At 43.6% G+C, this 144,179-nt stretch overlaps 2 protein-coding genes across 2 annotated transcripts; one reads left to right on the top strand and one right to left on the bottom strand.

Annotated features, from left to right (window-relative positions):
- The first annotated feature begins 1,593 nt into the window (after positions 1–1,593).
- Positions 1,594–76,951, top strand: LOC138301137 (zinc finger protein ZIC 2-A-like). The gene is made up of 4 exons (XM_069241279.1): positions 1,594–1,879; positions 45,302–45,413; positions 52,268–52,363; positions 75,164–76,951. The coding sequence occupies exons 1-4, from the start codon at positions 1,856–1,858 to the stop codon at positions 76,339–76,341; spliced, it is 1,410 nt and encodes a 469-aa protein (XP_069097380.1). The 5' UTR covers positions 1,594–1,855; the 3' UTR covers positions 76,342–76,951.
- A 32,515-nt stretch (positions 76,952–109,466) lies between these two features.
- On the bottom strand, positions 109,467–110,411 carry LOC138301793 (olfactory receptor 1G1-like). Its single transcript, XM_069242296.1, has one exon. It carries the CDS (start codon positions 110,409–110,411, stop codon positions 109,467–109,469), a length of 945 nt encoding a protein of 314 aa, XP_069098397.1.
- Between the last annotated feature and the right edge of the window lie 33,768 nt (positions 110,412–144,179).

Below are 144,179 nucleotides of genomic sequence, written 5' to 3' on the forward strand. Positions count from 1 at the left end.
GTTGTAACTAAAATCAAGGGCACCCAGGACAAGAAAGACTATTTTGTCACAAGTGGACAACGCAAACCACCATTCAAAGAAGGGAAGGCACGGCTGTAGATTACCGTTTCACTGCCACTCTGACCACTTGTGAGGCACTGATTTATAACCTCTTAAAATACATGAAAGAAACAATAAGGAGTATAAATTAGAAAGTTTCATTTATCAAGGTACACCTAGGAGACCTCAAAGTTCAGGTAGATCAGAATGAACTAAGGCTCAGTAGCCTTAACCAGTATGTGTTGAAGATTAAAGATTGTGTCACAGGCTGCCTGAAAACATGCAGGCCTAAAACTTAGAGCAAACAGAGTGCTGGTGTTTATATACCCATGACCCCGGAATATCTCCAGATTATCAAAAATTAGATACTGGTAGTTAGTCTGAAGGCCTCTTTGTAGATGTCTGTGAAACGGAATGTAAGGAGTGGAGAGAAGAGCTATTTCCTTACCGACTCACGGAATCACAGCCAGAAAGGGCTCTCTTGAAGAAAGAAACAAGGATGCTGTTGTAGTTGGGATTGCAGAGTATCCAAGAGGACCTGAAGCTTGTAGACTTCGTGCTGCTGGAAATTTTGCTACATTTCCTCCAAGATGAAGAGCTCAATGACAAGTATTATGATTGTTTGACAAGAATCACTGAAATTAGCTCACAGACAGAGCATTGAAAGGAAAGAATTATCCATATATGCGAGACAAATTACTTTCACCCTAGTAAAAATATTTGTGATTTCAACTATGGAGCCCTTACAAAGAACTTGAATGACTCTGTCCATGACAGTGAACAAAGGACCGACTTGGGGTGTTTTATGTCTTGGAACCACAAGGCCCAGTAAGTACTGCCCAGTGGCCATCTTGAGGGGTTTCCAGTATAAAAGGGTGCCATGCCCAACCACATGTTCTCAGTATTCAGCAAATGGCATGTGATAGGAGGTGCTGTTTGTGCTTGAGGTAGATGCAAGACAAGGGATGAGGCTTCTGGGAGGATAGGCATAAGAGGCAGAGAAAGGATCTACAAGTTACAGTTTCTATGGATCGTCTATCTCAGAGTGGCCTAAACAAGGCTGTAAGACATGAAGGTCTTACATTTAGTTCAACAAGCTGACTGACCGGCTGCAATCCCTTGGTTTATTGTCCTAGACTATTGGCAAAGCATGGAGGTCTGACTTTAACTTGCAAATGCCAGGTGTACACAGGTGCGCTTTGGGGCATGCCTGTGTTTGCATATATTATCACTTCAAATCCAGAGTTATTGGGTTTGCCTATGCTTTTGTTTATGCTGAAGTTAAGCTATGCCATGTGTGGAAATGATTGGTTATCGCTGCTGATTTTCTGGTGGTGTTCAGGCATTAGGATTAGGATTAGGAGAAAGGCGCTGAACACACCTTTTGGGCTCTCGGATAGGCAGACACCAACAAAAGCACAGAGTGGGGCCTGTGCCGACTAACAGCCCTCTAGAAATGGCCACAATTAAGAAAAAACACAGTGCAGGACCCGAGTAGCAAGAGGATGTTGCACGTGTTTCTTGCGTTGCACGGTGGGGGCGAGGGATGCCCATGCCCACGCGGGAGTTGCTGTGCTCGCGCCACGGTTTTGGCACTTGTGGCTCCTCCCAGCACCGTGCGTTTACTGCCGGGAGAAAGGAACGGCGCCGCCGGCCTCATTAACCAGGGTGGAGGTTTCCTCCTTCTGCCCGGCCCAGCCCCCTTTAACTCTCGAGCTTGTCCAGAGCGGAAGAAGCCGTGTGTGGTGTTGACTGGCCCGACCCCTGCCGGATCTCAGCTCCACTCCCCTCAGCAGGTCGCAGGCGACGCCGGGAGATGTCTGCCCGGAGTTCCGATGAGGTAGGGTCACCTGCTTTGTTTTCTTTGGGTACGCGAGGCAAGATAAATATGCAAATATCCTTAGCGAAATGCAGTGATATAATAGTGGGCTGGCAGACTCGATTCGCCGGAAGTTGTTTCTATCGCAGAGCAAACTTTCCTTAGCTAAACTTTAAATATGAACTTCATCAAAACTGCATCGATTATTTCTTTGCAAAGTGCTGTTTACGAGTCTTTTTTATACTTTGAAACAGGCTTTCAGGGATTTAGCATGGCTCAAATATGTCCAGTTTTACGGAAGACAATCTGGCTAAAACGAGAACGAAACGTGAGTTTTTGCACGCGGTGGCTCGGTTTCCTTTGTTTTGCTTTGAGGAAGCTGTTTATTTTGCAAATGGCTCGGGGCGCCCGGGCCCTTGGCATTGTGTAGTCTGCATTCCTTTAATGATGCGGCCGCACAGTTCAAATATCCCATCGCCCACACTGTCACTAAGGCAGTCCAAGACCCCTAAACTTGCAAGGGATAACCAGAAAATGAAAATATCCCCCACTTTAAACCAAAGCTCTTTTGGCACAAAGCAAGCAACACAACTCATTGCAAACCTCCCCTGAAAGCTTGCCGCCTGTGTCTTCTTCCATCCAGGCATCCATGTATCTAGCCGTCCATCAATCCATCCATATGTTGATATTTACTATTTCTCCTTTGCATTATGCCATCCATTGAATCTTTCGTCCATCATTCAGTCTTTCACGTTTCTGTCCAACCCGTTCATATCCAAACCTATCCATCCGTCTTCAACCCTATCGTTCCATCCATTCACTCAGTCAGCCATCCTTTTATGTATCCATCTGACCTTTCATCCATGCTTTCGTGCACCTGTCCGTTCAATCATCCATCCACTTTTTCACTCCATCAATCCACCCTTTCACTCCATCCATCCTTTCGCTCATCCAGCCATCCTATCTCTCATACATCCAGCCTTTGACCAATCCAGCCATCGACCTATCCAGCCATCCTTCCTCTCATACATCCAGCCTTCAGCCCATCCATGCATCCACTCATCCATCCATTTACCACCCTTTCACTCACTCATTCATCTACCCTCCCACCAGCTCATCTGTTCATCCATTCATCCTTCCACTCATCCATCTGTCCACCCTTTTATCTAGTCATCAATCTACCCTCTTTCACTTACCAAACTATTCTTTCATTTATTCATCCATCCTTCCGTGTATCCATCTACTCTTTACTTCATCCACACTTTCATCCATCCGCCCTCCCTTTCACTCTCCATCCTTTCACTAATTCATCCATGTATCCATACATCCTTTCACACACACAGCTATCCATCATTCATCCATCCATCCATTCACTCACCCACCTTTTAATCTTAATTATTATCCTTTCAAGAGGCCCTTCAAGATCCCTGCCCCTGTTGTAGCTGGGGGGTGGGGGGGGGGGGGTTGCGTTGAGAATGCGCAAGTTTTATTGCAAGTACATTGTGCACCAAGTTATATAATTCCCCACACGCAAATCTATGCACTAATGCAGTGATACACAAAGTACGGCCCAGGGGCCGCATGCAGCCCTTTTGACCTTTACATGTGGCCCCCAGGGCAGCAGTAGGACTAGGCTGCTGTTTACTCGACTTAACAGGCAATACTTTATTTTAAACACTATTGAAGATAAAGAAAGGAATTTGTCCTGAACAGCTTAACTGCAGGAACACTTTAATGTTTTATTAAAGCTTGCAGCAAATGTCTGCAACTATGATAAGGGTTCTTAAAAATTCAAAAAGTGTATTTCATTTACACGAAGGACCATTTCATTTTACTACATCAGATTATATCAGTGCATGGAGAAGTATTTCCTTTTAGGAACAATAGATTTCAAACATAAATTCAGAAACATTCATTCCTACCCCCACCTTGATAACAATGCCAATGTGAATTAAGAGGCAAGTGCGTTATCTGCACTCTTTGATTGGCTTGATTTGCTATTACACATGAACAACTTCATAGTTTATTAAATCAAACACAGGAGAAGGGTTCGCACAGCGCACATACTGAAGTCATGCATTGTGAAGCCCTCCTACATACAATAATGAAGAAAATGAAGGGAACGTGAAATAAAACAATTGCCTAGGATCACACAATTTGGTAAAGTGGGGAAGCTGGGATTAATGCCACGTTTTCTGGTTTCACATTGAGTGATTCAGCCACTAGATCTATATGCTGCCCCTACACCCACCATAAAACCCCAACAACCCCCCCATCTAGAGCCCCCCCCCCTACCTTTGATCGCTACGCTGCTAGCATCAGTGCGGCCCTTGGTCACACCACAGATTGAAACTTTGTGGCCCCTGAAAAAATGTTTGTGAGTACCCATGCACTAATGTGTATGTGTGTATATATATATATCTTATTTGGCTGCATGTTCATGTGTGTGCAATAAGGGGCACAGTTTGTTTTGATATGAGCACGCATATTGCTTGTGCGTATAACTTAGCGGATTTGAGTGCTAGATGTATGTACGTCAGCAATGCATAGTTAGTATGACTATAAGTCTGTTACATTTTAGGGGCTTCTGATATAGCGCTTCCTATCCCTGTTGAGGTGCTGAAGTGCTTTACCCCGGACTGCACGCTGCCCCAGAACCCACAGATAATACTCGGTGAAACCATTGGTTATATTTATTCCAGTTTCTTTGTGGTAGATTAATAGGGGTTTGGTGTGATCATTAGAGGTGGTTAGGGGTGTCTGTTCATGTAGATGATTGGAAATTGTTATTTTACGGGTCTGACCTCCAAAGAAGGAAAGGTTGTGGTCTTTGACATGAGATGTGGGAAATTTGCATAAGTACAATATCTATGAAGGCTACCAAGGCATGTGATGTAGAGAATGCAGTATTCAGATACAGACGATGTAGGAAGGATGGAATATATAGGGAGGGTCATTCAAATGAAAAAAAAAAAGAGGCGCCACAATTGGACCTTTTAAGTCAAGGTCAGTTTTTCGAGCTGGGCTTTATGAGTATAGAAAGGCTTATTTTAGAGCGCATTTAATTTGAAGGTGTAAAACTGTAGAAATAACATTATTTGCATGTGTGATATATTTACTTATGGTTCACATTAGAATCAGGTGAACTGTCTGTCCACTGCCCCCACCGCCCAGGACAGTGGAAGTGTACAAGTGTAGAGTCTACATTCCTGTGGCTGGAGGGTGGAGGCATAGAGGCTGAAGTGAGGAGGAAGAGACTGGCTTGCATTTAGAAAGTCCATGAAGATTTTGATAGCAGGGCCTGCCCGTCAGTTCTTTTCAGCATTACCATTTGATGAATGAGGGATAGGGCTGTAGTTTCTGTTGTTTAAGGTGGGGACGTTTCTAGGCCAGGCCTTCACTTTTGTCTGTCCCTAATTGCTGCTTCAGGAAGCCTGAGCCAGGTGCTACGAGCACACACTTTATTGTGTCTGTATTGTGTTTACTCCTACATGAAAGCCCCTGTGATTCCTGCTGTGAAAGCATCACTTTACACAAAGGCCGTGTCTAGAGGGAAGCCTGAAAAGAGAAACCAAACCAAACCGGTTTTGCAGCATGAGACTTTGGATGTACTGTGTATGGTGCTGTTGGTAGTACTGTGGCCTGGCCTTTCTTTTAAATGTCGTGCTCTTAAATAAATAAAAATGTGTACCCTTGTAGCAATGAATTCACATCACAACCCAAAAAACAATAGAACAATGAAATCATACAATATAACTTTACAGCCTGAATAAAAAGGCATTGATCAGTACAGTAGCACGTACAGCAAGATTGAAAATGTGGCACAACAACATGTCAGTATTATTGTCTTTACGATACTGCTTCTGTTTGTTGAGTGTGTCATATGTCGAAAGGTACAACGAAGCATGCCACCTATAATAACAGCAACTTGAGCACTGGTTCACAAATGGACAATCTTAAATAATGTGAAGCTATTGTGATTGCCTGATATGGTAATCTGATTTAAAAAAAATAAAGGTAATTGGGCTTTTGGCTATGTGCCTAGTATATGCAGTGGACATAAGGGAAACAGCTTCACTCACTTTTAGCTGAAATGTCTAATAAAAGCCTATAGTACCCGGAAGTTTCCGCTGCCTGAATCGGGTCTATTGGCATGTATGTCTATGCACGTACCCAGTTCCATGTGCTAACATCCAGAGCGTATGTTATGATTGTGTGATGTGAGTAGTCTGCATGGTACATGCCCAATGTGTGCCAGTGAGTCGGAGTATTGAAGATATATGGGATCCATTTTGGATACCCCTGGCCTTGCCTTTGGATATGTTGAAGGTGAGGTTGTTTCCAGAAAGCAGAAGTGTATTTCTTACTTTTCCTAAAAATGAAGGGAGGAGCCCTAGACACGGAATTTGTCCAGAACTCCTTGTTTAAGAGTAACGTGAAGTGGCCAAAATTTCTCCAATTCCGCCAGCGGAAAGTAATATTCTGCCCAGCCCCAAATTCAAGTATCCCACATTACCTCCCTGAGAAGTCTTTAACTGTCACTAAACTACAATGGAAATTCAAGTGTGGAAATGGTTGTGTTGGGCTAGTTTGCACAGGCAACATCAGAATCAAACAACCTGAACTTCCACAGTTGAGGCCCAATGGACCCTACATGCTCTGTAGCCATCCTCCATTTTTTTTTGTTACATCCCCTAGTACTACACAAACACTTCGATAACTTCCCAGCCGGATGGCATATGTGTATCGGAAATCACACTGGCTGTTCTTGGTCTGTGTAGAAGAACAAAGTTCCTTCTCCAACATCCTAGCCCCTTCTAGCTCTAAATAAGTTCCTCAGCTCCAATCTCTTTCTTGCTGGGATTTGTGCTGTAAAACATTAATATTTCCCACGCTCTGTGTCTGCGCGGCCTAAGGTCTCGGTCTTCTTTACTCAATAACTGATACACAAGTGTGTATTTAATTGCTCTCACCTTAGGCACTATGTGAGTGGAGAGCACTTTGCAAGGGAGAGGAGCGCAGTTCAACCTGGACCAGGGACTACGAGTCCCCGATCACCAACGTCCTGGAGGTGGGCTGCCTGTCATTACACCTGCCTGCAATTACAGTCACGCTATAAAGTGATTTCCTGAGGTCCCTCACTCTGGGTCAAGGGCAGGCCCATCAGCGCCACGAAGAGGCAGAACAGGGCAGGGAACCCCCAACACCCCTTGGCTCCTTCATCAACTAACAGTGCTGCCCCCCTTTGCCTCCAGTTGTTGCCAGTATACCCACTGAAATCCACCCGTAAAGCGCAGAGCTATGATCAGTGAGTAAGTAGGGGAGAACCCCAAGTGCCCCATTACTGGCAGGAGAGAGAGGACGACACGAGCCAGCAGGAGTGCTGCCCTTTGGGACCACACCTTCCAGGGTGCTTTGCATCGGTGGGTACCCACGTTTGTTCCCACACCTTACTTTACATTTGCATCAGCACCTCCTTAGTGCGGGATGAAGATCGGGCCAATGATTGGCCCATTATTGCTTGGAAGAGGCTGGACTGGGCTACTCTCCCATAATACCCTGCATGAAAGTAGTATTTTGCCTTTCGGTTTCTTAGCTGACCATTCTAATCACTTGCTTTTTAAAAAATTTCTTCTGGATCAATGTGAGGAAGCGGAGAGCACTGGAGAGTGGGGATAAGGTGCCGCCTGGCTCCACTTCAGATGGGTTCATCCAGGGAACAGTGGGTCTAATTAATAAGGAAATTGACTTGGTGTAACGCTGATTATCTTGTTTCGCATTCCCAATTGGGCCTCCTTCCTGTGACCCCAGGCTACAGCCAAGCATAGTAGATGAGCCCTTGTTGGGTGCTCAAGCTCCCAGCCCCAATTCGAGAACTGGGTCTTGCTCTACCATTTGTGTCCCTAGAGGCCCTTTTGATGAGTTAGAGGGGACTTCCGTGCAGCGATCAACATTTTTTAAGTCAGGCAGTGATCCCATGGGCCACTGCCTGCTCTTAAGTCTCCTTTTAATTTTTTGTTTGAAATGCCTCCCATTTTCCTTTAAGGAAAACAGGCTGCATTAAAAAAAAAAATGCTTTATTTAAAAAGCAGTCTCAGACATTGTGGTCTGTTGACCCCAGCAGGCCACCATCCAGAAGAGTGCCGGCCATTCCTAATTTGCAACCTGGCTCATGAATATTAATGAGGCAGGTCCCTTGTGACCCCATGTCTTAAATCAATGTTTGCAACTCGCTATTTGCGAGTCATAAAAAAATGCAAATTTTGAGTTGCAAACACTGAGAGTAGCACATCTGGCCCTGTGCCCCTCAGCTCAGGTGGCGATAAGTGCACTAGAGGATGGGGGTACTGGTCAGTAGACATGATTGACCTCCGGATTTGTGTGACAAGTTTGTTTTACTTGTGACAGAGAAATTAGAGTCCAGACGAGAACCTAACTTGGAGTATCCTGGATCTAGGTCCCCCTAACAGAAGGCACTTTCCTAAGGTAGAATTGCAGGTTGTTGATCTTACCCTAACACACAAAATTCAGGCATGTAATGAGCATTCCCCTTCAGATAAACCACTTGCCCTGACATTTAGATGAGGCTCTTATCAAGGTTCAATCAATTATATCCTCCTTGACGTAAGACTTTGGCACAAGCTAGATTATATGGTTGTGGTAGAGCAAGAAGAGAGAGTCCACAACCCCTTGTCACTAAATTTAAAAGATTCAGTCATCACTCTCCCATGCCCTGTAGCTGCAGAGTATGGCCATAGACAGCTTGTAACCACAATAATAGGAGAAATGTGAAATGGGAATCAGTGGGCTCTTCATCAAAGGGCGTTAGAGCCATCTATCAATCCTGGCCACTCACATGGAAAGAATATGAGCCTATTGGTGGGAGAAATTATTTGGTCCTAGCTGTGCATAATATTTTACTCTCTATCTTGAAGACTGTCCTAACTAAGGAGATTGGAGGGCATCAAAATTCAATGCTGCCAAAGGGATGGCTTAATGACCAGTGTAGAAAGGCAAAGGTGAACCTCTTAAAAGCTGCAAAAAAGGGGGAGACACTCAAGCCATAAGGTTGCATAGGACCAATTACTGGGCTAGCCTCAGAGAAGCAAAAGCATCTTGGGAACACAGCTTTGGGCCAACTAATTAGGCGCCGCTGTATCTAATGACCAGAGGAAATTCTTGTTTTTGGTTAGCAGGAGCGATGGGAGGCCAAGTAATCCCTCAGAAAATTATCTTGTGGATGGGTCACCCATTTTGGGAGCTTGTACTCCTCTGCTACTGCATCTGAGGTTCAGCCAGGGTATGAAGGCAGCCCTAGTCTAAAGAGACAGATCTTCCCCACCAGTAAATTTTTCTCTTGAGGAAACTGAACGTTTGGTGGTATCATTCAAGGCCAGGAAAGCCTCAGGCCTTGACAAAATCCCTGCTGAAGTTTTTAAATCAGACCCCAAGATGTGGCTTACCTATATTAATGTGGTCTCTAACGTCATCTTAATGGAGGGGGTAATCCCGCCCCCCCCCATCATGGAATGGGGCGGAAATCATAGCAACCTTTAAAAAAGGGAAACCCAGTGTGCCCTCAGACTACCACTCTATCAGCTTACTAGACAACCTCTAAAAACATTTTGGCAAGTAAGGTGCTTGAGCAGTTGTTGGACGGGTGCAAGGAAAACCAGACTCTTTCAGGACTACAGACAGGATTTTGGCATAAGATTAGCGCCGTTGACCAGCTCCCCTCCATTCCTCTTGAACAAATGGAGGACGGTGGATCCGGCCAAGGGTGATCTTTATGTGGCGTTCATTGACTTGTGTGCCGCATTTGATTTGGTACCCAGAGGTAAGTCATGGGAGGTGCTTCTGGGGATGAGGACCCCTGAGACCTCTTGTATTTGCTTTGATTATTACATATAGGGAATTTTGTTAAAGTAAGGTGTGGTATGAAAAGAGAACTAACTGAGACCTTTCCCGTAAACAAAGGTGTGGGACAGGGCTGTATCTTCGCCCCAACCCTCTTTCTCTTATAAATAAATACCTGTATTGCCTGTCTACTAAATTGTGTCAATGATTTCCCTTCCCTGGCTGGGATAAAAATACCAGCCCTCCTCTTTGAGGGTGACACCCTGCTGCTGTCCAAAACCAGGAGGGGTTTACAAAATTTGGTTGACAGTTTCAATCAGTTTTGCTGTGACTTTGGTCTTGAAATTAACACTTCCAAGGCCAGTTATATAACTTATACTAGGAAAGGTAGGGGGGGAGGGGTTATCAAGGTGGAAGTATTGGAAAGAGTCCAAGAGTTCGATTACTTGGGCATCAGTCTAGACAATTTAGGATCCTGGGACGTGCAGATTTCAAAGAGCACCCTAATTGTGAAGCATCGAGCTGGAGCCATACAAAAATTTGCCAAGAAAGCAGCCTAGGCCCCCGTACGTCCAGCAAATGAAATCTGTAAGGCCCAAGCCAGGGGGTGGAGTATGGGGGGGGGGGGGAGGCTGCACTGAATAGGGTAGAACTAGGGGCCACTGCAACTTCAGTGCCCTGAGTACAGCAGAAAACAATTTTCTTAGAGGCCTTTTGTCCTAGGCAAGGGCACGCTATTAATCCTGTTCTGTCTGGATCTGGGGATCCATGAGATATCGTCATTGATAGCGCAAAGACCCCTATTGTAGTGGATTTGGAACACTGATGAATTGTGCCATCTTATTGAGGGCTTGCAGGAGGTTATCGTGGCTAATGGGGTGGGGAAAGTTAAATGGCTAGGGTCTCTTAAAAATGCCAGGATGGAGCTGGACCTAGGAAACCTTTGGAGTGAGTCCCAGCTCATTCGACAAGGTGAGGTTGCCAGAGTCAAAAAGAAGTTGATCCAGGGGAAAGCCATTAGCCGCAGGTACCACTCATCTTCACTAGGGAGCCTAACAACTGCTTTCCTCCTCCATAAAACTGTATGCAAGGCAGAGTAATTTTTTGATTTTATTCTCCCAGCACGTGCCTTGTCGTTGTACCTCCAGTTTAGGTATGGAATGCTTTCTGTAGCAGTCATCATCATAAATTGGAGGAAGACAAATCAGGGGTCTGACCCCTGTTTCCATTGTATAAAATGTGTGAGGAAAGTGAGGTTCATCTGCATTTTTTTGCCCCCTTTATGTGAAACCGATGTTTAAATGGATTGTTCCCTTGTGCAGATTTCTTAGTTTACAAACTAGAGGAGGAGCATACATAATATGTGAAATCGACACTTCCTCGATTGTAGTTGTGGCTGTTTCCAAATTTCTGCACATAGCTTGGGTGATCAGAAGAAAAATGCTAGTCCCTGTATAAAGCTATGCATCGGACCATTTCTTGTTTCTTATCCGTCTACAACTGTGTGATTAACTTTTTGTATGTGATTTTTAAGAAATGTATTTCGTTTTAAATTGCTCTTAAACATGCAAATGCTTTTATTGTTTTATGGATGTATTATTTTGATGAAACAAGATGTTTCAAACAGGCGAAACAACAAATGGATCAGTAATTATTTTGAGGGAAGTTGCTTCCTACCCCAGCCAACTACCTCCCTCCCCACAGTTGACACTGGCTGTAGGGCAATAGATTAAGTGCAACATGAGTAGATGATTCACCCATGTCCTTAGTGTGTTCATCCATGCAAAAGTTGCCACTGGAGTGTCTTTAGCTTCAGGAGTGCAACCAGATAAAATCTTCAGGGTGGAGGCAAACACTTTGAACAATGGGGACATTGTGCCAAAAACCTGTGCCAAAAGTACACTTAGGGTTCCCTTCAGAGTTGTGGTATACTGCGTAATAATACATATGTTTTTCTGGGTATGTGAGGCCAATGATGCATTTTGAGGCACTCTGGGTCAATAATATTGGTACGAATTTGAAATGCTTTACTGGGGTTTTAGGTAATCTCTTGCAAGACATTTCAGTAGAATGAATGATAGATAATACATTTTAGGACACGTTGCAAGAGTAGACTGGATGCAGAATATTGGATTGCTGTCCGGAACAATCAGTGGTACATTTGAAAATAAACTAGGCTATTAGTCTTACCCAGTCAAGACTTTAAAAAAACTTGTGAAACGGCATTCTGTTAAATGGAAGCTTTGGAAAATTGGTCACAAATCCTGAACTTTAAGAAGTTTTTTTTAATTATTGTCCTTCCCTTTTTTTTTTTTTTTTTTTTTTTTTTTTTTTTTTTTTGTAACACACACATCAACACACAATAGGTTTATGTTATTTTCAGGATAGGGACTTATTCCATGTGACAACTGTCTTGCTGTCAGGTGACAGGATGCTCCATATCCGGGTACTATGAAATAGACTATTGAAGCTATATATAATGGTACTACATAGTAAGTCTGAGCTTCAGGTCTCATATTTATTCATGGTTTTGATATGCTTGGCCAGTCCCATAACCTAGAAAGAAAATCTTGTTTCGAAATATTTTGGGGCAAACAGCACATGAAGCATGGAAGCTGAGCTTCATTAGTGATTATCCAGGGCGCTCCCATAACACACATATTAGGCTTAACCAAGGGTATCAGATGCTACAGTTGTCATGCCATCTGATATGCCTTCACTGGGATTGCTATCTCCGATCTCGTGGATTCATCAAGGTAGTGGTAGGATAAAAATTAAACTGTGAATTAAAAGTCATGTTTGCACAGTTTTTAATCACACTTGTTTGCCTCCTGCTTGCCTTCAAGCAGTCAGTGGGAGGCAGTTGAAGTGAGCAAGATGCGTCGGGGGCAGGAGCAGGTCAAATGGGGATGCCATTTATGGACACAGGGTGTATGATGTCACTTCTACTTTTGTATTTCAGTTTTTTGAAGACCATGGCAACACAGAACCAATACCCAAAATGCACCAGACAAATAAAAATTAATATTGAGATTTGTGAATAGTAATGCTTTCAGCAGTTTATGGGGAAAAGCATAACATTGTACTTCTAAAAACAATGGTAGACTGCTGTCAAAAGTCAGCGATGAGGGCTAAATCTGAAAAAATGACCAAAAGGTTTTGGATAAACAGGAGTAATGTGCATTGTTCACCCTGCTAACCTATCGCATTAAACTTTAAACAGTTGTTAAAGAGCTGAAATTTCTAACCCTGGTGGCCTCTCCACTCACATAACCCTTCCCTCCCAGTGCCATTTTCAGCAGTTGCTACTCTGTGAAATGTATCTATTAGGAGAATTTTTCTTTCTTTCTTTTTTCTTTTCTGTTTTTTCCCTTTTTTTTGTTCCTTTTTTTGTTTGTTTCTTTTTTTTGTTCCTTTTTTTTCTCTTTTTTGTTTTTTCTCTTTTTTTTCTCTTTTTTTGTTTTTTCTCTTCTTTTTTTTTCTTCTTTTTTTAGTTTTGTTGTTTTTTTGTGTTTATTTTTTATTCCCCCCCCCCCCCCCCCCGAATATAAAAATTCTACTGGCCTTCTCTCTGTTAACCTCCACCAAACAGTGCCTGACCTCTTCTTTATAGAGTTTCGTCCTCTTCAAATACACAACCAACCCCTTCCAAAGCAGATTTTTTTGTAATGTGTTTAAATGGGATGTCTTCAGGGAGTTTTTATTTTTATTTTTTATGCTAAGCACCCTCACAAAAAGAAATGTGGTCTGCTCCACTTCAATAAAACTAAGCATTCAAGAAGAATGATACAGAAAGTCAATAGGAATATCTGGGACACCGAAATCACCCAGTGCTTATATTGCTCAATCATTTAGTCAATTCATTAACAGCAGAATCAATAATCTTTGACTGGGCACAGGTTAAACCTTCAGCTAACCCATTTGGGGAGATACAGGTGTGGGGAGGAACACGTGGGTAAAATACAAAAAGGACAAAAATAATTTTATTCGAGCTACACATCATTACCTAAATAAAAGAAAAATAAGATAAGCGTCAGCAAAGTGGAGTTTCTAACCTAAAAGGGCATTTCAAAGGGCGAGGGCAAATGGCAGAGAGGAAGATACTTTTCCAAGGGATGCAGCATTCAGGGAATATTCATCAGCAGAGCATCTGGTCAGCAAGGCATCTGCAAGCATCAGGAAAGTGTCTCACATGACAAGGGCTGCTTCTGCTCTGAGCAAAATAAAAACAAGACTATATTAATCCACATGAAACGCTCTGATTTGTCAATAGTGACAGTTCATTTTACGTTGAAAGGGCATCATCCAATTAAAATTAATCATCGGACTTCAGTTTGCAACAGTTTGACATTTTCTCAAGTATGCCATGGGAACATCTTTCTGTGGGACTCAAAACAGTATGAAACATTTGTACACGATTTCAGTCCATGTTCCTGCATTACAAGACTCTTGAGGCCAAACGGGGACAGTTCTTCCACAGTTAAACAATAGCCTTTTTACAAATTGAACTTTGATTTTCATGGGAACTAAATTTGAAAGAAGACTTCACATTATGAAAAAAACAATTCAACACTTTTACATGACTGCGAAATGCCAGCTCTGCAGGCCTCAGTCAAGTTAACACATGAAAAATATAAAATGCAATTGCTTTAATACTTGTTATTAAAGCACACATAATATGCAAGTTTATAAATTTGTCAATATTAATATCTCATCAGCATAAGTAAAGCATTTCATTTAAATGGGAAACGTTTTTTGTTATTGAATTACATTAAGCATAGCTGAGAACTGCATTTTCTAACTTGCACATATTTTCAAAGTCCTTAATCTTTCATTAAGCACGAGATTCAAATTTGTTTTGACATGAGCTAATAGTTTGGAGTTTAAATTACATTTTAACATCCACTTTAACCTTCTGGCATGTGATTTAATTGAAAAGGCACCTTTTTCTCTCATTTACGTTTATGAGCTTAAACTTGTCACAGTCTAATGACTTTTGTTACATGAGGGTCAGAGCTAAAATTTACGCTCTATCAATTACAAATGATCTGGACGAATAAGATTAGTGCACCCAATAAAATCCAACAACCTAGGGTTTGGACTTTATCAGGTGTGAGAAATAGCACCTATTCTGTGCATTTTCCCTTTAGAGAGGAATTACATGCAGTTTTTAGGTGCATACTGCACCAAAATCTGCTTGTCTCTGTAAATATTGGGCCTTTTTGCCCCGTTACTTCTCGCAGGCATGATGTAAAGAAGTTTAAAAGAGGGTGAAATTTTATCAAACCTGGATCCCACTACCTATAATTATGATCCTTCCACAAACTGCTGTTGGAGCAGGGCTGTATTTTACAAGGGTGCTCATAATAAAGCCCTAACAAACATGACACTTTGGTATATTTTCTCACTGCACACATATAATGTTACGTTAAAGGAAGCAGCAGCATTGGAGCCTTCCCTCACCTGGGGGACAGCATTAGTTGCATTAATTCATGCATTTCTAATACATTAAACAGATAAATCACTGGCCACAGCAATAAATACTTACCCCTCCCACACAGAATGGGTACAGAATAGGCAACAGAAAGCCGAGCTTTGGGTCTCCTGACCTCAACAGTGTACAGAGGCCAATGGGAGGAGCAGAGTTCTGCTCTGAGGTGAGCACCTTGTCCCCGAAGTGTGTGTCTAAAGATAGAACAAGCGCAGATTTATGCTGAGGTCCCTAACAATGTATGCAGAACGGTCATGTGGGGTAGGTGCTAGATCAGAGTGTTGTGTCAGAGGCTTCCTGCTAGTACCGCTATTATCTGCAGGCAATCCAGTGCCATAGATTTCCTATAGATCTTTTTCCTTCAGGCCCCAGAAGACCATCAGCCAGCTGCTAAAAGTTCTCCAAGTATAACATCACAGATTGCTGGAATTCAAAGGCCAGGAACTGGTTGTTTCATTACATCGTCACCCAGCTCTCACTCATACCCTCTTCTGGCTATCATACACACTGAGCCACTGCTAAAAGATCCCAAGATCTTCAGTCAACCATAACTTAGGTTAGAGCCACCTTCAGGAACCTTCGTCCATCCTTGAGAGTTCCTCAGCCAGTCCTTGGATAACCCTAAGGGACTTAAAAAAACAACCATCAGAAATCCTCAGTGGCCAGTCACCCTCCACTATATTTCCCTGTACTCTGCCTCCGTCAATACCCTTTCCTTGCTACAAGCAGATAATTGTCACACTCTGCTAGCCCTTAATGTACCCTATCATCAACCCAGGTTTTCTCACTGTGTTTGTGAAGAGTGAAATGGATGTTAATACATTTAAAAGGTCTGGTTAGCACAGCAGTTCTATATGCACTATGCAGATAATTGTACAAACTCCAGTGAAATCCCTGAAAGCAAGGAACCCTCATACTCACTGAGTTCCAAGTAGCATTTGCTCCAGCAGATTTTGTGTTCTGTGTAGCATGTGCTACAGCAGATATTGCTGAAAGTAACTAGCGATGGGTGGAATGCCTGAAATAATTTCCACCACTGGTTATTACTTAGAATGCATTCCAATCTATCTTTTTTTTTTTGCCCACCATTCCACCTTAGACAGGAACAAGCCATATACAGTCATTGCCAGACCTACTCCTTTAGAAAAAGTCCAGCTTAATTAGCCATGCCAGGTCACTTATGAATGGTAACACAAGCCACTCCAAACCTGTTTCCGCCTACATAGTTCTTATCTCAGAGAGGAACCAACTAACTGTGTGAGTCAGCATTGGTTCTGCTCCACTATTGCCTCCCTGTAAATTATGTGATCTGTTGTTACTCAGTAATATAAGTTATCAATCTCAGAAGGACAAAAGATTGAGACACTCCTACTTGAATTAAATTAAATTGAAAATCTCTGCAGGTTATGCATAGATGTTTTCATACAGTAAAATAAAAATATTTAGTCAGTTGCTTATGATGATGGGGCATTTTTCTTTACTTGTCATAATGTAATAATTATTTTGTGCACTTTACATTTAACCTTTGGCTGACGCCCGCACTCCCTTCCCGGTACATCTGATGGATGTTGGCGACTGCTGGGGATAGTTTGAAAGGCCCATCTGGTGCTTGCGCCAGAAAAATTCCCCCTTTTTGTTTAAATTGTCTACTTGAACTGCTCGGGAAGCGCTTCCTGATCAATCAGAAGCTGTTTCTTTAGTTGTTGTTTTTTTTGTTAGGTGACAAGACACCAGGAAATTTAAATAAAAAAAAAAAAATGCACCAGGGTGGGTGCTACCCACTGTGGGAATGCAATGCCCCCACCCTAAAAAGGGCCAAGCATTAATTCTGCCCCCTCAACCGGGGCTATAGACTGAAGGGAGGGGGCAGAAAGACCACTAGACACCAGGGAATTGGATTTTTGTTTTTGTTTTTTTTTAAACGGAGATGGGGGGCCACGCCTTTCACCATAAAAGAGTGCAGTAGTCTTTATGTCCCCCTGTGGGCACATCAAAGGTTTGCCCTAATCTACCTCATGGGGGTGGGGGGGGGGTTCAGAAATATATACACTTTTTTAATTTATTCACAAATTTGCCCTCAGTGGGTGTGGGGAGCAGAAATCCCACTAGAGACCAGGGAATGACACCAAAACAAAAAAAGGATTGGGCATCCTATTCTAGCATTTAGCCATACCCTTGACCCAGAAAAGGTAATTGTCTTTCGATCCCTCCCAACTGAGGGAGGATATCCTAAAACTGCCCTTTCCCCCTGGGATGGTTAATGTAGAAAGCCCACTAGACACCAGGGATTTTGCATTTGGGGCAAAAGAACAGGTGCAAGCGTTGCACTCTGGCAATGGCCACACTTCTGTCCCAAAAGGGACAAACCATTCTTTCTGTCCCCAACAGGGGCAGACTGGGAGGTTGCCCCTAATTTGATGTGGGGTGTGTGTGGGGGGGGGGGGGGGTTTCAACAGGGCCCATTAGACACCAGGGATTTCAAAATGGCTCCAGTAAAAATAAAAGGACCTACCTTGATATCAAGCGATATCCCCACCCCAGAAGGGGCAATTAGTGTTTTTCTGTCCCCACCCCATGCGCACACAGGGCATATAGGAGGCTTGTCCCAATTTTGGGACAGTTGCCCCAAGACCACCCCCCTGGGATGTACAAAGCCTATTGGACACCAGGGATTTTACATTTTGGGCTAAAGAAAGGGATGTGGGCATTGCACACAAATCGCTACCCAGTGCTTACATTGAGTTTGTGGTATCCATGGCTCAGCATCAGCACTTAATTGTCATCACTGGTGCTTATGACAGTCATCCAGATGGTGGTGCTGTCTGTCTAATTTAGCAGTGAGCACAACAACAGTTGTTTATTAATTCAAAATACATTAAATAACTAATACCTGCTGACCAAGCCATTCTTATAGCTTTGTGGGCCTGGTAGCTGGCCGACTAAGCCATTTTTTATTCGGAATCGTGTTAACTTGTAGGAGTGTGATGTTTAGTAGTTGTGCTGGTATGGTCACTGGCAGTGCTGACAGGGCAATATGTGGTGCAGGCTGCAGTGGCCTCCTGCCCAGGCCCTGGTGCTTAATGTTTTACAAATTAAATACTGCCTGTAGCGCTCCTCACAACACAGGTGGAGCACTTCTGCTCTATCATCTCATTATTAGAGGACTTCCTGCTTACCATGAAACATTTGCAGCACTCACTATCTCTTTTGGGCATTGTTATACTCTCTCCTTCCTTCTAGGTTATTATAACAGTATATATTTCCAAGTTCCTGCAGCGTCTCTTTCCTTGCAGGGTCCAGCAGCTCACTATACCTTTCAAAGTCCTGCAGTCCTCCTTCCCTTCCTGGTATCTGCCGTCAGTTTCTTCCCAATGCATTTCACAGTTCTTCAGATAGAACTGTATGTTAAGAGTTGTGTAGTGTTTCATACGCTACGCTGCCCTGCAGCATTGTCCTGCAGAGTTGCATTACAGGATACCCAGTTTGCTATATGGTTCAGAGACTGTACGTTTACAGTGCGAAATATGCTTGGAAAGCACCCAGTGCAGTGCCTGAGAGTTGCACCAGAAATATCACAGGATACTTGGTGCTACGGCTGGTGGCATCAGTGATGCAGATAAGTGTAAGGTACAGCTGTGTCAGTGGGCCTGTGTGGAAGTGTAATCCTGTTAGGTGACAGGGTCAAGTGTTTGGAAGTAGCCAGGTATTTACAGCTTCTTGGAACCCTTGGTGGTTGTGAAGATTTCCTATTCTTGCTGGGAAAGACTTGGTGAGCCTGGGTATCTGTATTTCAAAGTAGGTTCTGCTAATGAGAGACTTTCTGAACATGGGAAAGTTTGGAAGTCAAGGCCATACTAGGTCCGATGGCCCTTCTTAAAGGGTAGGTGCAAAGTTTGTAACGTAGTAAGTAGATCAGCTCAGTGCCAGGAGCGAGCACATGGGCTGAGCAGAATGCCTTGAAGGAAGCTCAACTTACTACTGGGACCCAGTGAAGCGTTTGAATGACAAGGTTAGCATGATCAAGAAAATTGCAGTTGTAAAGCCACCTGGTGGCTGCATTCTAGATGTGCTGAAGTCTGTGCATACAGAGTCAGTATTTTTGCCTGAAACCAAGTGAGAGAGAACAAATGGCCTTTACCCTTTGGGGGAAACCCAATGTGGGACAAGGGGTAGTAGGGTCCATATGGTGAAGAAGGGAGGTATGGTAACATGCTTGTGCTGGTTAACTAGAGAGATGATGGAGGTAAAAATTACCCCAAGTTTCCCACTTTGTTAGTAATAGTTGGTGAAAGTCTTAGTGCCCAGTGTAAATATGCAATGGCGTGGAGTTGCAACTAGTTTGTATATATGAGGATCTCGGGTTTAGAAGAGTTGAAATTTGGGTGGTACAGCAATAACCATTGGCCTGTCACTAGGAAGCAGAAACCTAGGGCATAGGTGTCCACCTCAGAGCCGTTTTGCAGTTTAGGGATGATCTATCTAGTGGTCATCCCAGCAATTGAAGCTGGTGAACTTGGACAGTTTCGTGATATCTGGGCAGGGCTTTTTGAAAAGTTTGTGATGCTGAAATATCACCCAGTTATTATTTGGGTTGTAAACATCCCATCATACTTTATCATAGTGATTTTAACATCCATATACTCTTACTTTAGGATTCAGGCACCAGAAAGCACCAAGCAGTGGCCGTCCAGAGGCTGAATCACAGGAAGCTCACTGACACCGTGCCTTACCAGATATTCCTGTACTCCTTCAATGAGCTCGGTGCTTCCAACTGAAAGAGATTTTTTTCACCCATGCAGTTTCCTAATGGGATAACTATGAAACCCAAAACTTCTACAGTAGTCACATACAAATACATTTTTCTAACGTCTTGTATCCAATGTTTTTCTCTTAGGTCTTGCACATCTGTCTCGACTAGTTGATGTGTTCTGAAAAGTTCTTTGAATATATCAAGATGTTATTACTAAACACTGCTGTACACACTCGAAGTCCCGTAAGATCTGGTTTATGAAAATGCCAAAGCCACTTTAGCATTGCAGAAGCTGGAAGGCATGAACTGGGCTATGAAAACATGGATTGCTGTAACTCAGGCTCCAATCAACCATCCCTTTGTATCAGTTCTGAGCCCAGAAACCGAGTTTTTCATTTCGTAAAATGTCAACAATGAGGACAAAAGCAGGTACTTTGTGTCGAAAACGTTGCCCTCTCATAAGACTCTGTACTGTGGAAACAAAGTAGCAGTTTTTTCTCTCGACCGAATATCTGCGAAATGAATCACTGAAGCATTTGAATTTACAGGAAATAAATTGAAAATACATCCTCGATCTTACCACTCACGGGTGTCACCAAGCTGTTTTTTCACCGGCATAACCAGCATTTTCATTTCTGTGCCAGTGCAGAACCTAGAAAACCACCCAGAGCAGGTATTTTCCCCCTTATCAGTTCATATTAAAAACAATAACTGTAGGAAAAACGCACTTTAAAAGGCATTTTAGAGCGTGTCTTAATGATCCTTGGTTGATAATGAAAGTAAACAAAGACAAAAAGGCCATGTTAAAATTTAATGCAGTTGTTTTATATAATGTTCTGTTAAAAATTAATGTACATGGTTTTATATAATGTTCTATTTCAGTATTCTATTTAGGCCTTTAAAGAGTATTTAAACATCAACAAATTGCCAGTATTTTACTTTGGGAAAGGTGTCAACCACAAATATGACCCATCTGCTCTGACCATCAAATCTCCAAAGTGTCTCCTGTGAAACACACAAACAGCACCTCCTGTCATTGTGCCGTTTGCTGGATACTGAGAACATATGGTCGGGCATAGCATCCTTTTCTATTGGAAACCACTCAAGATGGCCACTTTGCAGTTGTCATTGGGCCTTGTAGTTCCAAGACTTAAAATGCCCCAAGTTGATCGTTTGTTCACTGTCATGGAAGCACTCATTAAAGCTCTTTTAAGGGCTCCATAGTTAAAATCACCAAATATTTTTTACTAGGATGAGAGTAATTTGACTGACAATACATAGATAATTTTTCCTTTCAAGGCCCCGTCTGTTACTGTAAGAGTATTTTAGTGGCTCTTAGTAAGCAATCATTATACTTGGCATTGAGCTCCTCAGCTCTGGGGAAAAGTGGTTAAGAATCCAGGAGCATGAAGTTTACAAGCTTCAAGTTCCTTAGAGTTTTCCTCAATCCACACCACGATAGCGTTCTTGTTTCCTCTCTATATAAAAGCCCTTTCTGCCTGTGGGACCACAAGGAAATAGCTCTTCTCTCCACTATGTACCTTCAGTTTTGCAGGCAGCTACAAAGAGGCTTCTAGACTCGCTCCCAGTATCCCCTTTTTAGGTCGAGTATGTAGACCGCGTGCATGCGCTGCTGACGCTAAGCGACCTTTTTTTTTTTCTTCAATAAAAAAATCCAAAGCGGGACTTTTGGCGCACCCTATACTTGCATTTTGTTGGGATGGTTATCACTCTTTTTGGCTGCCTTCTAATTTGACAGTGCGTGACACGTCACTTGCTGTTCTCTTTGTGTGGAGTTTGGAACAAGTACTAATTAATTAAAGTTAATTATTGTCCGTTAGCTGTTCGGGCTGTGATTGAGGTATTTATTTTTTGGTATTTGTCTATAGCGCAAACACAACCCAGAAGTATTGGGAGTGCTTTATATAAGTGCCATTTTCTATAAACAAGTCAACATTTTTTTTTTTTTTTTTTGCATGGGGAGATTATTTCTCTAGAGACTCTTATTTAGATTCCACGCCATAAATGTGTTCTGATTTAACATGAGGTGATCAGATGTCCCGTATTTCACCGACAGTAGTTTTTTTAATTTGGGACCCAGGGTACCGATACTTTTACTAACATTAAATACATGTCCTGGTTTTTAGCGAATGTTCAGGTGACCATTAGCACTGCAACAAAAAACATGTTCCACAGGCTTTCGTTCGCATCATACCCTCTTACATACTAGGCATCTCTTAATATTCACCTCTCCTGCCTGCCTTTTCTCACTTCCTGTCTAAGACAAACATCAGAAGCCCAGCTTGAGTGGCCATTGTGGGGCCCCTCAGCACTGTGCACGGGCAGCAGGCCCCTGACTGGGTGCAGGGTTTGAAGGGCCCCCCTCCAGGTACTTTAAGGGGGGGGGCTCATGTTTTGTTGCACCGCTGCATGTGGCACGGCACAGTTAGCTTATCTTTGCTTGTCAAACTGTTTGACCTGTGCCTGTTTAAGAAACCTCTATATGGATATATTTTGTTTGAGAAACCTCTATATGGGTATATTTTGTTTAGCTGCATTCAAAACAAGTTTCATTTTCTGCGAAAATGATAAATGGTGTTCCAGCACCAGTTAGCATCATCACATCAGCATCTTTTATGTGTCTCAGTTATTTTAATAGCATAAATTAAGTACCAAAAAAATAAATAGCAGCAAATTCAATGACGTGCAAGTCCAGCATAAATCCATAATTGGATACAAATGTTGTTAGCAATACATGCACCAATACCAAACATTTCTAAAATAAAAGAAAGGAAGAAAAAAGATGGATAGGAAGTGAGAAAATAAGCTACAGATGGAGAAAAGAAAGGAAAAAGGACAGGAGGAAAATTAAGGGAGGGAAGAGGAAACTACAAAGCAGGGGAGAGAAGGCAGAGAAATGGATCATTCAGGTGAAGCCCAAGTATAGTAGTGCTAGGGGGAGGGGCACAGCGCCAATTACGAGATAGAATCAGGAGTCTTGGCAAATTGGGGGGGGGGGGGGGGGCATCCTTCAGAAAGGGGTTCTATGTGAGGAAAAAAATATCTGCTTTGTCCATTAAATTGTAGATGGCCTTTTCGTAGGATGCAGTTTTGTGCTTTTTCTGCAAGCCATTCCCCGTGCAACGGCAGTTGTGGAGAACACCAGTGTCATAGAATACAGATCTTGGCAGTGACGAACGGACAACGGGCACGGTGGGTGAGCTCGTAAAGGTCAGCATCTCTAAAATACCCTGGAACATAAGCTTACGCCTCATTTTTAAAAAAAATCTTCTTTTTTTTTTTTACTCAGTTTGTTGTCATTTGTCAAAGCTAAAATGCACACATTTAAAGTGAACCACAGAACTTAACTTTATCATTTTACTCATTTTTTAAATGAAAACACCAATTTTGAAGAGCAATCTCTGTATTTTCTTGCTTGTTTTAAAAGTCAAGTCTGTGTGGTAATGTCTCTGAAACTTGCCGATGTTCTACAGCAGGGGATAAAACGCATTGGCAAAGCCAATAGATCCCAATGGCGCGACCTATTGGCTTTGCAAGTGCTTGTTGATAATCTGGAGATCTACCTAGGTCTCAGATTGGATGCACCAGCACTTTGTTTCTTCCAAAGGTTAGGCCTGTGTTTCAGGCAGCCCGTGATAAAGCCTCTCAATTCCAGCACACACTTGTCAAGGTTTCTGAGCTTAGGTTCATTCTGATCTACTCAAACGTTGAGTTTACCTTGATAAATGGAACTTTCTCATCTATACGCCTTATTGTTTCTTTCGTGTATTTTAGAAGGTTGTAAATCAGTGCCTCACCAGTGGTAAAAGTGGCAGTGTAATGATCATCTACCAACATGTTGTCCCTTCTCCGAATGCTGGGTTGCGTTGTCCATTTGTGAAAAAAATCTCCCTTGTGTTAGGTGCCCTTGGTTTTAGTTGCTTTAGGCATCATCTTGTACTAGGGAACCACTAGACTCCTTAACTCTAGGAAGTGGTAAGTATACCAATACCACCCTCTTGCAGACTAAAGGGAAATTCAGCAGCCTTTATTTATTGGGGCAACTTCATGGGGTCAAAGTAACCTTTGCCCGCTGCACTGAGGCCTTCCTACTACTAATCGGTGCACTGTCATGCCACATGAAGTTCGTGATTCAAGACCCTACGCCTGCATATCTGGTTTTAGACGGCCTTGTAGTGGAGGGCTACATTCCTTTGTTTCTGAAAAGTGATGCCGACCCTCTGACACTCCACAGCATTTTCATGCCTCTGTCACTCCTTCACTATAGTTGTTGTCTCTTTTCCTCTTGACGTTTTTTGCACCCTCAGTTGTGCCCTAATATGGCTCTTCTGCAGACATGGGTGAAAAGGTGTGAGGCCTTCCTTTCTCATCATCCACATCCTTCAATGGCCTCATCCTCCACATTCACCCCTTCAAACTCCCTTTGCTCTACTTAGTGCTCAATACCCCTTCTCAGTAGATCCCTACCGGTCACCCCACTTTGATCGTCAATCTCCAGCTCCTTTCTGCTACATCCTCAGACTTTTCTGTAACTTGAGCTGCAGAGGAGCTTCCTGGTGCCTGGAAACGTGTGCTTTAGAGCTATTCTGATTTCTAACAAAATTGCGCATCAAAATGCCTAGTTGGAGTGACTAAAACTACATATTTTTAGTATAGAGCATATGAATGTGACTTCAGCTCTTTGAATTGATTAAATATAGTCCTGACAATCCCAAGTAAATCCATACTGTACGTTTATTATTTGTGGTGCAGCTAATATGGGCACTAAGTGTAGTTGTTCCAATGAGTGCTAGTAAACCTGTTCCAGGAGGACCAAAGTGGCCAAAACCTCATGTATACTGTGCACTCGTGGCCATAAATTATCTGCCAACAGGACCAGAGTTCATCTGACTACAAGTAAATGTTTGCATTGTAGAGTCTAATTCCTCAGACTATAAGTACATCTGTGCACAGAGAAATATAGTTCTTCTGAGTACAAAAGAAGCTTTGCCGTGGGGGACCTTAGTTTATATGTCTACACTTAGATCTGTGCAGCAGTCTAGTTTGTGACTGGAGTATGACGTCAAGCACCTCTGTGCTCCCAATAGGAGATTTAATATTATTGCTAAATCTGTCTACTGATGATTGTATTGCCACATTTATATAGCGCTTTACAGCAGTGGGTGATAGCCATGATGCTTAGTAGTTTTTGTCTTATGTTGAAGTGTCAAGCAGTATAAGGAAATTATTATTCACTATGCATGAACACTCGACCAGTTTCTATGTGGCACATTAAATTAATAGGAGTTAGGTGTGATCTATGCTGGGAGGAATATGTGGATTATTGCGTATGATTGGCGGAGTTAATAAACTGCAGGTAATTGGGTATTGTTAGATTGAAGGTGTATGGCTTTTAAAGGAGATGTTGTGGGCAATTTGTGAAATACAATAATAGGGATTAAGGTGAACATACATGTAGAGTAGGATGTCCTCAGAGAAAGGAGGTGTACAGAGGAAATTTGACTGAGATTCAGGCTATTTTACGTCAAGGTATGTTTTTATGGGAACACAGAGACATCTTTTGTGAGATTGCATGCAACGTTAAAATGCAAAACTGTTGAAAAAAACAACATTAATTGCATGTGAGGGAGTGCTGTATTGGGTACATTTGATAAACTCTAAAATCAGTGGAACAGTCTATTCCCTGAAAGACTACCTACCATCAGACTACCACTTTGGCAGGAACAGCTGATCAACTCCAGGAATGGAAGCATAAGGTAATGATGGCTGGGCACATATATAGGGGACTATTGAGAGATTAAGCTATGCTCGTAGGCAACTGTTACTCAATGATTACCCCATGATTATAGTGACATGAGCGAGTATAAAGGGTAAACAATGCAAATATTGAAATGGAAATTCTAGCAATGCTCGAGCACATGTCTTCTGACATTCACCTTAAAGTTTGCCTCACAATGTTAATTGGAAAAAAAATTGAGATCTGTTTTGGATGCTCTTGGCTGATGAATTGTAAGATACAACAAAGGCCGCCCTGCCATCTAAGAACCTGGGCTAAGTTACAATATTCAGAATCGTGGTTCGTTTCTGTAATGCATATGTTATTAATACGAAAACGCACAATGACTTCAATTAGGTTTGCAGCAGAATATGCAGCCAGAAAGGCACCTCTCACACTCCAATACAAAGAGTGATTTAACCACCTCAATAGAAATTTGAACACATATTTATGTGAAGAAAATATAAAAACACATATTAAGATACACCACAACAAAAATATACATAATGTCCAAAACCCTCAAACCTGCAACATGTAATAGAGTACATATAATGTATATCGGAAAACAGGTTTCCAACAAGCAACCATACATGACTCAAATAAAATAATGTCCGTTTCTATGCCATTTCCTTGAGTTCGTTAAGGCCTAGTCGACGACGTTTCAACCCTCTATATACAATGTGGGGTCTCATCAGGACAGAACAAATGTTAAAAGGACACATAAAAAACGAACGCAAACCTTTAAAACCCACGAACAAATAACATACATTCACAGTGAATTTACTTAAAAAATGTCGGTGCACCCGCCTTCTAATAAACAAAACAAAAAACTTTCAAAAAGTGCATCCACCAGAGTGCAAAAGAGTAAGATTTTACTTACAAGAGGGAACTTTGCACTGTTTCTGACAGACAAAAACATATGTATCATTATATATGTAAAACCACTACACAACACATCATCAAAATTCAAAAAATGTCAAACTAGAGAAGTAAGGAAAGCCACTTACCATTCTTGGTAAAAATAAATCAGTCGATGGTCAGTTGATGTCAAACAACTTGAAAATTCTCCAAATTGCGCTCTGTCTAAATGGTATAAAACTAGATATTAAGAAATTGAATTATGGGCGGTCGATAGATAAAACGTAGGTGAAAATAGACTCACCTACCAGACAGTGGTCTCAAAATTATATTACCTGATATGTATCTATAAATTATATATATAAAGTGCACAATAACAGGATCCTACAGCATGCATAAAACAAATAAGGAATGGACCTTGTTCAATACGCGAAGCACAGAGAGGGTACAATGACCTGGTGAAGAACACGCGCTGCAGTGCATAACTTCACTGCTCTGAAGAGAAGGTCCACCACCATTACTGCTGTCATTAAGAGTCCAGTGACCCCAAGATAGGCTTGAGGCACTGACCTCATCAAAAATGATCCTGTGGGGCGGAAATAATTGGTACAAAAAGACTAGAGCACACACCTATAGTAAAAATGAAGATCCGTCCGCATAACTCAAAGTAGAAAAAAAGAGGGGAGGGGGATGGAGAGCACCCAAGGAGGAAAGAAGGGAAACAATAGATAGATTAAAAACATAGATAGATAACAAAGGCACACATGAGAAAACCAAGAAAAAAGGTGGGGGATAGGTTACTGAATGTCACAGGAAATGTATAATACAAAATGCTGACAGACCAAAGGCATCTGCACTAATAGTCATTGCTAGATATACTAATTCCTTCTTCTGACAAGTCCATTTCCCAAATAATTTTAAATTATGCTGGAAAAGGTCACCAAACCCTGTGCACTTAATTTGCCAGCTCAGCTATGTAGCCGTGCCACTCTTCTGTTGTGTTCAAGCCATGGTTGAGGAATGGCACATGGTAGTGGACGAGGATAGCATTCCCAGTCAGCGGAAGTATTGCTTGCATTCCTGTGGGTGTAGAGTGGCTACAGGGCAACTTTAACAATCCCATGAACCTTGTTTCCAGGCGGTGCTGCTTAGGTTTTTCTGTGCACTGATGTTTGGTAGATGGTAGCGGTGCTGGTGGAACTGTAATTTCGGTTGTCCAAGGTGAGTATGTTTCTAGTCCACGGTCTGTCCTTAATTGCTGCTTCCAAAACGAGCAGAGATCTCACACCTCATTGTGCTCATACTATGGATTCTCCTTCGAGGAGCCATCCTCGGTGCTTCCTACTGTGGGTTGTGTGTCAGAACAACGCAGGCATTTACGGCGCCTGCCTTAAGAACGTGGCCCAAACCACAAATGCGTCCCCAGAATGCATTTCTTTACCACGCAAGTCATTACAACAACTTGCCTTGGGGAAAGCGCTGGAGTTTGGAATAGTATAATTTACTATTCCAACTCCAGTCTGCGCCACAGTAGGGAAAGTGTCGGACATAAAGTCCAACATCAGTCCAACAACACTTTCCCCAAGGCAAGTCGTTGTAATGACTTGCGTCGTTAAGGAATGCGTTGTAAAGACATATTCGTGGTTCGGGACTCGCTTTAAAGGCATAGCGTGGTTTGAGCCACGTTGTTAAGGCTGTTTCCCCTACTTTGAGATGCATCACTTTATACAAAGGCGGGGAGCCTGAGGAGGACACTTGAAAAGAACCAAAGCAAACCAGTTCTGCATCATGTCATGGTCACAGACTGTTGGCAGTGTAACATATTTTCTAATGTTAGGGGGAAAAACTACATTTGTAATGAAATGCTCCTTTCCTGCAGTTTACTAAATGGCTTGCCAAATTATTGCCGAAAAAATATATTTTTGTGGAAAAGGAAGAAGCATGTGCAGGCGAGAATTAAATATGTATTTTTTCTTACCTCCTTTTTTAGAACGAATTAAGCAAAGAAAGTTAGATTAAAACTGAGCAATCTGGAAGAAGAGGCAACCAAAGAGAGAGACAATATTTCTAAATTGGCTAATTCAAAAAAACGATCTTGTCACAAATTCCACAAATCAAATAGTGGAGCATGGAACTTGGTAAAAAGATTAAAAGTACACTTGCGAAAACAACACAATTAATTGTTTCACACATTTATTTTTTAAGTGACCTATGCATGGGTTGTGATTTGCAGGGTGGCATGGTGCTTGCTGTGAAGATGTAGTGGGCAGTCAGCCAACATGAAACCAGTGAATGCAAATGTGTGGTCCTGTGCAACTTATAAGACCCCGGTGAGCGCTATTATTCCAGGGGCTGAGAAACGATTGCCACACAAACTATCTCTCTCTAACATAAGTGTCTTTTATCTAGACAGTTTGTGTTTGAGACATCCTCCCCTGCACCACCTTTGTGTTGCATTCTACTTTCCCTACTCCCACTTTTCATTGTGTTGCTTTTCACTCATCCTCCTTCTTTTTATTGTGTTACTGCTCCCTCCGTCCTCTCCTACAAATCCTTTGTGTTGCTTGCCACCAACCCAGTATTTATTTTTATTTTAGACATATTGCACAGCAGCATGGGCTGCTGTGCAACATGGCTTAAACGAAGTGATAGGACACCGTCCGTGCTGGCCAAATCCTAGCTAATTATTTTTTTTTTAAGCTATGTTGCACCTCAGCCTGTGAACTATTTATGTATATTTACATTTTATGGCTGATGAAACACATCAGAACTCAGTTGCAAAATAAAAGGACATGACACAAACTAAAATAAGAGGCCTAAGTATGTAACTGGTGGTTTTCTATGGGCCAATATGCATCATGCTAATTGTGTTGCTGAAGTCTTACACTGAAGATGTTTGTGGTGCGGTGCTGCAGTGCTCCATGCACTCTGTGTAGGTTGTGCAGGGTGTTGATAAAAAAAATCTCAAAACCAACAACAGTATAGATTTGTTCAATGTTGGGAAATAAAAGGAAGCTTTTCCATGTGTAAGTTGTCCAAATAAGGACAGGCTGAAAATGTTCAATACTTTGATCCTAACGGGGGATTTCTTCGGTCATCACAGTTCAACAGCTGATCAAAACAGTTAGGTTTTCCTGTTTTCAGTTTACACTCATAAACACCAGTAAAACCTCACAGAAAGGTAAAGCACTCTGATAAACTCATATAATCACACATTTGCCTGGTTATTGAACTAAAATGCCACCCTCTGTTTATATGATTAGTTTAAACTGAAATACACAATTAGCTAATAAGTTAAAAAATGCATAGCATAGGTTTTGTGAATGCTTTTTAGTGCTGTAATAATCTGTCTCTTTGGGATATTTAACTTAAAATAAGCTGTTGATTTAATGAATAAAAGTTCAGCCCAAAAAAAAAATGGGAAGGAATGTGTTGTTTACAATTTCTTGCTGGCTGCGTCATCACTATCTGCCTTTGTGATAGCAACAGAATTAACAAACTGTGAGGCATCTATTACATTGAAGTAAAGTCATTCTGTTTGCCTATCCGAATTCACTCTGGTGATCTCTTCAGTAGACAGTTCACTAAAGACCTCTTTTCTCCTCTTTGGACATAGCTGGTGCTTGGTGCACACTGGTGAGCGATGGTGAACTCAAGTTATTTATCACTATTCAAGAAGGCACTAAAGTGCTAGAGTGCCACACTACTGCACCCATAATATTCTTGTAAAGGTCTCTCGAATTCCTCCAATAAATAATAGAAACTCAGACAGTATTGCATGTTTTCCCATAAATGCATATCTGATGAATTACGAAACTCGCAGTGGCCAAAGGTTTTACCACGCTGAGATGTAGTGAAGGTCATGTCCTGAAAGCACAAGGTGATAATATTAGATGTTGTGCTGATAGCTGTAAAAAGAAGTTGTAGGGTTGGTGGTCGTGTAGCATTCTCCATTGCAAATCCATGTACTCAAGAGTGACCCCTTTACCCAAATAGGAATTCTTGGGTCATTTTTCATAGAGCACAATACCCGAACCCTCTCCATCCTTGGGCCTGAGGAATGTCCTTAGGCATAGCATCTGCCAAATTCTATATTAGTACTTTCCTGAGGGTCCTGTGCAGCAGGGGGCACAGTACACTGCCATCTGAACTTTAGAATGCTGCTCTGTCAGTGGAGAGAGAGTTATTTTTGTCTGGATCAAGAAACAAAGAGAACGGACAGACATGAGGGTCTAACTGCCTGAGTAGCATACAGCCGCCACAAGCCGCTCTTGCCTTGGGTCTGAGGAAAAGACAAGAAACCAGGGCTCTTCTTCGCGAAACAACGTAGTTCCAGAGCAGCGCATCAACGGTGGGTGGAATTTGGTACACATGTCTGCGCAGAGTCCATCTTCCAAGCCTCACCAGTGTCTCCAGGAACCTAAAGACATGATTCCCATGCCTAAAACATCACTGTTGCAGTCATGCTGTGTCCAACACACCTGGAGAGCTTTGGGGTGCAAGAGCTATGACAGCTTGGAAGACCCTTAGTGGGCGGGACTTTCCTGTCTCAAGATTCATCAGGGAGGGCGGGCATTAAGTTGCAATTCAGCGGTCCCTAGGGATGAGCAAAAAAAAAAAACTGATGAAGGGATAAAGGGAACATGACTAGGATGCCACAACCACTAGTCTTACGAGAATTTCTGCCCCTCCAACTTGCCTCTCCAGTCTTAAACCTGAACCAAACTGCCAGGCATTATGATAGACCATTTCAACTAATCTGACCTTCTATGACAGTCAATCCACGTTCCCAAAGGATGTTCCTTGCTGATTTTTCAACAGGGTCTCACTTCCAGGTACCTGAGAGGTATGTTTTCGGATGCTCCTGCCCAAACCCATTCAGTAGGTCAATGCTTTTAGGCACAGATTGAACCCAAACTATAGTACGGCTGCCAAACTTAGTAGAACCTCACTCAGAAGTTGTTGGGTTCCTGGTCTGTTATCGATTCTCCACCATTGAGGAGCAGTATGGTCTGGCCTCTAGCACAGACACATTTAGTTTCTGCAGAATTAAGTTCCACCCTGTTGTACACCCCTCAGAGTCACAGTAGGAGTGTGTTTAAAGTGGTTACTTTATTAAAGGAAATATGGTTCAGGCTTGTCCCAGGAGAGTCTCAAGCTTTTCCTGTCTGGAAAGAGGACAGAGCCAGTGCTTAAATCCTCATGCTCCCCTTTGCCCCCTGCTGTTGAATATCGAGACAGCCAAGAAGACCAGCTAGAAGATCGCTGACTTCCGCCTGATTCCATAGGATTGGGTCTAGAACTGTCTCAAAACAGAGTCTGTGCCACCTCCTTATGTGCCCGTCTCCGCAAGAGGGCAGCCATGAGGTTCTGCTTTCTCCCTGTTCAGTGAGGTTAAGAGGCAGTTGTACCCAGCCACATGTTCCAAACGTCACATCTGAGAGCATTTAATGATAGATGGTGAGACAGCTCTTAATACCATTCACCCAATAGTGACTCTTTTGTCTGTGGATTGACAAGCTGGAGAGCATTTTGAGGTCAATGTAACCTCATGGTGGTTTGGGAGTTCTGGCGTGTTGGGAATGCAGATTCCCAACACGCTTCATCAGTCTTAAGGGCCTCTTCATGAGATGAGACCATTGATGGTTGGATCATGACTTTCAGAAGAGTGGGTACCAGTCTTTCCATTCTTTGTGCAGGGCCTTTCTGTTTCGGGGCTGAGGAGCACTCTACCTTAGGAATCTGTGACTAAGCTGTCTTACTCAAGAATCTTAAAGGATACTTCCTATGGAGAATCTCAGTCACTGATCCTGCAGGTAGGGATGGCAGTCGGTCAAAGCTGTTTTACCCTATTGGTGATCTAGTTCTCCACTGAATCTTGCAGACCATCGCTGGTTCGTTAGCAGTAAGCAAGATTCTGTAGCATATTCAGAAGGCAAGCATCCAACAAGTGTTCAAATAGTAAATGTTTAAGTAGTGCATCCTATTCATCTATCCTTTCAAGTTCTTAATGCAGCCAACTATTCGAGACTGATGGGTTTCCTGTGCTACCTTGTCATTCTCCTTCAACTTGCTTTGGTACTGATCATAAGTCTGACCAATCTGCCTATTAAGATCTCCTTTCATCTTCACATAATCTTGCTAGTCTTTTCCATCCAGCGGCATCATTACCTTCATCTCGCACAGAGGCAAGTGGCTAAGTAAACATGCATTTCTCTCTTTCTGTGTAAACTGCTGGGTTTCAAAGGCTACCTCTTATGAAGCATTCCTTGCCCAGAGAGTACATTTCTTCTAAATCCTTAGGGAAGTGAGATAAAAAAGGGAAAGGATTTGCCAGGTGGTTGCAGAGGTTCAGAAATGATTAGGGCCCTCTATCTTCAGGCGCTCTACCTCAAGTGTGTGAGCCCTGTTCTTTTCTCTTTTCTCTCTTTCTGTGTGCAGAACCCAACCTTCTCATACTCCGTCTACTGCTACCCCTCACCTTGTTGCACTTTGAAAACTTAGCTCCAATTCCTTAATCTTGAGCTAAAGCTCATTGCGGGTATTGAGCATGCATTTAGCTAGGAAGACCTAACAAGAATGATGGAGGTTGGCTGAGCAAATGCATAGTGTGTCTAGCTTATTGCTTAATGTTCGGGATACACGTTCCCACTATGGACAGCATAATACCCAAGTAAAGATTTTAAAGTATTTGCTGTATTCATTCTACTACCTCAGTTTCCTCAGTTTACATTGTTGTTTCAGACTTATACACTCCTGTTTTTCAGCTCAGTGTCAAGTCCTGTACTGTAATATGAGATATAATAATCCTCAGTGAGTACATGGATAATCTGTTTTCTGAAGGCCAGATTCCAATTTCACCAGCAGGCACCAGTTTTCCTAAGTGGGTAATCACAGCACATGCATCTCCCCAAATGAGAGCTAGGCCAGAGTCCCTAGCAAGTGGCTCTCGAGGTACACAGCCTGCAACAAAGTGGGCATTATTTGAGTTTCCTTGACTCTGTGGGCGAGCAATCCAAGGCTTAATTTAAGAGTGTTTGAGGGAGAAGGCTTAGTAAAATATAACCCAGTAATATAAGCGACATTAAAGTATCACTGTCCAGCCAGAAGGGAAACATGATGATATCAAATTGAAAGTACACAAAACAATACTGAGTCCTTTACCAGTGTTAGACAATATGATACAAGGAGGCACAGCTGTAACTGATAGAATGACACTCTCAAGCGGAGCACTGAACATAAGCAGAGCAATAGTCAACACACTACAATACTAGAGGTAGGATAGAAAACTGTAAGAGGTTGATGATGGTTCCCGGCTTCATCTGTAGCCCATGTGTTCACTCTACCTGGATATATGTTGATGATATTATTATTATTATTATTTTTCCTTTTCAATGAAGCCATGTTTCTGTTAATGAGGGTGAACAGTTTAAAAAAAACTGTTTTTTTTACATTTCATTTCTTTATATTTTGGGTGGTGCTGGTAATACATGTACTGCTTTGCTTCAGAAATTCTGAATATGCTCTTCCATTTTTCTTTTCTCTAGATTTCTTGAAGCCGATTTTATTATTATTTTTTTTTTTTTTTTTACATTGTTCTAATTTACTTGTAGCAGTAATAAGCTGTAAATGTTTTGTGATGGCAAAAGCCATGCAATAAAATTAAAAATCCCTATAGGAGACTGACATTTGAAGTCAGCACCTCCAGCTGTCTCCTATAACTTCTACAGCAGTAAATTATAATTTCTTCGGTCCCTTGTTGTAGATAATGGCATTCAACTCAATGTCTGTGTAAAGTATCATATTGTAATTTTATTGGCAGTAATACGATCTGAAGGATCCTATTTTGCTATCTATGGGGTATCCCTATTGGCTCCCACCGGCATTGTGGAATACATTACAGTATGCTAAACATAATAATTTGCATTAAAGCAGTCCAATTTCTCTATTGTACGAGGACAGCACTTTGGATAAGCTATTCAAATGGTAATGTGTTGCTCTGGCTACAGCTTTTATTAGCGGCTCAAAAGAAACCTGCACCTGGATTCTGGACTTTCATGGTTGGATTACACGCTGTGCACTGACACTAAGGCCAAACACATGGAAAGGACCCTTTTGGATTGTTTCTGTAAGAAATTATTTTAATCTTATTATCATGTAAGCACGAACATTGGCTTTGCATTCATTACTACATAGTGTATTGGTACTCTGTTCTCTCAGCCTAAAGGTGTAGGCAAGAATCTGAGTATTACTGACTTACATTTCACAGTGAAAGTTGTGATTCTGGCCAGCTGTAGAAGGCAAACATATAACTCTTAAAACAACAAAGAATTAAGAAGAGGGCAGAGTAGTGAGGTATGTTGCATAACTGATCAACACACATGTAGTCAGGAGAACAGCAAATTACTCTGTTCTTAAGAGCCCCATGAAAAAACAAGAATTTTGTTAAGTGACAATGGATGTTGGGGAAAGTATGATTGTAACAGACCACATGGTGGCACCGGGCAGACTGGGTCTCGCGGGAGGGGGGACCTGTAGTGGCTGATGTTCTTAAGTTTGTGCTGCAGTGGCTCTGCAAACTGGGCAAAGTACTTCCTTTGCACACTTGACAAATGGAGTGGTGTGGGCAATCAGTCAAAGGCATCTCTGGGGGGGCTAGAGAGAGGAGATAAGGGCTCAGAACGCAACAGACAAAAGACAAAATGGTACATTAGACAGTCCAGTGCTTATGTTGTAGTTAAAATAAAGTACTTTACACAGAAAAAACAAAATACTATATAGTGCAATTAGGGTCCTAAGTTAAAGGATTGAAATATTGTTTGTGAGGTGCGACACCCCTACAGGTGCCCTCCTGCCACTATCCAGAGATTCTATGCATCGATTAAGCACAGGTGCTGGTCACTCAAAAGTACCCCAGTTTGCTTTTACTAACAAGTTACAATGGTAAAAATCTTAAGTTTTTTTGGTAGACTTCTCTGGCTTTCTCAGCTTCTTGTTTCAGTCACACAAAGGTGATCTGAATTACTGCACATGAGCTCTGACGATGCAGGAAGGGCGTGTTCAACGGTTCCAATCCATCGATTCTTGTTCTGCTGGGCCATGGTAGTGTGTTGTAGGGAGTGGGGGGGAGTGAGCAAGCTACTACACATACTATGGTTCTGCACCTGCTTGCAACTCTTTTTGTGAGAGAAATGCATGGGGGTGATTGAGGAAGCATGTGTTTGAGAATATGGGAGAGGCCAGAAGTTGTCTTTTTAGCGATCTCCTCCGAGACCACCTGTCTCTTGCACTCCCAGAGGGTAAAATCCTATTTGCTCTACCCTACTTCACAGTATACCTCCTAAGTGAGGGCAGTTTCTAAGTAATGCGTTGACCTTTTTAGACCTGCTACTGCCAAAGATACCCTCAAGTGTAAGTTCTCGCTTATTAAATCAAAAAAATAAATAAATTGTGCAAGCTATTAGTGGCAACATATTTTATACATGAACGACCTGGTTCCTTACCGCCCCCTGCAATGAACATATGGCTGCAGAAAGTGTGGTGGACCTTTACATATGGAAAAAACATCATAAGAGCACAGTGATGGGAGAAGGTGTTTAGAAAACCCAAGCACCCCCTCCTGGACTACCAAGGCATGGAGCTGAGAGAACAGCAGTGCCCCAAAATGCAACTCATTCTGAACATTCTCAACAATTTTACTTTAGAGTGATACTACCCCAGAAAGAAAGATAATGCCTCCTTCTAGCTACATTGGAGTGGTTGATTGGGGTTTCACTGTCATACGAGTAGGACATGGTAGAAAGCAGCTTAACATTCCTGTCACAGAGATTCCAGGAGGGAAGGAAGGATGGGTTGGGGATAAGGTGGGGAAAATACTTTGATTGGCATTGGGTATGTTACATTCTTCTTCTGATTGCTATTGACAAATTGTAAGATAAAAAAAGGTACTGAAACTTCAAACCAAGTTTAAATGGTTGAACAGATAGTGCCAACTATCCAGATTTGAGCTTTTCAGCTATCAATGACTGGCTATGAACCAATTTAGACTATGTATTCTCTTGAAGCTGATTGGGCCTGACTATTCCTTGTTTTCTACTGGCAAAAAAGGAAACCAGCATGTTTAGCTAGAGTTATAAGATGCAGAACACACTTGATTTCCGATGGCTGTATGACGGAGTCATAAATGCGTCTAGCATGTATGTCTTTACAGCGCAGGCAATACATTGAATACGTCATTACCACGTGTTCCCTCGCTAAGCAAGTTGTTACAACGACTTGCCTTAGGGAAGCACTGGACTTTGGAATAATATAATTTACTATTCCAGCTCCAGTCAGATCAACAGTAGGAAAGGTGTTGGACCTAAAATCCAACACCAGTCCAAGAAAGCAAGTTGTCGTAATGACTTACGTGGGAAAGGAACAGGTGGTATTGGCACATTCCTTGTGTGGCCCGCATTGGAAAGGCACTGCATGGTTCCGGGTGCGTGGTAAGGGCTGTTTCCCATTTCCGACTATCGTAGCACATTTTAAGGTTACACCTCCAGCGGAAACAGTTCTGAAAATGTTAAATCCTTACAAAGCCTTGATTCCAGCCACTGCAGCAACTGATGGCATCAAGTACATTATTACAAAAACTATTGTGGGTCTGTGTGATCTAAATCAAGTTGATATTTTTCAATTATCTGTGTGAAAACGTCACTAATTAATTAATTGTTAACATTGTCTTAATTTGGCATTGCATACATCAAATAAGCTAAAGTAATTAATGCTATTTTAAAGTATTTTGTTTCTTTTTTTCCAAAGGTCTACTCCAGTCCATCCTTTTTTTTTTTTTTCCCCCGTCTCCTCCCTGTACTATCATTTGTAGCTCCACTCCTCCTTTACCCCCCACTACCACCTCATCTGTCTCCTTTTGTTGGGTGTGGACACTGTACCCATCCTCCTCCTCACTCTTTTACCACCCCTGCCCTCTTTTATGGTACGTTTCTTTCTTCTTCCCATCAAACCTCACTCCCCCCTTAACATCTACCCTCCTCTGACCTACTTCCACATTCCTCCATACCTGTGTTTTCCTCTTTTCCTCCTCTGCTTTTGCTTCCTCTTTGGGTCCCGGGAGGCTACTCAAACACTTTTTCCCATTCTGAACTATCTTTATATATATATATATATATATACATATATATATATATATATATATTTGATGGTATGTGTAGCTGTAGATACACATGCTGTGCATATGTCTGCCATCTAGTGTTGGGCTCGTAGTGTTACAAGTTGTTTTTCTTCGAAGAAGCTTCTCGAATCATGAGATCAAGCAACTCCTCCTCCTCGGTGATAGTGCGCATGGACATCAAGTCCTTTGTTAGATTGGTTTGTTTTTTTTCCGCCGTCTGGTTCGGACGTGTTTCCTCTCAATCCGGTAACTCTCGGTTTGGTAATTCCGAACTTATTCTATCTTTCCTATAATATCGTCAGTATTGTTTTCCGATCGTGTTTCTAGCTATACTCTATCCGATATTCAGGTTTCAAACCTGAAATACAACGGGAGTACTAAATATGCCTTTTGATAAGCAACACTTATTTGGCCCTGACATGGACACAACTATAGACCGACTTAAAGATTAAGAAACAGCTAAAGCTACAGGGGTGTTATAGACCACACTCACCAGAGGTATTTTAATCGTAGACCACAATTTAGAGGGGGTTTCAAACCATCTGCTACAGAGACAGCAACGTCACAACAACAATACTCATAATGTTATACTAGAGGATCTTTTAGAGGCTCCTATAGAGGATCCAACAGTAGAGGAAGAGGTAAACCCTCTACCTCCAGAGGTTCCTCACAATCAAAACAGTGACTTTCTCAACATCCCCACAAACCACACATCTCCTGTGGGAGGAAGATTGGTAAATATATATCAACAATGACACAACATCACTACAGATCAGTGGGTTCTGTCAATTATCCAACATGGTTATTGTCTAGAACTAATTTCCACTCCACCAAATATTCTACCTCATTCACACAAACTAACTCAGGAGCAGCTCATTTAATTAAGGAAGTGCATTCACTACTGCTCAAAGGAGCCATAGAGATGGTACCTATATCCCAACAGGGGTCAGGAGTATATTCACTATACTTCCTCATACCAAAAAAAGGATGGTACTCTCAGACCAAAATTAGATCTTAGACCCCTCAATCTATACATAGTGTCAGAACACTTTCATATGGTCACTCTACAATATGTCATTCTCCTATGCCAAAAACAAGATTCAATTAAAGCATTAGATCTCAAATATTCTTATATTCACATTCCAATATACCCAGCAAATTGAAAATATCTAAGATTTTTAATAGCAGGAAAGCATTACCAATTTAAAGTACTACCCTTCGGAGTAACAACAGCACCAAGGGTATTTATCAAATGTCTGGCAGTAGTTGCAGCATTCCTCAGAAAACAACACACACACGTCTTTCTGTACCTGGATGACTGTGCTGATAAAAGCCACTACAATTCAAACCTGTCCATCGCACACACAGTGTACAGTGGGCACTCTACACAGCCTAGGATTTACAATCAATTATCAAAAATCTCACCTGCAGCCAGCACAAATACATCAGTATCTGGGAGCAATTCTGAGCACTGAATCAGCATTAGCACACCCAAACCCTGTGAGAATGCAAGCTTTTCATGATCTCATATCTCAACTGCAATACAACCACACTTACAAAGTGAAGTTGATCGTGAAACTATTGGGGTATGATGGCAACATGCTTTGCAATAGTACCCAATGCACATCTAAACATGAGACCACTACAGCAGTGTCTCTCGAAACAATGGTCTCAGGCACAGGGTCATATTCAGGATCTAGTGTTGTTGGACCGCCAAACTTACCACTCTCTGCAATAGTGGAATCACACCAACCTATCAAAAGGGCGGCCCTTTCAGGACCCTGTGCCTCAGACCATAATCACAACAGATGCATCAATGATAGGTTGGGGAGCTCACCTCAACAACCTCACTATACAGGGACAATGGAACTCCATCCAACAGACTTATCAAATAAACCACTTGGAATTACGAGCAGTGTTCCTTGCGCTCAAATCCTTTCAAACACAAATCACACACAAGACAGTGTTAAAAACAGACAGTATGACAACAATGTATTATCTGCAAAAACGGGGGGGGCACATTAATTTCAATTGTCTCTTCTAACGCAGACAATTTGGAAATGGGCAATTTACAATCAGGTTGAATTAGTGGCAGAGTATATCCCAGGGATACACAATCAGCTTGCGGACCTCTAAAGCAGGACGCAGCAATAAATACACGAATGGGAGATTCACCCACAGGTGACTCAAAAATACTTCCAGATGTGGGGAATCCCAGAAATACACCTTTTTGCCACAAAAGAACATGCTCAATGCCAAAACTTCGCATCCAGTTACCCACACCCTCAAACCAAGGGCAATGTTCTATGGATCAACTGGTCAGGGATATTTGCTTACGCTTTTCCACCTCTCCCACTAATTCCATTTCTGATCAAAAAGGTAAAACAAACCTACCTCCCTATGATACTCATAGCTCCCATGAGGAAACGTCAACATTGGTACACAACACTGTTGAGTCTGTCTGTAGTACCACATCAAAAGCTACCAAACAGACCAGATCTGTTGACTCAAAGGAGAGGTTGAATCAGACATCCAAACCCCAGTACACTCAACCTGGTGATTTGGCTCCTGAAGTCATAGAATTTGGCTACTTACAACTTCCATCTGAGTGTGTGGATATTCTAAAAGAAGCACACAAACCCACAACTAGACAGTGTTCTGCATCTAAATGGAAGTGTTTTGCCTACTACTGTCAACCTAAGATATACCTTAAAGCTTCAGTTCAGGATATTTTTTGCTATTTGCTACATTTACAAAAAGCAAACCATGCATACTCTTCTATTAGGGTACATTTAACAGCAATAGCTGCTTACCTCCAAAACAGACCACATACTTCCCTATTTAGGATTCATGTTATTAAAGCCTTTATGGAAGGTCTTAAAAGGGTTATTCCACCTAGAGCACTACCAGCTCCTGTATGGAATCTTAACACTGTGCTCACAAGACTTATGGGACCACCATTTGAACCCATGCATTCTTGCCGTCTTCAGTCCTTATGGAAGGTTGCCTTTTTAGTAGCAATTACTTCTTTAAGAAGGGTTAGTGAAATCCAAGCATTCACTCTAGAAGAACCTTTCTTTCAAATTCATTAAAACAAAATTGTTCTTAGGACAATTCCAAGATTCTTACCAAAAATGGTTTCACCTTTTCATATCAATCAGTCAGTAGAATTGTCAGTCTTCATTCCACAGCCAGATTCAGTTGCTGAAATAGCTTTTCACACCCTTGATGTTAAGAGCTCTCATGTATTATATATTCACAGAATGAAAGACTTTAGAAAATCCAAACAACTCTTTGTGGCCTTTCAATAGCCTCACAAAGGTAATCCTATTTCAAAAACTGGAATAGCATGATGGATAGTCAAATGTATACAAACTTTCTATCTTAAACCCAAAAGACAGCTACCAGTAACTCCAAAAGCTCATTCCACCAAGACAAAAGGGGCTTCAATGGCATATTCTTAGGCAGTATACCAATGTCAGACATATATAAAGCAGCCACGTGGTCTACACCACACACATTTACTAAACACTGCTGTGTGGATGTATTATCTTGCCAATAAGCAAATGTTAGATAAGCAGTGCTTAAAACACTATTTCAAACTACTACAACTCTTACAGGCTAGCTACCACTTTTTTGCTAGAAAGGACTGCTTTTCAGTCTATGCACAGCAAGTGTATCTACAGCTACACATGCCATTGAACGGAAGATGTTACTTACCCAGTAGACATCTGTTAATGGCATGTAGTGCAGTAGATTCACATGTGCCCTCCCTCTTTCCTGGAAGCCTAGGGCCATTGTAGTACTATTATATTGTAAATATGTATATACATTGCATAGGCATCTCATTTCTTTACTATATATGTACATATACACTTGTACACTCTTTACTTCACCCTCCTGCGGGAAAACAATCTAACAAAGGACTCTATGCCCAAGCACACTATCACCAAGGAGAAGGAGTCACTTGATCTTGTGACTCAAAAAGCTTCTTCGAAGAAAAACAACTTGTAACACTCTGAGCCTAACACTAGATGGCGGACTTATGCACAGCATGTGAATCTACAGCACTACATGTCAGAAACAGATGTCTACTGGTTAAGTAACATTTTTCAAATATATATATAATCGGCAAGGATGGCACTGGGCCAATTTTATGCTTAAAGATTTTGCTATACAAATGGCAGAAGACTTTGTCCGTTTCTAGCTCGGCGTGGATGGCACTATGCCAATCCTATGCTTAAAAACATTGCTAGAAAAACAGACATTTGAGGTAAGCAAACCTAGAGTTTCGCTGGTGTTGCAGGGTCCTCCTTACTGGAGCTGCTTTCCATCTATACTTGGGAATTACCCAGAGTTCTCTTTTCTGCTTTGCATAATTTATGCGTCACTCTAACCCTGAACGGGTTTTGTTTTGACTTATACTGGGTGCTCGCTTGGGTCCGGACAAAGCTAAACCTTTCTGAAGAGATGTAATGACATTGAAACACGTTTCAGAGGTTCCTTTTCTGTTCATTCCAGGTTGGCTTGGATGGTATTTTACCAGTCTAAAGCTGTAATACTGTACCTGGAGTGATGAAAGGCTTGTCATTTTACAGCTCGGCAAGAATGGCAGTGGGCCAATCAATCCTATGCTTAAAGATTTTGCTGTACAAATGGCAAAAACTTTGCCGATTTCTCTCTCAGCGTGTATGGCACTGTGCCAAACCTATGCTTAAAAACTTTGCTAGAAAAATAGACATTTGAGGGGAGCAAATCTAGAGTGTCGCTGGTGTTGCAGGGTGCTCCTTACTGGATCTGCTCTCACCTAAACATGGAAACTACCCAGAGTTCTCTTATTTATTTATATATATATATATATAAAAAACTTGTGCCATGTTCGATTTAATATGACTGTAGCCCTGTAATTTGTAAGCAGATTATTGATTGTTTTAGGCCGCAGGTGCACCTGAAGCCTGCATGACGTCCTGCAACTCACACAAGTCGCCTCTGATTATTTTAGTTTCCTTGATGGTCTCTTGACATCTCAACACATGGCCTTGACAACGTAATAAACTGATACCTATGTACATGGGTCTTTCTCTATCTTATCACAGGCAGGTATTCTAGGTTGTACAATAATTGATCTTATTCTTTGTAACCATATTTGATGGTATTTTTTTATTTGATAAGCCTTTCTTAATCTGAACTTTATTTCTAGAAGTATTCATGTCATATGCTGTGGTTCCGTGAGCTGTCTGGAGCATTGGTCTTGGTCTGTCGGATGCTGGGGGGGGAGGGGGGGGGGAAGGAGAGAGAGTCCCTGGGCAAGTTGTCTCTCCTCTGGGGAGTCACTGACTGACGGTATGGGACGCAGAGGGTCTGATTCTTGTTTGCTGCACATAGTTGGGCAGCCATCTCTAGATATACTGGAGAGCCATCTGTCTGTTACTGTTTGGGGTCTTGTTGTTCTTTCTAGCTGTGCTGACAGTTGTTGGTGATTTGACTATTGTAGCAAAAGGACACCGAACCTGGAAAATGTAAAACGTAATTCGAAGTGCTCCTTGACATATGTGACTATCCTCATCAGTCATGATGATTTTTAATTGCATCTGTACAATCGATGGGACTTCCTGTTTGCTTTTCCGAGATGAACATTTTATTATGCTAAGGACTTTGATTGTTCAGGTATATCTTCTTTGATTCACGGTTCACACTTACTACATAATTTCATAATTCAATATGACTGTGTAATCTAAAAGGATAATTATTTTGCCTCCAATTTGGATTGTAAATGTAATAGATTAGTAACTTTCGTGTACCAGTTTCAGTAAGATCAGTTTTGGGAAATGTGCATAGCGTGAAAATAATATCTACACAGTAGAATGATGTTCATATCCTATTAAGAAAGCATGGGCCATTGAAAATTGTTTTCCAAGTTCTCAATGTAGGTGTTTGTATAGCTCAGTACGACATTTGACAACAAATGTCCTTGTCATTCTGGCTACAATCAGTTTGGAACAATACCTCTGTGTGCTACAGTATTTTCCTCTTTCAGGAATTGTAAACATTTCTTACAGGCAAATAAAGAATAATGTTATAATATGGCACAGTATTGTTATCTGGGGTTCTAGTGAACCGCGAAGCTGAAGACTAATAATAGTACCATTATTACATGAGTTATCCATTATGCATTTTGTTATGTTCCCTGCTTCGGGTGGTCAGCTGGAAGAATATGTTTTCCTGTGCTTTTAACAGTGTGCACTGATTAGAACTAGAATGTTCAGATTTCGTCAGGTTTCATAAAACAAATGTTGATAAAATCAATAGTGGGTGCCAGTGGATTTAATTATTCTGTGGCTGCAACATTTACATCATATGTTTCTAGCTCAAATGAGTAAAATACTGTCAAAGGGTGTGCTGCATGGTTTGTGTTTTTGCTGCATAATTTAACCTTGCCATATAATTGGTCCTCCACGCCCCATAGTCCTAGTAGCAGTGACAATGGAAAAGTGTGAAGGTCTGCAATGCGGTTTGGGAATGTCTTCTTTATGACGAGATACACATTTCATAGGAAACCGTGAACTATTTTCCATTTTTCAGTTTTGTTTTGTGAAATATGGGTGTTTACACCACTGCATTTTGTGTAGCAAAAGCATGCTTTATGATATATGTATTTATTTATTTCATAGTGTGAAAATAATTGTGGCCCAATTACACGTTATTTGGAACAAGTGTACGAATAAATGCGCACACACACAATTATTGCTGTAGTACAGTGCACATGACAAGATAAACCACTGCTTATAGTCTCGCAGTATGTATGTTGCAATGCATTGACAGATAAAAACATATCTGCTAATAACCAGAAAGACCCATCACTAGGATTGAATCCCCTGTATTTTGGTTCCGGTTAAATACCTTTGTTATGACTACTACACATTCCAAAACAGCATGTCAAACCATATATGTAGATGCACACAGTAACGTGCTATGTATTAACATGCTGAGGGAGAGGAGTGCCTCTTGGCCCCTCCCACCCGATGTACATTTAAGCCCCCGTATAATCTGTTATCTGTAAGAGTTTGACACCAGCTGCCCCCCTGAGGTCATCCCTGTGCCCCTCGGAGTTTACTAAGAGCAACTTTCCTTATACCAAAAAGCAAGTTTAAAGCAAAGAAATGGGACAGTGCTATCTACACCTTCCTTCCTTTAGGCCTTAGCATCTTACACATTTCAAATGTTCGTTTCTGTAGAAATTCATTTACAACCCCATTATTACTGCCCAAGAACCGCATACAGTTAAAACCGGGGTTCCCACTGGTACCCTGTCATTGATAAGGAAGGGACTTTGTGTGTCTGGTGTAGGATAAGCCCTGGAGGGATCATCACGAAGGTACGGTATATTCTGTGGCTACTTCACAAAATAAGGTACAGAATGTGCAGCGAGGAGACTAAAACGATCTATTGCAACTTTGTAAAATCTGAATTTTAGAGAATACGGTGGAAAGTGCCTAACTTTAAGGTTCTTGTTTCAGATGCCAGATGCTTTGATTGATGTTGTTGTCAAGAAAGAGCCTGAAGAGGAATCATCGTCCAAGTTTGAGCAGCGTGCAGCCCAAGAAACAGAAGAGAATTATGAGTCACAGAGTGAGTCTAGTCCTCCTTCCTCTGTAAGGCAAAGTGCGTCTTTTATGACTTGGCTAGCACATATCAAGCAAGAGTTCTTGGACACCAATGTAAGTTAGTATTTATTTTCTGGAGGGATTGACCAATGTGGTTGAGACAGACTCCGAATTGAACCACTACTTTAATGAGGGAAACTAGAAGTTGTCTCATGTGGTTGTTGGTAGGAATAGTTGGCAAGCTTACACTTTAAAACATATTGATGGGTGATTGTGATCATAAGGGACCAGCAGTACCACAATGCAAACACCTCTGGTCTGGGCTAAGTGGGCGGGACGATAAATGCATAGTGGGTACCCACAAAAGTAAAGGCAGTCCAATATTATGCTTATGTGCCATACTCTTTAAAAGGAGCCCCGTTTGCCATGTCAAGCACATCTTAGGTTTCTTTTGGATTAATTGGGGCATCAGTCTTGTGTTTTTTAATAGGATTTGAAACTGTGATAGTCCTGTCCTAACCTATAAGGCACACAATAGCACACAGGAAAAATCAAGAATGTTCATGCAGGACTGGCATGGGGTTTGATGGCCTGTTACAATCAGTCATCAATAATCATTCTAATGCCCCCCCCCCTTAGTTTTAAGAAGTATTTGAACTGAATCTGTGACTCATTGGGCAAAGGAATGAAATGGGGTTCTTGTCCATTCAGTCAAAATGCACTGGTTATGGCTTCTTCTCATGCAGGAGTCTCTGTGTGTATGGGTCCATAAATGCTACTAAAGAAAACGTGACCATGCTGGAATGGCTCACCACCTCCCCTTTCTAGGGAGTGAATGACGAGAGTTAGTAGTGACCAGGAGCATGCTGCAAAAGGTTATAGAATCTTACAGACCACTGAGACAATATGTTCTACATGCAAAAGGAAATGGAATCACAGATTTGTTTCCAGTTCCTACACCCGCTCTCCACCTATCAATCCCCAGACCAAAAATGCTGTAATGGGGGTATTGCCTAACCGAGAGGGACAAGATCCTCTTGGAAAGGTCATTCAACATATCAGTGAGGTACCTAAAACCCTCCTCCTATACATCAAGACAAGCCAAAGAAAGTCTTCCAATTAAAATGTCCTGAACTCTGCTGAAAAGCGCTACCCAGAGAGACTTATGAAATCCTCTAAACCATTGTATATAGCCAGTATTACAGAGATGTTTAATTAGCCCAATCAATACACGCAATGAGTTATAATTAACTATACTAATAATAATTTATTATGCCTTAACTTACTTTAGCATATATGTATTAGAATTACTATTATGATAATATAAGCAGTAAAAAAGGCTAATAAGTATGAGCACATCAAACATTACTTATCACACTTTAGTAAAAATCATATCCTACTACTGTCTCAGATGTTCTGAGCTTTGTGAAAGTCTCCAGCTTACCTTTCCCTACATCCCGCTTGACTGGCCTCGGTCTTTAGTGCAGGAGTGTCCCTAAACCAGCACAGCTGCCAGTCTTCTTAGAACACTTTTTAGTTTCTCATCGAAGGCTGATGATAATGATATCAAACTTTCCCCCCGGCTTGATGGCCATTTGGGTTTGCAACAGTCCATTTTTCGTTCTTGCTTTACCACAGTAGCTATCTAAATGGGACTCAGCAACTTAAAGCTTATTTCTGATAAAATTGAGAAATTGATCTTCGGTGATAATTCTTCTGTTTGGACCTCTGTAATGTGGCTAAATGAGTATGACACTTCAACTGCCCCTTCTGAATCGCTTGGAAAACATTGAGACAGCAACTAAAAATAACCTGCAAAAGTACGGTCAGAGATTTACATCTCTGCTAAACATACTTGAATTTTTTTTTTTCAACTCTCAAACATTCACGGGCGTATGTCTAGAAAGCTGTAGCGTATGCAGGGTTTCAGGCATACTACTGTGAATCTCTTGTGGGCCCTTATACTCCCTGTGTGCAAATCTACATGTTGAAGTTTTCAAGCCTGGGGCCTGTTGTGAAAATGTAATTTTTTTTAGGTTGAGCACAGCAGCGCGCAATTGCTGCTTTTCCGATATGTTGGTATCTATTTGGGCTTTTAACCACGCCCACCTCATGTCCATCACTTTCACTCGTTCGTAAACTTGCCTTTCAAAGATCCGTTGAATGCATTGGTAAATGCTTTACGTTTGTCCCGCCTTCATGTTTCATGTTTGCCGATATGTTTGACTACAAACAAACTTCTTTTTCCTTTTGTGTCTCTCCTTTGCTCTCGTGCTCATGGCGGATGTGGTGCTTTGAATCTGCTCGCTTATGTCAACTGGTTTACTTTTCAATTTCAATTTATGTGGCAAGAAAAGTTGTTAGGAATTTACAACGCTAATAGCTCTAACTCGAGCAAACGCGAGACCCATTGCACTTCCAATGCTTGTTTTCTCTGCAGGAAATACCTTTTCCCCCAGGGAGAAAGCCCTTACCCCCTCAGACCTCCTCCAGATATGGGCTTTCTGTGGTGTGAATGTCGATGTCAGTGTGTAAGTGCCTTTAAATTTATTTCAAACAATGCCTTTTAATGCTAATTTCCTACCCTTTTGTGGGATTTCCTACTGCAGATCTCTTCTAATTTGTAGCAGAGATGTTTGCAGCAGTAAATCCTACCAGAAATCCTTTTAGGAGTACCTAACAGATGTGATGAGATTTTCGGCTGTAACTGCATGTTTATGGCAGAAAATAGTGGGAATTTTACCTGCTATTCAAATGCATATTTCATTTTATTTTTGTATCTGTCTATAGGTTGAGTGTGGGTAAATTAGTCCTGGGTAGAACCCCATCACACATACACACACCACCCCCCGCACTGGGTGGGGGTTTGTCAGGGGTTGCCCTTCCCATTCATGAAGTAGCGTCACCTACTACTTCCAGAGTGGGAAGGGGTCGGATTGGAACTTGTGCATCTTCACAAACCTACATGTTTCTGGCCAATCACAAACTTTGTAGCACGCACCACCCTCTGATATCATTCAAATGTTCTTTGCATCGACTTTCAGGATAAACATGTTCCCCTGTGACAGAATAATACAGACTTTTAGATTGACTCGCAAGATAAAAACGTGTAGAGAAGCTTTGTTCTCATGACGAGCATGTGAATGTAGGTGTGAAAAAAGTGTGGGGAGAATGATTTGTACAACTATAGGGTGCAATAAGTGCAATCTTTTTCTCCTACACATACTACTTAAAAAAACTATTGGTACGTTTTTGCAAAAGCAGGAACACTTGTGCAAAACATCACAAATAAGTAAATCATCGTAATCTTGTTAAGTAAGTCCTCGATGGTACACATACCAGATACTCCAGGTGATAGCATGCTACTGATCATATGCACAAACTTCATTTTAAGGCATAAATCAATAAGGACTAATGATGTATACTTTTGTTATGTGTTTTAGCATATGATATGTTTTTTCCCAACAAACCTCTTTACATTACTTGTATTCGCCGTATAATCACTTGTGCTTTATACTCTGGCCTCTATCTTAGATCCCCATATATACTGAAAAATGAATTTGTATCCATATCATTCTTAACATACAAAGTCTTTATGTTTGCCCTTTGTAACTGACAATTTCTGGGAATACTAGTAGGTAGAAAGATGTTTCGGAAAATTGTATAAAGGTTTAGAAGGCATCAAAGAGTTATAGGCTAATGACATCCACAATTTAAAATTAGTGGTGTGGTGTGGTGTGTGTGTGTGTGTGTGTGTGTGTGTGATAGATAGATAGATAGATAGATAGATCTGGGACTATTAACAGGGTTTATTCACTGTGAGAGTTTGCAGACACAATATAGAAAAGGGAATTCCAAAATGGTCTGTCCAAACCAAGGAATTGAGCTTCAAAAGAAATGGAATTGTGGACTTATAAATGATCAACTCAGTTAATTGGTTGACCAACTCACTGGATAAGACTCAGAGTGTAGCCAAATCCCAAGAGAGGTTGTATGTTGTTTCATAGAAAAACAATTTCATGGAACACTATGACTGAGAAACCATTTGACCTAAACTGTTTAATAGAAACTTTCACAATACATGGTATTTGCCAATTCAGAACATGTCTTTTTGTTGAAATAGGCTTTGCCATATTTATTTTTTAAGGTGTAAATGCAATATGTCTTTACTTTCAAAAACAGTAATGTCACAGGCATTTATTTTAGTGCTTTACTTCAGATATATATATTTTACAATGTCAAGTATTTTGGATGCTTTTAAAAGAACACCATGCATCCCTGATCCTCTCACTGTGCCTAAACTGTATCCATCCCTGAACTCTAAAAGCCCTTTCTACCGCTACATGTTACACATCATGGACCCCGTAAAGCTCTTACCACGACAAAGTTTCACTTTTCCAGAACCTTAAAAAAACACACCTCACCACCTGGAACCACCCATCTATGAGCCCTCAAAAAAAACACACCACCACTAAAACCCCTAAACTCTGCCCATCCCTCACCCATTCCTCAATCATCAAAACCCCTTGCCACCATAAACTCCATCCACTACTGAACTCTAAAAACTCTTCACTACACCTAACCTCTCATGTCTGGACTTAAAAAACCCTCACCGTCCTAAACTTCTCCCATCCCTGAACCCTAAAAATTCCTCAACACTCCTATGCTCCATCTGTCCCTGAACCCTAAAAACCCCTCACCACCCCAAACCTCCATCCATTCCTAATACATAAAAATCATGCACCACCTCTAAACTCAGCTATCCCTAAGCCCCTTTTCATGCATGAATTTTACACATGCCTGACCCCTAACAACCACTCCCAACCGATTAACATTACCCATCTTTGAAATAAAAAAAGCCCTCACTAGTCATAAACTCTACCCAAGTTTATTTAATGTATTTTTTTATTATTTTTTTATTATCTTTTCTTTAAACTGTTCCCTTTAATTTTTGATTTATTTGTATTTAATTAAAACTGTCCTGCCTTAAAATTGGTTTTCCATGATTTTGTGTACTCCAATGTGGTTTCAAAGTTTTTTTTGTTTTTTTTTCATTAATTCACATACATCACCCAAGAGCGTAGAGGGGCATCAATTCAGATGTTAACACCCAGAACAAACAAATGAAAGACCTTCAGGCGAGGGGGAAGAAAGTCAGCTTAAAGAGGGCTGAAATTTGTTTTCGGGCAGGAGTTCAATAAATGAAGACAAACTTGGAAGAACTAGGTGGAGATGTTTAGATATTGAATGAAATAAATTCCACAACCTCACATCGATTCTACAGAAAGCAGGAAGATTGAAAGTGTGTGTCTTTGGACTACTGTGCCACCACTACATTTACTTATATGATAAGATTGTAAAATTCATTCAAAAGGTTTAAGGCAATAAGATGAGGTGGCACTGCGCAAGCTGCCTCAACAAAATCCTGTTGCTCTGTCTGGCCTATAAGTTAAACCACATTAATAATACTTGTTGGGCGCTTTAATTAATCAAGAACAACGTTATTGTGTTCTTCTTTGATTTAGAGTGTTAACCTCTGTTGATTCAACACATATTTGTGATATCATTTAAGAAAAATTCAAGTTTCAACATATTGTTACAGAAATAAAAATATATCCCAAACCTGGCTTCAGTTTCTGTTGACTTTCACCAGCTTGGTAGCCTTCAGCCCAGTGCCAGATATTGTAGGCCTAAAAGGTGAAATCTTACTACCTTTGTGTAGTTTGGGTAGGAAATAAATAATAGGTATTGTAGGATTTGTATTATCTAAATACTTAGGTTCCTTTACATTTAGAAAACCCAGACTGTACCACATTTGGGAAGTAGAGAAGCCTTCCATTATATAATACTGCATTTGGTGCCTTTACAGACCTCCTAGTAAGTGCTAATAGACTGAGATTCAAAGTTATAATCTCTAAAGTAAAGCAGAAGTACATTTCCACCATGCTCAGCTTGTTGTATAGTTATGTTAACATCATTTTTCAAGGTAGCAAGCGTTTTTTTTCTCTCTTGTGAGATTATTGATAAGTTTCTTTTATCTTTAATCTAGTCTTGGTACTTGTCCAGTATTTGTTCCAAAATGTCATAGTTTTTGTGTGTGTCCTGCAAGTTTTAAGTTAACTGTTACCTGTTTCGTTAGGTCTATTTCATTTTTCAGATTCTCACTCATACTTTCAATCTTTTCAGTTAGCCTAAGCATTAAATCCCTGTTTTTTTCTGATAGTTTTTTCTTCCATCGTTGTAATTGTATGGGATCAATTGTATGACCTTCTACAACTGGAAAATGTTAATTTGAAGTCCTCTTGCAATTCTGTTTGTCTAGATATTGTCAAAGCGTAAGTGCATTCCACCATTTTTGTCATTCCATTCCCATTCAAATGTGTAAGAAAGTATTTAAAGGTTGGAATTTCATGTAGGTATGGCTGGATTTCACAAAGATTTCATTGCACGTGGATGTAACTTCCTCAGCTCACTTCTGAATTTCTGGGGACTGTCACTCATACGCGAAAGCTTTGTCACTCGGAATGTTAGAATGCCCAATGCAGTTTATGCCATACTCAAAAATACTGCACCCTTCATCTGGCAAACGGTAGTGTCCAAGAAAAGCAAAGTAAATATTTTCGTAGAGGATGCAGTATGAATCATAAATAATAAAATAACAAATGTTGAAAAGATTGTTACACTGAGCTTTATTGAGTTACTATATAGCAATACCTACTGCATAATTGGTTCAGTTTGTGGCATGCACAGTGCACCTAAATGTGAAATTAGTGGCTTATACCCCTGCTTTGAGCAGTTCGTGTTTTTTTGGATCTGATTGCATGTGCTCTGATGTATTTTTTACACATACTAAGTGTACTGTTTTTTTTCTACTTTCAGAGTTTCCAGTGATTACATCTGTGTTTTCACTAGGTGTTGAAGAAGACTGCAGACTACCCGTGAAGGAGAAGCCAGTGTCTAAGACAAATTGCTCAGGTAAGCCAGGGACTCGGTGTTTTAATGAAAGGAGCATGAGGGGTATTTACTGGCCATTCCTATGCTTGAGTGAGAAAAACCTGCTTATGGGCTCATTTGCACAGATGCTGATTTAAAGGTCATGATTTTCAAGGACGTCTTGAGACAGGCACTCTGTGGCGTCAAGAAACATTGCATCACCCAGGACTGAAGAAGTGCAAGTATAGTGGAATAGGTCAATGTTTTTGGCTTGTTCACCTGCACACGTTTTGGTGTGGGCTGCCACTGATATTAAGGTCCCCTTGCCAGTAATTAGGGGAAGGCAGATGGCACATCTGTTAGACTTATCACAACCCAGCGTTTGCATGGCTCTCTGAGCCAGACAGTACAGTTGGAACACCTAATGGCAAAAGATCAAATCTAGTTGCAATTGATACTCCAGCTTGTTCACGACCATTGAGCCTGTGATGGGCGCCTTGGAGAATCTTGTGCGTCCTGACTATGTAATCAGGTTGAACATTACTGCAACTTTAACATATTAACTGGCAGTATAAGGCTCCACTAAATGCTCTGTCAGCTAGGTCTGGCACTGTCTGGGAACATAGATTCACTTTGAGCCTTTTGCGGGCAGTTTTCTGACGAATATCAGGTGGTGTTCATATATACTGATGAAATGGGCACAGGTACCTATCAAAAGGACAGATCTGTGTGCTATTTCTTTCTGTTTCTCCCCGCTCGCCTTTCCTTTTCATCCCCTCTGTCCTCGCACTCTCATAAAACCTGTCACTGGGGTGGACTTTCCCCTAACATATTGGCTCAAACCCTTGCATTTACCCTTTCCTCACTATCTACCTCTTTACCAGGAGCTCACCTTTCGTTCAACTCTTGAATCATGGTCTCACTTGATCATGTTGCCCCCTCTTATATATCCTAAGAAGAGTCACTGCTGCTCCACCTCTGTACATTGGTACACTCAGGATTTGAATCCTTCCACATTACTCCTACTCCCTTTCTACAAGTATTTCTTTTCAGTCTATCCTGCACTCTGACCTTACAAGTCTCTTCTTCACTCTAAACGAGCATATTACTACTCTGACAAGTCAACTCAGTCCTCCAACTCACCTAAGGAAGTTTGTTTTCTCCATTGTGAATTCACTTGAGTTACTTTCCTTTTTCTTCCATGACAAAGATCACAAACAACATCTGCAAAACAATTCCTTCACCATTGCCTTCTACTTCTACTTCCAGGCCTGACCTAATCCTGTTCTTCCCCCTCCTGATCTTGTCCACTCTCAATTTTCCCTTCTGTCTCTAGAGAAAACGAATAAACTTCTTAGCACTAAATCAGCCTCCCTTTTAGATGCTTATCTTGCCCATATATCTCCGTAATTTGGCTCCTTCTTAATGACCTCTGTAATCGTTCTCTAAGCCAAGGCCTATTTCTCTCTTTTTGGAAACAGGCACATGTTGTTCCACTGTTGAAGGAACCCACAGCTAATCTGGCAGTACCCAGTAACGTCCGTCCAACTCCCTCTCATACGTGTTCAGTGAAGTTACTTGAGAAAGTTGTGAACCAGCTATTCTCTACATTCCTCAACTCTCACAATATTCTAAATCCACATCAGGTTGGCCTTCCGTCATTTGCACAGTTCAGAACCTGATCCCCTTTCAAATCTAGATGATACTAGGCCGCTGCTCTTATCCCCAATGATCTATCTACAGCCTTTAATACTATCAAATGGTTGTATTCTGTCAGCATCTGCAAAACTGCTATTGCCAACTACCTTAGTGACTGCGACCAATCTGGTTTCATGTCCCCTTTCGCATCTATCTTTAATATTATCTCATCAAGGGTTCTTTCTTCTATATTGCTCCTAAAGCCTGGAATGACTTGCCATCCAAGCTATCCCTCAGTTTTCAAATTCTGCATGTTGCTGAAGATGTGACTTTCTGAATAGGTTCCAACAGCCTAGCACAAAGTCGGGCCAGGTTTGCTTCTTCTTTCAGCACCAGGATACCCTCCCAAATAATCTTAACATAACATAAAGGGCTCGTCAATTAGCCCTTCCCTTTTCAATGTATATGTTGTTCCTATGGTTTAACCTATACACGTTTTTGGCTTTTTCTTTACTATGTCTGATCCTGTTTCCTGAAGAGTGTATGTTAGTTTTGTAGAGGCATATAAACCTACTACACAAGCTTTTCATGCCGCAAAATGAAAAATATTGTACTATGTAACAGTAGACACAAAGAACCTCTTTATGACTCAATTCAAGATATTTGCTATTTGTTGCGTGTACAGGGATTTGTTTTAGCATACACATCTTTTAGGCTTTATCTAGCAACTCTGGCTGCTTAAAGCAGAACACACAACATTGCTCTCTATTTAAAATCCCTGTTGTCAAAGCGTACATGGTGGGTATTAAATGAGATATTCCTTCAAAGACACCACCAGTCCCTCATGGGACCTTAATGTAGTTCTTCCATAATTCATGGAACCTGCTTTCAAGCTCTTACATTCTTGTCAGATGCACTGTCTCTCATGGAAAGTGGCCCTTTTAGTGGCAATTACAAGCCTTAACAGCAGAGGATACTTTATTCACATTCATAAGTATTGGGTCACCCTAAGAAAAACATCTGTATTTTCCAACAAAGGCCCTTTCTCCGTAAATGTCAATCACAACATTGACTTGCCTAGAAAGAGCACTGTAATCATTAAATCTAAAGAGGGCATTCATGTAATACATTGCCTTCACCAAATCCATTTGTCAAAAATAACTGTTGCATTTACTGTACCCCACTTACGTAACCCTAATTCTATGTCTTGACTTGCAAGAAGGATAGTAAAGTGAGTACAGGTATTTTATTCTAAGGGCAAATACACTCTTTATAGTGTGCCTGGAGCATATTCTACCCACAAGAAAAGAGCCATAATGAGTTTTTCTTGGAAACAAACCACTCCAGACATCTGCAACCCAGTTAGTCTGCAACACCCACATTCACAAAGCATTATGATGTGGGCCTTCATGCCCACCAAAAGGCACAGGTCGTACAAGCAGTCCTTAAAACATGATTGCAAATATCTGTTTCACCTGCTCACAAGTCACCATGATAGGGGAGAGAACTGCTTTTCAGTCTGTGCAGAGCCCAATATCTATGGCTATACGTGCTACAGATGGAAAATGTTAACCTATAACTATTGGTTTGTTGCTTGTACTGCAGTAATTACACATGTGCCCTCCCTCCTTCCGTAATGCGAGCTTATGTCACAGATGTCCTACAGTATATACCAGTGCTTCCCAAAGTTTTTAGAACCACAACCCAATTTTTAGAGCGACAAGCTTTCACGACCCACCTAGCTTTAGTGGACATGAGGGTGGGATTTGTTTATGTAACAAAAGCATTGTGTGGTAGCGCTCTGTAATTTACAAACAGCACATTTTCCATTGAAATGGCCACTAACTTGCCACAGACATATTTTTACTGATAAAACTATATTTCACACAACTAATATTGTGGGAAAATCTGATTTCATTGACTATCATTTGTGCATCACCAAGTAGTGTCTGGATTTGCTTTGAGTCTAATAAAACTGTTGTTTTTATCATACTTCACAATTACCAAAAATGCACTTACATTTTTGATTTCATAGCTACTGAATTTGTACAATTTATTTGTTACAAAAATGGTATCCTATAACCTTTCCTTTGACATTCTGCACCCCAGCAAGACTGTCACATAATTCACTTTACTTTTCTTTCTCCTACTGCAAAGTGAGAGGAGCTTGTAAACGGCAATCCCCATGTTAAAAAAATAGCAATTTGTCAGAAGACATAGTCTGACATTGGACCTCTGTCTTTGAAGCGCAGCAAATATAAAAAGATAATACAGAATTTAAAAGAATCTTTATTTATTGCTTGGACTTTCACAACCCACCAAAAATCGTCTCCTGGCCCACCAGTGGGTTGCAACCCCCAGTTCAGGAAACAATGGAATATACAGTAATTGTTTCTCGGTGCACCTTGGTACATTTGCTTCACTTACTGTTAAGAAAACCAACGTGTGACACCTGTTTCCAACACTAGGTGGCAGCAGTGTGTAAAGCATGTGGACCTGCAGCACTGCAAGCTACAACCCGGTAGTTACAGGTGAAAAACAGTTTCCTTTTCTTGTCACACTTGTTTAATAGCAAGTGTTTTTACCCACCGTGCCTGCCGTCGTGGCTTGCGGGAGAGAAAAGGGGCAGGGTGGCGTGTGGTGGAAGGGGCAACAACAAAAAATCCAAAAAGACATACCTTTTTCACCGTTCCACCACCACGCTGCTCCTCTGCTGCAGTTGCAGGCACAGGCTCCTAGCCTGCCCTGCATCCAATCCCAACACTGCTTTCATGCTGCAGCAGCATGAAAGCAGCATTAGGATTGCACGGAGCGCCCAGCCAGAGCGCTTTGAGGCAGAGTGGGAGTCTCTGCCTGCTAGTGCGCATGTATGTTTGGCTGGCCTCAGACAGCTGGCCAAACATACATGTGCACACTCCCCCCTCTGTCCCGGTCACGCCTGTGGCCCCGCTCCTTATACAGTAAAAACATAATAAACATTGTTTATTATATTTTTTACTGTAAATGGTGTGCTGGGGGGGGGGTAGTGAGGCTCCTCCACCATAGCAGAGGAGCCACCCCTGAGTGTCTGCAATAAGAAACAAATATATGTTGCCATTAAAGAAAATAGTTATATTTAGGACAGTAATGATTGTATCACTGGTGGTGCTTGTTATGTCAATCCACACAGTGAATTAAAGGAGTGAGCGTTTGGTAATCTCAAACCTGATACATTCTATGCAAGAGGCAATTTTTCTGGTGTTTTGACCTGATCTTGACTTTCAGGTGAACTTCACATCTCCAGCATGCTTATGAAAGGACAAGCTATCAGAGAGAGAGGTTTCAAGTGGAGGCTAAATTGGAATTTAAATACATGGTGTGGCAGTGGGGAACCTTAGGACACCCCTTTGGTTTCAGCTTCCTATGCAAGGTTACCCTGGCTCATAGATGACAAATGAGCTCAATTAGGGAGTATAAATATAAGGTTTATTATGAAGGATATTGTAAAGGGATAAAACAAAAGGTTAGAGAGAAGGGAAGTGAAAGTAGAAATAAAGGAGTACCTCTCGTGATTGTTTGTAACTCCTTAGGTTGAGGATACCTTTGTCGTACATTGTGGAAATGAGAGTACTGGTGGAATCCTAGAAGGAATTATTGAAAATCAAGTCTTGCAAGAACGCAGAAGAAAGCAAATCCCCTTTTTAACCTCAGTTTGCACCGATTGAGCAAAGGAAACAGTGGATGTTGGATTCATGTTGCAAGGTTAGATTTAAAATAAAAAAAACTAGAACAATTAAGATCCTGAAAACCTTTCGGCTTCATAGACCACTATGTCTGTATTCATTAATAGATCACTCCACTACTGACCTTTGTAATTCAGTTTATGGATCTATCCATAGGTCCTAATTGGTTATTGCTTTTAACAAGGGGATTTGTTCTTGCCTGGATGTTGAATAGCATGTTAAGAAGAGATGAACCTGGAGCCTCCGTGAGAACTCTTCACTCGTCCTCATCTGCTATACATTATAATAGTAAATTATGATTAATTCTACACAGAAAATTTGAAAAAGAATATAAATAAAGTGATCATCGGTTATGTTGTGTTTTTTGTTTACCAATTATACAAGCTGATAATGGTCGGGATCAGAGGGTTCTTATGCAGAATAGTAGAACAATTATGTAAACGCTTTATATGGTGTAAATAATGAAAAAAACTATTGAGGAGCAGTTATGGATTCCTCCATTCAAGGCATAGTCACAATTTTAGGTTCAGACAAGTTACTCGTAATTGAATATTCCATAGATACAAAATAGCAATGTCAATCAGTAAAGTACTTTTATTCAGCTAAAAAACATAAAAGATAAAACCATCAGCAAAAGCATGTATACGTACAATCAAACAGTGCATCATTACAAAAAAAGATTATAACGTGTATGAATCAAAATACAGAAAACAATTTTATATTGCATAAAATCTGATCACTGTGTACTGAGCGAGTCATGAAAATCAATTTAGGCAAGCCTGCTTAAAGTATACACAATAAAATATAGGACTCAAGCCAACAGTACAGGATTAAGAGGATCAGAAGCTTTGAAAACTCAGGTAATCCTTTTCTCTTCTTATCCTAAGTGCTTGACGAGCATAACTAATAACAGTGTGGCAGATATACTGCGAATCCAGGCATGGTAATGACTGCAGGCATAAAATGTGTGATCTGAGACCATATGAATGCAATAGTGGGTATAAAATTTGCTGTATGGGACTGGTGTAAAAGCTACAAAATAACATAATATGGGTTAGCGATTGCTTAGAGATATTCTCTCAGAGGCAGCAGGGTAAAGGGGGAAAGCTAGCAGAAAGTGCAGGGTGCCTAATCTAAAATAAGTCAAGTAAAATCTGTGTTAGGAGTTCACTATCCACAATCAACACTTTTCTAACCCTCTTTAGGTTTTATCTCTAATTAATCGACTAACTGAGCTCATGGATAGAGTACTGGAGAATCTAACCTGGTTTCTGTGTTTGTGAAACAAAGATTTCACCAGATTCTTTGAATTGTTTTCCATTTTGTTATGTGAATAAAACAAATGTAGTAAACCCAGATTAGTGAGGACTCTTGACGGGGACTAGCCAAGGGATAGAATCCATGTGGTGTTGCCTGATGCAATCTTCGAGGAACAATACATAGAATTTAGTATGAGGAGAGCGCCAGATCTTGGGCCAAAGAAGGAGGGGCACAGCTTTCACTATATCCTCCAAAAAATGAAGCCCAAGTTCCAGGTGAACAATAAGACCTCCAGTGCTCTTGGGGGGGTGCTAACAGCTTGCACAGGAATTTATTCTCTATGATTTGAAGGCTTCCCAGGGAGGGAGAGCCCCAAACACTAGCCATATTTGTACCCAAGGGGAGGTTTTTGCTTGTATACAATAAAAATGGCACCTTTTATAGGCTTATGGCCAAGATTCCTTAAAATTGTGAAGATTGCATCAACTACCCTGGCAAATGTGTAGGCTCTGAGTCAGGAGCTTGTCCCATCTCAGATCTTCCTTCAACATAACCACAAGATAACTAAAATTCGATTCTGCTCCTTAGAGATTGGGAATCCACCTATATTGCGTTTGCATGGGCGTGTTTGTTTTGGATAACAGATCATTGTGTATGATTTCTGATGGTTGATTTAAGAGTCAAGGAGCAGCTGCCATCCATTAGCCGTGAGGGGGATTAAAACTGCATCATCCACATAACGTAAAATGGGGATTGGGCGGCTCCCAGCCATAGGTAGATCCTTTCCTCTAGTTGGCAGCTCTAATTCAAGGGAATTTATCTAAAAGAGAAATAAAACCAAGGGTAAAATGCAGCCTTGTATGACACCTCTACTGGAGTTAGGGTGGGGGGGCTGCATTCTCCATTATACCAAATCAAACCTGTGCAGTCGTCCCCCAGTGCAAATGATTCAAAAGAACAATCAAGGCCTTGCCCATCACGTCCTATAACTTGGCCCTGTCAACCAGGTCAAACATATTGGAGAGGTCCATAAATGCCATATGGAGAGCACCTCTCCTGGCTTGGACATATTTCCCTAATAACAAGAGCAGGTTCAAGGTTTGCTCAACTGTGTCATCCCCTGGGCGAAAGCCATATTTCACTTTGGAGAACAAAATATTTTCCTCTGCCCAGTCTTCCTGCCTTTGAAGGACTACCCTCCCTAAGATCTTTACAGATTAATCCAAGAGGAAGATGTGTCGGTAACGGGTTATTGGCTTCGGTTCTTGGGACAATGATGGGCTCCTCCACAAGTTTGGAATTTCACCTCTTATCCCACTGTGAAAAACGTTAGTTAACATGGGTGTCCAAAATGTAGGGTTCTGTTTAAAATCATCAGTAGGTAATACATATACTGTTGTTTATAGAAAACTGTAATTCAGGGGAGCAGCTGGCATTTGTGGTTTGACCGGGGGGCATTTTAAACTTACAGCGACAGGATTATGATTGCTAATACCGGAAGAAAAAATATGTGATTTCTGTTTGCAAGGGCGACAAAATAAAATCAATTGTAGATCTTTTACCTGCAAAGGTTGGTGGATAAGTATCACCCTTCTTTTAAAAAAAAAAAAAAAAAAAAAAAAAGTAGATTTTGTTTAATAATGATCAACCCCATCAGGTTGTGTGTAAAATGAGTTACATTTTCCCCTTGCCAGCCAGTAACCCCACAGTCAGTCTCCCCTGAAAGGACAGCTAGATATGTTGAAGTCACCCATCCAAATGATAGCCTCCCTGTCCGTGTGTCTCTCTTGAAAATCGATAATAAAATTATCCAATTCTGCGCTTAGATCAATAGGATGGTTTGTAAAGTAATTAAAATAGAAATTATTTAACAAAACATCTAAAAAAAAAATCAGGAAATAAGTCTCACATTTGATAGCAAGGGGTACACAACTGCTCTTCAACTTTTAAATTACTAATTCTTAAAGCGATGAGGACCCCTAGATACTCCTTCGGTCTTCCTGATGTACAGGGCTTAGCTGCTACACAAAAGCATTTAAAACCATTGACATGGAAAGCTTCAATGGCACAGGTCTCTTGGCAACACACTACGTCATGGTTGTTAACTAATTGCAGTTAGTCCTCATTATCCAGCTTCTTGCTGACCCCCACTATGTTCCATGACAAGAAGCGAAAGCAGCCTGCCCTGTCTGCAACGTCTTGGACAGTCGTTATGTTCAATATCTCTCCTCTGCAAAGTTTGGAACCAGCACCAGAGGTTAGTAATGACGAGGATGTAGAGGAATCCATTGGTACATCCAGTCATTCTACATTTGACATGCATGAGAGTACTGCAAAGCGATTTTTATGGACAAAAGGGATAATAGATTCAGTGGTCAGGTTAGAGCCCAATCCAGGCATTTTGAAAGCCTTATATGGTAGCGTAGATGGTTGATAGAAAAAGCCCAATGGAAGTGCTCAGATCTTACCCAAGCTATTCGCTAGATGGTCCAGTGTGTGTAATAATGATCTCACCAGGCGCGGATTTCTGAAATTCACCACCCTCTGCATAGTCGCCCCTTGAAATTTTAGATAATAACCAAGCCAGCTAACCCGCCTAACCATGATATTCTTTTAGGCTAAGTCAGCTGACTATCCTTAATTAGTCTTGCACAAATGAGCAACTTGTTACCTTTTGAACTCGCCGGTTGATAAAATAGAATGGTACTAGGTTCTTGAGTGGGTTTTGGAAACTTTGGTTGTAGAGCCGTATGGGGGTGTGGGCTAAGGCACTAGTTGACTGGTGGGCTTGCACATCCAGTAGGAGGCCCTTCAATAAAGTCTCCAAGTTATTAAAAAAAGATTTTCATACATCCTATAGTTCCGCCCTAAAATCATGCCTGATTGAGTTGACCTTGTTTTGAGCTGAAGCTTAGGGCTTTGAATGTGGCCTTTTAATAGCTGTAACAATCTTCTGGGCGCTTTCATTGCACGTCTTTTGTTTTGAATGCAGGGTCTTTTGTGCTTTAGATTGGGGGCTACTCAAGTTAACAATTAAAGAGTTAACAAAGGACTCATGAATAATGCAGAGGTTAAACGTTTCTGCAGGAGCTGAGGCTTTAGCTTACTGAGGGGCTTTAGTAGAAATAACTTCCAAGGCTTAAGATAGATAATACGTAATTGGAGGGGTAATAAGGGTTCCCCTTATCGCCAGATTTCTTTTGATGGGTAAAATTAATTTTCTCCTTATTTGGGTTGAATAAGTGGCAAGGGAAGAAAAGACAAAAACATACAAAGGTAAAGCCTACTGAATTTCAAAGCTATCTTGGAATGCTTTATATTTCGTCCTTGAACCAAGAGAGGAGGCGCTGCCCAGACTTGTCCAACGAAGGTGGCCACCTGCTAGAGGGGCTTCTCAAATTCACTCACCAATCCCCCTAGAAGGCAACCAAATTCCCCCCTAACAACCCTAGTGTCTGTGTGTGTGGTTAAGGCTAGGGGCTGATGGGATATCGAGGGGGTCTCAAAACCAGTAGCTGGGTGAAGACAAATCTTCTGAAACAGCACCACGGACCAGAGGCTGCATGGGGAGCTGCAGTCTGTGCAGAGAACACCAAGGCTGCATATAAGAGAGCAGCGCTGTGGGACTGAAGCACCAGATGAGACCAGGGTCAAAGAGGCCATCAATAGTGGTGGCAAAGCAACAGCAGTCCCCTTCAGTGAGTACTAAGACAGAATGGGATCTCTGATGAGGGCGGCAGGAACTCATTGACACCCTGAGAAGCCTGACTGCTGTACAGAATGGCATAAGTGGAGTGCAGCCGCTTCCCCGGAGAGACACTGAGATGCCCGTGGCGGCCACAAAGGTTCACTCGTGGACATAGGCTGGCCGCCGATTGAACCGCCTGGCGGCATATATCTGAAAGGGGCTGAGCACTGCAGAGAAAATGTAGACACCACTGCACTTCTATTAGTCTTCCTGATGCTGCTCCTACAAATGCTGGGCTCGGCTTGAGACGGTGAACCAAGGCCTAAGGGTGAAGACAGTCTCTTCAGGACACAGGGGATCTGAAATCCAGGTCACCTGCCAATACAGCCCCCGTGGGCATAAATCGGGCTGAGCTAACCCTTAATCGCCTTTCTGTCAAAAATCAACACAGTGGCCAGCTTGCAACGCAACACGCCGGTGAGTGCAAGAAGGCATGAATTGCACCCGTGGGGTGACCTGATAACAGTGCGTTCGATGGCATCTGTCGCTGTAGATACGCATGTTCTGCAATAGCTCGCCATCTGGTGTTGGGCCGGAGTGTTACAAGTTGTTTTTCTTCGAAGAAGTCTTTCGAGTCACGGGACCGAGTGACTCCTCCTTTTGTCTCCATTGCGCATGGGCGTCGACTCCATCTTCGATTGTTTTTTTTCCGCCATCGGGTTCGGACGTGTTCCTGTCGCTCCGAGTTTCGGAACAGAAAAAATAGTTAATTTCGGAAGATTTTCGTCGGTATTGTTGCGTTCGGGATCGGCGTACTTACATTCAACACCGCATCGAAGATCGAAGAGCTCCGGTGCCCTTCGGGGTAGTTTTTCGATCCTCCGTCGGGGCCTGGTCGGCCCGACCGCGTGCTGAGGAACGCCGATGGAACGGACCCCTTTCCGTTTCTGCCCCAAATGCCACAATAAATACCCCTACACAGACCAACACTTGGTCTGCAACCTGTGCCTGTCACCTGAGCACAGCGAAGACACCTGCGAGGCCTGTCGTGCGTTCCGGTCCCGAAAAACACTCCGAGACCGTCGAGCCAGAAGACTTCAAATGGCGTCCGCACCGACAGCCCGACGGGAGTTCGAGGAACAGGAAGAGGAAGGTACCTTCTCGATCCAAGACTCAGACTCCGAAGGATTCGACGATACACAAACCGTGAGTAAGACGTCGAAAACCACACAAAGAAACATTTACAAGGCCCAGGGGACGCCACTGCCACCAGGCCATGGCTCAACCCATAAAATCGGTGACCGACCGTCGGCACCGAAAAAGGCCCAAACGGTGCCGAGATCGTCCGACTCCGGTCGAGACACCGGCACGCAGCCTTCTCGGGACCGAGAAAGTGCTGGAGACAAGCCTCGACACCGAGATGCCGGTGTGGACACGGCTCGACGCCGAGACAGCGGCACCGAAACAGATCGACGCCGAGAGGTTTCGGCCCCGAAAAGAAAAAAAGTCACCTCGGAGCCGAAAAAACACGCAGACAAAGTTTCCACGCCGAAACAAACTGCAAGCGACCCAGCTTCAGGCTCTTATACAGAAGAGCACTCGCTAACCTCCCAAATGCAGAAGCATAGGTTTGAGGAAGAGCTACAAGCAACTGATGCGGACCATACGCAAAAGCGTATCTTCATTCAGCAGGGGACAGGAAAAATAAGCACCCTTCCCCCCATTAGGAGAAAGAGAAGGTTGGAGTTCCAGACGGAACAAGCACCACAACCAAAAGTGGTGAAAAGAGTTACACCACCACCCTCTCCTCCGCCCGTGATTAACGTTTCACCAGCACAAACGCCATCACACTCCCCAGCTCACACCACCATGAGCCAGGGTGACCAAGACCAGGACGCATGGGACCTATACGACGCCCCAGTGTCAGATAACAGCCCAGAGGCATACCCTACAAAACCATCTCCACCAGAAGACAGCACCGCGTACTCTCAGGTGGTGGCTAGAGCAGCACAATTTCACAACGTAAGCCTCCACTCAGAACAGGTCGAGGATGATTTCTTGTTCAACACACTCTCCTCCACCCACAGCTCCTACCAAAGCCTGCCTATGCTCCCTGGTATGCTCCGGCACGCAAAAGACATATTTAAGGACCCGGTCAAAAGTAGGGCAATCACACCAAGGGTGGAAAAAAAGTATAAGCCGCCTCCTACGGACCCGGCTTTCATCACAACACAGCTGCCACCAGACTCTGTTGTTGTAGGAGCAGCTAGGAAAAGGGCCAACTCTCACACATCTGGAGATGCACCACCCCCAGATAAAGAAAGCCGCAAGTTTGATGCAGCTGGTAAACGAGTCGCAGCACAAGCTGCAAACCAGTGGCGCATCGCGAACTCCCAGGCACTACTTGCGCGCTATGACAGAGCCCACTGGGACGAGATGCAACATCTCATTGAACATCTGCCCAAAGACTTCCAAAATAGGGCAAAACAAGTGGTTGAGGAGGGACAGGCCATCTCCAACAACCAGATCCGCTCCTCCATGGACGCTGCAGATACAGCTGCACGGACAATTAATACATCTGTAACTATCAGAAGGCATGCATGGCTCCGAACGTCTGGATTTAAACCAGAGATTCAACAAGCAGTTCTCAATATGCCTTTTAATGAAAAAGAACTGTTCGGTCCAGAAGTGGACACAGCGATTGAGAAACTCAAAAAAGATACGGACACTGCCAAAGCCATGGGCGCACTCTACTCCCCGCAGAGCAGAGGGAATTACAGCTCATTCCGTAAAACGCCCTTTCGAGGGGGGTTTCGGGGTCAAAGCACACAAGCCAGCACCTCACAAGCCACACCGTCCAGTTACCAAGGACAGTATAGAGGAGGTTTTCGGGGACAATATAGAGGAGGGCAATTCCCTAGAAATAGAGGAAGATTCCAAAGCCCCAAAACCCCTACTACTAAACAGTGACTCACATGTCACTCACCCCCTCCACACAACACCAGTGGGGGGACGAATAGGTCATTATTACACAGCATGGGAAAAAATCACTACAGACACTTGGGTTCTAGCAATTATCCAACATGGTTACTGCATAGAATTTCTACAGTTCCCTCCAAACATACCACCAAAAGCACAAAATTTAACAACACACCATTCCAATCTCCTAGAGATAGAAGTGCAGGCACTATTGCAAAAGAATGCAATCGAATTAGTGCCAAACACACAAATAAACACAGGAGTTTACTCACTGTACTTTCTGATACCAAAGAAGGACAAAACACTGAGACCAATCCTAGACCTCAGAGTAGTCAACACTTTCATCAAATCAGACCACTTCCACATGGTCACACTACAAGAAGTATTGCCATTGCTAAAGCTGCACGACTACATGGCAACTTTAGACCTCAAGGATGCTTATTTCCATATACCAATACACCCATCGCACAGGAAATACCTAAGGTTTGTATTCAAAGGAATACATTACCAATTCAAGGTACTGCCTTTCGGATTAACAACCGCACCAAGAGTCTTTACCAAATGTCTAGCGGTAGTCGCTGCACACATCAGAAGGCAGCAAATACATGTGTTCCCATATCTAGACGACTGGCTAATCAAGGCCCATTCGTTAATAGAGTGCTCAAATCACACAAATCATATCATACAAACCCTCTTCAAACTAGGGTTCACCGTCAATTTCACAAAATCAAAAATTCTGCCACGCAAGGTACAACAATACCTGGGAGCCATAATAGACACATCAAAAGGAGTAGCCACTCCAAGTCCACAAAGAATTCAAAATTTCAACACCATCATACAACGCATGTATCCAACACAAAAAATACAAGCAAAGATGGTATTACAACTCCTAGGCATGATGTCATCATGCATAGCCATTGTCCCAAACGCAAGACTGCACATGAGGCCCTTACAACAATGCCTAGCATCACAGTGGTCTCAAGCACAGGGTCACCTTCTAGATCTGGTGTTAATAGACCGCCAAACTTACCTCTCGCTTCTCTGGTGGAACAACATAAATTTAAACAAGGGGCGGCCTTTCCAAGACCCAGTGCCACAATACGTAATAACAACAGATGCTTCCATGACAGGGTGGGGAGCACACCTCGATCAACACAGCATACAAGGACAATGGAACGTACATCAAACAAAACTGCATATCAATCACCTAGAACTTCTTGCAGTTTTTCAAGCACTAAAAGCTTTCCAACCAATAATAGTTCACAAATACATTCTCGTCAAAACAGACAACATGACAACAATGTATTATCTAAACAAGCAGGGAGGGACGCACTCCACGCAGTTAAGCCTGTTAGCACAAAAAATTTGGCATTGGGCAATTCACAACCAAATTCGCCTAATTGCACAGTTTATACCAGGGATACAAAATCAACTCGCAGACAATCTCTCTCGAGATCACCAACAGGTCCACGAATGGGAAATTCACCCCCAAATACTGAACACTTATTTCAAACTCTGGGGAACACCTCAGATAGACTTGTTTGCGACAAGGGAGAACGCAAAATGCCAAAACTTCGCATCCAGATACCCACACAAACAATCCCAAGGCAATGCCCTATGGATGAACTGGTCAGGGATATTTGCTTACGCTTTTCCTCCTCTCCCTCTCCTTCCTTACCTGGTAAACAAACTCAGTCAAAGCAAACTCAAACTCATATTGATAGCACCAACTTGGGCAAGGCAACCCTGGTACACAACGCTGCTAGACCTATCAGTGGTACCCTGCATCAAATTGCCCAACAGGCCAGATCTGTTGACACAGCACAACCAAAAGATCAGACACCCAGATCCAGCATCGCTGAATCTAGCAATCTGGCTCCTGAAATCCTAGAATTCGGGCACTTACAACTTACCCAAGAATGTATGGAAGTCATAAAACAAGCAAGAAGGCCATCCACCAGGCACTGCTATGCAAGTAAATGGAAGAGGTTTGTTTGCTACTGCCATATTAATCAAATACAACCATTACACACAACTCCAGAACATGTAGTGGGTTACTTGCTTCACTTACAAAAATCTAACCTAGCTTTCTCTTCCATTAAGATTCACCTTGCAGCAATATCTGCATACCTGCAGACTACCTATTCAACTTCCCTATATAAAATACCAGTCATTAAAGCATTCATGGAGGGCCTTAGGAGAATTATACCACCAAGAACACTACCTGTTCCTTCATGGAACCTAAATGTTGTCCTAACTAGACTTATGGGTCCACCATTTGAACCCATGCACTCCTGCGACATACAGTTCCTAACCTGGAAGGTGGCATTTCTCATCGCCATTACTTCCCTGAGAAGAGTAAGCGAGATTCAGGCGTTTACTATACAGGAACCTTTTATACAACTACACAAAAATAAAGTCGTCCTAAGGACCAATCCTAAATTTTTGCCAAAGGTTATTTCACCGTTCCATCTAAATCAAACAGTGGAACTTCCGGTGTTCTTTCCACAGCCAGATACCGTAGCCGAAAGGGCACTACATACATTAGATGTCAAAAGAGCATTAATGTATTACATTGACAGAACAAAGAACATCAGAAAGACTAAACAACTCTTTATTGCATTTCAAAAACCTCATGCAGGAAACCCAATTTCAAAACAAGGTATAGCCAGATGGATAGTTAAATGCATCCAAATCTGCTACCTTAAAGCTAAACGACAGCTGCCCATTACACCAAAGGCACACTCAACCAGAAAGAAAGGTGCTACCATGGCCTTTCTAGGAAACATCCCAATGCAAGAAATATGTAAGGCAGCCACATGGTCTACGCCTCACACATTCACCAAGCACTACTGTGTAGACGTGTTATCCGCACAACAAGCCACAGTAGGTCAAGCTGTATTAAGGACATTATTTCAGACTACTTCCACTCCTACAGGCTGATCCACCGCTTTTGGGGAAATAACTGCTTACTAGTCTATTGCAGAACATGCGTATCTACAGCGACAGATGCCATCGAACTGAAAATGTCACTTACCCAGTGTACATCTGTTCGTGGCATCAGTCGCAGTAGATTCGCATGTGCCCACCCGCCTCCCCGGGAGCCTGTAGCAGTTTGGAAGTTACCTTCAATTATTTATATATGTATCATCTCAACCTTAAATAAGTGCATACTTAGTCACTCCATTGCATGGGCACTATTACTACAATTCAACTCCTACCTCACCCTCTGCGGGGAAAAACAATCGAAGATGGAGTCGACGCCCATGCGCAATGGAGACAAAAGGAGGAGTCACTCGGTCCCGTGACTCGAAAGACTTCTTCGAAGAAAAACAACTTGTAACACTCCGGCCCAACACCAGATGGCGAGCTATTGCAGAACATGCGAATCTACTGCGACTGATGCCACGAACAGATGTACACTGGGTAAGTGACATTTTCATTATCACTCAAAGGGGAAGCCAATGGACATAAGAGACAGAGTGGGTCCCTGGTGAACGATGGAGCTGACCGGCCCGGGACTAATTGAATGGCTGTTGCAGTGCTACATCACGCTGAAGAGGGAGGGAGATCCCCCTGAACCCCTGACAACCCAAAAGACACATCAGTCCTTTGGGCTCTGAGGGCTAGAAGGTGGCCCAGTGAGCTGGATAAACACAAAGGTGCCCCTGGGGTAGAAACAGTCGGCAGCGAAGCGTTCTCCCTCCCCTCCCTGCAGCAAGGGGTGCAGAGAGAGGCAAACTAACAAGAATCTAGGGTGCATCAGGTTTATAATGGAAACATCACTGGTGGGCCGGGTACCTAATAGACACCAAGCATCAGCTTTGGTGTCCCTCCAGCTCCGGCTCTGAGACTACTTCTTCCAGACTGCCCAAAAAGCCTGCAGGGCTAATTGGGAAAAAACCAACTGGCCACAGGGGAGTAGTCTTGAAACGGGTCCCTCTAATAGAGGGACACAAAACAGACAAACCAGCTAGACTGGACTCACTGAAACAGGAACTCAAGGCACTTGAAAGGTCACCGTCTGGAAGGACAGTGCAGACACTAGACATTCTCTTGAACTCAAACAACGTGAGTACAGAGATGAAGCAACAGAAGCTGCCCTCTCAAGTAATAGAGCAACGCACCATCAAGTCTATGAAGTTGGTGATAAAGCTGGCAAACTGCTGGCCTGGCTAGACAAAAAGAAGCAAGCAAGCTGCTGAGCACTGGAAGTGCAGTCACAAGAGGGAGAACTGGGATCAACAGGGAGTGGGGGAACCTTTTGTCACCTACTATGCCCAGTTATACTCCCCTGTGGTCCCCACCATTGCAGAGGACTCACGAGTTCCTAGCAGACATTGAAATGCCGACCTTGTCTGCCCAGGATATGGCAATCCTCGAGGAGATTGCACAAGAAGAAGTTATTCCAACAACGATGCGAGAGCTAACCTCGGGTAAGGTGGTCGGCTACAACGGGTACCGATTGAGCTACACAAACCACTAAGCCAGAAAAAGGCCCCAATTCTCTTGAAGACATTTGTAGAGAGTCATCAATTTTGTGCGCTACCTGGAGACCAACTCCGGGCAGCCATAGTTGTTATCCAAAGGAGGGGATGCTGCCTGAGGACTATGCATCTTATAGGCCAATATCTCTCCTCCGTGGCTGAAGTCCTGGCCACTCTCCTCATCAACGTGATCTCTGGTCTGATACACCCAGATCAATCGGGCTTCATGCTCCACCATAATACCACACTAAACCTGAGGTGCCTTCATAACGTGCTGCGCAGTATTCTCCTTAGACGCACGCATGGTATTTGACAAGGTTGAATGGGCGTACCTGTTTGAAGTTCTGGCTAAAATGGGCTTGGGCCTAAGCTTTATCAAGTGGGTGTGACTTCTATATACTGATCCCCTTGAACAGGTGAGGGCCAGCAGGGGAACATCACCGTCTTCCAACTGCTTTGTGGTATTCGGCAGGGCTGCCCCCTATCACTTTCGATATATGCACTCGCATTGGAACCTTTGACGGCCTGGGGAAAGGCAGGACCCATTGGTCCGGAGCCTGCAATGGACTAAACAGTGGGAAGATAGAATCTCCCTACTGGGGAACAACATCCTACTTTATGTGACTGATCCTGAGCTTACACTAGCCAGGTTAATGCAGATCTTTCATATCTTTGGTCACCACTCAATATACATGATACAGTGGAAGGAATCCCAAATGTACAACCTGCAAGGAGGACCATCACGATTGCCACCCAATTGTGATGCAGTACTGGTTGCTGAGGCCTTCTGCTACCTCGGGCTTTATATCACAATGAACCCAATGATATTTTTGCAACAGAAACCTGGTGCCGCCTCTGTAAAGATTAAGGTGAGATGTCTAACATTAGAGATCCCTCCCAATGACCCTGCTGGGCTGCCCTGTTTAAAATGATGTCCCTGCCCCTTTTTTTCAATATAGTTTGCAAATCACACACTACACATTTCACAGATCATACTTTGAAGTCATAGAGAGTCAGATCGGAACACTATTATGGGATTATGGCCCAGCATGAACTGCACAACACAGAAAAGCGAGGGCTTGCTACGATGGTGGTGTTGCTGGACTTCTAAAAGCACTACTGGGTGGCACAGATATCCACTGTCAACAGCTGGATCTTTGGAACACCTGAGGAACCAGCCTACCAAAAGGACACACTGTTACTGTAGCTGGGGCGTTATCTCAGGGCCCTTTATGGATCTTCCAGGTGCTTGAAACTCAAGGGATAGACAGCGCTGGTGGTTGATATTTGGCAGACAGTCACATGAATCTTCGGTTGGAAGGGGAGAATCACACAAGACGCACACCTCTGGGATACAGCTGCACTAGGAATATTAAGACTCCTCCCGGGCTTTGATAAGCAGGACCTAATAGGCATCTCCAGGTTGGGTGATCTATGGCAACAGGGTGACGTCTTCCCCTTTACTGACTTAAAGCAAGACTACAGGATGACGCCTATCGAGATATATTACTACCTGCAGGCCAGGCAAGCACTCTGGGCGGGGCTGCCGAGGACTATGGTACTGCCAGAGTCTTCTCCACTGGAGGACAGACTACTTGACAACTACATGCCAGGGAGTTCTATATTATTGACATACAAGAAAATGCTCCACAACACACATGAAGCTCTGACACACCTGTGTACGCTGGCCCATGATTTGGAGGATCTCGAGGATGACAACTGGCAGGGAGCCACGTCCTCCCCTAGGAGGTGAACCATATGGTCAGGTTTTCACCTAGTGCAACTAAAAATCCTCCACCATTCATACTACTCCCCGACCACTTTGTTCAAGATGGGTAGGACAACAAGTGTCAGCTTTAGACGGGGTTGTGGCCATGTGGATACCTTTTACCACACGATTTGGAAGTGTCCAAAAATACAGGGCTTTTAGGAGGTGATAATTGAGAGTCTGAGCAGGGCGTGCGGATCGGCCGTCACTCTGACAGGGAAATGGTTGCTCTTGAATGTTTGGGAGGGAACAGACCTGATACAAACAGAGTATAAATGGTTAAATTGGGGATGGTCATGGCCAAACAAAACATTGCCAAAATGTGGGGAGCAAGTGCCCCAGTCAGACATTTGGAAACACGACATGGACTGGTGCTTGCTGGCCAAAAAGGTCGTATATATGAAGGCTGGTACACGCTGGCCAAAAAAGTCATATATGAGGGCTGGGGATGACCTAAAAAATGGGTCAAAATTTTGAGACACTGGAATGACATCAGAGGTAATATTTGTATCACCCGGACACAGTTGCTGCCTGTGGGCAGTGGGAGACTCATTATGCATTGGTGAGAGAGAATCAAACAGAGAGGTGGGGTGGTAGGGGGAAGAAGGGGTTTTAAAGTATTTAGCTGTGTGATGCCTTGGCTTTTAACGGTGCTGTATTTTGTATTGTTCCATTTACTGAAATCAATAAAAAATAATTATAAAAAATCATAACTGTTGATTACATTAATTTGTGTGAAATATATGTAGTACTGATGTACTAAAGATTTGCTCTGTAAGCAGGTGAAAGGGATAGTTAATTGTTACAAAAACTTACCAAATACATATGTATTGGTGTACCATTACTGGATGGATCATAAAGGAAAATAAAATATTAATTTAACTGTATAGTAAAGGCATCCAGTCAAAAAAGACAATAATACTTTCAGAAGAAGATTGTTAAAATAATGACATTCATGGAAAAAGACAGTGATTTTGATTTATAGGTGTTTGCTTTAAATTCTCTATGCCCTATAGTGATGAAAATGTTAAAATTGATATCTAATGCCACACTGTCTTGATGTCAATGCTGGGATGGGGTTATCATATGTATAATCAGGATGGAGAGAACTTTATGCGGTAGGCTCCTTCATTAAGTAGTTACAGAAACAACAAATGCTTTCCTGGGTCTTGGGAGAATATTGCTCCTGGTACATAAAGATTTATTTATTTATGGTATTTATTATGCACACCATCATACCCCAGTGCTAGACCTTAGTAACATAACGCCATAGAATACAAAGACCATTGAAGTGGAAACGACCAAGACTTCAACATTTTTCGAAACGTTAGCAGATCTGAAGTCAGGTCAAAAATTGAGAGGCAGGGTTTTCCAGCATGAAGCTGCCAAAAAGTTAAAGGAGCGGCCACCTGTTCTGGATTTCCTCATTTTCCTGCTAAGTAATGTAATAAAATGTTTAGAATAGTGGAGAACGCATGCAATTCGGTCACCCAAAGTTGCGGGACTGATGTCATAGAGCGCTTAATCTGTGTAAGAGCATAGCTTGAAACTGGCTTTCTTGCAAACAGGAAGCCAGAGAAGGGAATTCATCCAGACGGTGGCCAAACTCCTACTGATACAATTACAATTCAATCTTGCTGCTACTTTTTGAAAAGTTTAGAGGTGCATGAATGAGTAGTCAGCCATTCCTAGATACAATGCATTGCCATAATCTATCCTACCCATAATCAATGCTTGTACAACATTCCTCTGCCCCACTACAGGGATCCACCAAAATAGCCAGTGCAGCGTATGTGGGAGTTCAAAACAACTCCCTCACACCTGATCATGCATAGAGAGAATCATCCATTAAAAAAGCCAAAATTCTTAGCAACTTTCTTTGGTATAAAGTACTTGCTTTACATTCATAAGTTAATCTGACTCCTTGATTACACAGTAAATTGTTCTGCATGTATTTATCAATTGATCTATAAGACTGGGCTGAGGAACAGTATATAATTGCCCATGAGCCCTTCCTAGCTAGAACTAAATAGCTCAATTCAGATAATATTTTAACGCTCTATGCAGTAAAGCAGAAATACAGATTTGAAAGGGCAGTCAATGTATGTATCATTTGTACACTGTTGTTAGAATTTAGTAAACTTGATTACTCCCTCTGTGTAGAAAACATGCTAAATTTTGAAATTCCTTAGAGCCTATTGGCTTTGGTTATTTAAATGCATACAGATATCTTGATAAGGTTATGTGAGCTGTCCAAAATAATTGGTTTTTTTTTAAATGATCTCCCACAAAGCTCTATTGTAGCCCTACCTTTATTTTGTATTTGATGTGTTGATTTAGCTGGTTATTTGAGGATCACAAAGGGTTTTTCACCAGAGATAGTGTAAAGACTGGCCACTGCTTGTGTATGCAGATGCTTTAGTACTGTTGGACTCAGAAGAGGGAAACTAGAAATGGCAAAGAGTTTTTTGACTTTCTTCTGCTGTTTGAACAAAACTTAAAAAGTGCAACTCATAGAGAATACTGGTTTCACTTTCTGTTTTTTGCCTGGCAATTGAGTAAGACTTCATTTTGCAGGCTTGGGGAAAGAAGCTCTAAAGGTCTTCAGAAAGTCAATGAAGTTAAGGTGGCTATCCCTAACATCATTACGGTAGAATCAGGCTTGTTTTGCAATTGGAGATCTTAAAGCATTCAAAAAGACCACCCATTTATTATGAAAGAACTGTTTGGGAGTAGAGGGAATGGTTACCAGTGAGACTAGATACAGGTATGATGGGGGTACCTTGTAAAGTGTTGAGTGCATATATCAAGGGTTTGTCAAGATCATATGTCAAGGATCTGGAACAACATCCATCAGGACTGCTCCAACACTGCACCATCTAAGAAAAGAGGTGAAGACACCTCTTTAAATACACGTTTATCGAAATACATTAATGGTCCACAACTTACCTTCTCCTGTTAATCGTTGACTTTATGCTTGTTTTTGACTATGTACAATGCTTCACTGATTTAATGCTAGGTTCATGCATACAAATGCAATACACATGTTCATACATATTTTAAATTGCTTTGTCAAATAGATTTTGTAAGTAAATACATCAATGTATTACTAAAAAACCTGAATATGCAGTTAGTATACCTGGTGTGTTGGGACTTGGTGAGGATGCTGAGAAAATTGTTCCAATGAATAGTAACACAAATTTTGTGCAATGTGTTCCTTAATTCAGTTATGAGTTCTAAGCAAGAGATTTATTTCATACCATTAATATTCACTGTCTAAATTATCTTTCAACCCAACAGAATTAAGAGCCACAATCAAAAGTGAGAAGAGTGATGATGATGATAAATGCACAGAAGAACTCAGACTGCAGCCTCCAAAGATATTTCACAAAAAAAAGAAAAAACAGGTTTTCCATGCTCTGGACCTAAGCCTAAGGTCAAAACATTGGGACAGTGGCACGGCCTGTCACACAGTGTCGGAAAAAGATGCCAAAAGCACAAGCAGCTCTCTTGAAGGAAATCAAATGTGTGCTAAATATGTCAAACATTACAGCCAAAGTTCAACAAATGATATGTCCTGTAAAAGCCCACTTGAAGAGAAATCTAACGATAAAAGTGGAAAAAGCATCAACGGGCCATTCGCTATTTGGAAAAATAATAGTGCACATTTCAGAGATCAAATGCATAATTATGGATATTTCTATGGAGACTCAACTCAATTGTTACATCCTATGTTCTACCAAAGAAACCACACAGAGGAACAGCTGTATATATGCTGTGAATGTGGAGAAAGCTTTAGTTCTAAATCGACACACATAACCTGTCCAACACCACACTCAGAAAAGAGTGTAGCAACGAATGAGGTGTACCATGACCATGGATCTCCCTTCTACTACATGCGTGAGCCCATGAAGCAAAGACTCATTTGTAGGTGGATTGAGCCTGAGCAGCCGGTCAGCTCTAACAGAACCTGCAGAAACTCTTTCAGTTCCCTGGAAGAGTTAGTCACACACGTCATTGAAGAGCACATCAGGGGACCTGATGCAGCCAGCTTCGTTTGCTTCTGGAATGAATGTGTGCGAAATGGGAAGCCTTTCAAAGCCAGATATAAGCTTGTGAACCACATCCGCGTCCACACAGGTGAAAAACCATTCCACTGCCTCTTCCCTGGCTGCCGGAAAGTTTTTGCCAGACAAGAGAACCTAAAGATACACAAAAGAACACACACAGGTGAAAAACCCTTTAAATGCGATTTCACAGACTGCGGCAGGCAGTTTGCAAACTCCAGCGACCGCAAAAAGCACATGCATGTGCATACATTAAGCAAGCCATATGTGTGCAAAATGTGTGATAAATGCTATACTCATCCAAGTTCCCTCAGAAAACACATGCTTTCCCACAGCTTATCACCGGATAGATGTCCACGTTCCCTGCATACAGACAGGGACGAAGAGACTTCAACTCCTGAGCCGGAATAGCAACGTTAAAACTTTAAAAGCATGTATTTAAGCGATCCACTGACATGAAACAGTTGCTGGGGTCCCTCGATTTTTGACAGTCCAGTTTAGTGTTTGGAGAGTCTAATTAAAAAAGAAATTCTGAAAGGTTCAGAATATTAGCCACGTTGTGTTCCAGGATTCCTTCTCTAGTCCTACCTGTTTAGAGTTCATAGTGCAAATTATTAGAAAAGGACTGTCATGGTACGGGGAGAACTTAGGACGCTCAGCTTAGAGAGAGTAAGACAAATCCGAAACATTAGACTGTAAAGACTGTGGAGAATCACTTGTTAGGTAAACACCCATAAATCGGATGGAATTAACCCATTCTTCACAGGTACATTGTGTCCCCCTAGGGTCACTTATCCATGTTGGGTCTGCTTAATTCAAACATAGTTGGGGGGAAAAAAATATTCCATTCTTGTTTGAGCTGGTTATTTACCTACCCAAGTTTGTAAATATGTTTTGATTTTAGGGTTTGAGACCAGAGACATGCATATGTTAAAACAGTTGCAGCATATATTTGTGTTTACTTTTTTTACTGTCTTACATTATGCCATAAAAACAACAATAAATATAAAAATATACGAACCATGATATCTCCAGGCTTTGTAATCAAAATCGCACACGACAGTGTAAAAAAAACAAGAATTCGTGAAAGATCTAATGCCGAGTGCAAGTTTTCTATCGAAACTCAAAAAAACAGAAGCAAATAGGATTACTAAATCAAGAACACCTGTAAAAAATATCGTCCCGCGAACGTGTTTACAGGGGGATTTTAATGTGAGCTATGATGCAATGAGAATGGAGATCAGCATCAAAATATTTATAATTCTGTGATTAGGCAAAACCAAATAGTACTGTGATCCATTTCTTGCAAATGTATGGGTGCCAGGCCTTAAAGGTACCGTGAAGCCTCAGTCAGCCAGATGCTAGCCCACCCCCAGATTTTAAGTCTAGTTCATATTCACCACTCCAGAGTAAACAGCAAATAATGAGACATCGAACTGTGCTCCTTACTCGTAGTTATGCGGAGCCCAGCGCTTCCATTCCAGACGGACTGAGCGGATGAGCCAAATGTCGTGCTAGTAAAGCCAGTTTAAATGGCTAATGCCAGGTTAGCCATGTATAGGAAGAGCACAAAAGTTAAAGCTTTTGCAATGCAATCGGTCTCACACTTGTGAGAGTTAAAGCTATTGGTTTTGTAAATAACAAGGTCTTTTACCCATGTATTGGTTTGGAGTGGAGTTGATGTATGTAGCTTGGAGTGGAATTATGTGATTTGAATTGTTAGTTGTGGGATTGTGTGGTGTGTGTAGTCTATTTGTGTAGTGGAAATATGTGGCATGGTGAATAGATGGGGCGAGAGCTGCATATAATAGATGGAAAGGAAGATCGAGAGAGATAGGTAGTTTGTGCATGAAGTGGTGAATGAACTCTAGAGCCTGAATACCTGGCATGGCTGCGGACCTCCTTGGACTATGCTGGGCACCCTTGGAATACACCATGGCAGTATGCCAATTGCAGAAACGTTGATATAATGGTAAACCTGTAACCTGCCCTCTACAGATCTCTGCAACAGAGCAATAACCGAGTGTACTATTTTGACTTCTATTGCAAGCTTGCCAGTGGCCCCGTGATATAAATAAAGTTTTCTTTGCACAGCCCAAGGTCAGTGAAGATGATTGTGGCCCAGATAGTTGAGCAGTATGTTCTCTGGCTTCAAGTATCTGAAATAAGCAAAGTCTGCCACAATTACATTGTTTTAAAGGTATCCAATGTATATCCAACAAAAATGAGCGTTTGTCAGTTACCTGAAAGGGCATGCAACCACGAGGGTCCTAAAAACGGAACCTTTTCAGTTATAGGGATCTTCTTTGTGGGTAAGTTTAAGGAACGGGGGTGTCTTTCAGCTGAAAGACGCAAAACATATTGTTAGATGCCCCTAAAAGGCAGCAAGCAACATCACTGCACTAGGCCAGAGACTCCCTAACATGCTCTTGTTTAGAACAGATTTATGACTTCTGAAATTTATAGGAGTCCGAAATAGCACATTTTTGCAAAGAAAAGGGGTGACAAGCCTCAAAAGAATCACAAAATATTAGTAGTGCAGGCTCACGCATTGCGGGGGAGGTAGGTGGAGACAACTACGCAATACAAAGCCCTTAGAAACCTCTCACAATGAATAACCAGGCAATTAGCTCTCACCTATGCACTATGTTTAGTGAGTGTAAATAGCCCAGTGCACTGGAAATTTCAGCAGCAAAAAACGAGCTCTTGTTTACAGGATGCATCGTTCCCTCTGGAGATGGTAAAACAGCTGTAGGAGACATGTCCACAACTCCTAGTAACATCCTACATTGTCCCCTTCATTAATCAACTTCAGTAAATCTATCCCGGTTCACAACAGTAGAGTAACGCACGAGATCTCTAGAGCACAGGCCTACCAACGCAACTGAGCCTACTAGGAAAAGGAAGCACATATTCCTATCATTTTTTTAACCCTGGGATCCGGAGTTATGTGCTACTCACTGCAGAGCTCGACAGCTCCTCATTAGGCCTAGTAAGCAAGCTCTATGTACTTACAATTTACAATAGAAGCACTCTAAATATTTAAGGCATCGCATATTAAAAAAAACCTATCAAAACAGCCTATATTTTAATGAGCACAGAAAGTATCCTTAGTACTGTGATGTGTCAAAACGCATGCCTGTAATACGAGTGGCAAATAAATATTTTTCCTCCGAGTAGCTTTCCAAACTCTCAATATGCAATTTCCACAAGAAAATATGAGGATGAAATCAATGTACCTTGGGTGAGGGGCATCAGTTGTTAAGGATACAACAAGCTTAATGCCCCTTTCTCGCAAAAGGCCTTTGTATTCACTAAAGGGAAAATAAAGTATTTCTCAGGCACATGGATCACCTCATCAGTTCAACCCTTAACTTATGACAGATCTCCAACTCTGCATCTCCAGGTCAATAGATCTTTGCCGCCATTTTAGAAAGGAGCACAAATCAAATTCATATTCAAAGCAATTTCCAACTTTCAAAATCTTAATGTTCAAGCAATGATGAGAGATTTGGTAAGTTTTCAAAGATTTAATTCTAATTTAGAGATTAGTAATTGTTTTTGTCTGTTTATTCAAGATAATCAGATAAATCCGATACAGAAATATCCAGAAACGTTTGGTTAGGAACAGCATAACAATAACTGTGTGTTCCATAAAGAAAGTAATTCCTATTTTAATGTAAAGGACCTGACCTAGCCTAACAAGAACCCATAAAGAGTTCCCTTTGGAAAAGAGCTAGATTTTGGAGCATCCACCTAGTAGCTATAAAGGAACTAACGCTCCATGAAGAGCAGTTCTGGAAAACTTAGCTGAGTTCCCCAACAGTTGCAGTAGCAACTGTTAAGTCAGGTTAAATTAAATTATCACAGCAGTGGCTATGATCAGCATAGAGAGAAAGTCTCCCAACAAAAGATCAGGGAAAGGGGAAAATCATTGTTAGCTCTAGCTTACAGTAATTTGGCCAGAAATGGCACAGACAAGTGCTAAAGGATACAGCAGGGTGGGTGTGCATCGAATGCATTAACTTTCTAGCTAGGAACACAAACTATACAGAATGCACAAAACATATGTTGGGACTCCAGTCATTTAGGTCATCTTGAGCCAATGAGAAGGACCTTTCGATGGTCTATCGTCTCGCCTCCCGATTCACACAGTAAACACCCAAGTCGACAAGACGTATTCTGAAAGTTTCTAAAACTTTATACAGTTGTTACATTGGAGAAGGTTCTCATGAGTTACTTTACAAGCCTATTCTGTTACCTGTTCAGTGTCCCATTCTGTGCACCAAGGGCTAGTCTAATATAATGAAACATTTTCTGTCTGCAATGTCCTGGTTAGATCATGTGAATAGAATTTGCAGCAAACTATATTTCTACTAATATTTTATTAATTACGAACACATAGCATATGACTGTGTAATACGATGAAAACATACATGGTGTGAGGAAGGAAAGGAATAAATTTTCTTTAAAAAGCACATTTCATATCGATGACAAATTCTGCAGTCAATTACTAGTATTAGATCAGCATTTCTAAAGGCATTCATTTTAAAGGAAAGGGGAGAAAAATGAGGCCTAGTGAAAATACTTTAGAAATGGATGCTTTCTGTAAAATAATAAGCTGCACGTTTTAAGAAAAGCACTGCAATGCATTTTCTACGTTAATGTCAAGGCGCATTATGGTATTGGCATGAAGTCATTTTTCATCTCAAACATTCAACTTTGTCACAGGCAATGCCGTATCACTCTAGAAATGTCCAGAAAACATTGCAGCATGTGTAAAAGTTATGCATGTGCTTCTTTTAAATTTCATCTAAAATGACATCCTTCACTTGCACACCAGCAACACACTGAAGTGTCCCGTTGTGTTGCACTATTTACAGGAGCAGCTGAACTGTAATTCAGGCCTCTGTTTTAACACATCGGAGATCAAAACGGGATGCAGAGATGCGCAAAAACGAAAGCGGCCATCCTTTTGTGCTCGCGTGAGGCTTGTAGTGTTGGGGGCCCTAGGCCCTCATGATACTGAAATAATACACAAGACTCAGTAGCTGGGTAGTTGGAACTGGCCGTGGGCACATGCGCCCGGCCCTTTTTATTGGCAGGTTCACCTGACTGGTGACGCCTGTGTTGGTTGGGTGTGGGGTGTAGATGTAAGACCAGCCCTCCGCAGAGAGGCTGGCAGAAACACTAGAACGTGTCCAGCAGGACCCTAAAAAGCTAATTCAGCGGAATTGTCAGAGGAACAAAAAAACATAAGCAGCTGGAAGATTCCTAAGTACTGCCAATCTTCTGGAAAGCACCAACATTCAAAATATTTAAAAATGAATGAGGCTTCATTAAGCTCCTGGTGACCACTCGTGTGATACCAATGCACAGAAAGTTCATCGACTCCCATTGTCGGGTGACGGGAGTGCTAAGAAAAGATGTCAGGATTATATTTCGCAATGATCTGCGAAGATCGCTTTTTGGTTGTCCAAGCAAAGACATATAAATATGTTAGCCAACTGACACCATGCAGGAGGCATCAACTACAATTTGCAGTGGAGGTGCACACACAAGGCAGCAATAGAGACAAGTAACTGTTGACTGAATATACCAGCCCTTTGGCCTCCAAAAAGAACACAACACAATCTGGCTCTTCCGTGCTGCCCTGAAATCATTCTGTCAGCCCCGATCGCTTTCACCGGCATTACTCACCTGTCCTGCTGTACTCACACCTTCCGATTGGAACCGAACACCCCCAGCCCAGCAGCTAACAGGATGAGTAAAGATGACTACAGTTGCACACGACACATCGGAGGACATAAACCGAGAAGACGTCCTTAACTTCTCTGGCAGATCAATTGCAAAAGTGGCCATATTGGAGAGTGTATGCTACTTTGGCAGAACGTAATTATTTGCAAATCAAAATGCAAAAGATAGCAAGTAGGAGAAAAAAAATACACGTAATGTGTATTTGGCAATGATATGGCTTGAGAGTGGCAGAAAGTATTGAGGTGCTTGTTATAAGCATGTAGTCCCTGCAGTGCTGGTGCAGCAAATGAAGCGAGAAGCTGCATCTCTCAGCAGGCAGTCCCCACGCACTTAACAGGGTGGCAGGAGCAGATCGGGTGCTCAAATTGGTGGTGGTGGCGGCGGCGGCAGCGAGGCGTAAACATGCATCCTCGTGAAAACAGGCTGTTAAATTTGACCTCGGTCTTTGAATGCACAATTCCCTCCAGATGTTCCCCCAAGGACGCACAAACTGTCAGCACAACATCTAGACCTACTACAAATAGAGGTGCAAGCACTACTAACAAAACAGGCCATAGAACTAGTACCCCACCATCAAAAAGGTACTGGGGTTTACTCCCTATATTTCCTTATTCCCAAAAAAGACAAAACACTAAGACCAATTCTAGATCTCAGAACGTTAAATCTCTTCATCAAATCAGATCATTTCCACATGGTCACACTACAAGACGTAGGTCCCTTACTAAAACAGGGAGAATACATGGCAGCACTGGATCTAAAGGATGCATATTTCCACATACCCATTCATCCATCTCACAGAAAGTACCTCAGATTCGTAATACAGGGCAACCATCACCAATTCAAAGTATTGCCCTTCGGGATAACAGCACCCAAAGTATTCACAAAATGCCTAGCTGTTGTAGCAGCTCATATAAGGAGACATCACATGCATGTATTCCCGTATCTAGACGATTGGCTCATAAAAGCCAACACTCAACACCGGTGTCAAAGTCACACGCAATATGTAATAGATACTCTAAACAACTAGGGTTTTCTATAAATTACCAGAAATCTCACTTGCAACCATCCCAAATACAACAATACTTGGGAGCCACACTCAACACGCAAAAAGCAGTTGCCAGTCCAAGTCCATAAAGAGTTCAATCGTTTCAAAATATAGGGTCAAACATACAACCAAACCAACAATATACAGTCAGATTTGTAATGAAACTACTAGGCATGATGTCCTCATGCATCTCTATTGTCCCAAACGCACGGCTACACATGCGGCCCTTACAACAGTGCCTAGCAAAACAATGGACGCAGGCACAGGGTCAACTTCAAGATCTAGTGTTGATAGACCGCCAAACACACTCTTCGCTTCAATGGTGGAACCGTGTAAATTTAAACAAAGGGCGGCCATTTCAAGACCCAGTGCCTCACGCCATTATCACAACAGACGCTTCCATGATTGGGTGGGGAGCACACCTCAACAATCACAGTATACAAGGTCAGTGGGACAATCAACCAAAACAACTTCACATAATCTTCTAGAACTACTAGCAGTCTTTCTAGCACTGAAAGCTTTTCAACCCCTTCTAGCCCACAAACACATTCTTGTCAAAACAGACAATATGACAACAATGTACTATTTAAACTAACGGGGGGGGCACACTCGTCACAACTGTGTCTCCTAGCACAACAAAATTTGGCATTGGGCAATTCACAACACCATTCGCCTGATAGCACAATATATACCAGGCATTCACAATCAGTTAGCTGACAATCTCAGTCGAGATCACCAGCAAACTCACAAGTGGGAAATACATCCCCAGATTCTACAAGATTACTTCTACCGCTGGGGGACACCAGACATAGATCTGTTTGCAACAAAACAAAACGCAAAATGCCAAAACTTCAAATCCAGATACCCACACCCTCAGTCCAAGGACGATGCTCTATAGATCAGTTGGTCAGGGATATTTGCTTACGCTTTCCCCCCCCCCCCCCCTCCCACTCATTCCTTTCCTGCTCAACAAACTGAGTCAAAACAAACTCAAACTAATACTCATAGCACCAACATGGGCTCGCCAACCGAGGTACACCACACTGTTGGACTTCTCAGTAGTATCTCACATCAAACTCCCAAACAGACCAGATCTGTTAACACAACACAAACAACAGATCAGACACCCCAATCCAGCATCGCTCAACCTAGCAATCTGGCTTCTGAAATCTTAGAATTAGAATCTAAACCTTTCAAATGAGTGTATGGAAGTCATTAAACAGGCAAGAAAACTGACAACAAGGCATTGTTATGCTAATAAATGGAAAAGGTTTGTTTTCTACTGCCAAGCAAATCAAATCACACCGTTAGAGGCCTCCATACAAAACATTGTGAGTTACTTACTACACTTACAAAAAGCTAATCTCGCTTTTTCTTCCATCAAAATTCATCTCACTACAATCTCTGCTTACCTGCAAATTAAGCATGCAAAGTCACTTTTTAGAATCCCAGTTATTAAAGCCTTTATGGAAGGAATAAAAAGGATCATACCTCCAAGAACCCCACCAGTACCCTCGTGGAATCTTAATATTGTACTTACACTACTCATGGGTCCACCGTTTGAACCCATGCATTCTTGTCAAATCCAATTCTTAACTTGGAAGGTAGCTTTTCTAATAGCCATCACTTCACTATGAAGAGTTAGCGAAATACAGACATTTACTATCGAAGAACCCTTTATACAAATACACAAACCTAAAGTGGTTCTCCATACAAATCCAAAGTTTTTACCAAAAGTCATAGCACCGTTTCATCTAAACCAAACAGTTGAGCTCCCAGTCTTCTTCCCACAACCAGACTCGGTAGCAGAAAGAGCACTGCATACATTAGACATAAAGAGAGTGCTAATGCATTACATAGACAGAACAAAATCATTTCGTAAAACTAAACAATTGTTCGTTGCTTTCCAAAAACCCCATGCTGGTAACCCTATATCCAAACAGGGAATAGCCAGATGGATAGTCAAATGCATTCAGACCTGTTACCTCAAAGCTAAAAGAGAATTACCCATTACACCAAAGGCACACTCCACTAGAAAGAAAGGAGCAACAACGGCCTTTCTAGGTAATATACCAATGACAGAGATTTGTAAGGCAGCCACTTGGTCTACACCTCATACCTTTACTAAACATTACTGGGTAGATGTGTTATCAACACAACAAGCCACAGTAGGACAGGCTGTATTAAGAACATTATTTCAAACATCTTCAACTCCTACAGGCTGACCACCGCTTTCGGGAGGATTACTGCTTTGTAGTCTATGCACAGCATGTGTATCTGCAGCTACACATGCCATTGAACTTACCCAGTGTACATCTGTTCGTGGCATTTTGCGCTGCAGATTCACATGTGCCCTCCCACCTCCTCGGGAGCCTGTAGCTGTTTAAGTTGCATTTAAATTGTATATATGTAAATAAATATTCCTTTACCACAAACTATGTACATACATATCTACTCCATTGCATGGACATCTTTAGTATCCTCATTCTACCACTCCTGCCTCACCCTATGCGGGGAAAACAATCTAAGATGGAGTCGATGCCAATGCGCAATGGAGCCAAAAGGGAGGAGTCACTCGGTCCCGTGACTCGAAAAGACTTCTTCGAAGAAAAACAACTTGTAACACTCCGAGCCCAACACTAGATGGCAGGAACAGTGCACAGCATGTGAATCTGCAGCGCAACATGCCACGAACAGATGTGCACTGGGTAAGTGACATTTTATATTTATATATATATATATATTTATATTAGAGGAGCTCTCATTTAGCCTTTTTGATCCATTGGTCTGTTGTTCAAGTACAATTCACATTTTGCTTCTGCCTACCACGTATAGAAATGGGTTGGCTTCCTTTGGAAATTGTCTCTCTTCACTGAGTGATGGAGAGTTTACTCTTGCACATGTGCACCTTCACCCAAAACTAGTCAACTTTAGTCGCAAGGCTTGTATTGCAGATTATGCATTAATTTCATGGCTTTTAGTTTAGTCTTGCAGTATATCTCTTTTACAGAGGATTTTGTACTCTTTAACAGTTTTGCACGTGTTTGTAAAAAAATAATACATTTAAAATAAATAAAACATCACAGGCTTGCAAAGCCCCAGACATGTTGGCTTTGTCAATACTTGTTCTTAGATCCTGTTGGAGCCAGACGCAATCCAGCTCCTCAACGAGGGACCACCATGCTCCTCTTCCTTATCTTGTGCATCCTGAACAAGAAGTCAATTTTGGTCATCACAGCACCTCTGCTATTCCTGAGCAGAGCTATTTTCAGGTGCAGCAAAACGGTGACTGAGGAGAGCGCACAACTAGCATTGGATATATTGCGTCAGGCCACAAACAGCATTGTCCGTTCTCTTCAGTACAAATCGGTGAATAACCACAATCTGCTTCATGCAGGGGATCTGAAATGCCCCCTGCAATTGTCCATTGGAATATAAATTAAGTGGGAAACTGCTGCTCCTGGCACAAGATGCATTTCTCTTTGACTTCTTCCTACTTCCAATCATTTGAATTTCAGCTCCCATGCAGGAGCTGACCTCGGGATTTACCCCCATCCCAGCAACATAAAGGAGAGACATTCTCGAACTGCAAGAGATAACGCGTTTTTGTACATATTGTGGGGATTTGTAGGAGCTGGTTAGTATGACATACTTTATGTCCCTCTTATGCCTTCATTTTTGCTCTGGCAAGCTTTTGTCAAAATGAGACTGCTCGTGAGTAGGTACACTTCAGCAGGAAGAAAAAGACAGAACAGTTTCCACATGTAGACCATTTTGGATTCATGGTTTGACTTTTTTGGACAGTGTACAGTTCTTGCACTAAAGATCCACCTACATCCAGGGCGACCTATCAGCCCAAGATATTTAAGAACTCTAACATCCCAGAGTGTTTTATGTTAAGCGTGCAATTTTCATGAATTAAGGAATCTTCTAAATCCCACAGCAAATATCAAACGCTGTTAGAAAATGCTAGTTTCTCAAAATTGCAGCCTATTATTCACGTTTTGCAGCAAGATTTCTATGGTTCTGTATCCCACGCTTCATTTGGAAACAAGAATTGGCAAAGCCAATAGGTCTGGCCTTTCGCATAGCTGCAGTAGGTGATGTCATTACCAGATATTCCACCCTCAAGTCAGCAGTAGCACCTTGATGTCTTTAACAAGACTGCAGCCCTTTCAAGATTTTATCACAAAGCTGTGTTACCTTAAGTTGTTACTAGCTGTGCCTTTTGTGTCAGATGAAACTGCTTCAGATGCCATTCATAAAGCTGAGGGGATGTGGCTTCAACAAAAAAAATGTACATATATGCTTTGATCCTCTAATGAATTGCGCTTGTTTTTTATAGGATACGTAAGTATGCCAAAGCTGATTTTTGATGATGAGTCAATATTGGAACTTTAAATTAATGTATTTTTACTATGGAACCTTTGTGATGAAAACCTAGTATACAAGGATACTAGTAGTCACTAGTAAATTCCACTCCCTTGCACCTTATGTTAGTAAACTGGTTTTTGAGTGGCACTTTAAATGTGTGCCAGTGAAAGGCTGTTATTTCATTAAAGCCCACTTCCTTATGCTGTGGTTGTGATAGAAAGAAGGACAATGTCCATGTTAGTCGAACAAATCATTGGATTAACACATTTGACAAAGGGTCTTTTTCAAATATATTTATATCTTTTTGCTATGATTTTTCCTTGGGACAGGCAAGACATTCCCAAACCTTCCGTATGTGAAATCGTTATGAGATGTCCTGCGTGAGTCAGGTGCATTCGCTTCAAGTGCCCTTCCCAAAATTGAGGGGTCTGGCATCAATGTGGAAATTTGCATATACACTTTTGCTACTTTCATGAATGGTACTTGTTTTCTATAAGACAAGCACATATGCAAAAGCTGGTTTTTGATGATGAGCAAGCACTGCAACTTTAGATAAACATTTGGTTTACTATGGAACACCTGTGATGATGTCCTGTTACACATACATACCAGCAGGCACTGGTTATTTAAATGACTTGAACCTTATTTTTGCAAACTATTTTTGAGTGTCATTATACCGATGTGCCAATCATTACAGCTGCTTACATTAAAGCCAATAGACCTATGCTGTGTGCTGCACAAGGAAAAAGCAAATTGTCAATGATAGTTGAGAAAAGCAGTAGATAAAGATACTTGATGAAAGTTTTTTTTGTTTATTTGGCTATTACTATGGATTTTTCATGAGGCTGGCAAGACATTGACAAACCTGTATTACCTCAAGTCTTTCCACGAGGTCCCTCTTATTTCACATTCAATAGCCTCAAAATTCTTTCACAAAGCCACAATACCTCTGGTGGTTTCAAGAAAGATCTACTGAAGTCTCTACAAACCTTTGCTACCTCAATTGGTTACTGGAGGTCCCTCTACAATCAGATGCCAAAGTCTGGAAATTCTTTTAAGAAGCTGCAGTACTTCAAGTGGTTACTAGTGGTCCATGTTGAGTCAGATGCAGTTGCTTCAAATGACCCTAACAAAGCTGAGGCGATGCATACATGCTTTTGCTATATCTATAATTTGTTATAAATAAATATGCCAAAACAAAGTGGTCTACCATAATGAGTCAGTATTGTAGATTTAAATAAATGTCAACATTGTTTTTATCAAAGTCAGTAAGGACATGCTTCTATACATTGGTATTAATAGTCACTGGTAAATACAAGTGTCTTCAAACGTCTAACACTTTTTAAAAAGACTATTATTTTAGGTGGATGTATACATTGACAGTATCAAAATGCAGTCACTCAAAGTGAAGGTCTGCAATGCTGAAGTGGGCCGACTCAGTGCGAGAAACTGGCCTCTTGTTGCAGTACCCCCCTACACACACACATTTTGTCTGGTTTCTGAATGCAACTTGGACTGGAGTGCACTAGGTACGTCCAAACCTGTCCACTACACACTGCATGGAATATAGATAAGCCAACCCTCTAGCAGGCCTTTCAGCCCTATGACAGGGTGCACTATACTGCATGTGTGGGCATAGATGCATGAGCATTATGCCGCTACGGTTTCCTTGCCAAATCTGGGACATAGTTAGGGTACCGAGCAGCAATGTGCTGGACACTGGTCAGTACGAGTTTCCCAGCTACATGATGGCCACTCTGAACCCTAGGTTGTTTGATATCAAATGACTCCAGGCAATAAATCCAAGCTGGTACCAGATTTGGATTTCTTGCAAAATGTATCCTGGGGCCACCTTAGAGGTGACCCCTGCAAAAGCTGACTAACCCTGGCATGGTTGCTGGCCGGTCACAACCAGTCTGCCACCACCAGAGAAGATTCTTAAACCCTGGGGTGATCAGAGCCTTTGCTCTCTGGGTTCAGAAAACAAAGCCTTTCTTGGACAGAGGTGTTACACATCCTCCACCAGGAATGTGCACACACCTGCAAGCTTCAAACGGCTTGCTGCCCTGGAAACTAGATTCCCAGTCCTGCTGATAGTAGTGCATGGCTGCCCTCATTGCAAACCCCACTTTTGGTGGGAGCAACGGCGGGAAAATGCTCAAAGAACAGGAGGAGTGGCTATACCCAGCCTGCACCAACCCCAAGGTGACCCCCCCCCATTTCATTTTCCTCCATCTTGCATGGTAGGAAAAAAACAATCGGGGATAGAGTAGTGTCCTCTTCAACAAGAATTCCGTGCCTGCTAACAAGAGATGTATTTTTAAGAAAAGTTTTTCTCAGAAAAGCATATTTACATTTCAGAAAATCAAGACCAAGAAAAAGCATATTAGTTTGATGATATAAAATGTGGTGACACTCCTGTAGATTTATTTGGTAAATAGAGAGGAAATGTTTTTATGTCTGACTGATAACTTGGATGAGAAAGGTAAATGATGTCTTTGAGAAGCGATAGTAAGGAAGTATTTACATTGAAGTTTTTCAGTTTTAAGTAATTCAGAAGAAATTCATCACAACTTGATTTTGTGTAGCAATAATAGTTTTATTAGCTTCCAATGAGTTCTTCTTTAAATACACTAAAAGATCATCAATAGTCCATTGCAAGCCAGCTGATCTTTGAGCAGCATGACCACGCCATTTGGATATGCCAGTAAAGGCATGACTAAGAATTCTAATTTCAAATTAAAATATCAGGGTTAAGCACCCCTTTCTTATGATCTTGATGAGCTTCAGTGCTCTTGGAAAACAATCCAGTATTACCCAATGTGACAGAAGGACACATCAGGAACACGTTATAGTGTATATTAACGCTTTGTAACTGTAGCAACAAACCAAGCAACTATGTTAAGACAGCCATAATTAAAGTAAGCTTTTCACACCCTTTGGCCCCAGTGGCACTGCACCTACTGCACTAATGATTGCTAGGACACTAACGCCTCCCCATGTCTTTTTTTAGAAAGTAAATGTCAAAGGCATGTCTGGCTATAGATGTTTTACATACTCCTGCCATCTGGTGTTGGGTCCAGATGTGTGGAGGTTGTTTTTCTTTTATTCGAGTGACGATGTAGAGTGATGATACTGCGCATCAACTCCATTGTTAGATTGTTTTCTCTCCACCGTCGGGTTCAGACATGTTTGCTTGCCCTCCATTTCAAGACTGTCGTCGCATTGCTCTTCAGTTCCTATTTACCCTCATTGGTATTGTATTCAATTGTTCCTCCCTTCTGCGTATCGAGGTATAACCGCTCGTCACAGCCTCCACAGGGCCCCGCCCTTCTGGGACTTTGTACTTCGTCTCCAGCAGGATCTCCAAAGAATGCCCTCCTGGTAATGGAACAGATGACCTTCCATTTCTGCCCGCAATGTCATGCCAAATATCCACGTACCGACTCCCATCCGGTCTGTAACCTGTGTTTCTCTCTGGACCACAAGGAGTCAGATTACGAGGCTTCTCGCTCCTTCCGTTAAAAAAAGAGACTGAGACCATAGGGCATCCTGGCTTGTGATGCAGTGGAGGACTACTAAGGACACTCCTGTGAGGAACAACATCCTCAAGCTTCGGTAGCGGAAGAAGTGGCATTTTGTGTCGAGGCCAGTTCCGATTCAGACCAAGAGTTCAAATTCAAAATCACTGCCATCTTACAGGAGACTTGGACAGTGAGTACTGTACTCCCTGCCCTTTAACATTTGGTTGAATATTCAAAACAGGACTTGTCTCCAGAACAAGAGACATTCGAACCACCACTGCCTGTCGGCCATGTACAGCACCAAGAGACAAGGTTGGACAGCTTGTCTTCCAGCGCGGCACCAAAACATCACCTGAAGCTTTCAGTGCCAAAAACCTCAGCACCTACCCTCCTATTGGTGCCAAGCCGACCGGCAACATCCACGGCCTCAACGCTGAGTGCTGAAGCACAAACCCAGCTCTGATCCGAAAGCTTCGAGGTCGACTCCCCAAAAGGCCATGGAAATACTACTGGAGCCAATTCTTCATAAGTGACATTCTCTGAAGCAACAAATACAAATTCTGCCAAAGACTGGCTGTATTTTGGCAAGGCCTCCAACTACAATATCGCCATCTTCTAAAAGACAGTTTTCTTTTCAGGAGACTCTCGATTCCCCTGCTCCAGCAAAAAGGAAGAAAATAGACAAAGCACCTCCTTAAGTGCTCTCCAAGGGCGTTGATTGAGCTTGCCTCCTGTTTCTGAAGTCTCAGGGCCAACAAAGACTTCACCTCTTGAAGACATCCTTGTGCATCGGAAAATCAATGCAACGCCTGCAGAAATTGACACAGCCCCTGCTTTGCAGCTGGAAAATCATTGCACCGCCGACTGGAACAACGCAGAGCTGGCTTTGCAGCCTGAAATCGATGCAGCACCTTCCTCGCAGCTGAAATTTCACTGCATCGTCCCTGGGCATCAAAATATCCCCGCATCACAGTAAGGACCCAAAGCTGTGCTCGTGGAAATTGTTGCATCACCTTGCAGCATGAAACGAAACAACGCATTGTCTGTGCCATGCCGGAAAATCCAACACCACACCTTATTTTTCCACGCATCTCCACTGCGTTCCCCGTGTGTTATTATTTTTGAGGCAACCCAAGTACTGTGTGTTACAAAGAAACAATAACTGGTTCTTAGGATCGAGACTCTTTTAAATCTTTAAAGGTGAGAGTTCAACTTGTTCTTATTGGGTTATTGTCGTTTTGACCTTATTTTAAATATTATCTATTTTTTTTTAACCTGTGTGGTGTATTTTTGTGATGTTTTCACTGTTACTGTATGGGTTATTGCACAAATGCTTTACACATTGCCTTTTAAGTTAAGCCTGCCTGCTCTGTGCCAAGCTACCAGAGGGTGGGCACAGGATAATTTGGATTGTGTTATGACTTACCCTGACTAGGATTGTGGTCGTTACTTGGACAAGGGTGTATACTTCTGCCAACTAGAGACCCCATTTCTGACAATGAGACCCTTGACAAAATTAAAAAAGACAGAGAAACGGCTAAATCCATGGGGGCCCTCCAAACATCTACACATAGGGGTTCCTTTTGCTGTTCCAGCTATCGTTGGGGTTCCAGGTTAATAATTTCCTACCAGCATAGGCAGAGTCAATACCCTCCTCCAAAGGCTATTATAAAGGCTCCTACATGAGGAAAAATACCAAGTGTAGAGGCAAAAGTGCTTCCCCATGTGGTGGCACTACCACGACTAGGCTATCACTTCCTTCACTTTCCCCCGATCATATAACACCTGTCAGGGTTCACTTAAATGTTCCCCACACATGGCGAACGACGACATCAGACCGGTGGTTGTTGGACATTATCCAACACGGTTATTGTCCTTGGCTTACTACTACACCTCCCAACATTCCATCACACACTCATCAGCTCTCACTCGAACATCAAACATTACTCCAACAGTAAGTCCAAGCTCTCCTTCTCAAAGAGGGTATAGAACCCATCCTTCTTGAACACTAAGGTTGAGGAGTGTAGTCCCTATACTTCCTCATACCCAGAAAGGATGCTTCTCTGTGGCCAGTCCTATATCTAGGGCCACTCAATGAATACATCCTGTCAGAGCACTTTCACATGGTCACTTTGCAAGATGTCATTTTGCTCCTTCAACAGAACGACTTTATGACTACACTAGATATAAAAGACACATATTTTTACACACCAATACACCCAGCTCATCACAAATATCTCAAATTTGTGGTGGGTGGGAACCACTATCAGTTCAAAGTCCTTCCATTTAGGGTGACTACTGCACTGCGGGTATTCACCAAGTCCCTGGAAGTGGTGGTGGTGGCCCAACTACACAGACAACAGATACATGTGTTTCCGTACCTGGATGATTGGCTTAATAAAACCAACACTCTACAACAGTGTCAACAGAACACTCGGATTACAATAGACATGCTTCACAGTTTGGTATTCACAATCAATGTTCCCAAGTCCCACCTACAACCTATACAGATACGACCATAATTTCAGACACTATAACCTCAATTTCAACGGAATCAGAAGATAATGGTGAGGACAGCAATGCGTTTTCTAGGAACGATGGCCTCCTGTATTGCTATAATACCCAATGCCCAACTTCACATGCCTCTGTAACAGGAATGTCTAGCTCACCACTAGACTCAGTCGATGGGTCATTTACAAGATCTAGTGTTGATAGACTGACAAACTTATCACTCTCTGCAATGATTGAATACCACCCACATGTTGAAGGGGTGGCCTTTTCTTGACCCTGTTCCCCACATATCTCTCAACGGATACCTCACTCACGGGATGGGGTGCACATCTGAAGGACCTGACTGTACAGGGTATATGGGACACCAGCCCCTAGGCTCTCCATATCATCCTCTAGTTTTAAGCTCTTCATCTAGCCTTGAAAGCCTTCCTTCCTCACCTTATTCACAAGGTTGTCCTAGTCTGGGCGGACAACATGACAGCCATGTATTATCCACAAATGGGGGAGAACACAGTCTCTGCAACTTTCACAACTATCACAGACCATTTGGAGATGGGCATTGGATCACAGTATCCATCTCCTAGCAGAATATCTCCCAGGAACGGACAACAACGTTATGGACCTGCAGCAACAAGTTCACAAATGGGAACTCTACCCACAAGTCATACTCTCATACTTTCGGAAATAGGGGTTCCCTCAAATAGTTCTTTTCACAACAGCTGAAAACGCAAAATGTCCAAACTTTGCCTCCAGGTTTCCACACCCACTATCCAAGGAAAGCGTACTATAGATGAGTTTATCAGGGATATTTGCCTTTCCTTTACCTCCTCTCCCTCTCCTATTTCTGGTTCAGACGCTCAGACAAACATCTCTCACAATGATCCTAGTAGCTCCCACCTGGGCTTGTCAACCCTGGTTCACAACACTACTAGACTTCTCGATAGTTCCGCAAAAGAAGTTCCCCAACAGGCCAGACCTTTTCACTCAGAACCATGGAGAAATCACTCAACTTAGCAATGTGGCTCCAGAGGTCATAAGAGTTTGGTTAGCTTAATTTACCACAGAATATATGGACATTCTTAAAGAAACTTTTTGTTGCTTTTTCACCTCCCCATAAAGGTAACCCTATATCCAAATCAGGCATAACAAAATGGATAGCAAAATGCATTTACCATGTTACACTAAAGCCAAAAGAACTTTACCTACTCTTCCTAGAGCACATTCTACTGGGACAAAAGGAGCATCCATGGCTTTTCTAGGAAAAATTCCAATTGCTGACATATGTAAGACAGCTACATGGTCCACAATATACACTTTCACCAAACATTATTGTGTGGATGTTTTAGCACATCAACAAGCCAGCATAGGTCAGGCAGTGCTATGTACAGTTTTTCAAACAACTGCAATACCCACAGGTTAGCCACAGCTTTAAAGGGGACTGTTTTACAGGCTATGCAAAGCATGTGTATCTACAGCCACACATGCTTCAAACGAAGTATGTTACATACCCTGTAAGCATCTGTTTGTGGCATGTAGTGCTGTAGATTCACATGCATCTATCCATCTCCCAAGACTCCTGTGGCTGTTGCAGTTTTTCACTCTTTTCACATGGACATCTCATTTCTTACACTTACTCTACACTCCGTTATCACCCACCTGCGGGAAAATCTAACAATGGAGTCGATGCCCATGCGCAGTATCACAGAGAAAGAGGATTCACTCTACCTTCAAAGAAAACAACCTGCGCACATTCAGACCCAACACTAGATGGCCGGAGTATGCAGAGCATGTGAATCTACAGCACTACATGCCACAAACAGATGCTTACAAGGTAAGTAACATATTCCATTCTCTTACTACAGAATATGTGCCAAAATGAAAACCACATAGTGATGTGACTATTTAAAAAAAAAAAAAAGTTTGATAGGTGTTTTAAGTAAAAATAAAAATAACACGTGGGCATGAGGTTGCAGGTGTTCTTTTCACATACAGACTGGCTTCTTCTGTTTAAAGTTGCACTAAACACACATGCAGCCCAATAGACCATGACACACTTTTCAATATCAAAATTTAATACACACCTTTGTATACAAACCTCATCATGTGGGCTATCAGGTGTGTGGTCAGTTGCTAGAAGCTTCTCCAAGTTTCCGCAGACAACAATGCACGCTGGAAAGCTGTGCCCACTGCTGCCTGGGTGCCGATGGTTTGGCACAGGGTGATTTCATAACCGATGCCTGTGGCCACAGCCAAGGATTGCAATGAGGCTCAGAAAGCCAGTTCATGTTGCACTACTTCCACATGCTGAGCACATGGACTGCAATGGTTGTATGTGATTTCATACAAAAACGATTTTATGGAATACGCTTACTGAGAAATTATTTCATCTAAGCTTTTTCAGAATGAATGGTGTTTACCTTTTCGTATAATCCAATTCATAGAATGCTTTTGTGGATGAAATTGGCTTTTGAATGCCTATTTTTTAAGTGTGAATGGAATGGTTGTAAATCTCACTTTCAGAAACAGATTAGGTGGATATATTTTATTTTTGTGCTATATTTCAGGGGCATGGTTTCATATTTATATGTTACACACTGTAAAACAATTACTCTGGATGCTTTTAGTTCGCTGTCGCATCACCACCCATAAACACCATCAATCCCTGCCCCCAACACCCATCACCAAAGCTAAACGACACTCCCCCCAAAGCCTAAAAGACCTATCTCCCCGAAACTTCCACCATACCTGCATCATAAAATCACTCACTATCCCTAACTCCACCCATCCCTGAACTCTAAAAACCCTTTCTATACTTAAACCCCCATTCCATATCCCTTGAACAGCATATCCATCTCCCTCCACCCACCCCTGAACCCTACAAAACCCTCTCCTGCCTTAAACACCAGTCATCCATGATGCATCACCCTAAACTACTCATCCGTGAGCCCTAAAAACCCCTTTCATGATCTAAACTCCATCCATCCCTGAATCTGTAAAATCCCTTCACCACCCTAAAATCCACTCAATCCTGAACCCTAAAACACTTCACCACCTCCGCTGCTACCTTAAATTGAACCTTGAAAATACTCAAAAGCCCTAAACTCTACCCGCATGAATCCTCAAACATTTCAGCATCCTTACACTCCACCCACCACTGAAACTTAAAAACACCTCACACACCTAAACACCACTCATCAGTGAAACCTAAAAGCCCCTCACCACCCCTACACTCCACCCCTTCCTGAACCCTAAAACCCTTTCTATGCCTGAACTCCAGTTACTTATGACCCCTAAAAGACCTTCATTACCCTAAACGTTATCCATTATTAAATTCAAAAACCCCACTGTAGTCCTAAAGTCCACCCAAATTTAGGCCGATATTTATACTCTGCTTGTGACAGATCCGCATAATTCTTTTATGCAAATTCTGCGCAAAACTAAGACCATATTTATACTTTGACGCTAGACCCCGCAAACGTCAAAATATCTCAGTGTGTGTCATTTTCTGGATGCGTGAAACCACCTTGCGTTAATGACATGCAAGGTAGGCATTCTCGTTAAAAAAATGACTTAAACACCTGTGCGCCATATTTATCCAACTGGGCAAAAAGGGCACACGGCTGGGAGGCGGAGCCGGAAAATGACGTAAATCCAGATTTGCGTAAAAAATGAATGCCTGCGTCAGGGCAGGCGTTAAGGGGCCTGTGGGCTCTTTTCCATGGTGGGAGACCATGGAAGCAGTCCACAGGTGCCCTTTCCTGCACCCATAGACACCCCCTGCCACCCAAGCCCACCCCTGGAGGACACCCATGGATGGGGGGGACCCATCTATGGTGAGTGCAAGTAAGTGCAGGTAAGTATTTTTTTTATTTATTTTAAGTGGCATGGGGGGGGCCTAACTTGGGCCCCCCTACATGCCACTGTGCCCATCGGCCATTCCCAGGGGACAGAAGTCCCCTGGGCATGGCCATTGGGCAGGGGGGCATGACTCCTGTCCTTGCTAAGACAGGAGTCATTTCCATGGGGGTTGTGCGCCAAAAAATGACGCTCGTCAGGTTAGAGTAATTTTTTTTCACTCTAACCTGACTTGCACCATTCTTTGACGCACAACCCCAGTCTTCCCTACGCCTCCGCTTCCCAGTTAGAATCATTTATTTTGACGCTAACCAGGCCACAGCGCCGGCTACTGTGATTCCTTAAATATGACCCATGGCTGGCGCGTTGGGATGGCAGTAGCCGGCGTTAAACGTTTTGACTCAAACCTCTGCTGGTGCAGGTTTGAGTCAAAAAGTATAAATATGGGCCTAAAGGTGTTTGGATTTTTCCTCAAAATTACCTTTCCTTTAAAACGTTTCCTTTTAATTTTCATTTTTTTAAATTCCCTTATAATTGTCTTTTCTTAAAACTGGTTTTCCGTGATTTGGCTTCCTCCAATATTGTTTATCAATTTGCAGTTTCGATGAAGAAAATAGCCTGCTGCAGTTACACACTAAAGCAACAGTACCTCTGCTGGGTTATTTGCGGTGTCCTTTAACCGTGCTTTATTTCCAGTACCTTTGCTTGGTACGGTAAAGAAACCTTGGTCATGGACTCAGTTTTTGTATTCTCACTTTCCAAGCATTCCTATGAAAATTTCGATAGAAATATCAACATTTGAGGACCCTTTTAATTCCGCTCCTATGCCAATCTACCCCCCATCTTTCCAACATCATACATATATGAACATATTTTGTTTCTTGAACTTTACATGCATGTTATTCAAATGTAGCAGCAGTTATAAATGGCTCATAATATTCTTTTTCAGTGGTTGCAGCCAGTGCCATTGCATGCCATTAACAAATGACACAACTTTAGACCTGCACTGCTGGCAGTGCATAATTGTACCTGTGGAGGGTCAGGGTCAATACTAAAAGTGTATGAAAGAGGGATGGTAATGTCATGTCACTGAGTCAAGCAAGGATGAAGTCATTTGCATATTGGTTTCTGCACCTAATGTGAGGTTGTCTCATATCGTCTTATTTAGCGGTTTCTTCTTGGAAAAGGAGCATTTTCGACCATCCATGAGATTTTGTCTGGTGCTCGACGAAGATGCAACATGTATTCACTCGACTGCTTACAAATCTACAGTGCACTGTTACTCATCTTAAGTATATTTTACTTTCTGAGTATGTTACTGTGGAGTCTGATAGAGATCGTGGATAATTTCGGAGTATATCTGCATAGGTTGTGGGGTGCCTAGGGACCCAGAGCAGATAGGGCTCCACCATCAGCAGCCCATCCCTCGATCTTTCGGCAGACATAAAGACTGTCTTTCAGGCTGGGCAAAGGCAGACAATAGGCATTCTTTGGGTTGGTGAGGCAGCCAGATGCTATACATGTGCAAGTTCCTGGCTGCCTAAGCTGAACATTGCCACACTATAAATGTCACAGCCCTGTTGGGGAGAGCTCCTCTGCTCAGCAACTCGCTTGGAGCACAGCCCCCTTCATATGGAGGGAGAGCATTACTGATAGTCTCAGACCTGGCAGCGACTGTTTTGAGCCCTCAAGTGCTCAGGGCCGACTGTCAATGAAATTACATCTCATCACAGAGTCAGGTGGGGCCAGCAACTCTCACTGACCCAATCCCACTCTGTGACGAGCAAGGTACTGCCACCTCCTCTTATTGGCTGACCCAAGGGCAGCCAATGAGGAGAAGCAGCAGTCCCAATCCTCTAGGAACCGCTGAGGCTGTGATTACTTCTACAGCAAGTACATTTTTTTGTTTGATTTTTATGTTTGGTGTGTATGAATGTATGAAAGTATGTGTGTTATGGGTGTGCATGTGTGCTTGTGAAACATGAGTATGTGTGCACGCTTGTGACTGCGGTGTGTGTGAGTGTGCATGTAGATGGGTGAGTGTATGTGTGTGTGTGCATATGTGGACAACCCTCCCACCCACCTCCTGCGTAAGTTACCGGCCTCCACTGTGCTCCACAGATATGATTTGGAGTGAAGTTACAACCTGGGATAGGCTGTCATAGCTAGCGTGATTAGTTCTACTCATCCCATTAGAGTCAAAACTCAGGTTAATATTTTGGTTCCTGAACTTCTTCATCAAACCAGCTATTTCCATTTGGACAGGGACGGCTCCTCTGTTAAGGCGAAGGAGCCTCACCCCTCTGCTGGAACCAGCAGATCAAAACATTAAAAACTGATAAATAAATGAATAAAACTGCCTTATCATTATATTTTACTTGAAGGAGCCGCAGCTGAGTCTTGAGGGTGGGGCCATCAGCAGCAGGATGAGTGGTGGGCACAGGGTTTGCCAGTAGCATGTCTCCTCGGCCGGACGTCTCAGGACGGTCAAACCAACATGTGCACTTGGACATCTCCAGACTGTTGCTTGGGGATACCAGCGTGGCTCAGGAGCACAGACTCCCACTCCCTGCTGGCGCAGGGGAGTCTGGGAGCCTATGTGCTTTGGGATTCGGGAGCTGAAGAGTGTAACGAGGCAGAAGGTAAGTTTATGTTTTTGCCCCCCTGTGCTGTCGCATCACTTTTCCAAGCTAGCTGCTGCCACTGCCTTTGGGAATATTTAAAAACATGCCAGGCTGATTTACACCAAATCATAATAAGCAACCCAGACGGTGCACTTTGTCTACAAGCCCACTTTGCTATTTTTTTGCGTTATCTTTTGGTGGCACTTTCCCATGCAACATGGATGGTAAGCACAATCTAGCCTCTTCCTCGTCCTGTCATGCCATTTCTCAGCCTAAAAGATTTGCAGTAAACCTAAGCACAACTAATGGTACGTAAAATGTTTGCCTAATGTCTTGTCAAACCGATTGAACAAACTGGAACAAACTCAACAGCCATTCAAATCGTGCTTACTGTGAGACTAGTGATGTCAGAAATAAGCAGTCTGTTTTATCAGCTCTTCGGGTATGACGCAATCGTGATTTTGTTGTTATGGACGAGGGGTCTGGTTAAATTTGGTTTAATGTGTCCCACAAGCAATCTGTAGCTGATAACTTGTCATTTGTTGTCAAAAGATTTTGCAAGAGCGCCTGAATAAGTTGACTTTACTAGGTTGCCATCTGTGCATGTCACATTTAGAAATTAACTTACCTATTTCTATCACTAGTCTCTGTTATTTTCTACTGTTGGATAGCCCTTCACTAGTTCTGGGCACATGTCAGGACGATTGAGAGTGGCACAGAATGGTCTCCCAGCAGGCGGGATCTAGTAACACCGTCAGGAGGACATTTACATACTCCCTACTGCTGTGCATAGGTGAGCTTGGACCATAGTACTGCGACAGGCAATTGCTTGCACAGGATTGCAGGTTTTCCTGCTACAGAATCATCAACCAATGCCCAGAGACCAGTATTACAACTTGGAGGATGGAGGTAACAACCACACTTACCTCAACCATTCAGCTATACTGATTTGTTTTCCGATTATCATGTATTTTTTCTCATTCAGATTTTTCAATTCTGGGTGTCCAGAGTCTTGAGGCAGTTAAATTCGATATTCTCTTACCTGTAAGGCAACTTTAATTTGTGAAGAGACAGCTTGGAAAATTGAGTGAGCTGAGCCAATAATTCATATGGTTGATACACTTAAAGCTATTTATTGCTGTACAGGGAACTTGACATAATTGGCGATATGTGCAAGCAAAAATACCTTACGTCTACCCATTAGTTTGCCAGGAAGCAATACATTTCTCATTTTGCAGCTATATTATGTTTGCTCCTGGGGATTGCTTTTACAATCTGTGCAGCTCTACTGTGAATAACAAGATATTTGAAAACGTTTTGATATTTTCTGCAGTTTTCTGAGTCACAGTAATGTATACTCAAAGATATGAGTGTCCTAGCAGTAAATATTTAGACTTGTTTGGATAAAAAGGTGTTAATAATGGTCAGGATATTCAAAATATGCAACAGTGGGGAGCCATTACGTTTATCTGTTCGTTTAGCTAAATGCTGGAATCGTTACCTCCCAATGTTTTACATTTAGAAACTTTTAGTATTACACGAACTTTCCATCATGAAAGATTGATAAAACTTCATCATGTATTGGTTTTCCCTATGAGAGTTTAACTCTTAAGTTCTAATTCTTGTACATCTGCATTTGCCCTGGGAGTGTACCTCTGCATTTGACCCAGGATACCCTAAAGTGTAGTGTACTTGCATAATTGTCTCTTATTTTATCAGCTGAAGGTTTGTACTTATGAATTTTGAGAATATGCATATCCTGATACCAGGATATTGTGGGCAAAATATCGAAGACTAAGATATTGAACGGTAAGTGCATATAGAAGAAGTATACATTTACAATTCATATCTTTAGATATATGTACCTTGTCAATATATATCTGATAGAGACATCTAGTTGCAGGTACCTTACCTTAGAATTTACCCAGGGGTCGGACTGGATCTGGAGATTTTTCTCGAGCAGTACCCCTGCTCACGTTAGGTGGCGTGGATCAGCTCTCTGCCCATCGTCGGTGCCATTCACGCCAGGTATGATGTTGCAGGTCCTATAGAGGTGCCACTCGTGCACTGACACCTGTTACTTTCTTTCCATGGCAGTCAGCGCTGATGTGAAAAAAGAGCTATCACTCAGTCATTTTTTGACTGGTCATTTTCGACATTTGTCAAAACATTTTCTGAGTATTTCTTTCCGGATGCGCCGAGGGATGTCTTCTCAAAAGACCTGTTTCAAGCTCTGCAGATCCACTCATCAGGCGATGTCCATGATGGATCCGCACTTCGTGTGCCTGTGGTGTTTGGAGCACAACCGTGACCCAAAGTTGTGCTTTGAGTACTGGGCCATGAATCCAAAAGCTGTGAGGGAGCGGTTTCTAAAGCTCTTGGCAGCCTGGCGCTCGGCTCCACTTAAGCCCCGATCCTAGTCAAGAGGAAAGTCTTGGGATTGGTCATGGAGTGCCCCTCCCACTCCCTCTTGTTGTCCCACTCCAAGTCCTCGGGACCATCGGGCAAGTTGAGGCATAATAAGAAGTTGAAGAAAGCAAAGCATTCTTATACTTCACCTCATCTGTCGGCCGATGAGACGTGGGAGTGATTTAGGCCTCCTTCTGTGGAGACTACATTTGGGCTGACTCCACGCTTCCTCGAGTTTCTGGGAGCCAGATCAATCCCTGCCCAACTCAAGGAGTTTTATGAGGCCATGCGCCTCATTTTGGACAGTCCAACTCCGCTGGCATGCTTTTGGGCCCCGTGTAGTCGGAAGGGGCCCTTTCAAGTTCTGCACTTGCGGCTTCTGCCTCAGCTCTGAGGGGCACCCATGGATCCCTTGCTAGATCTGGACCGGCACCGGCTCAACCTTCCCCCGGTACCAGCCCCAGTATTGATGATCCTGGTGCCATCCCGTCCCCATTGCCGACTTCGCCACAAAGCTGGATGGGCGCCTTGCCTTCATTGTCAGACCCTGAGCCTCATTACTGTGGGCTAGGTGATGGTGAGGAAAGGGAAGGGTCGCTGGACCCTTCAGAATACCAGCTCTAAGGCCCCATGGACTGGCGTATGGACCTGGATGAAGCCAGTGGACTGAATTCCTCACCAGATACTGGCATGCTCTCTCCTACCATTGCCACGGAGGAGGGAGCTTCATATTCTATGGTGGTGTGGAGAACAGTTGAGGTCCTGGACCTTGAGCTGCCTTCTGTGGCAGTCAGGACTAACCTCCTGATAGACGTGCTTCTGCCTTCATCCTCTGAACCCCTGCTTCCCTTTAATGAAGCCCTTATGGATGTCCGACTGGGTACCTGGTCCTAACCCAGCACAAGGGCTCTGGTGAACAGGACAATTGCCCGCCGCCATCCCCAGCACCAGGTGACCCAGGTTTCCTGACACAACACCCCACCTCTGAGTGCTTGGTTATCCAAGCCTCCACCTCCCAGGGCATGTTCCCTTCTGCACACCGGCCTAACATAGGGAATCCAAGAGGCTGGACACACTTCGGAATAAGATGTTTTCTTCCGCCAGCCGTCGTGAACACTGCAGCTCTTTTGGGCCATTATTCCCACACGCCTTAGGATACAGTTGTGCAAGTGCTGTAACAGGTCACAGAGGAGGCCCGAACTGTACTTTCCCTAGCAGTTGCTGATTGGAGAGACACAGCAAAGTTCATGATCCGATGTGGACTGGACACGACCGACTCAATGGGCAGATTGGTTGCATTGACCGTGGCTCAAAGACGTCACACTTATTCGAGGACGTGTGGCTTTTCAGGGGATGTATAAGACAATCTTATGGACATGCCTTTCAATGGAACCCATTTCTCCGAGGAGCGAACAGGCTCGTCGCTCGATCGCTTCAAGGATTCTCGTGTTAAGGCCAGGTTTTTGGGCATCCTCATACACCCCCTCAGTCTGCTTTTTACCTCATTTCGTGGCTACAGAAGGGGTGCCCAGCCACATCCGTTCCGATCCAGCCACCCTGGCACACATGTTGCCCAGCCTCTACAAGGCCAAATATCTTGGATTTACCGCCCTCATGGATCAGGGAGCCATCGATCAGGCCAGTCTGCCGCGCAAACCCCCAATGCTGCCTCCAAACCTTCCTAGTCTGATGATTTCCCACCAGGGACCAGTCGGAGGCAGGATCTGCCTTCCCCTGCTCCGCTGGTAATCCATTATGTCATATAGATGGGTTTTGCAGACAGTCCGAAGGGGCTACGCCCTCCCCTTTGAGAGTACCTCTCCATCCATGCCACCATCCTATGATTAGATGACCGAGGATCACAAGGCACTTCTCTATGAGGAAATTATGTCTCTCTTGGCCAAGGGAGATATAGAGGGGGTCCCTATGCCAGAAGTAGGTCATTGTTGTTATTCCTTCTATTGTTATTCCTTCTACTTTCTGGTGCCCAAAAAGGACAAGGGCCTTCACCCTTTCCTTGACCTTCAGTCCCTCAAACTCTTTCTCAAGAAGGAGAAGTTCAAAATGCTCTGGCTCAGGTTCTTTCTGCTCTGGACCCCGGAGACTGGATGGTAGTGTTAGACTTTCAGGGCAAGTATTTCTATATCCCTGTCCTGCCTGCCCACTGACGTTACTTGCAGTTCACGGTGGGCCATGAGCACTTTCAATTCACCCTGCTTTTGGCCATACCAGCACGATGATGGCTGTGGTCACAGCTGATCTGCGCAACTCAGGGGTTTCAGTCTTCCCCTAACTCGATGACTGGCTGTTGAAGGTGGGATCACCCCAGGCTATCGTCTCCACCACCAGACTACGGTGGACCTCCTGCATTCACTGGGGTTCACTATAAATATACCAAAGTTACACCTAACTTCCTCGCAGATGCTCCCTTTCATCTGAGCTGTTCTGGACACAGTGCAGTCGCAAGCTTATCCTCCCAAGCGACGAGTCTAGGATGTTCAGGCTATGATACCGATGTTTCAGCCTCTGTCTTGGATTTCCGTGAGAATGCCTCTGAGGCTGCTGGGCCTCATGGCCTCCTGCATCCTGTTAGTGACTCATGCCAGGTGGCATAAGGGGGCTCTACAGTGGAACCTGAAGTTCCAGTGGGCACAGCATCAGGGAATTCCCTCCGACATGGTCCAGATCTTGAAGGGAACTGCACAAGATGTGCAGTGGTGGCTAACAAACTGCGATTGGGTGGAGATCAGAGGTGTCCAAGCTCCACATCAACCCGTTGGAGCGCCAGATGATCAGACTAGCATTGAAAGCATTTTTTCCCTCTCTCAAAGAGAACATAGTGCAGGTTTTTACAGACAACAGCACCTCCAAGTGGTTCTGTAACAAGCATCACAGGGTGGGGTCATGGACCCTTTGTCAAGAGGCTCTGCGCCTCTGCACATGGCTAGAGCACCAGGGAGTTTCACTGGTGATTCAACATCTGGCAGGCTCTCTGAACGCCAGAGCGGATGAACTCAGTCGACAATGCTTGGTCGATCATGAATGGCATCTCCATTCGTAGATGGCAGAAGGTCTCTTTCAGCAGTGGGGAGAGCCTTGGTTACACCTGTTCATCTCCGCAGAGAACGTGAAATGTCAGCAGTATGGCACGTTAGAGTTTCAAAGGTGGCTGCCGCTCAGCAACGCTTTTCATCTTGAGTGGCCTCCAGTATACCTTTCCACCCATACCACTTCAGCCCAGAGTTCTCAAGAAGATCAAGAATGACATGGCCCGAGTAATCCTTGTGACTCTGGATGGGGCACGAAGAGTCTAATATCCTGAGCTATTGAGCATGGCCATCAAACCTCTGATCAGACTGCCCTTTGGGAGGATCTTCTGTCTCAGCAGCAGGGGAGGGTTCTGTACCCACACCTGTCCAGTCTCTGCCTTCTTTCATGGAGATTGAGCGGAGGCAGTTGACATCTTTCGACCTTCCACCCAAAGTCTATAATGTAATCTTGGCAGCACAAAAGGTAAGGGTCGGAGTGCTGAAATGTTTGAAAAACCCCCAGTCACGGATCTGGGTTAAATCCATTGTTCTTTTGCTCACCATGCCATCCCAATGTGCACGCAAGCATATGCAAATCAGTCTTGATCCTGCTTCCCATGGGAACAGTCCAGCCCAAGTTGCCATGCCAGGCCCTCCCTGGACCAGAAACAAGCATCCTGGGACTGGTTTTAGGGTATCACCTATCATCACCCAAGCTAGCTTGAATCCAGTGGCACAGTGAGAAAGGGACCCAAGTATTGGCATACCCTGGCCATTTAGGGTGACTTTAGCAACATAAAAGGATGATGGATGGAGTGCTGACACTTTTCAAACACTCACCCCCAGTCACAGATCTGGGTTAACTCCATTGTTCTTTTCCTCATCATGCTACCACGGTTTGGACCCACCAATATACAAATCAGTCTTGAACCTACTCTCCATGGGAACAGTCCAGCCCGAGCTGCCAGGCAGGGTCCTCCCTGGCTGGAAACAAGCATCCTGGGACCGGTTTCAGGGTATCACCCCTCATCAGCCAAGCTAGCTTGAATCCAGTCCAGTCTCCACCTTCTTTGCATGGAGATTGAGCAGCAGCAGTTGACAGCTTTTGATCCCTCACCCAAAGTCTGCAATGTAATCTTGTCAGCCAGGCATCCCTCCACCAAAACTGTATGTGCCTGTCGTTGGAGGAAATTTGTGGCATGGTGCACAGACAAGTCTGTTGACCCCCGCCCCCCCAAAACCCGCCCACTTTCTGCTCTTGTTTCTGAGGTTTTGTTGTTTATCCTTTTCCCGGCCTAGCAGGGCTCTTCTATGCATTCTCAAAGGTTATCTGTCTGCCATTTCTGCTTTTTTTGCAGTTCCCTGATCAACCTTTCTTGTGATAAGTCTCCAATTGTAAATAGGTTCCTTAAAGGCCTTACTCGCATATTTCCTCCATGTCTATTCATTGTGCCTCAATGGGATTTGAATTTAGTTTTGACATTTCTGATGTGCGCTCCTTTCGGGCCTCTCCACAATTGTCCTCTCAGACCTTCACTCTTTAGACAGCCTTCCTTGTGGCCATTACATCTGCCCACAGGGTGGGTGAACTGCAAGCATTGTCATTTAAGCCACCTTACCTTTCCATCTATCGTGACAAAGTGGTGCTTCATACTAGGGCCTCCTTTCTGCTAAATGTGGTTACATCCTTCTACGTAGGCCAATCCATCACCTTGCCTACTTTTTATGCACCCCTGCATCCGTCTTCGGAACAGGAGATACTCCACTGCCTGGACCCTAAAAGAATGTTGGCGTTCTACCTTGATCGTACCAAAGAGTTCTGGGTAGATGATCAACTCTTTTTGAGTTATGTGGGTGCGAAGAAAGGTCCGGCAGTGCAGAAGAGAACCATCTCCAGATGGGTCATACTCTGCACTAAAATGTGCTATGCACTGGCTAAGGGTTTGCTTGCTCATTCTACCACAGCAAAAGCTGCGACCGCTGCGCTAGCACAGTGAGTTCCAGTCATTGACATCTGTCAAGCGGCAACGTGGGCATCTCTGCACATGTTTACCAAACATTATTGCCTGGACATTCAGTTCCGTAGGGGCGGGCACTTTGTCTGTTCGGTCCTGCAGGAGTTTCTAGTAGTATCCTTGTTCCCAGACCCACCCCCCGGGATGGTATTGCTTGGGGATCTAATTTAAGATAAGGAATCTACCACTACTTGTATTTATTAGATGGACAAGTTACTTACCCTCAGTAATGCCTTATCTGGTAGAGACAGTATCTAGATGCAGATTCTTTACTGACCCACCCATCCTCCCCGCAAACTGATTTCTAGGAACAGAGGCTCGCTTTCAGGGCCCAGGTTTTGATGCACCAGAGGTCAGTGTTCTTCATGGCTCTGCGCTTCTAGTGTGGAAAGTCATGAAAACAAACTGATGTCAGCATGCCGGAGTGGCACCTATATAGGACCCATGACATCATACCAGGCGCAGACGATGACGGATGCAGAGCAGATCGATGCCACCCAACTGTGCACAGGGGTACTGCTCAAAACAAATCTCTGGATCCAGATTGATGCCGGGGGAAATTCTAAGGTAAGGAATCTGCAAATAGGTATTTGTCTATACCAGATAAAGCATTACCAAAGGTAAGTAACTTGCCCTTTAACTTGGTACATATATGTGGAGTTAGGTATTCAAAATGTATACTTCCCTTTTGATACTTTGGTTTTGATATTGTGTCATATATGCCTACCCTACAATATTCTAACTCCGATATTCAGATGGCAACCTGCTTGAAATATAGGTTAACATCAGAAAAAGTGTGAAACTGATGAGGTTTTTCATAAGACCAAACAGTGGAATAACATACAAGTTAAAAAGCTGAGCAATTATGGAATCTTACAAAGCACATGGAGCGTTGGTGGTATCTGATCTCTTTACAAACAATGCAAAAACAACGGGGCATTTTTAAGAGCCCTTAGCTCCACCTTTGCACTGTAATAGCATCATTTTTTTTAATACTAAGGCAGCTCTCAAGTGGCTATTTCTACTCACCATATTTACAAAGTGGTGCAATGCATGTATTGCGCCACTTTGTAAACCCTTGTGCCTCATTATGCCTAAGCCAGGCATAATGTATGCAAGGAGGGCATTCTGGCATTAAGAGGCCTGCAAAAATGGTGCAGAGAAATTTAGCAGATTTCACTGCGCTATTTTTGGCATCAGTTTTAATGCCTGCTCAGAGCAGGCGTTAAAATGATTCTCCCATAGAAACCTATGGGCCTCCACGCACTTAGCTACACTAGCGTCAACATTTTTTACTCTAGTGTAGCAAAGTGCCACTAGAGCGTCAAAAATGTTGACGCTATTGTGCTAACAACCGCCATCGTGTGCCCTATTATAAATACGAGCAACCATGGTGGTGTTAGTTGCTGGTACGAGGGTGCAGAATAAGTAGAGCATCAGCTCCGATGCGCCACTTTTTCTTAAATATGGCCCAATATGTTCTTCATTGAGGAAAGATGTCAACGAATCCAAACCTCCCATAAATGCTTGTTTTCATTCTGTGCATCTAAAGTTATTCCATGTTCAGTGATATCAAATGCTTCCCAAAGTTCCAAGCAAGTGCCCATTTTTAAAGGTTTAATAAACCTTAAAACTATTAAACATTAACTACTGTTTAATTATTCTCAAATGTCATTGATAATTCTACTTTATACTTTCGACCCTAAGTATGCCTTATCATTACCATCCCCACTCTCATAATCTGAGTATTTGTGTGGGCATGAACAGCCTGCAATATGAGGTGCTTGAGCGAAGTTGGGTCATTCAAATGAAATTGACAGGAAAGAGACAGTCAGGCCTGTATTTATACTTTTTTTGCGCCGCATTTGCGTCGTTTTTTGATGCAAAAACGGCGCAAACTTGCAAAATGCCATTGTATTTTGTAGGTTAGCGCCGTTTTGCGTCAAAAAGCGGCGCAAATGCGGCGCTAAAAAAAGTATAAATACGGGCCTCAGAGTTTCTGTTCACTTATCCAAACTGTTGCCAAGGATCTGCGTTCACGCTGTGAGTGAAGTTGTAAATATGACCGACTTTTTCAACAGGTGGCTGAAGCAATGCGACGTGATTAGTTATGTTTCATGTTGTGGTGAATGGTTGGACACTCTACAACGTGCATCTCTCACACATGGCGCAGGTTCAAAATGAGTGATGTCCTTTCCAGTGGATGTTTACATGTATATAGTGCAGAACAATGTGTGCATCTAGGGTCGAGTAGTGAGCCATGTGCATTCTAATGGAAGCTTTATATAGGGTGTACACATTCTAGTGAGATTAGTATAATTCATATTTCCTCAGTGCAACAGAAATTTATATTGTAGTGCATGAGCATCTTGTGTTGGTGATTCAATGTACTTCTATATTCGTTGAAAAAAGAGTTGTCTTTTCAATAATCTTTGCATAGCCTCTTTCACTTTTTTGTTACGTAAACTGTAAATAAAAGGATTTACCAATGGGGTGACAACGGTATACATCACCGACACCACCTTGTCCTTCTGAAGTGAATAGGTTGATGCTGGTCGAATATAACTGAAAATAATGGTCCCGTAGTATAAACTAACCACAATGAGATGAGAAGAGCAGGTGGAAAAAGTGCAACGTCTCCCTTCGTTGGAGTGGATTCTCAGGATGGTAGAAATTATTGATATGTAGGAGATCACAATGGTCAAGATGGAGGCCATGGCCATCATTGTTGCTTCAGTTAAGATCAATAGCTCGTTGGTAGAAGTGTCGGAGCAGGAAAGCTTCAGCATTGCTGGTATGTCACAGAAAAAGTTCTCAATGAAGTTAGGTCCACAGAACAACAACAATGAAATCATCACACTGTGCAGCAAGGAATTTAGAAAACCTGTGGTCCAGGAGCCCACTGCAAGTAGGATATTGGCTCTCATGTTCATCACCAGGACATAATGAAATGGTTTACATATTGCAACATATCTGTCATAAGCCATGACCCCAAGTAAGTAGCTCTCTATGCATAAAAACGCTACAAAGAAGTACAGTTGTGTGATGCAATTACTGAAAGAAATGGATCTCTCCTTTGACATGATGTTTACCAGCATTTTGGGGGCAGTGACCGAAGTGAGGCACATGTCTGCCAATGACAGGTGGCAGATGAAGAAATACATGGGGCTGTGGAGCTCTGACTCAGTGGTGATGGCCGCAATGATGATGGCATTACCTAATATTGCAATAGAGTACATTATCAGGAAAATAATGAACAATGGAAGCTGATGGTCTGGGTTTTCTGAAAGTCCCAGAAGGACAAATTCCGTCACCAAAGTCAGGTTTCCGTTCTCCATTCTTATCAATGAAACTGTCTTAACAAATGGCGGCTGAAACTAATATTGAAAGTATTAATGAAGGTAGCAAATTTCTGTACAGCCCTGTCTACACCTAACAATGTCACAATTTTACCAGCCCCACCAGATCCCACCAGCACTTGTACAAAAAGAAGCAAGCAATTCTGAGAGACCAGTATCACACCCTAAACCATCGAGGTTTCATGAAGACATTTTAATAATTCATGTAGTGTAAACATTGCAAGATTTACCTTCGAATTCTGACTCTTCATTTTGATTCTGGGAAAGTTGTGCCGTCATATTTGTTCCCTAAAATAAATATTCCCTAATTAACACGTTATAATCTAACATCGTCCTCTAAGGAGGACCTTCATTTGTCTCCATATGTTTCTGTGGTGAGATGACTTAAATGTGCTAAAAATTCATAACATCGGACACTGGACCCAACCAAGGAGGCAAAGTTGTCCATGTTGTTTTCCCCCCCGACTATGTGTAAGGTTATAGTTCAGAAAATGTCAACCACTGTCAAAACCCACCAGTGCTGGAACAAAAGTAACTACCTGCAGAGATATTAGTAGGACCAGGTACACACTGGGTGTGAAGCTTTCTGTTTTCGGAGTTCTTATTTTACTGGATAGTTGATCCCTATCACCGTCTGAATCCCACAGTGTGGTGCTCACCTAGTCAAAGGGGAAATATGGTGCACTCAGTTGCAGATGGAGAGAACTATACCTAGGGTCGCTGACCGTTGCCCTAGAGGTTAGCATGGTGTAGCCTATGCAGTTTTATCTGTGCTTGTGTGTGTTGTTTGTTTCTGTGAAATGACACAGGCTTATGCCCGTTGAAAGTTAAGTTCTAACAGTATCATCTCATATAAGAGAGATGCTCTAATAGCCTTAAAGCCTACCTCTCGGTTTTTGGCCCTTTGATACCTCGCATATTCCCACCGATACTAGCTTGCCATCTAAAACGGTGCCCTAAGCGCTGGAGAAAATTGTTTCAAGTGCTCATTGTTTAATAAATTCACCTAACATGAGCGCTTATAAAATGCATTGTAAGTAATGCCAGATCTCTTCTTAAACACAATATAGAAATCCATGATGTCTAGTTGAAACTCGACATAGGTTTTATTACTTAAGCTTGGCTAAAAGATTATTGAAACCCAGGCATAAACCTGACCTTACCCCAGCTGACAAAATTCTCAGACAACACCACTTGCACAGAAAACGTGGTGGACCACCAGTTATTTTCAGCAATTCTCTTTCTTGGTCTCTTACTTGCGTGTCTTACTTGAATTCTCTTAGTAGAGACTCCATCCTTAATGGAGGTTGCGCTTATGTACCTGCCCCTTACTATGTCACAGAAGTATATGCCTAGATTGCTACTGGTATACAGGCCTCCTGCCCATAACAGCAATGTGTACCAGTCTTCCTGGAGCTTATCACTGCTTTCTGCTGTAACACCAAATCATTCATTGCATTGTGATTGTATGTGTGCTCCGTTTGTGTGGTCAGAGCACTAAGCTGGACCCGTCACTCTTCCTTAAGTGACGGATCAGCTCTCCCACAAGCCCACCTCCCAGAAGACACTAGTGCCAAAGAATCCATTGACAAAGTAAAACAAGCCCTCACTATGTGCCCTCCTTGATCCAGAGTTTTAAACCACCACACTCCTACCCATAATAAGTGGCTTTCACAAGCTTTAGAAACTTTCTTTCCACATGAAGTTTTTAAGCAGGTGCGTGGGCCTCAGTGCCTTGGTTCGGACCGTTCCTTAAAGAATTCAAGCAAAACTGTAAGGGCCATATTTATACTTTTCGACGCACAACTGCGCCAACGCAGTTGTGCGTCAAAAAATCTAACGCCGGCTAACGCCATTCTGAAGCGCCATGCGGGCGCCGTATTTATTCAATGACGTTAGCCGGCATTAGCCGGCGGAGCTGCATGGTGTGCGTTAAAAAAAATGACGTACACCAGGCAGCGCCGGCGTAGGGGAATATGGAGCTTGGGCGTCAAAAAATGGGGCAAGTCAGGCTGAGGCAAAATTTTCGCCTCAACCCGATTTGCGCCATTTCTTTTGACTCCCAACCCCCATTAAAATGACTCCTGTCTTAGCAAAGACAGGAGTCATGCCCCCTTGCCCAATGGCCATGCCCAGGGGACTTATGTCCCCTGGGCATGGTCATTGGGCATAGTGGCATGTAGGGTGGCACAAATCAGGCCCCGCTATGCCACAAAAAATAAAATAAAATACTTACCTGAACTTACCTTAAGTTCCCTGGGATGGGTCCCTCCATCCTTGGGCGTCCTCCTGGGGTGGGCAAGGGTGGCAGGGGGTGTCCCTGGGGGTATGGGAGGGCACCTCTGGGCTCATTCCGAGCCCACAGGTCCCTTAACGCCTGCCCTGACCAGGCGCAAAAAAACGACGCAAAAGCGGCTGGACGTCATTTGTTTTGACCCGCCCACTCCCGGGCGTCATTTTTGCCCGGGAGTGTAAATACGGCGCACATGCCTCGGAGTCATTTTTTAGACGGGAACGCCTACCTTGCATATCATTAACGCAAAGTAGGTGTCCACGCTAAAAAATGATGCAAACTCCATGAACTTTGGCGCTAGACGCATCTAACGCCAGAGTATAAATATGGAGTTCGTTTTGCGTCGAATTTGCGTAAAAAAAAACAACGCAAATCCGGCGCAAACGGAGTATAAATATGCCCCTAAATGTCTGAAGGGTAAGTGGAGATCACAGTATCTATCACAAGACAAAATCCGATCCCTGTCAGCTCTTTAACACTACAAGAAAAATATTCCTTAAGCAAGAATTACATTTTGGGGAGATTAAATCAACTCTGCTTTCAATATTTGTGAAAAACTGAACTCGCTGTTAGGGTGAACCTCATCTTGTAGTCCCTCACAACCACTGCGTGATGAACTATGAGCTTTTATTTTAGGACAAACTCGCCAGGATTTTGCAAGCGTTTGCTTCCAACACCACTTTTGTGGACACTTCCATTTACTCTGTAGCTGACACTCACCTCCCTGCCATGGCCCTCTTTCAGCTGGACTGTTCCCCCATCACACCCATCTCTCCCTCAAATTAGAAAGATTTGTTTCTCTGCAAACTTTATATTATCCCCTTTGGCTCTCCCTTTGATGAGTCCTCTGCAAACGGCCTGGATAATCGATCCCAATCTTGTCCCTTCATTTCACCCAATTTATATAACCTATCTTTAGTGGCAGTTGACAGGTAACCTATGAGAGAAAGCAGACTGCAGTACTCCCTCTCCTTAAAATCCCTACTGGCGACCCCCTCGTCAACTATGGGTCTATTTTCCCCCTCCATGGCTTTGCAAAAACGGTTGAATACGTTAATATACTAGCCTCTGATTTTGAGGCTACACAATATACGGATTCACATTAATCCAGTTCTAGGCAGGGCAGGCACGGAGACAGTGCCTGTATGAGTTCTAGAGGAATGTATCCTTTTCTTGGACTCTGGCAATGCTGCCATCCTAATCCTGCATGATCTACCAGCACCCTTTTGTAGGAAAGTACCATCTTCCTTGGCATGTTACCCCCACTTCTACCCGTATGTCCCAGAACCTCAGTGCTTATGCTCTCTCTGCTTTTAAATTTGTCACTATAGGCTAGTGACTTCATTTACCAATTTCAATTGGCCCACTGGACCCCTCTTACAAGCCCCTAGTATATGGTACCTAGGTACCCAGGGCATTGGGGTTCCAGGAGATCCATATGGGCTGCAGCATTTCTTTTGACACCCATAGGGAACTCAGACAAACCCTTGCACAGGCCTGCCATTGCAGCCTGCGTGAAATAACGCACACGTTATTTCACAACCATTTTCACTGCACTTAAGCAACTTATAAGTCACCTATATGTCTAACCTTCACTTGCTGAAGGTTAGGTGCAAAGTTAATAAGTGTGAGGGCACCCTCACACTAGCAAAAGTGCCCCCACATAGTTCAGGGCCATTTCCTTGGACTTTGTGAGTGTGGTGACGCCTTTAAACGTGTGCACTACATATAGGTTAATGCCTATATGTAGCTTCACAATTGTAACTCCGAATATGGCCATGTAACATGTCTAAGAATTGCCCCCCAATTCCAAATCTGGTATTGAGGAGCCAATTCCATGCATCCGGGGGGCTCCACTATGGACCCCCAGTACTGTCAAAACCGCTCACTGAGGCTTGCACTGCAGCTACAGCTACAGCTGCTGCCACCTCAAAGACAGGGTTCTTCCCTCCTGGGGTCTGGGCAGCCCAGTCCCAGGAAGGCAGAACAAAGCATTTCCTCTGAGAGCAGGGTGTAACACCCTCTCCCTTTGGAAATAGGTGTTACAGGCTGGGCAGGGGTAGCCTCCCCCAGCCTCTGGAAATGCTTTGAAGGGCACAGGTGGTGCCCTCATTGCATAAGCCAGTCTACACCGGTTCAGGGACCTCTTGTCTTCTGCTCTGGCCCGAAACTGGACAAAAGAAAGGGGAGTGACCACTCCCCTGTCCATCACCACCCTAAGGGGTGGTGCCCAGAGCTCCTCCAGAGTGTCCCAGACTTCAGCCATCTTGAGTTGCAAGGTGTTGGGGAAGTCTGGAGAGCTTTGAGTGGCCAGTGCCAGCAGATAACGTCAGAGACCCCTCCTGATAGGTCCTTGACTGATAAGGTAGCCAATCCCCCTCTCAGAGCTATTTAGGGTCTCTCATGTGGGTTCTCTTCAGATTCTGCTTGCAAGTTTCCTTCAGGAATCCTCTGCAACTACTACTTCATCCTCTGACCTCGGATCAACCGCAGCCTGCTCCAGGAACCATTGTAACAGCAACAAAGTATCCACAAGGGATACTTTTCTTCTGCAACTTCAGCTCCAGCAAGCAACTGCAACAGTTTCCATGGTGTGAACGCTCTGGGGACTCCCTGTCTTCATCCTGCACCAGAAGGACTGAAGAAATCTCCTGTGGGGTGACTGAGTCACTCCCCTGCTCACGCAGGCACCTTCCAAGACGACGACCGGTACCCTTGGACTCCTCTCACAGTGACGAGCGTGCTCCTAAGGACACAGAGGGTGGACCCCATCTACATAGACTGTCCTGAGGTCCTGCTGACGCAATTTGGAGGAGGTAAGACCTTGCCTTCCCTGAGAGCGACGGTACCCCTGTGTACTGCGTCTTCTTCACCTCCTGAGGCCTCTGTGCACTATTTGCAAAATTCCTTCATGCACAGCCTGGCCCAGGTCCCCAGTTCCTGGGACTCCCGTGGTTGCTGTCTAGCATCCTGAGGGCTCTCTAAAGTGCTCAGAACCCCCTCTTCCTCCTCACACGGAGGTGAGGCCCCCAGGTCCCTCCTCGGTCCATCCGGCACCATTTTGATGCAAAATTCACTTTTGTCGTAACCAAGGCTTGTTGGCGACTTCCAACACGAAATCACATCTGCATCCATCTTCATGTTGTGTGACATCCCTTCCATTATGCAGGAATCCACTGGATTCCTAGGGTGCATTCCTGCAGTCTTCGACTAACTGGGGACTCTTCTTTTGCACCCTCTTCTGGGTTGGCAGGGGCTCCTGCCCTTCCTGGAACTTCTTTTGACTTCTGGACTTGGTCCCATTCTTTTGCAGGTCTTCAGGTCCAGGAATCTTGCAGTTGTTGTTTACAGACTTGATTGGTTACTGCAAAATCCCAATCACGAGGTGTAGTGTGTCCTAACGAAACTTGCCGTACTTTACTCCTGCTTTTCTGGGCTCTGAGGTGGGGTAATTTACTTACCTTTACTGTATTCTTACCCTCCCAGCAATTCTGCACACACTACACTTGTCTAGGGGGGAATTTGTGATTTGCATACCACTTTCTTAGTATATGGTTTGTGTTGCCTCTAGACCTATTTTCTCCCATTGCATTCTATAGCATGTCCTATTGTTTGCACTGTCCTATGAATAATTACTTGTCTAATTCTGGTGTCTAGTGTATATATTGTGTATAATACTTACCTCCAGAAGGAGTATTGCCTCTAAGATATTTCTGGTACTGTGTCACCCAAATAAACTACTTTTATTTTCGGTAACACTGAGTATTGTCTTTACTTGTGTATAAGTACTGTGCAACTATAAGTGGTATTGCATGAGCTTTGCAGGTCTCCTTGTTCAGCCTAAGCTGCTCTACTATAGCTACCTCTATCAGCCTAAGCTGCTAAGAACACTACTACTTCACTAATAAGGGATAACTGGACCTGGTATAAGGTACCCACTACAAACCAGGCCAGCCTCCTACACCTTTGACATAGTTTACCACCCAGTGCTTACAAGCTGTGTTCTAGGTCAGCTTGCATCTTTTCTTTCAGACTGCTCTGAGACCTTTTTAATGCATCCTTTTCAATCAAGTTTAAGATGTATTCAGCGTTGGGTCCCTCAATTCTCTACTGTGTCCAACCTTGTTTAATCACTCTGTCCCACCACTAGCCTGCGTTATGAGTTTTTTTTTACTTGGCCTTCTGTTTCTTATGCCGATGATACCAAATCATTTTCAAGCTGGATAGTGACTTTGAGGGCCATATTTATACTTTTTGAGGCAAAACTGCGCTAACGCAGTTTTGCGTCAAAAAAATTTGCGCCGGCTAACGCCATTCTGAAGCACCATGCGGGCGCCGTATTTATTCAATGACGTTAGCCGGCGTTAGCCGCCGGCGCTGCCTGGTGTGCGTGGAAAAAAATGACGTACACCAGGCAGCGCCGGCGTAGGGGAATATGGAGCTTGGGCGCCAAAAAATGGGGCAAGTCAGGCTGAGGCAAAATTATCGCCTCAACCCGATTTGCGCCATTTATTTCGACTCTCAACCCCCATTAAAATGACTCCTGTCTTAGCAAAGCCAGGAGTCATGCCCCCTTGCCCAATGGCCATGCCCAGGGGACTTCTGTCCCCTGGGCATGGTCATTGGGCATAGTGGCATGTAGGGGGGCACAAATCAGGCCCCCCTATGCCACAAAAAAATTAAAAATAAATACTTACCTGAACTTACCTTAATGTCCCTGGGATGGGTCCCTCCATCCTTGGGTGTCCTCCTGGGGTGGGCAAGGGTGACAGGGGGGGTCCCTGGGGGCATGGGAGGGCACCTCTGGGCTCCTTCCGAGCCCACAGGTCCCTTAACGCCTGCCTTGTCCAGGCGCAAAAAAACGGCACAAAAGCGGCTGGACGTCATTTTTTTTGACCCACCCACTCCCGGGCGTGAATTTTGCCCGGGAGTGTAAATACGGCGCACATGCCTCGGAGTCACTTTTTTAGACGGGAACGCCTACCTTGCATATCATTAACGCAAAGTAGGTGTCCACGCTAAAAAATGACGCAAACTCCATGGACTTTGGCGCTAGACGCGTCTAACGCCAAAGTATAAATATGGAGTTAGTTTTGCGTCGGAATTGTGTAAAAACAAAAACGACGCAATTCCGGCGCAAACAGAGTATAAATATGCCCCTGAGTCTTTCTGCTTAAATTTTGAACATAACATGTCCTCCTTTTGTATACTGAAAGAACCTTTAATCACTCAGGCTTAACTCCTCCAAACTACAATCCTGGGTTTTGGAGAACCTCTACCATTTAAATTCTAACTGGTGGCCGGAGAAGTTAGCCGCGATCCCCCTTTCTCCGATGCATGCGGGAGCTGTTTCAGGGCCCAGACAGGCATCTTGAAATTTACTACCATGGCACCTGCTGGCCGGTAGGGTCGTACTTCTGCATTTGCAGTCATACCCTCAAGCAGAAAATATTCTTATGGTTTTGATCAACAAGAGAGTTTGCAAATATTGATGCCGGCATTACGCAGGTAGCTTGTGACACATCTGGTTGGCCACAGCTTCACCCATTTCTCATATGAGTTTTGATGCTACCTATTAGGGAGCTGGGGATCATTCAGCTGAATAATATTACTAATGAACTAAACAAACTGTGTTTAGCTAAATATTTTTTAATTATCGTATAATAAACGTGAGGTACTATATCTGTCACGAATACAGCTAAGTGGAGAGGCCACTAAAATGTAAACAATGCCCTGCATGCCTTTTGCTTTTGGTTTGGTGTCCTAGTACATGTGTATATTGTGTTTCGTGTGCCTATGTGTCCCTTGTGTGTGCATGTCTGTGATTTGCTACGTCTGTGTCTGCATGCATGTGCCGTAGTATGCGTGTAAACATGACTGTATATGCCTGTGTCGATCTGTGCCTTTGTGTGCATAAACTATCCATGTGTGTTTACTTATCCGTATTGGAACTTGTAAATGAGTACCTACTGAGGCGTTGTGTAAACTGACAATGTGCATTTACAGAATTAGTATGGAAAATGGTTCTTGGTAACTCAACGAATATCATGCAAGCATCTATTGCATGCCTATTAGGGCATGTGTTTTAAATGGAAAATATGAGTTTTAGCCAGGCATTGTAGAAAATAGCCAGTATGTGTATTACTTGAGTATTTATTTAAAAAAAAAAATTGTGTGGATTACTAGTGCATTGTTTAAGTTATGCAATATACTTCAGAAGAATGGAAACTAGGCAATCATGATTTCAGGAGCGCACCAGACTTTGCAAATGGGTGATTGTAATGGAATTAATAACAATGACACCGTGTTTTATTGGGCCTTTGTGGAAACTTCTATTTTTTTTATCAGTGTGGAATATGTCAAATGACAGATGAGCATTGCTGAAAATAGGCAACGTGCACGATTGTGGCCTTATTGAACAGTTTAGAATACCAGCTACGTGTGCATTACTAAGACATTGTTGAAAAAGCTGATATGCACATTTCTTAGGCATAGTTGAAAATTGAAAAGCGTGTTTACTGGAGCAAAATGGGAAATCGAAATTCATGTTTTGGGAGAGATTTTGGAAATGATGATGGGTGGAATATGAACCAAATTCTTCATTTTGGAAATTGGGCAGTATGTGCATTACTTGGGCTTTGTGGAAACTGATACTGCGCGTTTATTGGGTGGGACTTGGAATATGTGGTGAAGGGCATTGTGTAGACTGGACAAATGATCCAAGACATTCATGTACTTTATTACACACTGGAGCTTTTTGACATATACTTATGCACAGGGTGCAGCTGTAGTGCAAGCAGAACAGAGACTGTAGTGTATTAATCTTGAATTGGTGCTGAGACCCCTGTGCCCATTAGCATCAGGTTATAGGAGCTTAGGTGAGGTGGAATATTATGGGATCAATGGAAAGGTTTCAGCTGGTGTAGGCAGTGGATAAGTAAAGTATTTCTGGGGTCTTCATATGCATCTGTGCATGAAAGTTTTAAAGCTACCCCACCTCCCGCCATTCTTACATTTGGGGTTAAAAATGAAGAAGAAAATCTCCTACAACCTCCTTGAAGTACCACCTTATTATGATAATAATGTGTGGATCATCTCTATCCTCAGGATTGGATGTAACTGTTAAGGAATCTAACATTGGAATAATATTGTACTTGTGTGTTGTGTCCTCTTTCTCACCTTGAGCATGGATTTTAGAGAAGTATTCAGTGCGTGCAACAATCTGGCATCTTTCCTTGTTTGTTTATGTAGAATACTGACAAGAAGGTACTTCTCTTGCATTCGCTTTCTAGATGTCGGCTCACACTATGTCTGATTTTGTACTGTGTTGACTACATACATTGTGGACCTTAATGTAACTTTGAGTTTGTTGATTCTGGGTTTTCTAGACTTAGTATCCACTCAACACTAGTATCAACAAGAGATTGGGTGATGGGGGAATATATTTTGGTATAGCTTATGAAAGGAACAGCATCACAGGGCTGTGATTCTTGTTATGGTTTTTCTGTGGCTATGCTCACCTGGTGAAGTATGTTGTGTGATAATATGGGATTTATTCACAATAGTAGTATCAGCACGTGATTGGGGGCTTTACTTAGTTGGATTTAATGAATCAATGTTTTTGTTTACCTTAGAAAGAGCTACGATGTGTGAGATTTTGGACTAAATAAGGTGGGGCCTTTCATATTGTGTTGCTTGTTATTTGTCTACATTTCTCCTAGTTTCCAGTACCTTGTGTTTTCTTCTATTTACACCATTTGAGAATCCACTCCGAATGCGACACCAAACGATGGTGGTTTTGCACACCTTGATTCTGCAATACTATGCATAAGCTTTCCTTATGAATTGATATCCATCATGCTAAGCACATTGTGCTAATAATGGAGTATGCTTAAAACTGCTGTGTTCTCATTTTAAGTTGCCAGTAAATAATCAACCACAAGGTTGACCAATTGTGTAATAAATTGTTCATGAGTTTATATACAGTACCTTTAATTGCTTAGTTGTAAATACCTATGAGACTTTAAGCTTTAGAATCCACTTAGGATCTTTTTCGGTTGTGCTTAGGGAATCCTTTTGTTGAATCTGAGATGACATATTTATTGTATATATTGGATTTGTTTTCTAGCCCTTAGGAAGTCTAAGTGATGATGCAGGATGAAACATGCCCAATAGATGTTTTAAAGAAGGCATTAAAAGAAAGGATCAGATCTCACATCCAATATTCAAGACTCTACGTCTGTTTCTTCATTGTGCTCACAAAGCCTGATCTTGACATTTTAGCTTTTTCCCAGAACTTGAGTGGCATTTGTGTGGCTGCCCTTCCAGCTTGTTCAAGCACATTGGGACCACTTTATATCTTTAGAGCAGTTGTTTGTGATGTGTTGCTCCAACGTAGCCCCTGTTAAAGTCTGAGAATAGCCTGTTAATAAATAACATTTTGAAAGCTCAACTGTTGTGACATACCAGCAGCTTGAAGGATAACATATTTAGCTCAGTATTTTAATAAACAAAATATGACTGTATGGAGGTGCTATGGGGTGGTTTCTAGGTGCCCTTTGCACCCTCTCCAGGAAGATGGAAAACAAACTCATGGCTTTAAAACCATCATATCTCGATTGGCTCTCAGCCAATTCCTGAAGGCCCACTAGACAAATATTATTGCATCAATATCTCTGCTCCTAATCCTTATACTTTTCTCTCACCTTCCTGTCATTTCTTACATCTTAACCCTGCAGCATCCCAGCCGTGACACCACATGTCTTGTTTCCTTCTTTGTGTTTTTTCAAGTCAGACCTTTCTGGGACCTTCTTTAAGTCTATACAGACCAAGTTAATGCCAATCACCACCGTGTTTCTTCATCTTTCTATTGAAATTCTTGTTTATGAGTTTAATCTGATTTGGGAGCAGGGCACCCACTACCTTCAAAAACATTTATTATTAGGGTACATGAGGGTGACACCAAACTAACAGTCCCAGTGTGTTTTAGAATTTACCATTTGCAATAAAAACTAGAACCTAAAAGTCCACCTACTTCTAGGCTTACAGGCATAACGTGTCTTAGAATGCAACATTTGTAATTCACTCTGTAAAAAATTATTGAAAAAGAAGCCCCAAATACACTTAAAAGGTTGTCTTGTTCTGCTGAGAGAGGTGTAGCTTAAAACTTTAAATTTAAATATGCCCTAAATATTGCTAGGAAAAGACAGCCTGTCTAAAACATGGGTACAAGAGCATTGAAGGGAGTACCACAAATATATTCTACTCAGCCTCTGAAGATTGTCCTGCCCACATTGTTCAATGTGTCCCTCCTCCCCACAAAGATTGATTTACTCCTGTTTACTATCATTGCAATTCCATAAGTCTCTTTCCCTGTCTTTTGTTCTTGACTCTCCAGCCCCCCTACCTTGGAATGTTCCAATGGCAGTTGGTGACAGCTCTCGCAGGTGGCAGGTTTAGTTTTTTTATGGTGCAACCCTGATTAATAAAAAGTACACCTTTCACTTGGGGTCTTTATCCTCAATATATCTATAGATTCACAATTTCTACTGCAACCCTCTGAATTGCTTTTTCTCATCACTCTGACATTTAGTGCACAAGTCCTAACACTCGGACACTAGAAGTATTGTCTGAGGAATCTATCAATAATAGTATTTTATCCATCATAGCAAATTACATGGCTAGCATTTAAATGAGTACATTTGCCTTGCTAACCTTGTCCATCTTTCTCTCTGTAGCTCAAAATGCCCTTTGGCTGTCAGATCACCCAAAATCCCAAAACAAGCACTAACCTGTGACCTTTAATGCCTTGAAAGAGTCATGCAAATCCTCCTAAGCTCTCTTGCCCAAACTGCTGAGTTGAAACCAGGATTTGACAATAGTAGGGGAAAAGGTGTTGAGATATGAGAAATAGAAATAAGCTGTGGTACACAGTACTATACAGCCACTTTTAAGGCTGAGGACTTGTCAGCACAGTCATCTACGTTGTTGTATTCCACTCAATGTAGGCAAGTCGATCCAGTCAGATTGTTGGTTGCAATCTAAAGAAAGCCAGGAAACCATGAATTGGGTTCACATGTGAGCAGTGAATCAGAGAGGACGTTGATCAGCAGTATCAGCAAGGTACCTGGGGTTACCTGCAAGACAAATACCAACTTAACTACAATAACGTCAACAAGAAGACTGGCAATCATCAACTCTTCTGAGTACTCATTATTGATTCTAGCTTGCGTTCCTGTGATTGCTTAGAACTAACACCAAAATTGTTTCCTCTTGTGCATTACTTATTGCATGTTGTGTATTGGGGCATAAATATTGTTGGACCTGGCTCTTTCTGCAGGGTCATCCCCAAACATTTTGCTTTTCTCCTCCTATTTTTGCAGAATTCATTTCATTGGCCTTAGGACTGTGAGCACTTTGCCACTGCTAACCAGTGCTATCATGCATGTGTCTTTTCCTCTAAATAAGGTAGTATAGCGTATCCCCAATTGGCATGCCTAATTTACTTATAAGTCCCTAATAAAGTGCACTACATGTGCCCAGGGCCTGTGAATTAAATGCTAATAGTGGGTCTGCAGCATTCATTGTGCTACCCACATAAGTAGCCCTTTAAACATGCTTCAGGCTTGCTATTGCAGAGCCTGTGTGCAGTTTTGCACTGCCTTTTGAACCTGGCAAATAACCCTTTTGCCAAGTCCATGCCTTCCTTTTTAATACCATAGGGTAGGCCCTGGACAGCCCACAGCACAGGGTGCAATGTATTTAAAAAGTAGGACATGTATTTTTTAGTTTTACATGTCCTGGTAGTGAAAAACATGTATATTAATTGTTCATTACTGCAAGGCCTATCTCTCCCATATGATAACATTGGAGTTCCATTATGACATTTTATAAGCGTAATTTCCAAATGGGAAGAGATAATTCCTTCAAGTGTGATGTCTCAGGAATCACAATTTAAAAGTCTAACTTATGGTGAAGTCGGATTTTAAACTGCAATTCTGAAAATGCCACTTTTAGAAAGTTGGCATTTTCTTGCATTAGCCATTTGGTGCCTGCAGCCTGTCTCTGGTCACATGGCTGAGTGTAGTTGGCAGTTGGACTATGTGTATTCCCCCAGACAGCCACACACAATAGGAGCTTAGGTGTGACTTGATGGCCCATCCTGGCAGGATGGAAGAGAGGAGCTGGGCACAGCCTTACTTACACCAGAGAAGGCCAGAAGAAATCATTGGAATTAAAGAAAAAAACCTTACCAATATAGGTGCGACCGACATAAAAAACTCTTAGTCCTGAAGATGACCCTTTAATTAATTCTATATAGGGTTGAAACGTTGACTATTAAATGTGGTTTAGTAAACAACGTGATTTCAAGACACCTGGAATAAAGGGGTCCTTTTGAAGTTCACTGCTTTGTCCTGGTTTTTAACCACATTGTTGTAAATATTGTATTAAACACTTTTGCACTTAAATTGTCACTATAATCACTGCACTGCACCGTTATATTTTGGGAGCACCTAAGGTTCATGATTTAGAAATGAAAAAAAATTCTTACAATTGAAGAATGATTTTGTTAAAGATGATAAAAAAAAAAGTAATGTATATTGATTCAACAATGGTATGTTTGGTTATAAATAACCTCTCAATAGAAAGTTAAAGGTGCTGTGGAAGTGTAGGCTTACACTTCTCCCTGAGGACCAAAGATTTTTGATATTTGATTTAATTACCCAGGTCTAAGGGTTACTTGGGTTTGCCTCATTTGGTAGAATTATACAGACAAATTAGGCAGTGTGTACTAAAGAATTTAACAGGCAGAGCAGTTCCAGTAGGACTTCCATCACAGGGCAGGTTGCCAAACAGGCAACCAGTCCACAGACTATAAACCCTATTGTTGGCAAAGTGTCCATGAAACACTAAGAATTGTCTTCTGGATTGCTTACATGACCAACCATTTAGAAGCGGTCTATTCTCAGAAAAAGCCCAAGCTGCAGACCTGCCAACTCACAAGGTGACACACGATTTTGGCTCCCCTCACATGGTCACCCAGTGAGGAGCCAATATCACATAGTGGTAGGGAAAGCGAGCTGAAAACCACTATAAACAGTGGTTTTCAGCTTGTTTTTGGGAGGATTTTAACTGCCAATGTCACATAATGGGTGTGAAAACACCCCAGGACATCAGCAGCAGCCTCAGCAAGCTTTTAGTTATTTTTTTAGAGGAGGTTCTTTTGGGTTGGGCTGGGGTCAAAAGTGCCTTTTAGGTGCTTCTCAGCATGAGCCCACACCCTCCCCAAGGCCCCGCCACCTCCTCACACTGTACAGTTTTTGGTGAAGCTGACAGGTCTGAAGCACAGAATCTTGACTATAGAGGTCATTATGACCCTGATGGTCCTGCCCCGCCACTTTGGTAGAGGCAGCCAGGCAGCCGACAGCGTGGCTGTGCAGGACTGACAGATTATGACCATTGCAGTGAACTGGCTGCATCGCAGCCTGTTCTCACCGCCTGTACCGCTAGGGGGTGGGACAGCCTGGCCAAAGGTTGACCACCTTTGACCCGGTGGTCTACCTGACATCACCCGTGGTATAATGAGTATCCTTTCCTCCCTGTTGGTAAGGATACTGGCAACAGGAATACTAATTCCTGTCATCACTGCAGGACTCCTCAACCCCCTGTATGAGACTCCCTCACCTCGACCCCACCAGGAGCCCCCCACACTTCCCAAGCAGCGACGCCCGATCCCCATACTCACCCCCCAATCCCCATATTGACCCGATCCCCATACTGACCCCCCCCACACCCGATCCCCATAGTGGCCCCCGATCCACGCATGCACACACCACACATACAGACATACGCGCACACATCCACACTCACTCATTCTCACACACATGTACACATGGCCACAACACTACGCCCACCCCCCACATACACGCATTCACACAAGCACACAGGCACTTGCGCGCACACACACACCACACACACCCACCCCCTCCATTCACACACACACACACCCATTCACACACACAACACTCAACACTCAACGCACCCCTTCCATGTCGGTCAAGCACCCATACCTGGTGGTTGCGGTGGTTGTCTGGGAGGGAACGGGGTCCATGGGGCCTGCTCCGCCGGCACCACCCCATCACCACAACACCACCACACCGATTACAAAGTTTTAATACAGCGGGCGGTGTTGTAATGAGGTGGCAGTGCCAGCAGGGCAACCTCCACTAGACTGCTAACTGCCATCATGGCTGCTGGTGGCTCTCTGCCCAGTATATGGCGGAGACCTGCCAGGAGTCATAATATGGCAGTCATGAGACCGCCATCACTGGTGGTCTCCTGGCGGGTGTGACTTCGGCGGTCAACTGTTTTGACCACCAAAGTCATAATAAGGGCCTCTGAAATAGAAGCAAAGCGCAACATTAATGCTATCTTAGACCATGTACATTATCAGAGCACACAGCACATTGTATTTCAAGAATCAATACCCCTCTTTTTCCTATATTAGAATCTGACAGATCCTATAGACCAGTGTCAGAGTATAGGCATTTAAACTCACATACACAAACATATGCTGTACAAAATGCCCATAGTAAAAAGCTTATGACAAACAAAGATATACAACAACCCTGAACATGTCTTATTGTTTTTTTCAGTGAAAACGTTGCACCTGAAAGCTAGTGTTGAACTGCTCTCTCCTTTAATGGATTTCCGTTCTGTTTTAAATTAATGCTCATGCGCCTATGGGAATAGTCCTGTTTTATGTGCAGCATGTAATAAGGAGATCATACAACCAGAACTCTAGCCTCTATCTTACATTGACATTTACATCACAGATGACTTAAATACACGCCTGAATTGGTGGACTGAATATTGACAATTCTGACTACATACCGTTACAAGATTAACTTTAAAAATGCTAAGATTGCTTACTTGAATGTGATTTTCCTTGGGTATGAATTATCCAGTGAAGGCAAGCATCTTGCACAGGACTTGCAGAAGTATGTTACCTTGCAGCCTCTTAACACGTTAAGAAAATTACAAGCCCTGATGGGATTTCCTAACCTTGGAAGGACTTACTTGCCACATTATGTTCAGTGAATTACACCCTTGTATACCTTGTTCTGACTACATATGGTTACAAGATCAACTTCGAAAATCACTTACTTGAATGTAATTTTCCTTGCTTATGAATTATCCAGTGAGGTCAGGGGCTTGCACCAAACTTTTTTGCAGAAATGTGGTACATTTCAGAATCTAAATACATTTAGAAAATTGCAAGATCCTATTGGACTTCCCAAGTTCAGGAGAGCTTGCTTGTCACATTAAGATCAGCAAGTTACACTCTTGTATGACTTTATTTCTGCAAAACTTTCAGAACAATAAACTGAATAACACACAGCTATCTTGCATGGATTCCAAGCAGACATAGTAAAGAAATACTATTAATAGACTAGAAATAACAAAATAAGCCTAGCTTTTATAATTCTTCCTAGCACCTCAGTCTTCACTTGCATAGTTTAAAATGAGGGGGTAGACAATCATATTTGTACTCCAAGGCTAAATTCTTACTGTGGTGCAAACAGCCTTTTTAAAAGAGCGTCAGTTGGCTCTCACGTTCCTACACTAGAAGCAGCAACAAAAGCAAGCACACCGAGGGGCATATTTATACACCGTTTGCGCCGAAATTGCGTCATTTTTTTTTGACGCAATTCAGACGCAAATCTAACTCCATATTTATACTTTGGCGTTAGACGCGTCTAGCGCCAAAGTCCATGTAGTTAGCGTCATTTTTTAGCGTGGACACCTACTTTGCGTTAATGAGATGCAAGGTAGGCGTTCACGTCTAAAAAATTGACTCCGAGGCATGTGCGTCGTATTTATACTCCCGGGCAAAATTCACACCCGGGAGTGGGCGGGTCAAAAAAAATGACATCTACCCTCGTTAGCGTAATTTTTTAACGCCTGCTCAGGGCAGGCGTTAAGGGACCTGTGGGCTCGGAAGGAGCCCAGAGGTGCCCTCCCATGCCCCCAGGGACACCCCCTGCCACCCTTGCCCACCCCAGGAGGACACCCAAGGATGGAGGGACCCATCCCAGGAAACTTAAGGTAAGTTCAGGTAGGTATTTTTTTTTTTTTTTTTGGGTGGCATAGGGGGGCCTGATTTGTGCCCCCCTACATGCCACTATGCCCAATGACCATGCCCAGGGGACATAAGTCCCCTGGGCATGGCCATTGGGCAAGGGGGCATGACTCCTGTCTTTGCTAAGACAGGAGTCATTTCAATGGGGGTTGGGAGTGAAAAAAAATGACGCAAATCGGGTTGAGGCGAAAAATTTGCCTCAGCCTGACTTGCCCCATTTTTTGACGCCCAAACTCCATTTTCCCCTACGCCGGCGCTGCCTGGTGTACGTCGTTTTTTTCCACGCACACCAGGCAGCGCCGGGGGCTAACGCCGGCTAACGTCATTGATTAAATACGGCGCCCGCATGGTGCTTCAGAATGGCGTTAGCCGGCGCTAATTTTTTTGACGCAAAACTGCGTTAGCGCAGTTTTGCGTCAAAAAGTATAAATATGGGCCCTAATGCTTACACTGCACACCTGTGTTGGATGCAGTGGGCCTCTTTAAGTGCAGTTGATGTAAAAAATTAATATGATGCAGCTCTCTGCATGCAAGAATTCCTCCAATATACACAAAATCTACCACAGACATGTAACATCTTACCCATTGAGAACTATCAGAGCATCTTTTTCATAGGCAGCTCTGCACAGCCAGAGGTTGTTACAGAACACAAATACTTGGTGGTTTATTCTGCTGGGCAAGGAATTTCAAAGATTACGAATTCAAGCCACTGCATACACACACTGAAACCTTAGGTGAGTGCAGTGCACGACTCACAGAAATTCATGCCTTGTTATTTGCACTAAGGAAGACTGATCCTGCAGTTCCTACACTAATATTGTGGGATTCGTCCTTCTATGTGCAAGATTACAATGTCACTTTTGTACACTGGCCTCTGAACAAATTCAAAGGGGAAATTAAATAAAAAATAAACAGATGTGGGGAATGGTAGTTGTCTTCCAAGACAAGTTTCCATGGGCCCACGTTCAGCATACCATGGCCCATAAAAGTGAGGAGATCATGGAAAGGAGAACTGTTCAGCTGACTTACCTTCAAAGGCAGCCATTCATACTTTTAAAGTGGCAGCCATAACCAGATCTCAAACGAAGATTGACACAGATATTTCGACATTGATCCAAGCAACAGTTAAGGATGAAAAGCCTCCAAATGGGTTTCCCGGTAAAAAAAATACTACACTCTCAGTTCAGATAACACAGATAACACTCTAATGGCATCCTTACCTGGAGTGGGAAATAACTAATGAGCAAGTTAAACTATATACAATTAAAGCAGCTAATGAGGTATCTGACCATGCTGGCATGAGTACCACAATAGCAATGCTGAAGCAGAGATACTGGTGGCTGTATTTCCCTAAACAAGCTAAAACTATGTGAGAGAATCTAATATTTGCCAATAAACTAAACATTCCATTTCAAGGCCAGCACTGACTCCCCCTAACATCTCCAATCTCCAGTTTAGTGTAGTTTATTTGATTATATTGGCCTTCTCATATCAGCTAATCAATATAAGCAATTATTGGTCTGATTGAGTCATGCTCCTGATTGCTATAGGTTTGATCACAAAGAAATGCTGATGCTTGAGTGGTCATAAAAGACTTGCAGTGATTAGTAGCCATTAGCACAATTCATACCTTTCATTGAGACAATGTTCATGTGTTTGCTGGGTAGGCATTTGGGGATACTATGTCTGCTTTGAGAGTATTATTCACACGTCTTTTGTGCAGAGAGCTACAGGTTAATAGAGCATACCAACGGTATGATTAAATAAGCCTTGACCACAAGGGTGTTACATACAGAACTGAGTTGGCCGCATAAACTGTATGGGGTCCAGAGAGCATAAAATAATTTGCCTAGAGTAGTATTAGGTGATCACAGTGCATATAAGATGCTCTTTGGAGTATCTGTAAATGTATCTGTCCTTGATGAACCAGGAAAGGTGATGGAAAAACAAAAGTTTGACCTGACCACCGAGTATTTTTTTTATTTTTTATAATTGTTTTTTTTTATTTGAGTTCAACCAAAGCGTAGCATAGCCAAATAGACATTACATAGCAATCTCTTTGCAAAGCACCTAAACTAAAAATATGTCAAACATCCCCCTCCCTCCCTCTCCACCCAATCCCGACACAGAACCCATCAGCACGTTGATCAGTCCCTGATTTCAGTCTTCCCAGTGTTCTCGTCCATCCCAGAGGTCGCTCAGCTTTCAATGTACTATGATGTGTCCCTCTCATTACCCTAGGAGTCCAGACTCGACAAGCGGCTGTATCTCCAAGGAATAATATGTCATCCAAGCTCCCTATATCCTTTTAAACTTCCACGGGCATCCTCTATTTATGTAGGTCACTTTTTCCCCCATCATGAACCCATCCATCCCTCTCCTCCACACATCCACAGAGGGGCATGTCTCTGAGCCCCACAGGCAGGCTATGTCCCTTTTCGCTACCATCAGTCCCAGTCTACAAAACATGAGCTTTTGTCGGGGCAGGTCAATATCGTTAGGTATTCCCAATAAAGTATATTTGGGGTCCAAGGGAATCTGCACCGACAGTACTTCCTCCATCTCTCCTACCACCTCATTCTAAAACTCCTTGATCTTGGGGCATTCCCATAGTACATGGAAGAAGGATTCAATAGTACCCCAGCATCTAATGCAGTTCAGATGAAAGAGCGTCGGAAGGGATATCTCTGGGCGTGCTATGTATAGGAGGACATCATCCGCATATAAAGAAATAAGCTCCTCCCCCTCTTCCTCCTCTCTTAGTCTGAAACCATAGAGGCTCCAATAGGTGCGGATTTTACACGCTAGGGATTCCTGGGTAAGGCCAAACAATAAGGGGGACAGCAGGCATCCCTGCCTCGTGCCCCGCGCAATGGGGAAGTCAGAGGAGAGGACCCCGTTTACCTTCACTGCCAAAACTGGGTTACAATAGAGCAGGCGCACTCACTCCCTATATTTCGGACCAAATCCAAATTGTGTTAGTGTAGTTTCCAAAAAAAGGCCAATGCACCACATCAAAAGCTTTCTCCGCATCCAAGGCTAAAAATAAGTGAGGATCCAATCGGCCCATTATGGTGGTCAACCACACATGCGTCCGTCGCAGATTATGTCTCGTGGAGCGTCCAGGCATGAAGCCCGTCTGATCCACGTGGACTAATGGAGAAATAACACCTAGCATACAAGTTGTCAACACTGTGGCCAAGACTTTCACTTCCACATTCAGCAGGGATATCGGTCTATATGACGCACACTGCCATTTGGGTCTCCCCTCTTTACAAATCACTGCTATCTCAGCCCTCCTTAAGTCCGGGGGGAGAACTCCCTGTTTTCAGGCCTCCAGAAACATATTTAAGAGATGGGGAGCCAGGATAACGCTTAAGCTCTTGAAGAGCTCTGCCAGAAACCCATTTGGTCCTGGGACTTTGCCCGGTCTGAGCCTTGTCAGGGCGGCTGTGATCTCATCTAGAGTGCTATCTCTCCTAGCTCTTCCCGTCTGTAAGGAAATGCCTCCTTGGCATGGTTACCCCCTAACTTTTTGCCTTTTCTGATGCTAAGTTTTGATTGAAAGTGTGCTGGGACTCTGCTAACCAGGCCCCAGCACCAGTGTTCTTTCGCTAAACTGTACCTTTGCAACCACAATTGGCACAGCCCTGGCACTCAGATAAGTCCCTTGTAACTGGTACCCCTGGTACCAAGGGCCCTGATTCCAGGAGAGGTCTCTAAGGGCTGCAGCATGTCTTATGCCACCCTAGGGACCACTCACTCAGCACATGCACACTGCCTCACAGCTTGTGTGTGCTGGTGGGGAGAAAAAGACTAAGACCCATATTTATACTTTTTGACGCTAAACTGCGCTAACGCAGTTTAGCGTCAAAAAGTTTTGCGCCGGCTAACGCCATTCTGAAGCGCCATGCGGGCGCCCTATTTATTGAATGGCGTTAGCCGGCGCAAGCAGACCGGCGCTGCCTGGTGTGCGCGAGAAAAACCACGTACACCAGGCAGCGCCGGCGTAGGGGGAAAATGGCGCATGGGCGTCTTAAAATGGGGCAAGTCAGGTTACATCGAAAAAATCATCGTAACCCGACTTGCGCCATTTATTTTCGACGCCCATCCCCCATCAACATGACTCCTATCATTGTAAAGATAGGAGTCATGCCCCCTTGCCCAATGGCCATGCCCAGGGGACTTCTGTCCCCTGGGCATGGTCATTGGGCATAGTGGCATGTAGGGGGGCACAAATCAGGCCCCCCTATGCCACAAAAAAAAAAAAAAAAATACTTACCTGAACTTACCTTAATGTCCATGGGATGGGTCCCTCCGTCCTTGGGTGTCCTCCTGGGGTGGGCAAGGGTGGCAGGGGGGGTCCCTGGGGGCAGGGGAGGGCACTCTGGGCTCATTTTGAGCCCACTTGTCCCTTAACGCCATGCCTGACCCAGGCGTTAAAAAGCGGCGCAAATGCGCCGTTTTTGGCCACGCCCACTCCCGGGCGTCATTTTTGCCCGGGAGTATAAATACCACGTAAAGGCCTGGGAGTCATTTTTTAAGACGGGAACGCCTCCCTTGCATATCATTAACGCAAGGAAGGGGTTCACGCTAAAAAATGACGCACACTCCGGGCACTTTGGCGCCCGAAGCGTCTAACGCCATAGTATAAATATGGCGTTAGTTGGCGTTAGTTTAGCGTCGAATTTGCGTCGAAAAAAACGACGCAAATTCGGCGCAACCAGAGTATAAATACGGCCCTAAGTTGACATGGCACTCCCCTCAGAGTGCCATGCCAACCTCAAACTGCCTGTGGCATAGGTAAGTCACCCCTCTAGCAGGCCTTACAGCCCTAAGGCAGGGTGCACTACACCACAGGTGAGGGCATATGTGCATGAGCACTATGCCCCTACAGTGTCTAAGCAAAACCTTAGACATTGTAAGTGCAGGGTAGCCATAAGAGTATATGGTCTGGGAGTTTGTCAAACACGAACTCCACAGTTCCATAATGGCTACACTGAAAACTGGGAAATTTGGTATCAAACTTCTCAGCACAATAAATGCACACTGATGCCAGTGTGTAATTTATTGTAACATACACCCAGAGGGCATCTTAGAGATGTTGCTTGAATACCAATCCGACTTCTAGCATAGGCTGACCAGTTTCTGCCAGCCTGCCACACACCAGACATGTTGCTGGCCACATGAGGAGATGGCCTTTGTCACTTTGTGGCCAGGAACAAAACCTTTACTGGGTGGAGGTGCTTCACACCTCCCCCTGCAGGAACTGTAACACCTGGCGGTGAGTCTCAAAGGCTCACCCATTTTGTTACAACGCCGCAGGGCATCCCAGCTAGTGGAGATGCCTGCCCCTCCGGCCAATGCCCCCACTTTTGATGACAAGGCTGGAGGAGATAATGAGAAAAACAAGGAGGAGTCACCCAACAGTCACGACAGCCCCTAAGGTGTCCTGAGCTGAGCTGACCCCTGCCTTTACATAACCTCCATCTTAGTTTTGGAGGATTCCCCCAATAGGGTTATGGATGTGCCCCCCCTTGACACAGGGAGGAGCCACAAAGAGGGTGTAGCCACCCTCCAGGACAGTAGCCATTGGAAACTGCCCTCCCAGACCTAAAAACACCCCTAAATTTAGTATTTAGGTGCACCACAGATCCCTGGAAATTAGATTCCTGCAACCTGAAGAAACAAGAAGGACTGCTGACCTACAAGCCTGCAGAGAAGACGGACAATGACAACTGCTTTGGCCCCAGCCCTACCGGCCTGTCTCCTACTTCGAAAACCCGCAACCAGCGACAGAGACCAGCGACCTCTGAAGCCTCAGAGGAGTGCCCTGGACTAAAGGACCAAGAAACTCCCGGGAGCAGCGGCCCTGCTCAAAACCAGCTACTTCTTTGCAACAAAGAAGCAAATTTCAAATACTGCACGTTTCCCGCCGGAAGAGTGAGACTTCACACTCTGCACCCGACGCCCCGGCTTGAGATCCAGAGAATAAACACCACAGTGAGGACTCCCCAGCGACTGCAAGCCAGTGAGTAGCCAGAGACGACCCCCCTGAAGCCCCACAGCGACACCTGCAGAGAGAATCCAGAGGCTCCCCCTTACTACAACTGCCTGTAACAAGGGACCTGATGCCTGGAACCAGCACTGCACCTGCAGCCCCCAGGTACTGAAGGAACCAAACCTCAGCGCAGGAGTGACCCCCAGGCGACCCTCTGCCTAGCCCAGGTTGTGGCTGTCCCGAGAAGCCCCCCCGTGCCTGCCGGCACCGCTAGAGTGACCCCCGGGTCCCTCCATTGAACCCAATACAAAACCCGACGCCTGCTTTGCACACTGCACCTGGCCGACCCTGTGCCGCTGAGGGTGTATTTTGTGTGCCTACTTGTGTCCCCCCAGTGCTCTAAAAAAAAAACCTGATCTGCCCCCCGAGGACGTAGGTACTTACCTGCTGGCAGACTGGAACCTGAGTACCCCTATCTCCATAGGCGCCTATGTGTTTTGGGCACCTCTTTGATTTCTGCACCTGACCGGCCCTGAGCTGCTGGTGTGGTAACTTTGGGGTTAGCTTGAACCCCCAACGGTGGGCTGCCTATGCCCCAGAACTGAGACTTGTAAGGGTTTTACTTACCTCACAAACTAACCTTTACTTACCTCCCCCAGGAACTGTTGATTTTTGCACTGTGTCCACTTTGAAAATAACATTGCCATTTTTACAAAGTCTGTATATGATATTGCTTTTATTTATTTACCTTGTATTTAAAGTGTTTACTGCAAATCTTGAACCTGTGGTTTTTAAAATAAACTAAGAAAATATATTTTTCTGTATAAAAACCTATTGGCCTGGAGTAAGTCTTTGAGTGTGTGTTCCTCATTTATTGCCTTTGTGTGTACAACAAATGCTTAACACTACCCTCTGATAAGCCTACTGCTCGACCACACTACCACATAATAGAGCATTAGAATTATCTAATTTTGCTACTATCTTATCTCTAAGGGGAACCCTTGGACTCTGTGAACACTATTTCTTACTTTGAAATAGTATACACAGAGCCAACTTCCTACACCGCCCCTCTGCTTCCAAGGCAGGAACATCTATACTGTCTAGGTATTCAGTGATGTGGTTGGCATTTTCTAGTAATCTTGCCCTGTAGAAATCTCTATAGTAGCAGGCAAAAGTCTCTCCTATATCATTGTCAGTGGACACTCTAATCGCTTCCTGAGTGTCCACCTCCTGTACTCACAGAGCTTCCTTCTCCTTTTTCCCGAGCCAGGCCAGGAGTTTCCCGGCTTTGTCCCCAGTCTCATACATCCTATGTTGGACCGCCTGCAAACAACTCCTAGCCTCCTTTTCTGCTGTCTCTCGATATTCAACTCTCGCCAACTCTAATTGACGAAGTGACAAAAGTGTCGGCGCCTGCACCACTGTTCCCTCTATTTCTAGGAGCTTGCGTTCCATTTTACTCAGCTGTGCATTGTCTCTCTGTCTTTTCTGGGCTACTAGGTTTTGTGCGCTGTCTCGAAGTACCGTTTTAAAAGCCTCCCACAACACCACTGCTGAACCGGCTGACCCTGTATTTTCTTGAAAGTATAATTCAGTGTCTGCTCGAAGCCCTTGCACCGATTCACAGTCCTGTAGATCCCAGGCACCCAACATCCACCCTCTACGCCCCTTCACCCCTCCTCCCAGACGCATCACCAGAGGGGAACAATCCGACACCCCTCTTGCCAGGTATTCAGCTTGCTGTATAGTACTCACCTCTCCCGCCGGGACAAAGATATAGGCGGTCATTCTGACCGCGGCGGTCGGCGGTCGCCGCCCGTCAAGCGGTTCCCGCCGAAAGACCGCGGCGGCCATTCTGGCTTTCCCGCGGGGCCGGCGGGCGACTGCCAGAAGACCGCCGGCCGGCCCAGCGGGAAAGCCCCTTCAACAATGAAGCCGGCGGAGTTGCAGGGGTGCGACAGGTGCAGTGGCACCCGTCGCGATTTTCACTGTCTGCAAAGCAGACAGTGAAAATCTTTGTGGGGCCCTGTTAGGGGGCCCCACGGCACCCGTTCCCGCCATCCTGGTTCTGGCGGTGGACACCGCCAGAAACAGGCTGGCGGGAAGGCGGTCGGAATCCCCATGGCGGATACCCTGGGCCGGCGGGAAACCGGCGGGAAACCGCCGGCTCCCCTTTTATGATCGCGGCTTTACCGCTGTGGTCAGAATCGCCCAGGAAGCACCGCCAGCCTGTTGGCGGTGCTTCCGCCGCCCTCCGCCATGGCGGTCATGGACTGCCAGGGTCAGAATGACCCCCATAATCCAGTCAGGAGAAAACCCTGTGGGCCCCTAAGAAATAAGAGTATTTTCTGTCCGTGGGATGAGCCCTTCTCCACAGGTCCGACAATCCCAAGGCTGCAGCAAAATCGCACAGTGGGGTCGTGGGACCCAAGGATTTCCTCATTCCAGATCTGTCCATACCCGTCTCCATCACATCATTAAAATCTCCTCCCACTATGTGGAGTGGGGAAGTGGACTCTAGCGGGATCTTTGCTAACTTCTCTAGGAGGGGGGCCTGGAGTCGCGGCAGGGAATATGCACTCAGCAGCAAAATCTCTCTCCATCCCCAGAACCCCTTCACATCCACATATCTACCCTCAGGGTCCAATCATTGGTGGGTGACACGAAAGGGGAGAGACTGACAAATCAAGATCGCTACTCCCCTGGAACCAGACGTAAATCCTGCATGCACCAACACAACATAGGGGCCTCTACTCAGGAAAGCACACTTCGTACCCCAGAAATGTGTCTCCTGAAGGAGTACTATATCCAGTCTCTGCCTTTTTATATATTGGGACACTAGTCCGTGTTTAACCTTGTCCCCCAGTCCATTCACATTCCAGGAGAGGATAGTAAAGCCCTGCTCACACTCAGAGGGCGTCTCCTTAACTTTACTCATGGGGGCCATCTAATACAACAGATCATATTTTCTTAATCCCTGCGGCTGCCCAGGCCTCCAGGAGCATAAATGAGGGGATCGAGAATCAACCTCCCTAAGAATAAGGTGCTCAACTATTTGTGTCTGTGGGTTAATTGTGTAACTTGACAACAGAAAAAGAAAAAAGCTTCCTTAAGTAGAACCCCTCCCCACCCCCCTCCCCACCTCCCAATGGCCTCTGTGAGTGTACATCTCCACACCCCTGTCCCACAGGAGTCAAGAGGTCTGTAGCCCCCCCTCCCTACCCTCCCAACAATACAAACTTATAGAACGTACTTAAGGGGGGTATGCTACTGTTAAAAGTGGAGACCGCACTGTTTGGTATTCAATAGATAAGGGTTTTCTTATCCCCGTTCAAAAACCCCTCAGACTTATGTAAAGCCTCAGTCAATTGGGGGGGAGCGTTAGTATCCATCCTCGCTCCTACGGCCTCCCTTCATATGACTACCCCTCTGGACTTCTGGGCCTCCGGGGCCTCTTTCCCAGCCTCCATATTGTCAATAGCCTCCAGCAGCAGATGAGGGGACTCCCCTCCCAGTTCAAGGCGACTCTCTGGCATTAAAGAATCCATATCTGCACTTCTATTTCATTTCCGAATGCTTGCACTACGATTCCCTTCAGAGTCCTTTGTGTCCGCTTCCTTCTCTGCCCGTCGGGGGAGCTGCCACGGCGTGTCTCTACCAACTCTCTGTCATCGCCATCCCCTGCGTACCGGGAGGGACCACTCTTTGGGCCTCGCACCTTCCCTCTCTCTGGGCACTTCTTCAGTCCCTCCATTCCCTTTCCTTGAGAGCTGGGGGTGCTCCTCGAGCCAGCCCAGGCCTCCTCCGGAGACTGCAAAAAGAAGGCCTTCCCCTGGAACAGGACCTTCGGTTTGGCAGGAAAGAGGAGCATATACTGGAGCTGGAGACCACAAAGCTTGGCTTTAACCGAATCAAAGATACGGCGTTGTTTCTGAAATTTTCTAGTGTAGTTAGAGAAGACCAGGATCTTAGAGTTCTCATCCCGGACCTCACCCATTCTACGTACTTCCATGAGGATCATGCCCCGGTCTTGATAGTTCAGAAAACGGGCAATCACTGGCCTAGGGGGTGCCCCAGGCAGGGCCCCCCCCCCCAGCGATCTGTGGGTACGTGCAATCACAAAGCAGGCAGAAAACATTTCAGGCGGGAGGACTCTCCGGAGCCATTGATCCAAAAATTGGTTCATATCAGTCCCTTCATGTCCTTCTGCAAAACCCACAAAGCGGAGATTGTTATGCCGTGCTCGGTTTTTGGCATCCTCCAGCCACCAAATAATATCCTTGTTAAGGACTTTGATCTCTGACACCTGTTTCCGCAGGTCCCTAACGGTGTCCTCCATTTCGGAGTTGCGCGACTCTGCAGATGTAACTCATTCTGCTACCTTTCGGAGGTCCTGACGCAGCAGGGAGACCTCCGAATGTACCTCACCCATTCACCCCTCCAGTGCCTCGCTGGATGCCTGGATCACCGAGAGAAGCGCAGTATTATCTGGGGCCACCACAGGGTCCGTCACCGGCGTCGGGGGGGATACCAAATTGGTGTACCGATCCATTTAGCCCTGTTGAGGCGGTTTAGGCTTCTTATCTCTTGCCATTGGAAGACCTCGCCAGGCTCCTCCGTACCATCCACTCACCAGTAGCCTTCTGTCAGGCAATGCGCCGCAGCACCCAGCCGCTGGAAGAGACCCGGGGGGGGAACCTTCAGTCCCCTCCCGACCCCCGGGACAGGCGTCCGCCCGGGCGCCCACCTGCACAGTCCTGCAGCCAAGCCTTCCTTCTTCCTCCTCAACGAGGGGGGAAATGTGTCTCCCCTCAGCAATCCCTCACCTTTTCCTGAAGGGCTCCGGGGCAATTAGGAGTTTCGCTTTCCTCCCCGCTCTCCAGGCCCGTTGATCACCACCAACCGGCCACTGTCTGCTGGATATGCGGGGGCTCATCCTTCATGCCCCTTCTCATCCTCCTGTGGGCAACGGATCTTCAATGTCCCTCAGCCCTGGCTCTAGCACCTCATACAGGGAAAATTGAGGGCGGGGATTGGAGGGGGGCCGTGCCGCACCGTCTCAGCCCTCTTCAGCACACCATCGGGGACAGGCCAGTCCTCCAGCCACGAGTGCTCCAGGGGCACCCCTGTGACAGATCCCTAGATCTGAGGGCCTGCGTCTCGGCCGCTCCTCACTTCCGAGGCACCCCGCCCTCGCTCAGTCTCCCGCGGTGGGGTTGCCTCCAGGCCCGGGCCGGCCGCGCTGCTTCGGCAGCCACACAAGAGCGCCCCAGTCGCTCTACGACTTTCTTGGTCAGTGATCCCCAAAAAAGGGGGGGGGGGCTCTCCCCTTCTGTTCCGGTGTGTCCCAGAGGGGTTAGGATATTTTAAAAAGGATAATTTGGCAGAGGCCGCTACGGAGCTCTTCAAGGAGCGTCCGTCCTCTGTGCCATCTTGGCCCCGCCCCCACCGTGTATTTGTTTTGCAGACAGTCGAAGGGGTCAGAGACCTGCTATCAATTATGAAGCATTACGACTGCACCATTGGCAAAGAAAACATTTTTAAAGCTGCTGATGGGTTGATATCTAAAGTAGATGATCTAATTTAAGCGATGAACCCTGATAAACATATATTTGGGCCTCCTACGGAAAACCTCTTCAACTTCTTGGGGAACAAGGCACACCAGCTGTAATTTTGCCTTACTTGCCTTATTCAAAGGAAAACAGAAATGTGTCCATTGGACATGTTAAAAGCGGTATGTAGACAATTCTGTTCAGCAGATCACCTCTGACACCAAAAAAACCTCTGAAGTAGAGCCTCGCAACCTTACTCTGAAGGAGCTACCCGTAGAAGGGTATAGCAAAGCCTGAGTCCCAGTCCAGGGACTATCAAACCTGCAGTGTCTCCAGGTTTACACCAAATACCACCTTCCATAGAAGAACCTGACGTTAAAATGTCAGGAGTTCCAAAAGTCTCAACTACAGCTGTGATTTACTATGGACCCCGGCAGCCAATACCAATCTAAATGATGCATTTGTAAGAAATAACAGTTTATGAACAGCTTATAACTCTAACTTTGAAATAAGTGATTTGCCAACATACTCCGCAGTCACTCAATCCAACTGATTGCCTTCTGTTCCTTAATGGTTTTGCAACAAGTAGATAATACCACAGTTTTCCTACTTTTGCATTGTTCAGGAGGTTTTTCCTTCAGATGTGGCTCGTTGTGCTGATTGTTGTTTTGCTATTACCGAATGGACATTATGGTCTTGATAAAACTGTGCCTTTAGCTGTGGTTCGAGAACTTCCACTGCATTCTTCTCACAGAGTGTGACACGATCATCATGCAAGAGTATATTAAAAATCTTGCTATACAAGACTTTGGGTATTGGAAGGAAAATATTGATGAGAAAGGTATTTAAGGATTAAAAGTTTGACAAATTCAAGGTCAAGAAGTCCTACTTAGACCGAGAGAGATAATTTTACTGAATAAAGCAATCCAGCAGACTATTTGACACCATTCATTACAAAAGAGAACATTCACAGTTTGATTGAAATGGAATTATCCAAAATAGTACACAATTGTACATATGATTTGACTAAGTTACTCCCGATGCATGCATCAAATTCTTTCCAAAACTCCTGGTCCTAATAACCTAGACCCCAGGTATGATAGCTATACATCAGTAACTGTTACCACATTCAGAGTGGGAAAGATGTGTCAATGATGGCTAGCGCATTCCAGCCTAAGGGCTTTTATGGAGCACTTGTACAGAATTTATGAAAATATGTATTTTTCTCTTAGGTCCAAATCTAACTAAAATTAAAGGTTTTATAGTTGCAACAAGGAATGCAGTTTACGATAAGTGGCAAACAGACTCAGGAAAAGAAGCTGCTGAAAGAATTAAACATTCTGGCAGAGAAATGTTGCAAACGATATTTAAATAAATACACAATGTTCTACAACGAAGCTCTAAAATAGTGTATACCTGGAATAATATATCAGCGTCAGCTTTTGATCTTGCAAAAGAGGCTTTGTCTTCTCACACATGGACAGACTCAGTTGCGGGCAAGTACACAGCCACATTGGCACTACAAACACTAAGGTCTAGAAAAGTACATTGTGAGCTCTTGAACAAGAGTGCTGTGTTTGAACCTTATAACCTGACTTCCACTGAAACACTATGGCTAAAAAGAAAACCACTTATACCGAGTTAAGAATCGAACAAGGGAAAAGCGCCCGCCCCGCAGTGGGGGGGCGCGTCTCGTTAGGAGACGGGGCCTCCAAGGCCCTGGGGCACTCCCCCCTTTCCTTCTGCCGGGGGTGCCGAAGTTCGGCCGGATTTCCGCCCTGGCGCCTCGCGAGGCGTTAGGGCGGAAGTCTATCATGCAGGGGGTATGACGTGGGGCCGGCGTTCGCCGTGTGCCGGTTCCGGCCGCCGCATACTGGTGGGGGGCTATTTAAGGCCCCCCCAAGAAGGCTAGACCTTCTTTTCCTGTGTGCGGCGGCGGGACCTGGTGCCCGAAAAAAAAAAAAAAAAAAAAAAAAACGCGGGGTGAAAGGCTTAAACACGAACATATTTAATTGCCTAGTGGCTCGAATTGAGGGGGGTGGGGGCTCCTGCCCCGGGCCACCCTATCTCTCACCTATGGCGGGTGAGATACCTAATCATTTGGGAGCCCACCCCCTTTATCCTTTTTGAGGTCAGAACAATGAATACCAATTTTACAGTAACCAAGCTACTGTGAGTCCGTAAATGACTCAGGCAATTCAAAGGGGTACCCGTATGATACCTGTTCAGTTCCTTGCCCTTGGGTTCATAGGTATGTTGGTCAAATACATATCTCTTCGTTCCGTTAATTGGCGCTGTTCATCATGGTGGTGTTGGCAGAGGGGCACCAATGTGCGCCAGCATGACTGCACTCACATCTCATGTGTCATTGCACAGCTTACACGAGTCCCCCCCCTTCTCGAGCCTTGGGGCTCCTTTCCCTGCCCAATGCAAGCCTAGCGGGAGGGCATAGCAAACCCTTGCTGGGTCAATTGCAGGTTGTCTCTCTCTCTCTCTCTCTCTCTCCTTAGCGGGCCGTCTCTCTCTCGCCCTGTCGCTGGAACCCCCGTGGTCCCACTCCCTAGGAGGCCTGTTCCGGCCAGAACCCTATGATGCTTCAGCAACATTCGGCTGAGACCGCAGCGAGCAGCTGCTCATTTGACTTAAAGGCATCCTGTTGGTGGGCAGTTGAAATCTGTAAGGCAGCACCCCCCAATTCCTGTTAGAGAGGTGTGCACTTCCTCAGCAAGGTTTTCCTTCACACGGGTGAAGATGAACGGGTTCGGTATTGGCCCTCTTCAGACAGGGCGGCGGACTCAGGAATAACTGAGGCCCCCAACTGGTTATTTGTCGGTCATTTCTTCAAGGGCCGGCTGCCGCGGCGGCAAACACTGGTATGTTCTCGGGGGAAGCAGGAGCAAGCGGCTAGGGCCCCCCCTGTCTGCTGCTGGCGTTGTATTCAGCCGGTGATGCATTGGCAAATGCTATTCTGCTTTGCTTATGCCTCGCTTCTGTAAAACACACTCATGCTTGTTTTCTTCTGTTTCAGTAGCTGGACGGGTTATGAATGCTCAGTCACTCCTTTGTCTGGCGGGCGGCTTACAGGTTGCCTCTGCTCCATAAGCCCAGGCCGACATGGGCTGCGCAGCATGCACAGTGGTGATCGTTGGGCTGAGAGTCGCTCACCTACAACGACTGGTCCTGAAGGTGGAGGGGGGCGGGGGACTTCTGTTCCCGGACCTCATTGCCGTATACAGGTGAGACTTGGTCATGGAAGGGTAAGCCTACCATGGTACTGCCCTGGTTCAGGGCGTACGGGGAATACCCTACATAAGACTAGTGGTGGTGCAGTCAGATGCTAAGAACAGGGTGCATATCTCTGATGTGGGCACGGACCGATGCAGTGAGGTCATTGGGGCCTTTTTCCCATGGTTCATTTTCGGTGGGGAGGGCGAAGGACCCTGGGCCCCTGGTCGCCTTCAACACTGCCCGGGCCCAGGGCGCTTATGGATTATCCCCCACAAACTGCTGAAAGGCGCGCACCTGTTTCACAGTGACCAGGTTCATTTATCTGACGAAGGAACCAACCAATTTATCCGTGACATGTGGGGTTTTGCCTGCAGCCTGTTTTTTGGGTGGGGAGGGCGAAGGACCTTTTGGGCCCTGGTCGCCCTTGTGGCGGAAATTGAGATAAGAAATGTGACTAGAAACAATAGGAGGGAGTCCCCAAGGTGGGGCCCCCAGGAGGACATCTGGGATAGGATCCTGAAGTTCTGAGCCAACCAGCGGATGTACACACCAGATCAGGGGGTAAGAGACCTCAGATCGCTGGGGGAGAACATGGGGCTCCAGCTCTTGGCTCCCCCCATTACACCCCAGGGCTGATTGGTGTTTGGAGGGGGGGCGGAACCCGAAACTGGAGGACAAGGTACCGTGTAGTCAGGGTAACCGTCCCTCCTATGGATACAGGTGAGACATGGGTCACCTGTTTGGTCCAAATGGTGGTTCAGGACAGGAAGGGATCCTGTCAGATTGGTTATGGTCACAAGAATTTCTCAGTAACATGTAAATAAAAATGTTTTCCCTGTTGACTAACCTTGCTATACTTGCTATTTGATGTTTGGCTTGTTGAAGTTATGAGTTATTTTGAATGATGTCTTTTTGAAATAAAAGATACTTCTTCCAACGAGTAAAGCTTGTCGTCTCGTGTATTCCTGGCGGGGGGAGTGTGGGCCGCTTTGGAGGCCTCCGGATCCTAATGGAAGATGGCCTGTTTTCTGTGGCAGGAAATCCACATATCACAGTGCTCCTACATGGAGTAATTTCCCTTCCCATTACAACTTTGCATTTTCATGCGTGGCAAAATTACAAACCTTGGGGTTGGCATGAAAAAACGCATAACTCTTTCATTCTCCACGTGTGAGATTACCAATTTAATTCTCCCGCCTCACTTAAAACAATCCCACATTGACAAGCACATCTGGGAAGGGGTGGCTGGTGTTGATGAGCAAGACGGCGTCGCCCTGCCACCCCTGTGTACAATCAAAAGGATTAAAAAGGTGTACCTGAAACCAAATGTCAGTCACTGCTTGGTGAGAAAGTGTTCTGAATCTCTTTTGGAACGAAAAACCAGGGCAGTGATGTCATAGTGGTGGGTGTGGTGGATGTTATTGTCATGTATAGGGTTTGATTTGGGGCATTAAAAGAATGGTCAATTGCGGGGTTATAAGATTATATCAAGCAAAAGCCAGTGAAAGGTCTCACCATGAGAATGGATGTA

The sequence above is a fragment of the Pleurodeles waltl genome, chromosome 6 (assembly GCF_031143425.1).
Source record: "Pleurodeles waltl isolate 20211129_DDA chromosome 6, aPleWal1.hap1.20221129, whole genome shotgun sequence".
NCBI classification, from domain to species: Eukaryota; Metazoa; Chordata; class Amphibia; order Caudata; family Salamandridae; genus Pleurodeles; species Pleurodeles waltl.

What these genes read in the sequence shown, in the direction of transcription:
- LOC138301137 (XM_069241279.1), top strand. Translation starts at nt 1,856, where the DNA reads ATGTCTGCCCGGAGTTCCGATGAG. An exon ending in CTGCCCGGAGTTCCGATGAG is followed by an intron (nt 1,880 to 45,301) that starts GTAGGGTCACCT and finishes TTCTTGTTTCAG; the next exon opens with ATGCCAGATGCTTTGATTGA. An exon ending in GTCTAAGACAAATTGCTCAG is followed by an intron (nt 52,364 to 75,163) that starts GTAAGCCAGGGA and finishes TCAACCCAACAG; the next exon opens with AATTAAGAGCCACAATCAAA.
- LOC138301793 (XM_069242296.1), bottom strand. Translation starts at nt 110,411, where the DNA reads ATGGAGAACGGAAACCTGACTTTGGTGACGGAATTTGTCCTTCTGGGA.